Source organism: Sturnira hondurensis, unplaced genomic scaffold (assembly GCF_014824575.4).
Source record: "Sturnira hondurensis isolate 20B ecotype Veracruz unplaced genomic scaffold, ASM1482457v3 Scaffold0022215, whole genome shotgun sequence".
Classification (NCBI taxonomy): Eukaryota; Metazoa; Chordata; class Mammalia; order Chiroptera; family Phyllostomidae; genus Sturnira; species Sturnira hondurensis.
In genome coordinates, this window is record NW_028094846.1 from 863836 (window position 1) to 1003358 (window position 139523).

The 139523-nt window shown below is 59.5% G+C and overlaps 2 protein-coding genes across 3 annotated transcripts; one reads left to right on the forward strand and one right to left on the reverse strand.

Annotated features, from left to right (window-relative positions):
• Positions 1-725: 725 nt before the first annotated feature.
• RGS5 (regulator of G protein signaling 5) lies at positions 726-27343 on the reverse strand. The gene is made up of 5 exons (XM_037035060.1): positions 27214-27343; positions 14253-14372; positions 9325-9386; positions 5252-5418; positions 726-3177 (listed from the first exon to the last, which is right to left on the reverse strand). Exons 1-5 carry the CDS (start codon positions 27255-27257, stop codon positions 3016-3018), a joined length of 555 nt encoding a protein of 184 aa, XP_036890955.1. The 5' UTR covers positions 27258-27343; the 3' UTR covers positions 726-3015.
• A 23527-nt stretch (positions 27344-50870) lies between these two features.
• Positions 50871-64276, forward strand: NUF2 (NUF2 component of NDC80 kinetochore complex). Of its 2 annotated transcripts, none has more exons than XM_037035165.1 (14): positions 50871-50889; positions 52644-52786; positions 54020-54094; positions 54756-54832; positions 55266-55327; positions 55769-55866; positions 56944-57017; positions 57244-57340; positions 58069-58131; positions 58662-58799; positions 59605-59745; positions 60455-60630; positions 61401-61536; positions 63949-64276. In XM_037035165.1, the coding sequence occupies exons 2-14, from the start codon at positions 52664-52666 to the stop codon at positions 64081-64083; spliced, it is 1395 nt and encodes a 464-aa protein (XP_036891060.1). In that variant the 5' UTR covers positions 50871-50889; positions 52644-52663; the 3' UTR covers positions 64084-64276. The 2 variants fall into 2 exon arrangements, with proteins under 2 accessions (XP_036891060.1, XP_036891059.1); XM_037035164.1 differs by lacking the exon at positions 50871-50889 and adding an exon at positions 50896-50955.
• The last annotated feature ends 75247 nt before the right edge of the window (positions 64277-139523 follow it).

Genomic DNA, 139523 nt, shown 5'->3' on the forward strand with positions numbered 1-139523 from the left:
TTCTCTAAGCACCAAAGCCTGAAACCTACTTAAAGCGTAACTGCCGCCGCTGAGCACTGGGTGCGTGGGGGGTGCGGGGCGCCGGTGGGGCACAGGGTGCCTCCCGATGCTCGCTCCCATTGGTCCGGACGCAAAGTTTGCGAAATGCCTCCGTGAGCTCCAGATGTCAGGGGTGTCTGTCTGGGGGAAAGCACGCGTGTGTGGGCATGGGAGGGCACGTGGGTGGGGTGTTCACACGGATGAGCACAGCTTTAGTGGACAAACCTGGAACGTAGGGTCCCACTTCCCTCTGGAGCCCACAGTCTGCCTCGTCCTTGGGGTCCAAGTTAGTCCTGACCTGCCCCCACCCCCAACTGCCTCAACCGGGGGAGAAAGACTCAGTCACAGGCCACCCCAGGCCTAACCCCGGGCTCCCCCCAAGAAGGAGGGGCAGATACGCATTTCCACGGCCCGCCTGTCACATCCCAGGTGCACTTACAGCCGTGGCTGGCCGGTCCCTGGGAGGCACGTGCTCACGCCAGGCGCCTGCGCCATCTACTTTCCCAGGCAACGTACTGGGGGGAGGGGCAGGGGAGGAGGAGGGGGAGGGGCAGGGGCGGGAGCCATAAACAGCTGTTACACAGTTTCCCTCCCCGAGAGACCATCCCAGACCATCTTTCCCAGAGTTAAAAAAATATATGGTCTTTGCGTTACCATGGAGACTTTAGTAACACAGTGGTTTTTTCCTTTTCCTTCCCCCCACCGCCCGGCTAAGTTTAAAAACATCTCCAAAAGAGTTCAGAGAACTTTTCTAGGGCAATTTTGATGCGTTTGGCTTTTCTGCAGGGTGAGTTCGATTTCATTGTGTTCACAGGTTCGAAGAGGTTGGTGTGTGTCCACGGGTTCAAATTCAAGCTCATGTCTAGGAGTCTGCACCCCACATCACTGTCACCCTTCGCCTGGAGGGTGCCCTGCTTTCCGCCCCCTCACAGCTGCCCTCGGGGGTCTCCTGCCTCCGCCTCCTGGGTCCTGCTTATGAAAAGTGACCCCACAAGCCCTCCCACCGCCGGTGAACCCAGTCGGCCCCTCCGGGTGAGCTCTGTGATGTCCAGTTAATTCTCTGGGCATTTTCAAATATGTAGCCCTTCCCAACAGTGTGAATAAAGCATTCCCATTTTTAATTAAGTTAACCATTTTCTCGAAAAATTTTGGCATCCAGGGAAAAATAAGGGACCTGGGTTCTTGGTTCCTAGCACTGCCAGCAGCGTTGGCTGCTGGGGCCGTGGGGCTGGGGGCCGGGAGGGGATCCCCCCGCTGCCGGTCAGCTGCGTGGGTGCTTGAGGTGAGGGCGGCCGCTTCGTGTTGGGGCGGGACCGGGCCTGGCTGCCCACGGCACGGAGACAGGGCCTCCTCGGAGCCGGCTGCAGCGAGGGACGGGAACGGACTGACCCCCCAGTCCCGTCCCCGTGCAGAATGCGAAGTGGACGCCCAGGCTGGGGACGGCCGATGAGCCTCTGAAGTAACTAAAATTGGAGACACCCAGCAACCCCCCTGCGTGTCCGCCGGACGGACACTGGAAGGGAACGGCTCCCTTCTCCTTCTTCCTCGAAAACAACTGGGGAAATGGGCTGCAGCCTCGGGAAACCCGGAGCAGGGGAAGGGAACAAAGACCCAGGAAACGGAGACTGGGCAACGCGACCTCCCACCAAAACAGTTCAGGGCTTTATTCATCCCCAGGAACACTCGCTTTTTAATGTGCTCAGCGGCCTCGTCTTCGTCACCCTCGTCCACGGTTCGCTGTGATTCTCCTATTACTAAACCAGGCAAACAACGACTTCACCTGACCACATCGACTCACGCTACGAAGATATCCTAGCAACGCTTACAATAGTGAGATACAGAGTTAAAGCTGGGAACTGCTAACAGCGCGTGGCGAGCGATGAGCCGTGCGAGGCGGGTGGGGGTGAGCGTGCCCGGGGGTGACAGTGTACCCACACAGGGAGGGGAGCGGGGAGGGGTCGGGGGTTGCGGGACGGTCACGTTCCTCTGGGACACACGGGGACCTTTAACGCTGCCCCTCGCTTAGAAAGCCCAGTGGGCCAGCAGGTCACATTTCCCCGGAGATGACTCCCTGTCTCTCAGACGATCGTCACTTACTGAACACGCAGCGTCACGGGGCCGTTCACCCGGTCAGCCCCCACCCTCTAGACTGTGAGGTGAGAAACGGCAGCCGTTTTGTTTTTACACTCTGGAGTTAAAAGTGTCCGAATGTTACCCTTACACGGATTTAAAATAGTGGGACGGTTGAATCTTTGGGCCCACACACTGGAGGCTTAGGTACGTTTATAAGAGAGCCCATTGTCCATCTCAGGTCATTGGCTTAATGCAGGATTTGGTGACTTTGTGGGGTGTCTGGGGGGACAAAGGAAGAGTCGAGGTCAGTTGTGTTCAGATGGATTAACAACACGTTCATGGAGCTATGCCTGGCTTCTAACCTCCACCTCCATGAAGATTCTCTAAGGGGTAGAACAACATTGTAAATGATTTGCTTAGGAAATCGGGGGGCGGCGCCTCGTGCAATGTTCACCACCGTCTACCGACCAAGGTCAGAAATAATCAGGCCAATGACACCCCCGTCCACGACAAATCAGGCCAACTCATCTCACTGGCCGTCGGCCCCCCACACTCCCGGCCTGTCCGACCAACATCGGGTGACCTGTCACCTAAACCGAAGGCCCACGGTCGAGGGGCCTCACACACACCTGTTTCCTTGCCTGGGGCAGAGCTTCGCCGGGATTCTGAGCGGGGTTTGACCACAAGGTACTGAGTGGAGCTTAATCATGAGTCGGGGCCGGAAGAAGAAGCCGGGAGAGGAAATCTTTCAGACTATAACCGCCCAAAAGCACGCAGGCCTCACGCGGAAGCAACCGCCGGGGTCCCCCGCGTGGGTGTCTGGGAGCAAAGCCAGGAAGGGAGGGGAGGGCATCTGCTGGGAAGGCCGGGCGGCCGTGGGGGAGGCACTCGCGGTCCCCGCGGCTACTTGACGAGCTCCTGGAAGAGCTCGGAGCGCAGGAAGCGGGGCAGCGAGTCCTTCTCCATCAGGGCGTGGACTCTCCTCTGCGCCACGTCGAAGCTGCTCAGGGAGGGCTCCACCAGGTTCTTCACCGTGAGGTCCTTCGTGACGTGGTCAATGTTCACCTGCGGGCGGGGCAAGGGGCCACGATGAGGGGGGGTGGGAGGTGAAACTTCTCAGCAAAGCACACGACAAAGCACACGACCCCGGGGCGGGGGGCAGTGACAGAGGGAGGGCTATCGCCCAGGCCGGGCGGCTTGGCAGGTGGGAGTGTGGTCCCGGACACCTTAAGGTTGGGGGTTCGATCCTCAGTTGGGGCACGGACGGGAGGCAGACGATTAATGCTGCTCTCTCGCGTCGATGTTTCTCCCTCTCTTTCTTTCTCTAAAATCCACAAACATATCCTTGGGTGACAATTAAAAGCAACAGTGAGAGCTAACATTGCTACTTTCCAGGCCCGGGGTGGCCACTGTTGACTCTGGTTAAGTGTGTGACTCGGGTTAAGACGCAGCCAGTGTAAGGCGGGCACTCGGTGCCAGAGTCCCCGTGGCTGCAGACGCATGTGAGCCTTACTGACCCCTCTGGACCCCGAGACTCAGCCTTCCCTTCTAACAGGGAAGGGAAAACATAGACACACGTGTATCAAGGTGACGTGGCTTCCTCAAGGTCACAGAGCCAACGGGCGTGTTGAGACCAGAGCCCCAGACTTTGAATCCAGCAGCGAGTTCATCTCGAAGCTCAGAAGACGCAGGCCAGGCCGTACGTGAGCGCCCACTGGCCCCTCGAAAGGGGACCACCGTTTGCTGGGGCTGGAAACTCAGCCAGGATTTTGTCTGCTTTGCAACGCCATATTCAGTGTCTCCTTGTTTGGTGACAACTCCAGTGTCTGAGTAAGGAGCCCCAAGGACAGCGTTTTCCTGGGGTGCAGACCAACGAGCCCCTCACCGACAGGTGGCGGCCACGCCCAGAGATTGCAACGAACCCCAGAGTTCCGCGAAGGGGACCGGGTGTGACAGAAAATAATCCCTCTACAATTCTCATTATTTCCTTGCTAACATCATAAACAGAGACTCGTGGTGGCAGAGAAAGGGCTGCCCAGCACCATGGCCTCAGGAATGGGGGAAGCTGAGGGCAGAGGAGGAGGCGGGAGAGGGTCCCAGCTCAGTCTCCTGCACAGCAAGGCTGTGCCCACGTCTCTGGGGGGCCCTCACCTTCTCCATGTCGCCCTCCAGCTCCCACCACCAGCTCCGTGTTGGGGAGCGCGCCCCCTGGTGGCAGACAGGTGTATAGTTCGTCTGTACTAATTCGGAACCAGAGCCTGGAGAGCCCAGGAGGGAATAGGCACACTGTGGGGGTGGGGGTGGGGGTCCCTCTCACACCACGACCGAGGTCAGCTGCCACCCACGGGGCTTGCTTGGACCACTCCTGGGCTGACCCCACATCTCGTGAAACACTCAATGCCCAGAGGGGATTATGGGGCACCCTTCGGCACCAGGGCGATGTGACCGAAACCTCATGAACGGTCGGTTTCTGCGGTGGCCGTCCGGAGGCCCCCAGAAGGCTTTCCGACTCCTCTTTCATAAATAGCAGAGGGCGGATAGACTGCCCCAAGGCTTCTTTGAGATCAACATCCATCTTGTCTTTAGCCACCAGTGGGATCCCATCTTCCAGTGGCCAAGCGGATTTCCGTGAGCAGGGGGCCTGCTGTCCTACCCAGACAGTCAACAGCAGAGGCCCGGGGAGGGACTAAGGGTGGGGAGGGGTGTTGAGGGGTAGAAGATACTCCACAGAAAGGAAAGGGCAGGAGAGGGGAAGAGAAACAGTGAGGGGTGGGAACGCTCGTTAGCACTAATTAGTTCAGACACGGACGCACGCACCGTGTAAGTCCACCCCCTCAGTCTGCAGAGCCGTCTTCCTGATCCCCATTTTCACCAAGGAAGTCACGGGGGGCAGAGAGACTCACACATCCAGCCAAGACGACACGGCCTGTGATTCCTACCTGCTGCCCCGTGCGGGGCCACGCTGCGGGACCAGGCTGCGGGCCCAGGGCGGGGGCAGGGTTCAAGTTCGCACCCACTCGGCCACGCTGCCCTGCTTCTGCACCCGGCAGGTGTCCCAAACCGCGGGACAGGGACACGGTGGCTGCTGCCCCCTGCATCCTTCAGGGCCACGCCCTCCCACCGGCCCCTCGGGACCAACCTCCTTAGGGGCCTCGGCCCGGATGAATTCTTCATAAATCTTCTTCGCCTTCTCCGCTATCTTGTCCGGGGACCTGGTCTTCTTGAAGTCCTCGCAGGCCATCCAGAACTCCAGGTTCTCCTCACTGAACTCCGACTTCAGGAAACTTTGGAAGCTGGCCAGTCCGTCTAGCGAGGAGAACGAGGCGAAGGAATGAGATAAAACAGATGCACCTGTCTGTCTACGTATCTCTCTGTCCGCCTGCCCACCGATCACTGCCGCCTCTGTGCGGCCTGGGCTGGCTCCTTACACACTGAGGTCCTGTCACCGCTCCAAGAACCTCATCGAGCCCCCTCCTTTACTTCCCCTTACAAACCGAAGAGGCGGGTGTGACTAATGCCCGACTTTACAGGCGAGGGCAGGGAGGTCTCGTGACCTGCCCTTCCCTCCTGGGCGGGTGGGAGGCGGAGCTGGGTCCAAACCCGAAGTCCATCTGTCGGCTGGTGAGGGCGGTTCACCTGCAGACAGCCTCAGGTCGAGCTGTGACCAAGAGTGGGTACTTGCTAATTTTGGATTTTAAGTAGGAAAAAAATACATTTCAGACTTGGCTTTGGCATATAAGCAATAGGAGCTTGGATTATTGTGTGTAAGCGACTTACAATTCTTTTGTTTCTTTCTGCGGATGACTTCTGAGCAAATCAGGCCCTGTAATGGGTCATAAGTAAGTGACATACTCAAGGTCCTGCCTGATGGAGCGACAGAGTGTGGGGGGAGCAGAAGGAAAATGACCGCATGAAACACATGTGCACAACAAAGGAACTCACGCGAGAAAAACAGTGACGGGGTTAGACAGAGAGAAAGATGGAAAGAAAGGCCCCCGCCTGCCTCCGGGAGGAAGTGACCTTGGATTTCAGCCCTGAAGGATGCGTGGGAGGGGCCTGAGGCCGAGAGCACACCAGGGGAGAGGCTGTGCCCACCAGTTACACATCGGTTTTAAAACAGACTGAATTCACCTCGGCTGGTGTGGCTCAGTGGATTGAGCACCAGCCTGTCAGCCAAAGGGTCACCTGTTCGATTCCCAGTCAGGACACATGCCTGGGTTGAGGGCCAGGTCCCCAGCAGGGGGCGTGTGAGAGACAACCAGACGTTGCTATTTCTCTCCCTCTCTTTCTCCGTCCCTTCCCCTCTGTCTAAAAATAAATAAATAAAACCTTTAAACAAAATAAAACGGAGTAAATTCAACCCGATTGTAGCTACTCTGACCCCGTGTTCAGTTAGCTCTGCGGCTGGAAGCCCCAACTGCTAGGTGAGGAGTCCCTGGCTGAGGGCACAGAGAGGCGCTGGAGAGAATGCAGGGAAACCCCTCTACCTGCTCACTGTTTCCTCCCTTTTCAGAGTCGACTACATCTCTCTCTCTGCACAAACATGTCTTTAACATGGAAATTCTAATAAATCAGTTTATATATAGAGAGAGAGCCCACTTCCATGTCTTCTCTAAGGATGGAGGGAGGTTTCCAGAGGCAGGAGAGAGAAGGGACAGGCCTGCTTCCGCCTGCGGGCCTGAGTCTCATCATTTCTGAGTCAAAGGCCCTGGGCACCTTCTCGATGCCTCCCACTCGTCTCGCTCAGCCCAGTGAGAGCTTCTGTCCCCTCGAAGCCCCAGACCGATGCACACAGGGTCCTGAGCATCGTTGTGGCTGAAATGGACTGTGTGTGGGGACATAATTATATATCCTTCTCCTTAACGGCTTGAAGGCCTGGAACCAGTCCTGCTAATTCTCAGGTTTCTCAACGACAGCGATTAACACCCGGCCCAGGGCTCTCAGTGTTCACCGCATGTCAGCGTCACCTGCCAGGTGGCTGGGGGCCCCTCACCGTCTCTGTACGACCATGAATAAGTCACCTGACAACCATTGTCCTCTGAGTTAATGGGATTTGGGGCTCAATAAGCAAAGTGAGTTCGTTTGTCATCCATCGAGTCAGTAAACATTTCTCGGACAATTTATAGGTGCCAGGGCAGGGTCTCTGTGTAGCACAAAAAAACCCAAAGAGGATAAAAAATGGGTAAGATTGAGAAAGTTCCAAAAACGGAGGTGTCAGTGTTCTGCCTCCGAATGTCAGATACTCAACATCCCGCGGGAGGCAGGCGCTGACCCAGCAAAACAACGAAAAACTGTTCGTACGATTTGAACACACGTTGCTTGTTATCTACTCTGGGCTGACTGGGCTGAAAGATCCTGTGAGAAACGGCTTTTAAATCCTCGTTCTTGCAAAGCACCTAACAAAATTCCACACTCCATTTTGGGATGACGATGGTGAAATACGGGGTGGATGTCTTCAGCAAAGTCATTTTTTTAGAGTGGACTCTTCAACAAATATTTATTTTCCCCAAACTGTTCACTTCCTGTTGCAAAATTTTCTGGATCAAAAAGACCAAATCCCAGCTGCCAACGAGTCTGTAAGGCGCAGCTGGAGGAAATTGATGTATACAGAGAATACAAAGTAGCAAACACTGAGCACAAAGTTGCAAGTATCAAGCAGCATGATCGATGTGCAGACAAATGTCTCCGGAAGCTCAGGGGGAGGAAGAAAGACCAGACACTTAGTATTTAGATCAGCTTTGACAGGACGGGGAGACTCTCAACAGAAAAGACACGGAGTCAGAGCACATACGAGAACCACTCGATGAATGCGTAAGTGAGTAGGATGACAGACCAACATTTCTCTGTCTAAAATCAATCAACCCGTGAAGCAAACAAACCAAGCATCCAGGCAGAGGGTGGGAGGGCAGTTCGGTGCGGCCGCTGACCAGCCCCGTCGGTACTCTGGAGAGTCTTGGGTACTGGGGGCTGGCGCGTGACACAGGCGGCCCTGGAAACGCCAAGGGTCATAGGTCAGGGGAGAGGTGGGTTCAGGTGTCTTGGCATCGGCCTGGAAGGGCATCGCACTGGCAGTTCTGTCCGGTCTGGCAGGAAGCCACGACCCGTGTGCTGCCAGAAGAGGGACCTCGCGACCCTGGCCGGGTCACGGAAGCGGTGAGGCCACGGTCAGGGTGAGCACGCCCTCCGCCCGGGGTACCACGGCATCTCCGCCCGCACTGACCCGTCCCGAGCGAGGCCCAGCCCGAAGGGGCAGGGTCGCTGTTCTGCATGGAGATATTAGCCTGCGGAGGTCGCGGCTGATCTGAGAGATACAGACACACTCTTTTCTTAAATATTGTTACATGCATCGGGCACACAGGTTCAGGGGCGTGGCTGGCTGAGCGTTCGGCCATGACGTGGCAGCCGTCAGCTTGCTCACCACACGCCTTATGTGTGTGATTTTCTACAGCGAATGTGTGTGATTTTCTACACACAAATGCTACCTGGGAGACACCACGAACCTTGAAGTCCGTGTTGCTCTGGTGCTTTTTCCATGAACTTCAAAGTCAGTGTTGTGGGTTTTTTTCTCCTTTACTGTTGAAAATGGCTGGAAAAATATATCAATTTGATAATGCAAGAAATGCTGAGGAAATCCAGCGTGTGCTACTTGAGTCTCTTATCAAAACAGCTTTGCAAGTGTCGTGAGTATTCACACCATGAGTGCAGCTGCCTTGTCTGCGGAGCCGATACAAATGTTTGCAAAGCCAGTTACTGAAGATTCTGATTAATTAACATTGAAGACCTTTTTCGGTTGTATTTTTCCGCAATCGTGACATTTCCATTATGTGAAAAGGAAAAGAAATATTCTTTATGTTTTTACATTTGTTTGTTGAATAACTTCTAGACTGTAACTGAAAATAGATGGAAACTGTGTATTTTATTACATAAATATAATAAATGCAAATGTGCCGTGTTTTAGGTTTTTTTTTCTCGTATTTCAGCACCTACTAGTAAGGAATGTATCTCTCAGATACACGCGCCCGATGCAGTAATTTTGGTGGGGGCACGTGGGTCAGGACACAGGTGCCCCTGTGGACGGGCGTGGGCGTGGCCTATAAACTCGAGTCCTCTCTGTCCTGGTCTCCAGCACGCCCGCCCCCTCTCAGCTTCCCTGGTGGAGGTCACTTTGGAACATTGGGAAATGCTGGCGTCATAAAGACAGGTCAGACTCACAGTTGTTCTGCAGCAGCTTGTCCAGGGAGTCACGCCATTGGAGAGCTTCCCCTGGGGGGGGCCTGCGACAGGTGGAGACAGAACAACCATGGTGTTAGAGGCAGCTGGATGCGGACCACCAGAACCACAAGCACGAGGGTGATTGACAGCTGGGACGGAGGGGCTGGGTCTGCTCTCAGATGGCTGCTTTGTACGTTTTCACCTCTCTCTGGAAAACCTGGTTTGGTGGGGCCCCTTTCGGAAGTGGGGTCTGTTTGTCGCGAAGCTGCGTGTGACATTCTGGTAGACACCGTGCCGGTGGCTCCCGTTGTGAGTTTTTCCCCCCTAAATGGGACTGAATGAAGTAAGGGCCCACCTGGGGGTGGGGCCCACATTCTGGGACTCGCTGCCCACCCCCGGGTGAGTCAGCACAGGGCTCAGACGTCATGCCCACGCCCACCACCCCTCCAGCGAGGCCGCTGGAAGCTGGAATGTGTGTCGGGGGCGAGTCTTCATTCTTAAAAGGCTGACTGCATTTTTCCCGCCCAGGTAGCACAGGCTGTCGATTTCTCACCGATCCTCCGCTTCCTAAGAAGCAAGGCGGTTCTCCGTGGAGAACAGGGAAGTTGTACGCCAAGGGTCCAGGCCCCACTCCAAGGGGAGGGTGGGGGCCCCCCAGCCAAGGCCCCTGCATGCCCTGTGGCCACCCCAGTTACTGCCAATTCCTCCCTCCACCCCCCCTGAGGGCAGGGCAAGTCGGGCAGGGCTGTTGGGGAGCTCGGCTCGCGGTGCTGTCAGGGCTGACCTGCTCACACGGGGACGTGACTTCCTCATCGTCACGTCAACGCGGACTAACGAGACCTCCATCGGAGCTGACAAAGATGTTTCTCCTAATAGGACTTTTCTGTAGCTCCCATTTACTCACCGTTCAGACAGAACAGGAAAAACCCTGCTTCTGGGTTTTTGAAAAAACAACATCTTAGGGCTCTAATTAGACAGATGAGAAGCAGGGCCTGCTGAGGCTCCAGGCTCCGACCCCGCCTGTGTGGACGTAGGCGGTGGGGGGCCCTGGCGTTCTGGGCGAAAGTCCCGTGAGTGACTGGTGCCTGCCTCTGCCTCGAGGCGGGACACACACAGACCTGGAGACCCAGTCCCATGACTAACATTTCACGTAGCGTCAGGTTTACTGTGTGCAGGTCACACACGCCAGAGACGAGAGTGACGATCGAGGTGAAATGCCTCGAGGACTCTCTTCTCGTCTCCTGGCGAGGAGCTCAGGCGTCCCAGGGCAAAACCACAGCTCTGGTCCTTGGGAACTTAATTCCACTAATGAACTGCCTTCCCCGCCTGTCTTCCCCGCCCAGCGCAAGCAGCGCAGGAAGGAGAAAGGACGTGCAAAGGGCTTATAAGTGTGTCCCTTCATTTTCTGCCTCACTTTATCGTTGCCCAGAGAAGGACGGATTCCCTGGGGTCCCACACTTGTCCTGGCTCCTCTGTGTTGCCTCCCCCGAGAACTCGTCCTGGTCCTTGCTCCTTCCCGCCTACGTTTCTGGCGCTGGCCTCGCACACCTGCATGTCCTCAGGGCCATGGCTCAGTCTTTGGCGTGTGACAGACGCCACCACGTCCCTGTTAATCACGGGCAGATACTGCAGGACATGAAATCTCTACATGAAAGAAGGCTTGCGTCCTGTCCTGAATCTCTGATTTTATAAGAGTTCTTGTGAAATCACCTTCCCCGTCCTTCTCCCTGGTGGCCCCAGTCGGGCATAGGCACAAGAAATGCCACTGATGGGTGCACCTGGCTCAAACTTGTTCCCGGGTCCAATCTGTCCCTGCGTGTCTGGGAGAACCGGACTAATGCTCACTGTTTGCGGCACATCACAGCCGAGATTCGACTCTTGGAGAGGACGCGTGCATGGCCCGTTCGGGGACCAATTAGTCCAAACTGAGCCGAGGACACGGTTGAGCAAGACGCGGCTGGTGGCGGCAGGAGGTGGGGTGTCTGAGGGGCAGCCTGCCCTGCCCCCAAGTCCGCCGGCCCTCACCAAGCCTGACGTGTTCCAGGGCCTGGGTGCCGACAGCCGCGAGGAGCCCCCAACTTAGGTGTGAACACGCTCAGCCCCGGAGCTGTCCCTGCTCTGACACTGAGTGGCTGTGACCGTGGGAACCTGCGCCGGCCTCTCCGAGCACCGGGGTCTCTGTCCTCCGTGAACAGCTGCACTGTCCCGCGTCTACCTGTCACTTCCAGTGCGGTCCCCACGCGCCCTTGCTCACGGCCCGGGAAATGAAATGCCAGCCCCTCGCTGGCACTTGGTGTCTGATCGGCCCTCACGTCCTCCCTGCCCCCGCAGAGCAAGGGGGTCTCAGGTCCAGGGGCACAGAGCCCCTACCCTGTGACCAACAGGGACCGGGCACCGGGGAGGGACGCAGACGCGAACACCTGCCACGGCGAACACCTGCCACTTTCTGAGGCCCAGACAGCCCGGCCTGACGCCTCTCCCCTCACTGCGCTGCTGGCTGTGCGGCCGACGGGCACAGGGCTGCGGAGACGCTCCCGAACGCCCCGGCCCGGGACTGGCCGTGCGTGGGGCCACGTGTGTGCAGCTGCTGGGAGGTAGAGTGAGGACACACAGCGGAGCCGCAGTAGGCGGCGTGGTGAGGAGACAGCAGAATAGGATGCACCGGGAGAATGTCTCTGCCGGCTCCCCGGCAGGTCACCATGGGGGTGGTAGGCCACGGAAACAGTGCCTGCGAACCGGGTCCACGTGGCTCACTAATCTGTGTGCTGTTTGCCACGAGGACCGGTGGCCAGGTCCACGGGCCATTCCCAGGAGACCCGGGACAGCCGGCGAGGAAGACAGGCTGAGCTGGCCGGCAGAGGCTGGGGACCAGCTGAGGGTGAGACCCGCGTGTGGGCTGCAGTCTCGGCACCGGGGCTGGGGAAGCCGTTTAAGGAGACGCTGGAGCAGGGCCCTCCGCGCACAGAGCCCTCCAGCAGGAGGGAGCAGGGACAGGCGCGGAGGGGCCGAGGGCCTGGGACAGTGTGCATGTGCGCACTGGTCTGTTCCCGTGGGCGGGCAACACAGGGGCCACCGCCCCCGGCCGCTCCGACCCAGGTAGAGAGGCTGGCTTGGGTGGTAGGGACGAACGCCACACTTTCCTACTTTTTCCATGGTTCTACTTTTTTTCCCTAATGAGAAAAATAAAAATATATTCAAAAAACTAGAAAACGCTTTAAAAAAAAGAATTGCCTTTTTTTTTTTTTTTTAGATAAAAGGGGTTAAAAATACCTCCTGGCTGCGAGGGTTTATTCTGTCCTCTGAGGCTTATTTTCATGAATAAGAAACAACACAGAGAAATTTTGAAGTGGGGAGGAGGGAGGTCGTCGAGCTGGCCTGGACCGTAGTCCCAGCCCGTCAGCCCGATAGGCTGGGAAACCTGCCCAGCAGCAGGCGGTGGGCGGCCGTGGGGGCTGGGGATGCGTGGGAAAGCACCGTGAATGCAGTCCCCAGGGGCATGATGAGTTTCCCAAAAACAATTCCAACCTCTGCAAGAAGGAGGGCTGGAAGGCAAGAAAATGATCCCATAATAGCCCCAGGTTTCCTTCCCAAACTGCTTCTCCTGAGCCCCAGTGGCCCCCAAGAGTCCGTGTGGCCCCGGCGGGCCCTCCGAGCAGAGAGGCCGCACCGGGAATGCGCTCCCGGATTCACTGGTGAAGGGAACCGCAGCAGACCGGCCAGCACCACACTGCCGACTCCAAACAGACTCTCTGACCTGTTAAAACGGGGTCTCCTCCTCCTGGTGCCGGCACCCCACCAGGATTAGCGTCCCCTTTCTGAGGGCAGAGAACTCAATTATGCCTCCCTTCTGGTCGGGGGTGGCTTGGAAGTAATGAAAACGGGAGAGTGGAAATATCCACTTTGGCGAACGGAAAAAGGATGAGCAAAGGGCGACCCATCTGTCTCCCAACCAGGCTACTCTATGAAGTCCAATGTCGTCTGTACAGAAACAAAACGGGCCAATTTATACACATTGTTAAATCTACAAAGAAATGGAGGTTAAATGGGGTTCCCCTATTTTTACCACACTCCTGGGGGCACCTCGAAGCTTCTGGGTAAGGGAGGCAGACTTTGAATACGTGCGGCTTCTCTCCTTCCCCCTTCCCCCCGGGGTCTCCAAGGGAAGACTGAGTGTCACTGTCCCAGCAGGGACGGAGGCCAGTGGTGTGGATGCTGGGAGTCCTGTCATTAAGTCGGGTGGGGCCAGGGCTGACGGTGGGCCAAGCTCCCGGCCGCCCAGCTCAGTGTTTAGAACCTCGGTTCCCCCTAAATGGACGGGGGTGCGTGCGGGGAGCTGGGGGTGAGACACAGCCGCAGAAGCCCTGTTGTCAGGGATTCTGACTTACGGGTTGGGGGGAAACTGCTGGACGCGCATTGACCTGAAATAGCAGGTCCAGGGCTCATGCCTTTGGCCGGGAACGGTCCTCTGTCCCGCTGTGGGACTGGGCGATGCCACAACTTGGGGGAGAAACCGAGGGGTTAAATGGCCTGCCCCGACCTGGGCATCTTCCTCCTCAAGGGGGTTCGCCCTGGTGTGTCTCTGCTTGGGTGGGGGAGGCTTGGAGACCTCTGGTAGGTGCGCAAGGGCGGTCTCCTTTAACTGGGTCACAGCTGGGGTCACCCGACCCCAGAGCAGCAAGCGACCAGGGCACAAGGTGGCTGGCACCCCCTTTTAAGGTTTGGTCTGTCTCGCCAACAAGGTCCCGAGGGGGCCTCCCCTTTACTTTTGAGTATCCTGCCTCCAGACACAGAGTAGAGAGATGCTTAGGTAGCAGCAGTTTGGGGGGGCCTGAGCTCAGTGGGCACCCCTCAGGGGCTGGGGGCTGAGCACCGAGCACCCCTGACCCTATTCTAGGGACCCAGGGGGATGACCCACACCCATGACTCACTTCTGGGCCTTGGCTGGCTTGGCTGGCTTCTCCGGCTTCTCGTTGTACGGAATGACGAGGTCGACAGCCGAGTCTGGCTTCTGCAGCAGCGTCCCCAACTTGATCTTAATCTCCTTGGCCCTGGAAGAAGAGACAGAGTGGACAAGGGCGCCCGAGAGGACCCGGATCTGAGACAGACACTCCCTCCCGTGCAGGACACAAAAGTTGCAGGCCCCACGCGACTGCCAGAGCAGCCAGGACGCCTTGCAGGAAACAGGGCACTCGGGTTCCAAGAGCCAGCGTCCTGGAGGCGGTGCAGTGTCGCTGGTTAACACGCATGGCCACACCCTCACCTTAGTTCATACGTGTTACTTTGCTTCGCACACGGCAGAGGTGGCGGTGCTGTTCCCTTCTCACAGGCGAAGACACAAACGGTGGAGAGTTGAAGTCTCTCATGGACAAGGACCCGGCCCATGAGGGATGAGGTCCCACTCGGGGGTCCATAGATGGCCCCCCGGCCCCACTGCCTGCTGGGCTTCTGCGGGCTCTGGGCTCTGCAAGATGCCCAATATGCGAACAAATAATCTGCTTCGATTTCCTGGACGATTTCCCGTCCATGAAACGGCGGCACAGATGTGTCCCCCCGGCCACATCCCGCCGTGGACTCAGCCTCTCCTGCCTGACGACCGTCTTGTCTGGGACATGCTGCCCGTGCACTGTGCTTGACTTTTCCCAGCCCCTCACCCCTCGTTGTTCCAGAATGGCCGCTGCAGCGTCTTCCAGGCCGTGAGCCCTCCACGGGCCAGCCTCCGCGCGTCACGCTCCTTCCCACCCTCCGCGCATCAGAGGGTCCGTGTGGTTGGCGCGCTGAGCCCGGCACCATCACGGGATGCAATTTCACAACTAACCTGCTAAGTTGTCTGTTATCTTGCCACGTGTCTGAATTAAAGAGGAAACCCACCAATCTTTTTTTTTAAAGATTTTATTTATTTATTCTCAGAGGGGAAGGGAGAGAGAGAGAGAGGGAGAGAAACATCAATCTGTGGTTGCCTCTTGCATGCCCCCTGCTGGAGGCCTGGCCCACAACCCAGGATATGCCCTGAGTGGGAATTGAACTGGCAACACTTTGGTTCACAGGCTGGGCTCAACCCACTGAGCCACACCAGCCAGGGCGAAACCCAACAAATCTTAAACATGAACCCACAAGACAAGCTGTCGTAGATGGGCAGAGCCAAAAAGCCGCCTGCTCCCATCCCCTCGACACTTCACACAGGCCTTTAACGTGGAGTCGGTCACAGGGCGTGATGGTTACCCATGTGTGTGTCCATTTTCCAGGCTGCGGCGAGAACAGCCCGAAGAGGGAAACTGAGTCTTAAATGCCTTCTGACCCCTGCGTGCGGTCCGGCGCTTAGCAACACAGTCAACACACAAAAATATTTGCCACAGAGAACTAAAAATATCTCGGTTTTGCTGCTCACAAATCCCCTCACATTTGTCTCCCAGGCAAGGCGGATTGCAAAGTAAAGCCTCAGAGGGCCTCGGGGTGGGGCGGGGGGGACGCACACACTGTGGCCAGAGCGGCCTCGCTGCTGTGAACACCCAGCGGAGGGACGGCCACGGTAAGGAAGGCGCGTGAGAGCAGCTGTGGTGGGTGTGAGGGGGACGAAGGTGAGAAAAGCCGGCATGTAATTCACAAAAAGCCGTGACCTTCACTCTGAGGCACCGAGACAAGTGCCGGAGAAAAATGCACCAAATGGAAGGTGAAACCAACCAGAGCTCGAAACTGCCACTTGGTTCTCCCCTTTGACACAAACAGGAACGCATCGGACAGTGACTGCACGTTCAGACAATGCCATCCGAGGAGAGTACTTCCCCCGTGCTTATGATGTAGCTCAGCCCCGGCGGCCCTGACTCACGCAGGCGTTTCTCCCGGCCGCGCTGCGGGAACGCTCGTGAGCAAGTGGCACTTTCCGCCTCCTCTCATGTGACCCTCTTCCCACCTTCTGGGTGAAATTTTAAGTAAAATTCAGAGGAAGCTAATGCTTTCTCTTGATGACTCACATTAGTGATTTCAGTCGGCAGGGGGTTTGAGTCATTTCAGGACTGTGCAGTTTGTAATCTGTGTCTGGGACACAGGCTGGGACACGTGACCTTGGAAGGTCCTGGGCCGCCTGGCCCCCTGCTGCCTGTGGGCGCACTGAGAGTGGATGCTACCACCTTGCCGTACACCGAGCGGAGGAAGTCCAGGTGCGTGAAGACAGAGACCGTGCTGACTCTTTCAAGACACAACGACATTCGAGCCAAACTGTCCCACAGCCACTGAGTTACGAAGTCCTGCGCTGGGCGTCTCAAGGGTTGTGGAGCTGGCCCTCGCCTTGGACACGCATGGGACAGCTGCCCGTGGGGCCCACACGTGTAAATCACATGCTAGGCATTCCCTGGTCATCCATAGAAGTGGGCGGGAGACACTGATGGTGAGGAACACAGGCCACGGCCTCGGGGAGCTGAACCGCACACTCATGTGGCAGCAGGAAGACTGTGCGGTGGGGAGCCCCGGGCTTCCTCCCCACCCCGACATCCCCCGCCGTCACACCCCCCGTCGTCACATTACCGGAGCGATGTCGGTCTCTCCCACCAGAATGTCTGGTCCCCAAGCACATACAGGCAGCACCTACTTCGTTCACAGCTCCCGTCTCAACCCAGGGCCTGGCATTGGCCGGAACACGGCAGGTAAAACATGGTAGCCATCATCTCCACCACCATCCCACCACCATCCCAGCACTATCACCGTCACCTCTAATTTAACTCTCAGTTTGTACCACGCGTTGGAGTTTGTAGTCGTCTCCCCTGACTTGGGGAACGTTAATAATTCACTGCGTCCTGGTTGGACGGATGAACTCCACGCCTCTGGCTCTTGCGGATCAGCTCAGCGATCTTGGTGAGTTTCTTCCATTCTAAGCTGCCATTTTTCTACTCGAAATGGCGATGGTACAGTGTCTCCCTCACATCTGTGTGCGTGTGTGTGTATATATATGTATATATACACACATACATATATATACACTGTGAACAGTCTGAGTTCCTCCTCTATTCCCCTCCAGGCGTGTTTGTTCTCCTCCCCGCGGACAGCGTCTCGCACGGGCATGTTGGCTAAGGAACATTTCTTGAAAGGATAAACACATAGACCAGACCAGACCAGAGTAGACCGAGCTCAACCCTCGTGGACCCTCTAGAGTTACCGACCCTAATCCTGGCAGAGTGGCGGGGACGCACAGCCCAGACACGCAGGGCACAGAGCACCACGCCGAGACCTGGCTGTGGCCCGGCGAAGCCCGGCATCCCACTGGCATGTCACCTGCCCCGAACTGTGATTTAAAAATAAAACGGCCCTGGCTGGTGTGGCTCAGTGGACTGAGCGCCAGCCTGTGAAGCAAAGGGTTGCTGGTTCGATTCCCAGTCAGGGCACATGCCTGGGTTGAGGGCCAGGTCCCCAGCGGGGAGGCGTGCAAGAGGCAGTCACACATTGATGTTTCTCTCTCTCTCTCTTTCTCCCACCCTTCCCCCTGTCTAAAAATAAATAAATAAAATGTTTGAGAAACAAAAATAAAATAAAATAACAGAGACAAGGAGAGTGTTGTTTTCTCTGAGCATGGCCACGCCCTAGGCAGGGATTCCTGTGGAAAGAAAGCGATTTCCCATGGTTTGGTGGCCTGTCCCTGACCCACTCATCAATCAGAAAAGGCTACCAGGGGCGATGAAGGAGCGAGTAGGGGGTCAGGGCACGACAGGACACAGGCATTTGGCCCCTCGGACCTTCCGCCCCGTCTTATTCCGCATCGTTGGCAGCCCTGCTGGGTTTGGGTAGCTCCCCTGGGAAGCCAGATAATGACCCGTCTTGGAAAACGGCCCTGCAGCTAACGAAGACAGAAGTTTATGGTTTATTTTGAGTTCCGGAGGCGGACGGGTCAGCAGGCGTCCCCGGGGGAGCTTCACAGGGCCCTGGCGGGACTGGCCGCTACGCGGGCCCATGTCACTTAGCTTTCGGTCCCAAGGAGGGACTTGAGACTCGGTTCGCCCTTGCACTTGGCCGCACCTCAGTAACTTGCTTTCTGTGACACGGAGGAAGGAAGGAGAAGTGGGGATAAAGGAAGGAAGGAGAAGCTGGAGAAGGGGGAGGGGAGGAGAATGCAATTCACTGAGCCGTTCCTTCACGTCCACACGGACAGCATCCCTCCATCAGTGAGTCCCACCGCGTAGCGTGTCCTCTCCCATGAACTTGGCTGAAGGAGGTGCAGACCCATGGCCTCAGCGCATCGGAGCGCTGGGTCAACAAGTGCCTTTGCCGAATTTGTAGGAGGGTTTGACCCAGCAGGACTTTCTTGTCTGAAGGGCAGATATGATTTCAGACCACCCCTCCGTTCCCAGCCCAGCGTCTTGTACCAGCATCTCCTTAGTCCCAAGATCCCTGTTTTCAAGGTTACTTATTGATTCACGCACTGGTCTCTCCATTCGTCGTCTGAGATGTCAATAACGCCACCGCTGTGCGTTGGGCACTGTAGGGAGGGGGGCGTGTTTCCCAAGGTCAAGGAGACCTTGCTCCTGACCTCACGTGGCTTCCGCCTTGTAGAGAAGACAGGTGCTCCTTGTTCAGGGCTGCGGCTCGGAGGTGAGGGCAGAGGCCCTGCACTGGAAGGTAGCACGTCAGGTCACCGGTCACCACTCCAGCCCCTGGCTTTGGTTCTCAGGCCTGGTGAACCGTCAGACACGCTTGACATGGTCGGACCGTCTTCTCGGGTTCACGCCACCTTCCCCACGTCTATTCACTGGTCCCCGGGATCCTTCGGCCTCGGCTGACCGGGCTGGGCCCTCTGTGCCCTCTGACCTCGCCGCCAGACCCCTCTCCCAGCCCCCAATCCCATGAGCACTCTCGGAGCCTCGAACCCACAGGGCCCTTCCTGCGGCTTCGTTTTTCTCCACACGCAGGTGGGACCCGCGTGGGCGGCTTCCCGTTCGCGGCAGATGCCGGGGGGCGAGCGACTCCCTGGGGCGGTGCCCACAGCAGACGTTCCACTCAAACCGAATTAGACAGCGCTGTCCCGAAAGTCGGGGCGAGGGGTTCTGACTTGGCCTCACCCGAGGATCCGGCAAGAGGAGGCCGGCGTTCGCAGGAATAAACCCGGGTCCTTCCCCGAGAGAACTTCCCCTCCGGGCCGCCCCACGCCGCTGGCAGTCCTGCCGCCCCAGGGTCCCTGGGTGCCCCCGGGGAAGGGCTGTGTTTGAGACCCTTCCCACCCTCCCCTTCGCTCTGCAGGGAGCGGGGGTCCCACCTGCCGGCCCCCCACTTCAGCACCGTGACAACTGTCAGGCCCCGCCCACTCCAGGAGGGGCACACGCTGTGCTCTGGGGACGGTGGGGCATTAGAGGACAATTGAAAAGAATTTAGAGCCTTTTCCATCCCCCGCAGATGGGAGCGCTGAGGCAATCCCTGCTCACGGGGCGTGGAAGCCGGTTCCCGCTCAGGACCCTGGGCCCCACCCAGCACGCTGCGCCCCCACCTCGGGTGCACAGAGCCTGTCCCACTGGCATCTGAGAAGCCCACTCGGCAGACGTGTGCCAAGAGGAAGAAGCGACCGAGAGAAAGCCTATCGATGGGGGTGGGGATTTAAGAGACTCTCACCCACCTCAGTGGGAGCCCCGGGGGGGGGGCGGGGCCACCCTTTCAGCCTGGGGGAGGGGTGACTGTGTGAAAGCCCCTTGGGGCAGGGGCTGGGTCCCCCCCCCAGAGGAAGGCAGAGGCGCAGCTTAGCACTAAGAGATGAGAGGCTCTGTGAAGTCTGTAAGAGGATGGGAAGGGTGGGCGACAGGTCCCCGGTCACGCTCTTGGTGACAGTGGATGCTCCCACACCCGCTCCACCAAACACTCCAAACCTGGGGGGTCAGTGTCCCCAGGGAAGTCACCAGCCCTGGCCTCTCTGTCCCCGGGGCCTGACTGTGTGTGGGACTGTGAGTTACGTAACCACGAACCCTCGGCCACAGCGAGTGCTTATCCACCTGATAACCATGAAGTTGAATCCCAGAGGAAAACGCTCAGGACCCCGTTAGGCTCCGGATTCAAACGCTCCAGTTGCCAAGACAGTGCGAGGGGGTCCAGAGCCCGCGTCACAGTTTCTGACATGAAGGAATCGTTTGTTTTTGAGTACGAGCATGGTTTTTCACGCCTGTGTTTTATGAAGAGTTGGCGTGGTTTTTAAAAAGGGGAACCTGCTGAAAGAGTTATGGGTGAAACAGTAAAAATACTGTGCCATCTCACAAATTCATTGTCATAGTCCTAGTCCTTAGTCCTCGCCCGAGGACAGGTTTTTCCAGATTTCAGAGAGGGAGGGAGGGAGGGAGGGCGGAACCTCAACCTGCTGCCTTCTGGGCCCGCCTGGACTGGGATCGAACCCGCATGCTGGTTTTTTTGGTCTGTGGGCTGATTCTCCAACCAACTGAGCCACCCAGCCAGGGCTCCTCTGTAGTATTTATGAAAGACGCGGTTATGATGAGCAAGTGCAGAGAGAAACTGGTGTGACCATCCTTTCATTGATTTCTAGAGACTGTCTGTCAGGGAAATCGACACCCTCGTTCACAGGTAACGCCCAGAGAGGGCCAGAGACCTTCCCAAGCACACACAGCGAGGAAGGACTGGGGCAGGGGTCCGCCCCCTCCCCCAGGTCCTTCTCCCCCACCTCACTGCCGTTCCCGGGGCCAGGCAAAGGCAGAGGGTGGGCTGAACCTGTGTCCCTCCTTGCTCTGGGTGTCTTCAATGTTCCTAAAAGGTGTTGGTTTAGGAGTCGCCGTCTAAGGAGGCCAGAACACCATCCGTCCACCAGGCTTCCGTGCTCTTCACCTGCCGGGGGCTCTGCCTTTACAACGCCGCGCAGACCCCTGCTGCCCGAGAGCTGACTGGGACTTCGGAGGAGAAAGATGGAGACCCGGTACCTCGGGCCTCTAGCCACGTGCTTTTACGAGAGACCCTGACCCGACAAATGCAGGTCCATCCGGCCAGCAGGATGGACGCTGGCCCCCCAAACCCAAACTGTCCCCAGATACCACCTCTCCCGTGACAGGGTGCAGGCCCGGCTGACAAGGGAAAACAGATGAGGCCACCCGTCCAGGGCCCTTCCAGACGCAAGGCTCTGGCCCCCAGCTGCTGTCTGCACTGGGCCCTGGCAACCCGGCCCGGCCCAGACCCGGGAAGGAGGGAGGGGAGGCGGTGACAGGTCAGAACCCAGAGCCTGCGGGAGAAACGGCAGCTCGGCGTGGTGACCCCCACCGGTGGCCAAATGCTTCCCATCCTCGTTGACCATTAAGGGCCCTCTGAGTGCCAAGGACAGGCTGTCTTGTCGGTAATTTAATTTTTAGGCCGGGGAGATGAAAATCTTTCTCCTGCACAAATCTCTTGAATCATGGGAGCAGGGAGTAGGGGCCACTGGAGGGTCTTCTGGGGCGGGGGGCCCTGGGGCGGGAAATTCAGCACCCCCCCCAGACTGGCCTGAAGAGAAGGTGGGTGCCACGTCCAGCTCCGCCAACCGTGCTGTCGGACAAAGTCCGAGCACGGAGAGGACGACTTCAAAGAAGCGTGTTCTGGCCTGGCGGACGTGGCATGAATGGATATATGGTGTTGATCTTAGTCTTGCTGTCTCTTGTTGTTCTAACCTTTACTTTTCTGATAATTTGGAATCTCCTAGAAATGCTGACCATTCTCAGAGCTGAACAACAGCTAAGTCAGGCTGAGAACAATATCACCCTAGCCTTTCCCCAAAATAACACCTCCTTCCCTGACCTGATTAAGCAATTGTAGGATAAAATAATATTAGCTGGTAGGGGGCCTGGAATATCCGAAGCAGCCCCCTTAAGTAAGTCCGGAGGCAAATCCCCTCTAATGAAATAGCCCCTGAATGTCTGGAGTTGTTAGAATAACAGCCCCTCCTTTACCTTGAATAGGGATATATATCTATTATAATTAGACAGGCCAAAAAAAATAGAGAAACTAGTTAGCTATTAAGCATGTAAAAAATAATTACTAAGAATATAGAGTTCTTAGTACACAGAGAGATATTTTAGACAGAAAGATAGATAGCTAAATTAGACATCACAAAGACTTATAATGAGTTCCTAACCTCTGCTCGGTCTAGCGTATCGTTTTGCCCCATAACTAACTCTAAGAACTTTGATAAATAATAGGACATTTGAACTTTGTACATAGAGCTATTTTAAGTTGTCTGATTAATGGTTCTCCTGGTCAAAACAATTTTGTTCAACATAATTTAAAATTATGGGAACTTTTGTACTTTTCCTTATTACCTTTGTATTGATTTTTTCTGCTTAACTGATCATGCTATGCACCTGTAAATGTTAATCACTATCAAAAATGAAAATATAAATACCACACCCTGGCTGGCATAGCTCAGTGGATTGAGCGTGGGCCTGCAAACCACACGATCACGGTTCAATTCCCAGTCAGGGCACATGCCTGGGTTGCAGGCCAGTTCCCAGCAGGGGACTCATGAGAGGCAACCATACATTGATATTTCTCTCCTTCTCTCCTTCCCCTCCCCTCTAAAGATAAATAAATAACATCTTTAAAAAATAATAAATTATTAAAAAAATAAAAAATAAAAACCTGCTTGTACTTGCAATAAATGGAACAGTGCTTCACCTGCCTTTGAGCTGTGTAGTTGCCTGTTACCCAGTGCCGATGCCTATCCTCACCTCGAGGGACTCCTGGACCCTGCTGCGGCTGGACCGCGGCAGTTGGGGATGGTACAAAGATGCTGGAGCAGGGCCCGTGCATGAGGTGGTGGCCTGGACCCTCGCCCCTCCTTCTGCCTGGACCTGGTCCACTACTGGCTTCTCAGGAGCTGTCCTGAGCCCCATGTGACTGTCAGGCAGAGTTTTCCCTGAACCACAAGCTCCTGAGCCCCCAGGACCCCACCCCACCTGCTCTTGCTTGCCTAGGACTCGGTGCCTTTTTCTTCCTCACCAGGGGTCCCAGCACCCAGGGCCTTTCTCGTTTCTCCCCAATGGGGCCAAATTTCCCAGCAAGTTCTCTGCCCACCTACCTAAGGAGGCGTGCAGTTCTGAGCGGCCCCCGGAGAAACAGTCCACACTATTTCACCAGTAAGGATGGAAAGGGGGGCTTTCCTGGCGCCTGCCCCCCCTTTATTAAACGGCCCATTCGCAGTCTCAACAACACAGAGCGTCACGGAACCCTCTGCAGCCAGATTTATCCCGAGGCTCCCGTTCCACCACCGCAAGCTCCTGGTTCACGCCTGTTCCCCGGAGGTATGTCCCGACACTCAGCAGGAGCTCTGCCGGCTCCTCTGAGAGTCTAGGGTCCGTCCTCACTGAGTTGGTTTGAGTTAACCGCCACAGTCTCCAGTTCACTCTGTGATCATCTTTTCTATCCGTGGACCCAAGGGCTTGGGAGGAAGCAGGCTCGGTCGACTCCTGCAGACCCTGGAGCCCGGGCCCCTCCGTGGCTGAACACCACCGCCCCAGGAAGAGTCCTTAACTAGAGGTCCTGCTTTGAGGCGCTGTCCCACCCCAAACCGCCCACGTGAGACCCACCTAAAACAGAGATGAAGGGGGAGGGGGTGGGGAGAGAATGGAACATTCAGTAAAATACAGAACCAGAGCGTCGACTTCCCCATACACTGTGTACAGCTCCTGAACACCCCAGCGTGCCCCACCTGAGAAGGCTGAGCCCCTGTGACTGTGGGTCACACCCACCGTGCCCCTAGCAACAGCTGTGTGACCTCAGCAGGAAGCAGACCCACTGGGCGCAGGTGAGGGGTTCGTGGCACCCGTGCCCTGCCCTGGGGCGAACTCTATCCCCAGCTCTGCCTTCACCGTCCCTCCCTGCCCGAGTCAGCTGAGCCGGAGGTCTTGGCATTAGGACGTCAACAGCGGTGGACGAACAGTCGTCACCATGCTGGCTGCTTGCTATTAGGGTGGCATTTGGGGAACCCTAATAATAACACTTTATATGTCAGAATACTCTGCTCATTTCCCAAAGAGCGCTGTTCACTTAAAAAAATAATCTCCTTCGGAGAAGTTCAAGAGGCCCTGGAAATAAAGTGAATTTTCAGAAGAAGGCTAAAATCGCTGGTTGATTAATCACTGGTGGAAGATAAGCCCTTCAGCTGACTCAGCTCCCTTCCCAAAAGGCCTGATCCGCCCCCACGCACACTCCGACAGACCCCGGGGCCGGAGCCGGGGGGTGGGGGGGTGGGCCTGGCGGCTCAGACTCCACAGAGATTACTGTTCTCTTTAAATATATACAAATATGCGAGGTCAACTTCGAGTTTTCATCAGCAATCGTCTCAAAGATCTAAATATATAAAGAAAGAATAGCTCCTATAAATACATCAAAGCGGACTCTGGTTAATGCCTCTTTGAACGTGGAGACAGAAATATTTCCTGAGATTAAAGCGCTCTGTGGATGAGGCAGAATTTGCATCCCTGTAAATTGCCCACAGCTGTGCCCTCGGCGCCCGGCTGGGCTCCTTCTGGGCGACCTGTCAATCACGGGCTCTTTGCTGCTCCCGAATTTTAGGGAGACGTGAACCCGGAGAAGGTCCCCCTCAGCGCGTCTCTTGTTCAGCGCTGGCACCAGCTCAGTCTCACTGTACGTAAACGAGGTGAGACTCCAGAGGGCCGTCGGGGAGCAGACCCCCAGAAAGAGAGCTCGGCCGTTCGTGGGTGCAGATCGGACCTCGACCAGACCGAGCCTGCTCCCACCAGCGCTCTTGCCGCCGCGACGGCGAGCTTGCCCTAAAACACACACAGCTCTGCAATGCGTGTGTGTGTGTGTGGGGGGGGTCCTAAATTATTTTACACGGGTGTTAAATACCTTGACCTAAGCCTGGAGGCTGAGTGACCTCAGCTCCCTCAGTGGCCTGGGAGGAAGATGGGAAAGGGGGGGTGTGGGGAGGAGAGGGAGCGAGCAGAGCCAGGACGGGAGGTTTGGGACTGGGGACGGGGGGGGGGGGGGGGGTTTGGGATCGTCCCCAGCACCNGGGGGGGGGGGGGGGGGGGGGGGGGGGGTTTGGGACCGTCACCAGCACCAGCTGCCAGCTCCGCCTCTCCCTGCCGCCCTGTCCCCACAGCTCCCAGGAGGCAGGACTGTGATTGAGAAGGTGACTCTATTTACGACGGTCATGGGTGATGAGGGATACACACGATAACGGTGGGCTCTGCCACGTGCCAGGAAATCGAGAGGTGCAGGGGCCCAATGCAGGAACAGCCTCTCCTCGGCCAGAGCATGACACTCCCCGTGATCTGCAGCTACGCCCAGCAGCGTAAGAATTGGCCGCATCAGAAGACATAAATGGGGACCATCAGTGGTGACAGTGTCCCAGCTACAAAACGCTAGGCGGAAGCAGGGACAGGTGTGTCCCTGCTGTGTGTCTCGGGACCCATGGTGCATGGCCACAGGACAGCGACAGGAACACAAAGGCAACGTCAGTGGTGACGCTGAGCTTTCGACAAGCGCCCAGCGATCGTTCCCCAGTTCCCCGGACGCCAGGCTGATGTCACCCCCACTGCCGTCGCCTGCTCCCCAGATAACCAGGCGGCTCTAGTCACCACAGGCAAGGACGGGACAGTTTCAGGTGACAAGCAGGCGAAAGGCACCCGTTCAGGTTGGGTGGAGGGAGTTGCGATTCTCAGGGCTGCACACCTGGGAGGGAACACAGTCGGGCACCCCCTCACGACCGGGGCCTCTGGGCGCCGCTCGCCTGCCCGGTTCTCCCGCCCTCCGGCTTTCTAGAGAGCGAGGGACAGGCTGAGAGCCACCAACAGGGACGCCTGCCCTCCCAGGTCGGTCTGATGGCCAGTGTCGACTCCTTGGTTACATTCTAATCACTACGGCTTAATGAGCTACTGTTTTTGTATCTTTTAAAAGTAACCTTCTCTTTTGACACCAGGGAGTAAGGGCGGGCTTTGTGTTCAGTCTCAGCATCTTGGACACAGATCCCTTTGCTATGAGGCTGTCTCTTCAAACATCCTCTGGGGGCTATTTCTAGGGTAAAAGCGCCAAAAAGAGGACGGGAACTGGGGTCATGAGGAGTCGTGGCTGCCCACCGACCGCACAGCCTTCGTGGGGAGACACGCCAGGGCCTCTCGGACCGAGTGGGGGTGCGCAGGCCCGCCTCCAGTGACCAAGTCACCGAGGCTCAGCCCCCGCCCAACCAAACCCATTTCTCAGAAACCCGAGGGAGGCCCCTCCTCCCGTGCCTCAGCGGGGATCGCTGGGGCGAACTTCCTGACCGGCTGGACACGGGTCCTGATGGCTTAGCCCACCTAGGACCCCCCCCCCCAGAACAGCCACTGGTTCCAGGGGAGCCAGGGGCCTCTGGGGTGTGTCCGTGCCCAAGAGGAACTGTGGCGGATAAACCACCTCCTGTCCCAGGGCCTTGCTCTGCCCGGCATTCTGGCTGCTTCCTCCCAGCGGGGTCAGGGTCGAGAGGCACAGAGAGGCAAGAAGCCTCTCCCACAAGGTCCCGCAGGACCCGCAGGACCCCCAGGCGCCAGACAGGTCCTGTTCCCTGTGCAGTCAGCGGCTCTCCCGCTCAGCCTGCAGCCGACGTGCTGGGCTCCATTTTACAGACCGAAAACCAAGGTGCCACGCAACCTGAAGGTGCTCACACACGGGAACAGGGTGCAGATCGGCCTGGCAGTGTGAGGTGGCGTCCGGGACTCTGATATCTCGGCCACAGAGCAGGTGTCTGCGCTGCGGCAGGTGCCTGGTGTGCCACATCGTGCGTGGGCGCCCCGCCACGTCCCCCTCCTGGCCCGGCTCTGCAAACCCTCCGTGGGGCACGCAGGGGACCCGACTCCCCCACTGCAACCCAGCCCCAGCCTCCCCTGCTTCCCCAGCTGGCAGGGCCCTCCGCCGCCTCCGGGTGCCCTCCCCTGCAGCCAGACGGGTCCTCACCTCTCCAGGCAGGAGTGGGGCAAGGCTGCAAGGCCTTTGCACATGTTGGTGGCTGACTCTTCCGCTGGGAGCACAGAGTCTGAGCAGAGCGCGTCTTCTTGGAGAACTGAACTGGGCACTGGACCTGGGCCGCCCCGCTGCGGACTATAAGCAGGCCCTGCCCCGCCACTGTGGGGGGGGGGGGGCGGCGGTGTGTGGCTGGCGGCCAATCCAGAGCCTGGGGAGCCGCGGGGGTGGGGGGGGGGGAGCCTGCACTGGGAGGAGGCTGCATTCCTCCCAGGCCCTGGGGCGCCTCAGGCTCTGCTGGCTCCACCAGGTCGGCAGCTGCTAATCCCAGGGCAGGGCCTGCCGGTCCCCTGGGGATGGGAGAACCACCTGGGACCCTGGGACCCCGGCTTTGCCAGGAAGCTGCTGAGATGTGTCCAGTGGGGGCTTCTAGGGTCTCCAGGAGATGAATTACAATGTATTGAGACTAATGTATCAACACTTGGAAACTGTTTTATAATTTTCGTGGCATGATCCTTCCAACCCAGGATTGTTCAGAAATGCGTGTGGGGGTGGGGGAGGGTTGTTACCGCACTTTACTTTCAAAAAGTGTAAGTTTTAAAGTAAGACCTTTTTCACTGTGGACCTGTCATTGAATGAGGTCTGGAAACTTTACATTCTGTTGAAACTTGCCGTCTATGTTTTCTGGTAAATATTCCTTACGTGCTTGGAAGAACGTACATTTTCTCTTTGGTAGAGACAGGCAAGGTTCCCCATGTTGGGGGCCGTTCCGATTCTTCATTGTATTCTCTCCTTTTTCTAAACACCCAGTTTATTTATTCCTTTCCATGAGCCTGGACGCATTCGGCAGTTACACATTCCATTATTTTAACAGCTACCCAGAGATTTTTTTACTATGCATGTTCAATTAAAGTCTAGGCATCACTTAAACCACTCTCTCCTCTCCTCAATCAACAGCCCGCACTCCCACGCACACCTTCTCCCACGTTATTCTCGTCCGCTGAAGAGACACACTCCCCAGAGCGGTAGGTTACTGTTTCTTTTCCAGTTACTCACAGTTGCCGGGCAGCTTCTCCTCGTCACCCTGATGTTTCCGCCCGCGGTTACTTTGTGTCTCCTGCTTTGCTTTCTCCATTTTCCTTCTTGGTTTAGTGTTTCTGTGAGCGAGGATCTGTGGGTGTGGACGTTCTAAATCCTTGTATTTCTAAAAAAAAAGGTAGGCTGGCTTTGGAGTCTTAATTGTGGAATTCTTTTTCCACCGAGCATTTTGAGGGTGTAATGTTGACGCTTCTGACATCTGTTAATGACGTTGCTACCTGGCCAGGCGGCCTGTCAGCCTGGCTGCGGGCCTGTGAGGTCCGCCCGGGGGGCCTGAGGGGATCCCTCCGTGTCCAGCAGAAAGGCCTGGTGGTGCCTGGCACTAAGCCCGGCCCGCGTGGGGGTCCCAGTCCATCTGGGGTGCGAGACCTCGCCGGGTGTCGGCTGTCTGGGCGGCCAGCTTCTTTCCGGTGGGCGCGGTCCAGTGTCACCCTCCTTCCCCCTCGTGATATTTCCGTCCGCTCAATTTGTCCGGGAGGACTGTCTGAATGCTTTTCTGCCAGTCCACAGACTCTGAATTCAGCTACCGTGGCGGTTCTACCGTGTCCACTTAACACGAAGTGTTTCCTTTCTCAAAATTTTAAGAGCTCTACATTTAATTTCTAAGATTTCTACTGGACCCATCGGGGTAACTATCCTTGTTTTGGCTGTATGAATAGAATGCGCTGCTTCGTTGCCATCACATTTTTTAACTTTTGATACTTTTTTTTTCATTTACAGTTGACAGGTGTCCAGCCAGGAATCAGCCACTCACCTGGCAGAGTGGTCTCTCTGGTATTTCCAGTACTCACCCGGCACCGAAGAACGTCCTCTGTACAATATTACTGTGTTTCCCGGGCTGCACTTTACGACCCAAACTACCATCCGCTCTTCTCAGTCCCTCCGCCTTTTCCACGCAGCCCCCAACCCCTTCCTCCCCTCTGAGGTCTGTCAGTCTGTTCTCCGAGTTTACGAGTCCATTTCTCTTTTGTGGGTCCACTTGCTTGCCCCTTCGACCCCACAGACACGGGAGACCACACGGTACTCGCCCTCCTCTGTCTGACGGATTCACCGAGCACGACACCGTCTAGGAACATCCGTGCTGTCGAGGACGGTCAGAGTTCATTCTGCTCACGGCCGAGGGTCGCTCCCTGTGACCACGCACCCCGTCCTTACCCGCTCGCCCACTGGGGGCCCCGGGGAGGCTTCCACAGCTTGGTTGTCGCTCCTCCCACTGCAGGGGACACGGGGTGCCTCCATCCGGATTAGTGTTTTCAGTGTCTTTGGATAAAGACACCCAGAGCAGGACCGCTGCGCCTTCACGCTTTTAAAGGCACGTACCCGTCCCCTACCGGCGGTCCCTGCCCCTCCCGAGGGCGGTGTGACCCCGTGGTTTCAGCGCAGACTGGAGGCAGCTCCGCCGCTGCCTGCGACACTGAGCGAATCCCGGGCGTCACGGCAGCTCGTGTTGCGCACGAGGAGGAACTCGAAGGAGGCGAGGGCCGCTCTGTGTTTGCACCCGTGTGCGCCAGAATTGCTGACGGTCACTGTCAGAACAGCCTCGTTGGCTTTTCTCATGTGTGTTCCACGGCACCGAGCCTGCTCCTGGTCTTTGGCCCCTGCCTGGGAGTCTGTGTTTTGCTTGGTGGTCTCCGGAGCCTGTCCTGGGGTCTGTTTGATTCCCAGGAGCCACCGAAAGAGTGACCTGGGGATGACACCGAACTCCAAAGGTGAGGAACTCGCTAGTGAACGGGGGTGGGGGGAGGTACGGCAATGAATAGACGGTTCTTTCTGGAAGGTTGGGGTGATTGGGAGAGAGGCATCGTGGGATGGAAGGCTGGGGCTCGGTGAGGGGGGAGGCAGTCCCGCCTGAGACCAAGTGGAAGGTCAAAGGCAGGTGACAATTCGAGGGGACTGCACGGGGATGGGGACAGAGGACAGGACATAGTGGTGGCTTCCTTCAGTTGTCCCTGCATGGGAGAGGAAGGCACAGAAGCCTTGGAAAAACGCCCAGTCGCTCTTCCCACTTGGTTCCAGAAGGACTGGGACCAGGGCCTCCACACTTTGTTCAGTCAGTAAATGTGTCTTTCTCGGGGACGGCCCCTCTGTCTCAACACCTGACGATGCCCGTGGACATTCCCAGAGCCCCTGAGCGGCGTGTGCAAGATCAGATGTCGGGCGGAATCAGGTCCACACTCCGAGCTGTTGGCCTCAGGAAGATGCTGAAAATGAGGAGCCCCCTCCCGTCCCTGAAGGGAATGGACAGTGAGCACAGCTCGGTGACAGCTGCCTTTGCAGTGTAATTACCCTCATGCGGTGTTTGTCCCCGAGGTCAGCGGGCTGCTCGGGAGGCGGGCCCTCCCCCGGAGAACAGCGTCCTCCCCAGATAAATAGTCTCTGCTATAAGAACATCCTGTGAGTCCATGTTCCCACCACAAATATCACTCAACCGAGCGCGGGGGGACATTTCAAAAACAAAGCTTGTCTTGACCCTTCGGAGCCAAGTGCCTGGGAGTGGACGCCCTGCCCCGTGGACGGGGCCGGGCCCAGCGCTGCTCAGCCTCCAGCCCCCGCAGGTGTGGCTCCCCCGTCCGGTGACGGCTGGGTGGACAGCAGCCCATCCTTGCCGCGTCTAACGCGCTGGCTCTGGTTCCTGGCCCTCGCAGCGCCTTGCTGTGACTTAACCCGTGGTATGGTTTCTGCATCTTGAGGTCACCCAGGGAACACGGTTTGTCTTGGGGGCCCCACAGCCCGTGGGGTGCTCTCTGCTTCTGACCACAGAGGTGAGGGCGACTCATCCAAATTCTGCAGCTTCGCCCCGGGGTGCCACCGTCCAGAGAACTAGATGGGAGGAACAGTGACCTGCTTGACTATGGAGCCCCAGCCGAGCATCACCCACCCCCTTCTCAGTCACGGGCTCCCGTGCGGAGCACAACCTCCCGCGAGACATAACGATCGGGCCCCGTGGCCCCCGCCAGGTCTGCACGTGACCCAGCTGTCCTGGGAACCACGGTGCCACTGACCTGAGCAACTAGACCAGGCCACACACACAAATACACACCCTCCCCTGAGGTCACTGACCGCCTGACCCTCCCCCACGTCTCTGGCCCCCCCATCTTTGCAAACCAGCTCCTTTCCCTTATTTTCGGCCTCTTCCCTTATCATCCCCGTCGGTCCCCTGACTTCCCAGAAATGGAACTGCCCCTTAGATTAGGGGCCTTTTTCCTATTTTCGTTTGTTTGCTCACAGCCCTCGGCTTTCGGGTCAGGAGGTGCTTTGGTTCCCTCCCTTGTACCGTCGTGTGGAGAATTAGGGGTGTCTCTGCTCCCCCGAGCACACTCTCCCTCTGAGCCCTGCGTCCCCTGGTAGGACTCGGGGCCAGGCTGCCAGCTGCCCGAACGCTGTCCACCCTCTCGCGCCCCCACAGGGACAGAAAGCTGATGTTGAACGGAACGCCCGCAGTGCCTNCCACACAGTAAAGATGGGGAGAGGAGCCCATGTGAACATGGAGGGTGTCTGTCTGCACAGACCCCCTGTGATGTGGGGGGAGGGTCCTCTCGGGCTTGGTGGCCTTGGCCACTCTGGTCTCTGCTCCTGGTTACCCTCAGACTGTGCCCGGGTGGACTGGTCCCCCATCACGCACTGTCCCTTCATTCTGTCAGGCACTGGGATGATGGTACCGGGTGGGGGCTGGTCGGCGTGCACCCCGAAAGACCTTTCCAGCTTGCTTCTGAGCCGTTCCCTCTCACCCCCCAAGGACTCACTCATAATGTGCCGAAACCAGAAACGGCCCCCCCTTCAGGTCCTCAGACCTGCACCCTCCCTTCTTCGGCACCTGACCCCTGTCCCTTGAGAGCCATTGGTCAAGCAGCCCTGTGAAGACGATGGTGGGACCTCGTGACACCACCGCCGGGAAGCCCTCCCTGAGTGGCCTCCCAGGCGAGGCCTGGGAAGGTGCCCACTCGTCCACTCTCTCTCACCCTCACCGCCCAACCTTGACCTTTCCGATGCCTCAGTGTCCTGCTGTTTTAAATGTCCTGGCGGTGACGCGGAGGCTGGGTCCCATTATTCTGCATCCCAGATACGTTTCTGTCTGCTCCCAGGAAAACCGCTGTGAGATGCCCCCATTGCCACCCTTCCTTCCTGTGTAAACACAGCTTTTCTGGGGATAACACTTCACTGTGTGTGCGTGTGTGTGTGTGTGTGTGTGTGTGCGCGCGCCTGCGTCTCTCTCCGAAAACAGCACGAATCTAGTCGTGCCCATTCTAAACCATGTGTACAGCCGGACAACCCTGTCTGAGGTCTCTCCACGTTCGTCCCCGTTCGTCTGGGTCCTTCTTTGGAAAGTCTGCACGTCATCACCCGTGACACAGACCGAAGCCGTCTGTTCCAAGGGGTGCGGCGTGGGGGGGGAGGGACGGCCCCGGGGCTCGGCTGCTGGCTCCAGTCCACGCACGTCACTCGCTGGCTACGGGGCCTCGGGTGAGGTACTTAGTCTCTCTGACCTCAGTCCCTTTATCTACAGAATGCAGTCGGTCAACGGGCCGGAGCGTCCGGATTCAGCGGGTGTTAAACGCACTCACCTGTGTGAGTGAAGCCCCTTCCCCGCCCGTCGTAAGCACGAGGTGCGAGGGGGTTGTGGGAAAACAGGTGGCAGGTGCAAACCGGGGCATGTGGGGCAGGGCATGTCGTTTCTCTGTGTGAAACGACATCTGTCGCCTGGGCCCAGCCTGTCACACACATGCGGGGCCATGGCTCTGCCCCGCGTGTGGGGCCCAGGGTCCCGTCCCGGGAAATCACGTGGCCTGGAGAGTGTCACAGTTGGAAGCAAATGGATCCTTGTCACCGAGGCTCTATTTTTAGCCCGTGGCAGCCGGGCAGTCGGTCTGCAGGAACGTGTCGCAGGGCTGACCGAGCCGAGCCGAGCAGATTCAGTGCTGGCTCTTCACCGGCGCTCCCCTGAGCCTGGAGGCCCCGGGGCCAGGCTCATGGCCCGTGAGGACCTGCCATCGCGCCCTGGGAAGAGACAGTCGGGGAAACCCAACGAGACTAGCGGGCGGGGTGGGGGGCGGTGCGGGGGCTCTCTCCTCCGTAGGGCTGACGTTGGAGCTCGGCGCCCCGGAGAGTATCGGGGTTCTCGTTTTGTCATCACTGTGTGCAGAAGGAGACCCTGGCGCCCTTGCTTCCGTGGCTGTGACCGGACAGATGGACTCTTCACATCCGAGGGTGAAATTAGGTTGAAACCCCGAGGAAGTTCTGGGGCCTGGTTCCTGGGCCAGTCTTCCCGCCACGGCCGTATGAGGCCTCTGTTTTATTGTTCTGTTTAGTTGTGTTTTCATGCGGAAGGCGGTTTGGGGGGGACAATGAGTTAGCGGGTCCCTTGGTTTGGTTCCAGACGACCATGGTCACTCTTGGACAGACTGTTTTGGAGACAAGGTACAGGATGGGGACTGGCCCGCCGGCCTAACTGGGAAAGAGGGAGCAGCGGCTCTGAGCTGAGGGGCACGGAGGGCGTCCCTGCCCTCTCTCCCTGTAACGGCAGGTAGACCTTCCACCCTGCCCCTTGTCCCCGACTCCGAATCACCCAGGTGGTTGGGGACAGGGGGTGGAGAGAGATCTCTGGAGAAACAACACCGGGGTCCCACCGAAGAATCCACCGCACCGAATCGACTCCCCCAGAACAGCAACTGCTGCAGACGCTTCTCCCCGAAAACCCGGCCGACACCAGAGGTTCCGCAGCTTTGAAGCCTGTCCAGCGATTTTCCTGGGAATTCACCTGCGGTCTCTCCCCATGGCCCCCCGGAAAGCCTTGTCCTTTCTGACCGCCCCTTGCGCACGGGGACCCCGCTGACCCAGCCACCCGCAGACACCCCAGCTCACCGGACAGACTGGCCTGTATTCCCTCCGCCCGTGACAACTTGGAGAAATCGTCCCCCCGCACCGTTTCACCAAACCTCCTTAAAGAGCCTTTCCAGCCGCCTCTCTCGTCCGACTCTCCTCTAAGACTTTGCTTCTGACGCAGGGACGCTCTTGCAAACCCCGGGTCCCAGGCACCGTCAGGTCCTGGAGGTGAGGGGCCCTCACGTCAACACGGGCGCGTCTCCCGGAAGGGCTGGCCCTCTGCTGCCTGCGTCGTGGCGGGGGGTGCCAGCTGCCCGCGTGGGTGCAGGCCCCTCACCGTCCCCCCTCTCGGAGCTCTGATTCCTCCCCCTGTAGACGTGAGAACACCACCATTTCCAAGGGCAGCTGCAGCAAAGCACGGAGGACGCCCTGTTTTTGTTACAAACTCTTTCATGACAAGGCCATAAGTGTGTCATTCGGTAACGAAGCCATATCACAGTCCAGGGCACCACAGGACATTTTAGGTGAAGTGTTCGAATTAAAACCGTAAGTTATCGCACCCGTGGTGTGGTCCGACCGACCACACTCCAGCGGGGGTCCCTCTGCAGGGCCCTGTCCGGAAGGCACCCGACCCTGTAAACGGCAGCTTGATCAGCTTCTGTGTTCTGCACGGTCACGCCGTGACAATCACCTTTTGCAGGGAGCTGGCCGAGGTCAAGGCCTCCACGTGGGCAGCAGTTCACAATGGAAGAGCCATTTGCGACAAAGAACATATGCAGGCCCCTCCTGACACCCCAACCCACGGAAGGCCAGCTCTCTGAGGTGCCTTGGGGTGACCCGGCCCACAAAGAGTCTGGGGTTCCCCGCTGATGCCTAAGAATTTGCCGCGGTGATAAGCTTCCCGCAATTTGGGGCAACTCTCAGATGCCTGGGTGGTTTAAGGGGGCACCTGTGTGATGGGAGGGGGGGAGTCCCCAGTGGTCGGGTGAGCTGGCCGGCCTGCCGGGGCCTGTGGGGCGGCAGCGGTCTGGGGCCACTGTCCCCGACCCCATCGTCCGGCACCCGGAGAGCCCCGGTTCCAGACCAATTCAGCACACAGTCAGCCACCCTTCAGATCGGCCACCTGGCCCACGAACCCAGTGACGGCACTTCAAACCATCTTCAGATCGCCCACGTGCTGCTTCAGTTACAGAAATCACAGAGCAGTTGGGGGAAAGTGGATTCTTCCACGGCTACAAAATTGCACACATCCTGTCCTGGAAAAATGCTACTCCCCCGAGGGACCCCCTGGCCTGTCACAGCCCTACAGGCTGCGTGGTGCGCCCAGGGGCACCGAGACCACCATTCATTCGCCTTTTAACCCTGTTCTCTCTGCCCAGGCCCCGCCGACAATCGGCCACGGTGGCTCCCTCCATCAGCCGACCCGGGTCCCCCTGCCCTGTCTCTCCCGTGGGCTGTGACACAGGGCAAGTCTCCCCATCTCTGGGCCCCACCCCGTCTCCTCCATCGGGGGAGAAAGGGCCTGCGCCTCCGAAAGGCCACAATTGTACAGAAACAAAGGCTCGGAAAGAAAAGAGACGTGCGATGTGGTGCGTTTGTGCCGAGGGGCCCAGCTGTACGGCGCACACTGTGGGCGTTGCAGCCAGGAGAGAGAGATAAGACCTTGCTCTTTATTAGATCTGGGCGAGGCCAGCAGCCCCCCGCAGGCGCGGAGCCCGCTGCACCCTGCCTGTAATGAGGTTAGAGAGCGTCCCTGCGTCGTGTCCCTGCACAGCGTCCTGGGGCCTGAGGCGGACGACAGCCAGGCCCTCGGATCAAAGACTCCTGCAGTTTGTTTCCCCCGTTCCCAGTAATGACGCCTGACACCCCTCAGGTGGCCTGGAGCCCAGGCGGAGCTCGGCAGCCGTGAGTGCTGTGTGTCCTGCTCCATCTGCTTGGGACACACCCCCCGGTCGCAGGCACAGCCCCCAGAGGAGCCAGTGGGTCTCGGCTGCCCCGTGTGCCAAGTCCCAGGGTGCCCGCTGGGTTTCCCCTCGAGGCCCAAGTCACCCGCAAACGTGGCTCAGGCTGAGGGTACGGGGACAGCTGCTGGCCGGTGAAACTGATGCTGTGCACAGAGAGAGCGACTGTGGAATGACACCAGTGGGCGTGCGAAGGAGCAAGTGACAAGTCTGTCAGGGACATCTGTACTCAGGGCTGTGGGTGGCCTGTGAGGGCTCGTGTGTCTCCGGAGTTTTGTCTCGGGTGCCCCACCCGCCCAGCAGACCTCAGAGGTGGTGGACGGCATTACAGCCTCGACGAGGACCCAGCGCCTTGTCTGTGCGGGTCACCTAGCCCAGGGCCACCTCTGCTCAGGGCCACCGGCTGAGGGCTGCTGCGGCAGGACTGCGGACCCTCGCAGTGGCCGGCGTGGGGTGGACCCCCACGATCTGGTCCGTGGACAGGAGAGGCCTTTCCCCGCGCACCTCGCCGTGCCGATGCTCTCGGCCACGAGACCTTGGAAAAACGGGGACTGTTGTAAGTGTTAGAAAAGTGCCGACTCCAGCGAGGCCGGTGGGGCCAGGAATTCGTCACCAGGCGGTCGGCAGAGAGCAGAAGAATGAACGGCTCCTGAGGTTCCCAGGGCCTTTGAATTTACGATCCGCACAAGTCCGTCCATAAAAGGGAAAAAATCCAGGCATGAACGTTGCAGACGGTTTCTGCCCAGGGCTGGGTCACGAGCGAGGGGCTTCCAGGAGGGCGAGGTTTGGGGTGTTTCTGGGAGTTGAGCCAGCCCACCGTTCTCTTCTGGGAGGGGAGCTGAGTAAGACGGAGAAGCAGGCCCGTCCCTCCCTCGCCTTTGGACGCTGGGCATCTCCGGGAGGGAGAGTCCAATCTTGCACGCCGTCTAGTGACAGAGTTTGGATATTTCCCCCCTCAAGTTACATTTCTGTCAGCCGCCGCATTCTGTGAATTAACGGGCTCTCCCTCTGGGAAGGGGGCCTCCCCGGTGGAGTTGGGGTTTGTGAAAAGGACCCCAGACCAAGCAAGAGAGAATGTGCCCTGTCTCCAAGGCGTTCACACACACATCCAAACTTTCCTTGGAACACTTTTCACGTTCAAAGCAATAAAACTGCCCGGGCTGGTGTGGCTCAGTGGACTGAGTACTGGCCTGCAAACCAAAGGGTGGCAGGTTCGATTCCCAGTCAGGGCACATGCCTGGGTTGGAGGCCAGGTCCCCAGTAGGGGGCGTGCGAGACGCAACCACACATGGATGTTTCCCTCTCTTTCTCACTCCTTTCTCCTCTCTCTAAAAATAAATAAATAAAAATCTTTTAAAAAATAAAGTAATAAAACTACAACGAAGAAGGGAAAATCTCCCCACCCCCTGGCTCTAACTCCCCACGGCCACACCCTAGTTTCTCCCCCTGCGCCCTCTTCCTTTTCTCACGGATTCCTAAACGTGCGCGGGCCCAGGGCTTGTCCTCGGCCGCTTCACCTTCTCTGCGTCCACTCTCTCCGGAGCGGAGTCCTCACGTGTCCTGGCTTTGAGTGCCACCCTTGGGTTGGCGATTTCAGGTCCCGGCTGCCCTGAGACGGCTTCTCCCCCGTGTAGCCTCCAGCAACCACGAATGCGTCCTCCAGTCCATAATTGGTCGTTTTGAGAATTTTACACGATTGGAATCGCACGGTGTGTAGCCTTTTGAGATCGGCCTTCCCCCACTCCCGAGACGCATCCGAGCCGCCGTGTGTACGAAGTCTCCCCTCTCCATCGATGTCGAGGCCCATCTGTCTGAACGGCACCTGCAGAGGGGCATGCAGACAGTCGTCCACGTGTGGTGCGTGCAGAGAAAGCTGCCGTGAACACCCACACACGTGTTTCCTGTGGGCCGTCATTGCTTTGGGGTAAATGCCTGTAAGTGTGACGGTGGGTGGTACGTGGTGCGTGTTGGGTTTTCAAAGAGACCACCGTGGTGCCCGCCCAGAGCGGCTCTCCCATCTCACATCCCATGGACACTTAGGGGACAGCTGGTTTCTCCGCGTCCTCGCCGCCACTCAGTGCCACCTGTCCCCTCAGTCCAGGCTATGGGGTCTCTGCTCTGCAGACCGTCGTCCTGGATTGGCCACTCGTGGTCTGTGTGACAGCGCATCAGCCGGTCTGTCCCAGACCCCAGTTCCGCTCGGGGAGGGGCAAAGGGGCTGGAGCCGACTGACGGGCAGGGAACCGCAGCAGCCCCCACCCCGAGGGAAACGCGGGTCTTGTGTGCGGGGCACTGTCCGGGCTCTGCCGGGGCTCACTCAGCACGGGCTGCGTTCCCGTGACCCTCAGAGCTCCCAAGGGGGGCGACCGCGTTGCTAACGCAGACACGAGGGACTGCCCTCTGTGTCTCCTCGGAGCCTTGAAAGAAAACCTCCCGCTTCACCAGGCTCCCCCGGGCCAGGACGCCCTGAAACCTGCGTGCCGGCTCCGTTTGACTTCTCATCTGAATCGACACTGGGAGTCAGTGGTCAGGGATAGGTGAGGAGGAATGCGCCCACCTTTCCACCCTTCCTAACCTTACCTGGATCTGGGGGAGGTCAGAGAGGGGGGAGGGGAGAAGGACGAGGCCCACCCCTGCTTGTCCAGAGACTGCCACCCACTGGCAGCGGCAGCACCCCTGCCTCAAACCACAGGCACACATGGAGGTCCCGCCCCCAGGCAGCCGGAAAGTTGGTTTCAAAGGGGGCTTTTCTAGAAGCCTGGCTTCTGGAGCTGAGCGGGGAGCAAAGGGAGGGATCAGACGCCTGAGAAAACGCAGGAGGGTTGGTGGGAAGAGCATCCCCCCACCGGGACCGCGATTGAATGTAGGGACCACTGGCCCTCGCACCAGAGTCGACAGACTTGGGTTGGGGGAGCAGAGAGCTGACTCAGCCGTGGGGGCCCTGGGTCTGGGCCCAGCGATTCCCCAGCAGCGCCGTCCACGGGAGGAGCCGCCGTCCTCCTCCGGCCTCATCCAGGCTGGACAACCAAAGAATAGTTTTAAAATACTGCGGTTTGGGTTTTTTTTTTTTTTTGGAGATGCACCAAGGGAAAAGGGAAGAGGCTTCCTTCCGCCTGGGTGAGGGGGAGACCCACGGGGCAGGGGCGGGGGTGGTGGCTGGCGTGGGGGTGGGGCGGGGCCCTTAGACCACCTGCTGTCACCGGACACCACGGTGTCCCCACTTTCTGTGTCCGAGCGGTTACCTTCCCCACAGTCCACATTAACCTTCTGGTACGTTCTCTCTGGGCTCTGTTCTGCTTCTTGGACAAGGCCACACTTGGAAACAGCACCGCAGAACCTCAGCTCGAGCGAGGATCTCACAGCATGTCACGGGAAGTGGGGACACTGAGCCCCAGCGTGAAGGCGCCGCCCAGCCCGGCTTTCTTCCCACTACCCCCTCTTGCTTTCTCCCCACTGACGGTCTCCCTGGGGGGCTAGAGAGCACAGGCCCAGTCTGGCTATTTTCATTTTCGACTAATGTTCCCATGAAGATGATGTTCCTTCTCAGGCGTGACCTGTGACCTGAGGGCCGCAGGCGGGCCCGGGGAACCGATCCCCCCACCAAGGACATGTCGGCGCTGTGCCCACACGGCCCCTCCTGAGCAGTACACTTCAATCTCTCCCTGGCCGAACCTGACCTTGGCTGCGAGTGGTATTAGAGGGGAAAGCCGACTGGTGTCTCAGGGCCCCCCACCCCGGGGTGTTTTCGGCTGCAGGAAGATCGCTTTTCAGCAGCTTGCCCTTCGCGGGGTTTCCCGTGGGTGGGAGATGGACATCGGTCTGAAAGGAAGGAGACGGCTGAGCAGCCGCAAAGCCCTCCCCCGCATCTGACCTTCTCCGGTGACTCACTCAGAATCCTGCAGCCAAGGCCAGGGTCACACTGAGGCAGGAAAATGGGGCCGCATTTACATATAATTTGGGAAAACGAAAACCCTCACCCACCAAGCATCTCTCTCTCCATGGACCCCCCTGCAGTTGGGTCTGGTGAGTCTCTCTCGGAGAGGCCCCTGCCCGGGGTTCCCCACTGCCACACACCCCGGCGCCCAGTTCACTTCCAGCTCTGAGTTAATGGAAACTTAGGTCTCAGCTCTCAAAGGGCCCCCAGCCCCTGCGGAGAGACGGGCAGAGAACACGGGCCACCATGCAGTGCGGGGGCCAGGTGGATGGTGCGGGTCGTGGGGACGGCTGTGCACGGGGACAGGCAGGGGACCTCTGGCTCCTCCAGGCCGGTAGGGGTCGTTGGCATGTGATTCCTGGGAGCCGCACACTCCTGTCGTTCATGGGCTGTGTAATGTCCGAGCATCCATGGAGACGCCGCTCGTACCTGATTAGAAAGAGGGACAATTGGACTGAAGGGTCCCGGGGCTGGGAGCGGGAAGAGGACACGCTGTCCGCAAACCCAGAGTGGCCAGGAGGGGAGGGCAGCTGGCGTGGGGGGCGTGCAGGTGGGGCCAGGGTGGTGAGCACCGGGCTCTCAGTTACCAGACCAACCACACCTTCCTCCTGGACAGCGAGAGAGGTGGGAGGGGAGCTCGCGTTTGCCTCCATCGTTGGGGGGAGGGGGGTGACATGATAAATGATCCCAACGCTTTACAATTACGACCGAGTGACTACATCTTCTGACAAGGGCCCAGTGAGAGGTACGGCTGACCTGCCTTCCCGCACGAAGGAAGGTGACCAGCGCGGTTTCTGTCCCTGTAACTTGGCTTTTTCTGACCTTTCTGCAGAACTGGCACCAGGGGCCACGCGGTACGTGGCTCCCATCACACGTATGTCAGTTAACCCACGGCGCCCTGTGCACACAGACATTCCTCCCTTTACCGCGGGGGGGGTGTCCTATTGGGGGGGGCGTACCCACCCGCAGTCCCGTCCGATCCAGTTGGTGGACAGTTGGATTGCTTCCAGACAGAAAATTAATGGGAAAATAACAGCTTTTAAAATGTTGTAGCAGATTTGATCAGCTTTAATAGACGTTTCGTGCAAAAACGGCAGCGTGCACTCTGGGGCAGATCGCCTTTCGGGGCATCGAACAGCCTCCAGGGACTCGGGGACACGGCAGTCACATTCAGCCCCTCGTCCGACCTCAATGGCCTGGAAGCAGACGCCAGCTTTAGGACGAGAGCTGGAGAAAAGGCAAACCCACAGAGACTCAGCAACACGCTGCTCAACAACCCAGAATGGAAAAGGAAGGCAGACAGGCGGTCAGAAGCTGCCCCCAGACCACGTGCGAAGGACGGCTCGGCTTCCCAGAGCTGGCGGGGCGCAGCCCAGGCTGCTGGGAGGGAAGGGCCTGTCTGCACAGGCCCACGTCCAAGAAAGGCAGAGTCTGCAATGGACGGCACACCCCTCCAGGTGCCTGGGAGGGAAGAGCGAACCCAACACAGAGTAAACGGAAGGAAGGAAATCGTTATGGTCAGAGCAGAAATAAAATAGAAATAGGAATAGAATAAACACAAGACGGAATGTGAGCTGATTCTTTGAAGAATAAATAGACAAAGCTTTTGTCAACCTCATCAATAAAAAGAGAAAACCCAAATAAAGTCACAGACAAAACAAGTTACGACGGACACCGAGAAATGCCAAGTCTTCTGAAGAATACGACAATTAATTATATGCCAGCAAACTTGACAATTGAAAAGACATGGATAGATTTTCAGAAGTTTATCACTTTCTGACTGAACCAGGAAGAAATACGAAACCTCAACAGCTCAATTCCAGCAACGAACTTGAAGCAGCGGTCGGGAAGCACCGGACAAGTTCGCACCCAGGCCCTTTGCTAATCGGCCATGAACCTGCTGAGCGGGAGGGAGGCTCTTCCTTGTAGCCCTGCTTCTGCGTTTATGTTCACTCTGGGTAATTTCCCTCTCGGTCCAGGGACCTTTCGGAGGCAGCACAAACGGTCAGACCGTCGGACTGTGATTCAACTTCTTGTCTCAGTAATCGAGGCAACGGATGCCGGGAAACTCGCAGGCTGCCCAGAATCTCCCCTCTGATGTCACCGTCGGGTTCGCCAGGGCAGACAGTGCCACGCCCTGCCTTTCAAAGCGCTCCATAGCACGTCAGGAGTGTGTGCCCTCTGGCACTCTGAGTGTGGAAAACAGCAGATCTTAGGTTAAAAAATACGACTGAAAACCAAAAACCAAATGGATGGATTATGTCCATTCATTTTCCCCTTTTCAGGGAAAATGGGGCTTGAGCTGCGATTTCTGGGGAAGAGGCGTGAGACAGCACAGACAGGGACGGTCCCCCGTTCATGACCATCAGAGGCACTGCAGGNCTCCGATGTCACCGTCGGGTTCGCCAGGGCAGACAGTGCCGCGCCCTGCCTTTCAAAGCGCTCCATAGCACGTCAGGAGCGTGTGCCCTCTGGCACTCTGAGTGTGGAAAACAGCAGATCTTAGGTTAAAAAATACGACTGAAAACCAAAAACCAAATGGATGGATTATGTCCATTCATTTTCCCCTTTTCAGGGAAAATGGGGCTTGAGCTGCGATTTCTGGGGAAGAGGCGTGAGACAGCACAGACAGGGACGGTCCCCCGTTCATGACCATCAGAGGCACTGCAGGGCCATGCTGGTGACCCGGTGACCGCCGGGAAGCAGCCCCTCAGCCGACCCACCATCAGGGGAGCTAGAGGCTGGCTCGGCAACGCGTGGGCCACGTTTGCAGAGTGATCACGGCTCGTCAGGCGGCCCTGCTGACCCATTTACGTGAACGCGTGAGCTGAGTCCTTAAATCAGCACTGTGATGGCAGAGCCGGTGTCCTCCCTGTGTGACCAGGTGACAGGTCAGGCCTCCGCCCTCTGGTCCTGGACAATTGGCTGTTCAACGCTGCCTGGCTGCTCCCCTAGGGGGGGGATCGGGACATAGGCAAGCTGCCCTCTCTCCCTCTCCTTCCTGCCCTCCTCCGGGCTCTTCTATCCTGATTCTGGCCCCCGCCCCCGCCCCGGTTCTCAAATCCGTGCGGTGGGGGGACCTTCAGGACATCAGGACTTTAAGCAGACGTCTTGGCTCCAGCCTTGACGGGCGGCATCAGCTCGATGCTGTAAACCGTTCAGAAAGGTGGATGTTTCGGGTCCTTAAATTCTTCAGAGTGTGGCATCGATAAACCAAAATAAAAAAGTCTTTGATAATGTTATGCTTGGCCAGTTTCTTCCTTAAATAAAAAAAAAAAAATCAGATCTCCCTTTTCACAGGAGCGGGCCAAGCGGAGAAAAGGAACTGGGACCAAGGGCTCGCTCCTGCACCAGAGCTGTCGAGAGCAGGGAGCGGATGAGAAAGGAGCCCAGCGGGTTCCTAAGAACGGGAGTCAGTCCTACCTGGACTGGTGAGGAGCAAAGTATCCTAACAGACAATGTAACAACTTGATTCAGTCCTAACGGATCTGGACTGGTGATGAGCAAAGTATCCTAACAGACAATGTAACAACTTGATTCAGTCCTAACGGATCTCGGTGATGAGCAAAGTATCCTAACAGACAATGTAACAGCCGAGGTCATGCTCTGTCTCCTCTCGCCTTGTTTTCCGAGCCAGGAGCTGCTGACGGCCCAGCGAGCAGGGAACGCGCCCCGAGGTGGGCTCTGCTTGGGGACGGGGGATCTGTTTTTCCGGAGGGGGAAGGCAGCCACCGCTGTGCGTGCCTGACACAGCTGCACACCAGCCCTTTTCTCTCTTCTCATTTCTGACTTCACAAACATTTACTCAGCACTAACGATACACCAGGCCCAGTGCAAGGGGTGAGGGGAGAGAAGACGGAAATGTCAAGTGCGTGCTCCGTGTGGCCCGTCCCTGGGAGGGGTAGAATGCTTGCATGCATATACACATACACAAATCCATCACTCTAGGACTTGTTTGGGTTAAAAAGATAGTCACCTTATCTACTAGGGGCTGTGGGTAGAAAAACAAATCCGGACTTCCCTTTAAAAGGACACTCGGATTTCTGTGACAGAGGTGGCCAGCCGAGGGTGGCCACTCGTTGGAAGCTGAGACTCGGTGTTCACAGAGTGACCAAGCCCCCAGGTGTTCTCTGTTTTCTGGGGGCACCAGGCAGGGGGTGATCAAAGGAGCCTCACCATGCGACTCTCAACACCAGAGGCACTCGGGGGACAGTGGGGAAGAACAAACGTCCCCTCCAGGAGAGAGTGTGCACCCTGAGTTTCGAACTCCAGTCTTTACCCCGCAGACAAGAAACACCTGCAGGGCAGGTGCTGAGGAAGCCACGTGTGGGCGAGTGGGCAACCCTGTGTCCCCCAACCTCACCTTAACGCAGTGACCCTGAGCAGAGATGCCTGCCTGCCCTCAAGCACCTCCCCCCAGGACGCCCCCTCTTGGCACCTGGCTGTTGAGGGAGTCGACCGAGAGCAAATACTTGGCCCCAATATTTCAGCCATGGGCTTCCCGGTGCGTCCTGTCTCGGTTCAGATTTCTGTTCCTCATTTTGAAAGGCGATTTCTGCACAGCGAGACGATGAGGATGTTGGAAGAAAGTTTTTTCTCTGCTGAGAGCATCTTCACCTGTCGCAATGAACTAAGACACGGCAGGCCAGAGGGGAGCCTCCGGAAGCAAGGTGACACTTCTCCCAGCACTGACATGAGGTGGGGGCCGGTGGCGTGGCATCCAGGTGCGGCTGACGCTGACTCAGCCTCCCGGCAGGACGAAAGCATCACTGGTTCCTCGGTTGATCCCTCGGAGCCGGGGGACACCTCCAGACCACATGGCGGGGGGCGGGGTGCGACGTGAACTCGGAATGTTTTTATGATATTCCCTCATTAGCACCTTCCCACACAGTTCCTGCAGGTGTTCAAGTCCCGTGTTTTCCTGTGTGAACAAACCATTCCTTGGAAGTCCGGGTCTGTCTGGGGGGACCCTTGCACCCCTCCTGGTCTCTCAGGTGTCCCCGGCACCGAAACCCCACAAACAGCAAGTCAAGCAGTGCAGGCTGGTCAGCCTTCCCACCTCCCCCCACCCCTCCAGCCGGCGCCTGTGCCTGGGGACCCCACCTGTCTGATTCCCTCGGCCACTATTTCCTGTCACCCGCCTGGGGTGCGGCAGAAGTGGGCGACCAGCCTGGTCCTCGTGCCCTGCTGTCTGCCCTGCCCCCCCCACCCCGCCCCGGTCCGGCCAGATGAGGCCCCTGCTCCTGGGGCTGGAAGGACCCTCTTCCCCTTGGGCACTTTCACAGTGTTCTTGCTGCCCATTTCTCGTAAACCTCGCTTTTTACTCTGCAATACGGTTATTTATACGTGCGTCCCATCTGACTCCGGGGACTCTACGCCTGGTTCCTGCTTTACCTTCTGCAGAGCCCAGCTTTTAATAAGGGGGCAGATTTAAAAACAATAAAATGCAGTTACACGTGGATTTCAAAGAGAATTACTTTAAGTGTAATCTTTGAATATGCAGAATATTCAAACGCGATAAACACGCTTGTATTCCAGAAGTCCTTGTCCCTTCTCTGAAGTTCAGATTTAACGAGGCTGCCACACAGGGTGGAAAGGAAGGAACTTCCGCCACATTCTCCAAATCCGAAGGGGGGTAATTGCAGCACGGAGCTAGCTTCAGACAGAGCTGTGCTCTCCGAGATAACGAGGTAACGGAGATAAATGAGCCCGGCCTGCCCTCTGGAGGGGTCTCCCTACCGACCGGATTCCTTGGATCCTGGCCCCAGCGCACTCCTCTGGGCTCGCCAATCCTTTCCAGGCTGCTCCCCCCTGTCCCACTGCTCTGGGCCTCTGTCCGCACGTGTGGCCTGGTCCCACACTGTGAAGTCCTGAGGCCCAGCGACGGTCCTGTAGGCTCCGTGAAGTGTTGTTCCGAGAACACCTCCGAGACCGACCTGGACCAACCTGTGTTACCACCACCTGGCCCCCCCTCTGCTGCGGAAGTCTCCGGAGCCCTGCCCGCCTCCCGCGCCCTGCAGGGCCTCCCCCCTCTGCCTGTCTTCCTCCCACTGAGGCTCCCCGCCCTGCTCCCGCCCGACTGCGGGGGTGGGGGGGACCCCTGTTTAGCCGACCTGAGCAAGGTGCTGTGGGCTGACGTGGCTTTGACAGGCTTAACCTGCACCTCCAAGAGCGGGCTCAGAGGGCACCCTGCAGGAATACGACACCCACTTCCCGGTGGGGCCAGTGCTTCCCCCCAGAGCCCCCACCTCACCTCGGCCCTCCGGGACGGGCTTCTCTGGTTGAGGTGTAGCCAGCTGTGCATGCTCACACGTGTTCACACGTGTTCACACATGTTCACACGCGTTCACACATGTTCACACGCGCACACCCTTCAAGGATGGGGCAACACCTCCTCCACACTGAAGCCGCCGGCGTGGAACAGTCTCTACGTCACAACAGGCCACATCTGCGAGTGTGTCACACCGAGTCCTGGGTCATCTGTGTGAACACAGTCCCTGACTGCCCACCGGCGACACCGAGATCACCGGCTGGGAAGCCGAGCAACGAGAGGAGCCGACGCGGGGTCAGCCCGAGGGTCCCTGCATTGAGAGGGTCCGCCCGGCACCGGCTCGCCCGCGTTCTCGAGGAGAGCACCCGGACCCCGAGGGGCGCTGTCCCCCCGACTTTCCTTGGGCTGTGCTCGCTCTTCTTCGTTTCTTCGGCGCGTCGGTTGCAGACCCCGCACCGCCCGGTCACTTCCGGCTCTCACAGCCCAGGCTGGTCTGCGTAACCAGGAGGGTGGAGCGTGGAGCCGTCTCCCACTGCGGCTGCCCCCCACCCCGGTCTGTCGCTTTGAAGTTGGGGGCAGGGAGGTCAGAGGTCATCTTACAGAGGCACCCCCCCCTCCCCTTGTCCCAGCAAAAGGCATTCTGGACACTCCCTGTTGTGGGCGGCTCTGTCCTTTGGGAGGGCCGTCCAGGTCACGCGGCGACCCCCATGCCTCCCGAGGGTCTCCCCACATCTGCCCACCCCGCGTTCCACTGGCAGTGCGCACTCGGCCCGTCGGTTCCACATATAGGCAGGGACGCCAATGGCATCCCTCTCTCTCTCTGTCCCCATACTTGGTGGTCCCCTTACTTGGCCCATGCTTTTCTCAGGCAGGTCAGAGCCGGATGGCTCTGAAAGAAGCTGTAGCACCGAGGCGCCACCCCCCGACCTGTACCACCCCTGTGCCTGCGGACAAACCCCATCAGGGTGTATGCAGACTCAGTAATGTGGACCCAGGATCACTGAACAGCACAACAGAGCTCTCCACCCTGGGCAAGCCACTGCCTCACCTGCAGCTTGGGGCTCGGGCGTGTTTTGAACGTGGTGTCTAAGCTGATTCTGTGGCCGTCCTTTCCACTGTATCTTGGTGGGTTCACTCAGTGCACAGTGGGAGAACGTGTCGGCCAGGCCCAGTGAATTAGTCACTCTCTGTGCTCTGGTGAATGTAACCTCACTTTTACCCGTGACTGAGACCCAGAGTCACTGGTTTGTTTATTCCCCTTGAAGCTCTCCAGGCATGCCTTTTAAGGGTTCTAAGAAAAATGAAATGGAATGAATCACACGGGCTGAGCATGTGCCCCTCAAAGGACATCCGTAATAGAGAAATAATGAGGGATTAGGACTCAATTTAAACCTGGGCTGGACTCTGTGCTGCAGGGAGCTGGCACACGTGCCCGGCCAGGGCCCGCTGGCTGTTTATAGACCCCGCTCAGGAGGGCTTCTGGGCCGCCCTGTGGCGAGCGGCGTGCCATGGGCCGAACTGTGTCCTCCAAATACATGGGGGGTCCTCACCCCAACACATCAAGATGGGGCCTCGTGTGCAAACAGGGTCTTTTATGAAGGTGATCAGGTCAAGGTGAGGTCGTTGGGGTGGCCCTGATCCACTGTCACTGGTGTCCTGGTGAGAAAGGGGACCCGTGAACAGACACATGCAAAGGTGGAGCAGAGACCAGGGTGACGCTTCTGTGAGCCAAGGACCCACAGGTCACCAGTGCACCCCCAGAAGCTGGGACCAGGTGCCTCACAGCCTCAGAAGGAACTGGGCCTACCGGCGCCTACTTCCTGTGTCTAAGCCCAACACGAAATGGTGGCTAGCAGGCACGGAATGAAACGTTCCCGCCACCCCACTCTACCAAGCCCTTGCTGTGTTTAAGGGGCTATAAAGAGATTTTGAGGTGCACATTTGTCGTCACGCAGGGCGGGAATGATCGCTCAGCACGACAGAGTCTGGTCTGTCCCTGAGAAGTAAGGTCGACGTAACATGAACACAGCGCGAATTCCGTGTGGGGAGCAGCACACAGGGGCCCCTCAGGAAGTGGGTGCTCAGGGCGAAGGAAGCGCACCAGGTGGAAGACAGCTGCAGAGAGGCCGCGCGGAAGCGCAGACCAGGGGCCGCCGACAATCTGTGAACAGCAAAGCCGCCAAGCCCCCGTCGAGATAACAGGAAACCGAGGGCCCAGGAATCCCTTTCTCCTCGCAGCCGTCCGGGGTCCCAGGGTCCAGGGGAAACTCCGGACGCTTCCACTTTGTGGGAGAGAGTAGTGGATGAGAATGACAGGCTGCCCGCCCACTGACACCGGGGGACACCAGGGACACCAGGGGGCAGTGCAGCACTTAGAATCAGACAGCGAGCCAACTCCTTCCCAGGAGAACCTCTAGTCCTGCAGGGTGTCTGTTCACCGGGTGTGTGTGCGGTGGGAGGTGCACTTTGGGGTACAATCCCTGCAGGTGACACACGTGCACACTGGCCTGAGCCCCGTGCTGGGGGGCGGGGGTTCCAGAGATGGCAGTGCAGTAGGGGCCAAGGCCAGAGCTGCCGCCATGCCTTTGCCTGGGTTCGGGTTTCGGCCGTTGGCTCCCTGGGTCTGTGACTGTGAGCACACTGAGTTTTCTCAAGAAGTTGGTTCTCAGTTCCTCATCTGAAAAATGGAAATAAGAACTTCTTCCTGCCATTGCGGTGGGAATTAGTAACCCACGGAGAACCTAGGACAGCTCCCAGGAATGGGTGCTTGTCAGCGTTATTAAACACCACGTGCAAACTGTAAATAAAACTCATCTTAATGGGCGATCCCAGGGACACCATTCAGGTACCAATTTTGAATTTATATGGTCCACCTGTTTACCAGGTTGAGCCTGCTTAAAAAATGGGGGGGGGGGGAGGGGAAAACTTGACTTTTTTTGTCCCGGTACTAAGGAGGAAATTAGATGTTACTTGGTTTACGTGTTATTTACACAGAAATGTTTTGAGAAAACTAGTCCTTTTTTTTGAGAGAGAGAGAAAACAGGATTCAGAGCTGTGAAAAGTGGATGAGAGGTTAGAAGCAATTCCCCCCCAGGGCTCCTCCTGGATTGACTGTTGGTGACAGAAACCGGGGCATAAGGGGACTCCACAGGACAGGAAGCCAGCTATTCCCCGAGGCTTCTGATTGGTGACACTGTCATCCTTGGTTTCATTTTTTAAAAAATGTTATTTATTTATCTTTAGAGGGGAAGGAGAGAGGGAGAGAGACATCAATGTATGGTTGCCTTTCGTGTGTCCCCTGCTGGGAGTTGGCCTGCAGGGAACTGGCCTGCAACCCAGGCATGTGCCCTGACTGGGAATTGAACCGCGATCCTCTGGTTTGCAGGCCTGTGCTCAATCCACTGAATTACGCCAGCCAGGGCTCTTGGTTTCATTTTTTAAAACTGCCCCCTTTTCAAAATTTGTGTGATAAATGATGAATCCTAACATTAAATGCACTAACATTAATGTTTTCCCCCCGAGAACCTCAGTAGCCCCCTGGAGTAACTGGACACACCACAGGGCAGGGTAAAACTGCTATTAAAACAACCAGAGCATAAAAATTATATTAAAAAAGTCACGTTGGACAAATATTTTCATCAACTCCTAAGGGCCATTAACTCCCAAGGTTCTTTCTACTGCTTATGATAAAATCATGTAACTCGGGGTGAAAGTTGAGCAAGAAGACGTCAGTGGGGTTAGTCAACCGCACCCCATTTTGGCTTCCCTGGACCTGGTCTCCAGCTTATCCCAAATGAGCTTAGCCAACGACATGCATTTTAACATTTCTAACTAAAAACTCCGTCTGAGTCCTTCAAACGCTGTTTGACTCAGTTCTGAAATCCACGAGTGAAAATGAACACGCGGCGGGATGGAGCAGGTGGACAGGTCTTAACAGGTGTCCCGAATCCAATGCCGTCTCCCGTCCTGAGCCCAAGAGCTGGCCAGGCGTTTTAAAGCCACTTCATTTAGACCAATTGTCCCACCCGGAACACTGTGTTCGATACTGTTTACGCGCCAAGGAAATGAAAACTGCCAGGTGTCGGGTTCACGTTGGTGCAACAGCGCCACCCAGTGGCTGCGCAGCGCATGCGCCACGTTCCCGAGATTTGCTTTTTTAAGTCCTGGTGCGTCTATGGCTTAGCTGCAGCCCCACCTTATACACAAAACAGGAAATACCCGTGCACCTACTAAGTGCAACGCTAAGTATTCGAAAGCCTTAAGCCTGCTTAGCTGTCCACTCGCAATTAACTGCAGGTACGCTGTGCGAAGCCCAGTCCGATCCCGGACCGCGGATGGTTTTTACACCCACGAACCCATCAGCGAGGTCGCAGCATCCCCCGCCCCCGGGCCTGGCCCGCCGCGCCCCACTTCCTGCGGAGCCCGGTTGCAACAAACGCCGACAAAGCAAACATCTGCCCAGAGCCTGAGCCGCCAGCGCAGCTGAAGTCTTTTGAGCCCCACCGGCCTCCGCCGCGACCGTTACCGGAAGTGGGCGGAAGGGGCGGGGCCCCAGGGGCCGGCGGCGCTTTCAAAACAGGACAACGGTGCGGGGCTTGGCGGGTAGTTTCTTTGCAGACTTGGCGTCTCCCGGGGCGGAGGCGGCGCAGGCGGTGAGCGCGGCGGGGGTCCGCCGGGGGCATCCTCGGGGGCGGGGCGGGTGACTCTGCCGAGTCACGGTCCTCGGTGGGGGCGCTTCCGGAAGGCAACCGGTCAGGTCCGGGCGCCGACGTCGCCTTAGGACCGCGGCCTCAGCCGAACCTCGGGAGGGAAAGCCCCGCTCTGGCGGGAGGTGCGGCTGCGCCTTGTCCCGAAGCGTTTTTGCCGGCTCCTTCGCTGCGTGCAGGGGTTGCGGCCACGGGAGGACCCGGAGTGATCGGGGCGGGCCCAGCCGTCCAGGGGAGGGACTGCTGCCGTGGAGCCCTCGCCTTCCTGCCGCCTGCGGTTTGGGGGAGAAACCCGATCCCTGCGAAGCGCAACGAGGCGCCGCGCGATAAAGCGAGGCCCGTCGGTACTTGCCCCCCGCCCCCCACGAGCCGGTCGGAACCGAGCTCTGTCAAAGGCGGAAACTGGGTGCGGGAGGCGCGTCCAGGCCTCGGATCCCCAGGGAACCGGACGTGGGGTGGTCCGAGGCGGGGGGTGTGGGAACGCGGGGAAAGCTCGGAATCGGCGTGGTGGGCGGGGCGGCGCCGGGGACGGGGTCACACCTGCGGGCGGTCGGGCCGTCCGGTCCCGCCCCGCAGCCCCGCGGGGCTCCTTTCATAGGAGCGAGCGGCGTTCCTGCCGATTCTCCCAGGGCGGGTCTCTTCTCTGCGGCTGGTCCGCCGCAACGACGGGGGAAAGGAACGCGCGCTTACGCAGCAGACGCCCCCTAGCGGACGGGCCTGTCGGCTGCGGAGGGAAAGCGGGTTGGCGCCGCCCGCTCAGGCAACGACCCCGCGCGCAAGGCCCCGCAGTCCCGAGGCCGCGCCGACCCAGCTGTGCCCGTGTGTCTGTCTGGTCCCCCGTGGGGTGAGCAGGGTCCGAGCGGCCTCCCGCCTTGCACTGTCGTGCTCGGTGTCAGCGTCACATTTCAAGGAGACATTGACGAGTTTGTCTCACATGGAAGCGAGCGGAGTGGTGACGTTCACCGTGGCCGAGCTGAGACCAGGCAGCTGAGCAGAGGCGGGACCGCTCTCTTCGGTGGCCTCGTGTGGACAGGGCCAGGGTGTCCTGTGCGCCTGTGCCTAGAAACAGAGCCGGGGGCAGAAGTCGCAGTGACGGGTGGCCACGCAGCCGGAGGACGACGTCCCTAAGGAGCAGACCACCGGGTGGGGAGTCGTGAATGACTACGGAGGAGTCCGCCTCGGTGTTGGGGCGGAGCCGGGGAGTCACCTCCCGCCGGGCAGGCCAGCTCCCCACGCTCACCCGAGGGGTTTCTCCACCCAGCTTCTCCGAGGCACACCAGGGGCCGAAAGCAACCAGTTCCAGAACCGGGGTCGGTCGTGTCGCTTGCATCACTGAGCATGCGCACAGCGGAGCTCTGGGGCCGTGCTGTCCTAGGGAGCGGGGTCCTTAGGGACCCTGACAGGTGCTGCCCTCTGGGTGGTGGCGGCGGCTGCTGCCAAGAAGGGGGCCTCGAAGGGCAGTCTAGTGTTCCGTGACGTCACAATGCCACAAACAGCAACCAGCGTTGTGACGTCACGCAGGGCTCCAGGCCGGGTTTCTGGCCCCAGCGACACTGCAGTTTTGACGACTGGTTTTGACTGCGGGGCATCTCGCTGCCGTGTTCTCCGCCTCTGACCTGCTCTTCTCTCTCTAGGCCCGTGGGAGACTCCCGGGATGGAGACCTTGTCTTTCCCCAGATACAATGTGGCTGAGATAGTGACCCACGTTCGCAACAAAATCTTAACGGGGGCCGACGGCAAAAACCTCTCCAAGAGTGACCTTTACCCTAACCCGAAGGTGAGAGGGGCGAGCCTGGCGCCCCAGACACACGCTCTGGCCCAGGCCAGTGGTTTCAATGCACAGCGCCCCCCCCCCCCCCCCCCTCGATGTNGCGCCCCCCCCCCCCCACCTCTGAGTGAGGGAGTCCGCTCAGGGTGACTGCTGTATTCCACTGGGAATTCCGTTCTCTGACCTGGTCATTGTCTTCAGGAAGAAAAGGCCGTGGAACCACAGACACACCTGCCTGCATCAGATTTCCCGTTGTCTTGAGGGTGCTCTGGGGGGTTGCTGGTGGGGTCTGCAGGGAACTCCTTCAGGGGGACCGAAGCACAAACAGTGGGAGAAACAACCCTCCTCGGAGGCTCAGGGTTAATGATCCTCCCATGCTCCGCCCCTGGGGGGGGCGACTGGCTCTGATAGATGCTCTTCTTGCCTGGGGGGGTGGCACGCGGAGACGAACTGCTCTCCTGCCACCGAAAGCCCCAAAGTTGTGGGGGCTTCCCTCGCTGGTCTTGAAGCGATGACGCAGGCTGACCTGGTTTCATGACCTTCTGATCTCGGGGTTTCTTTAACTCTGTAACGTGAAAGGGCGGCTCTCACGGTAAACGAGCCCACGGACTGTGCGGGTCCCGCAGGCAGCGCTGGGGAGCAGCTGATGCCCCTGCCCGTGGGCTCGCCCGGGCTCGCCCCTCGGACCAGGAGGTCGCCAGCTCGCTTCCCCCCTGGGGCGCGTGCGGAGGCAGCCCAGCCGTGTCTCTCGCACATCCATGCTTCTCTCCCTCTCCCCCCTTTCCCGCTGTAAAAGGGATCAACCGGAACGGCAGAGGACGAGACCCCCAGAAGTCCTGTCCTGCCCTCTGACCTTTACATCCCCCTCACCGGGCTCACCTGAGGACACCGCACTGCCTGGGGTCTGCATGGCGGGCGGCCTTTCCCTTTTCTAAGGACAGAACGCCCCGGGGTCCCCCGGTCACCACAGGCTGGACCCCCCTGTGGAAGACTGACCCTCCCCCATCCTGGTGGGGGTGTTGCTGCATTCAGGCAGGCTCACTCTTACCTGTGAGCTTGAGCAGCCCACCTTGCCGACCCCTTGCTGCTTCTGAGTGAACCGGCGAGCACACGGGCTCCAGAATGTGCAGCGATGGAGGGCAGTGTTACCGGGGCCATTGCAAGGCGTCGGTCTGGCCCTCTGCTGCGAGGGCCCTGCCGTGGGGGCGTGTCCGAGTCACTAAGGGAAGCTTGTCCCCGCAGCCCGAGGTCCTGCACATGATCTACCTGCGCGCCCTGCAGATGGTGTACGGCACGCGCCTGGAGCACTTCTACATGGTGGGTGCTCGTTCGGGGGTGGGGGTGGCTGGGACAGGGGAGGCTTCTGTGACATGTCACCTTGACACGCGTCTCAGGCACAGCGGGGTCTCATACTGACGGCTTCAGGCAGACGAGAAACAGAGGACTCACGTCACCAAAGCGGTGCGGGTGTCCCCACCTGCGGGCTGGAGGCCAGTCCACAGGGACTGGTTTGGGTTGGGCCCCAGGCCGGGTGGGTGGTGGCGCCGGGGCTGAACGCTCGGCAGCGGAGCCCTCACAGGGCAGGGGGTTCTGGCAGGAAGGCCCCGATTCTCATTGGTGCATCTTTGGAAGATGCACTGAGACAGAGTGTCAGTCGGTGTCCCTGGTGTCACTCGGGAGCCCTGGCTGAGGCTCCATCTGTGCCTGGATGGGCAGGCGGCACCGTGCCCAGGGAGCAGGTGGCGGAACCAGCCCCTGCCCTGTCTCCTGCAGGGACCCTCGTGAGCACCCCAGTGACCCTAGAGTCACCGACACTGATGGCGGCGCTGGTCTCGGCGCATCTGGCTTTGGGGGGCACTTACCCTTCCCCAGGAAGTCAGCACGACTCCCTCTTGCTCTGAGACCGAGGGTTCTCCAGGTAGGAGATTTCCCCACTTTGTGGGGTCGGTGTGGCCCAGAGTCCCTGTTTCTCCTGTAGATGCCGGTGAACTCGGACGTCATGTACCCACATCTGATGGAAGGCTTCCTGCCCGTCAGCAACCTGTTCATCTACCTGTGAGTGGGGCGGCCCGTCTGCCTGGTGCTGCTCTGTCCTCAGGTCGCGGTCTCTGTGGGGAGGAGCTCCCGCCGTCTCCCACCCCGCCCCGAGTGTGGTCAGGGCAGCACCCACCTAGCACTCACAGGTCCCGGCCCACCTGAGGCAGCGTCCACCCACGGTGTGGCCGGGCAGCTGTGGGAGGCCTCTGCGCTCTTCCACAGCCCCCGAGCCACCTGAGTACCACGCGTTGTCTCTGGTCTGTCACCACAGCTAGGTGTGCACACGGGTCGGGCAGGAGGGGACCTTCAGTGCTGCTTGGTGGACGTTGGGCGTGGTCCTCTGTGTGCAGGACGCGTCCAGGGGTCTTGCACATGCAGAGCTGTTTCTCGCCTTGGTGGCATGTGTGGCGTGCAGTGCGCCTCTGAGCATGGTCTCCCCTGCGCCCTCCAGGAACTCGTTCCTGCCCATCTGCCGCGTGAACGACTTCGAGACGGCAGACATCCTGTACCCAAGTGAGTGCGGAGCCGCACGCGTCCCCTCTGTGGAGACCCCAGGGGGAAAGGGTGCCGCTACTGCAGGGTGGGCTGCCTCGCACCTGGTGCTGGGGTGTCGTCCAGCAGAGGCTGTTCAGTCTGCGGGCCGCTCACCTCCAGGGCTCCCCTGGGGGCCGCTGTCCTCGGTCGCCTGCTCACAGTCCGGGGGCCTGGCGTTCTGGCTGCTGGAGAAACGAGGGGAAGTTGGCTCCTGTCATGCTCTCCTGGGCGGAAGTGGCTCCCCTCTTCTTGGGTCCCAGGCACGAAGAGAATCCTGGTCTCTGAGTCGAGCGAACTTTGGGCCCTCGGAGGGCGGCACCTCGCACCCAGCTTGGTTCTGTCCCTGTGGGGAGAGTGCACGGGGGGCCCGGAGGGTCCCGGTTCCGGGGAGTCCCACGGGGGCCTCGCTCTGTGTTCCAGAAGCCAAGCGGACCTGCCGGTTCCTGAGCGGCATCATCAACTTCATCCACTTCCGGGAGGCGTGCCGGGAGACGTACATGGAGTTCCTCTGGCAATACGTAGGTTGGGGGTGTTTGGGGGTCGCACAGCGGATGAGCAGCGTCGTGTGTGGACTGTGACCTGTTTTGCAATGGTTCAAGCTCATCCAGGTGGAACCCAGTCTGTTCTCACCGGCGTCAAACTCACGTTCACCGGGGGCCTCACCAGTCTCACGGGTGCTTCAAAGGGCCGGAGTAACTTCAGGACGGGAAAGATGCAACTGCTCCTTAGCCGTTAAGGAGTTGACACTACATCCGGCCCTTTGAAGGCAACTGCGAGGTTGATGTGACCCCGGTGAAGACGAGTCTGACACCTCGACTTAGAGGAGGACGCAGGTTTCTGTTCCCCGAGTGCGACTCCGAGTGAGGTTTCCTCTGGGACTCAGCAGCGTCGGGCAGAGGCCGCGTCTCCTGTTCCAGTCTGTGCTGAGGAGTCTGTCCCCGCACCAGGAAGTGTAGGGAAGGGAACAGTGGGGACCCCTCTCTCCCCGACGCTCTGGAGGTCCTCGGGGCTCGAGGCCTGTGCTTCCCGATGGCCCTATGAGGGGATTTGCTGTTTGTCGTGCTGGACGTTTGTCCAGCCGCAGGGCTCTGTCCAGGGGGATCACAGAGAAACTCTCTCCATCACAGTCAGGTGCTCGGGGAGGTGCAGACCTTCTGTCCTCAGGGCGGGCTGTGCCCTCAGAGAAGCCTGGGGGGCCCGATGGTCAGAATGTGCGCCCCAGCCACACTGGGCCTGGGGTCAGTGGACGTGCCCTCGCAGGGGTCATGCTGAGCCTGCACCTCCTGGCGCCGCGTGCGCTCCAAGCCCACACGTGTGCACACGTGACCTGGCTGGTTTCCTCTTGTTTGTGAGACGCAGCCCTGACGCCCGCTGCGACGCTCCCCCAGCTGTCACCTGGGCTGAGGGAGATGCCGCTGTACTCGGCACTGGGACCGCCGTGTTGTGATTTAGCTTCCCAAGGCTTCGGGGAAGAGCTCTGGTTCAGCCTGTGTGTGCGGCCCCTGGTGAGGGAGCTGCAGGCTGGACTGGCGGTTTTTAAACGCGTCCTGACTGTTGAGAAGTGTTCACGTGAAGTCACGGGAATCGCTTTGCAGAAATCCTCGGTGGACAGAATGCAGCAGCTGAACGCGGCGCACCAGGAGGCGCTGATGAAGCTGGAGAAACTCGAGTAAGTGGGGAAGGAACAGGTGAAGTCGAAGCGACGTTCGGAGACCAGTTGGGACCCTCCTGTGGGAGAGGCAGGGGCAGGCGGGTCCTCTGTGGGCTGGGCTGAGGAGGGTGGGGGCGGCAGTGGGGAGACAGTCCCCATGCGGGCGGGGAGCCCGGGGAGTGCGTCCGAGGGCCCTGCAGGGTGGAGCCTCTGGCGCGTGGTGGCCGACGCCATGTGTGGTCAGTTCCGTTCCAGCCGAAGAGCAGGCGGAGTTCCAGCAGCTGTCGGATGAGATCCAGGAGCTGCAGCAGCTGCTGAACCAGGACTTCCGGCAGAAGACGGTACCTGTTGCTGGAGACCTTGACTTGCCCAGGGCGTTATGGGGGGCAGGGCAGGGCTTGCACCCTGAGAGGGAACACTGTCTGCCAAGGGACATGCAACTCCGTCAGCCCTGTCTGACCACCTTGTCGCTGGTGGTGCCAAAGTCACACACTGTCTGTAGACTGGGACTTTGGAGGGCTGTGCTCGGTCCAGCCTTGCTGTCCCTAACTGCGCTGGCACTCTGGACACTGCAGCCAACCCCACAGGCTCTGGACACTTGAACGTTTCCCGAGAGCTGGAAGTGCAGCGTCTGCCTGTCACTCACCTCACGGGAGCTCGGGAGCTCGGGTCCAGTGTGAGCCCTGCTCCCTGCCTTCGGCACTCGCTGTGACGAACGGTGGGCACTGTGCCCAAGTCCTCCTGGGACAGCACCCCAGGCTGCCCGCGGGCCTTGTCCGAGGTGTGCGTCTCTGGGGCCCAGTGGGCAAGTGCTCACATGGCTGTCCTGTGTTTAGCAGGAAGTCTGCACTTGCTTTCAGCCGGGGCTCCTGAGGCGTCAGTGCATAAAGGCTTGTGCTCTTCTGTGGACTCGGCCGGGAACTGCAGGTCCCAGCGGCCAGGGCCTTGCTCACACGCACACGCAGAGTCTGACCCTTTACTCGCGTCTCTGCTCCACGAGGAGTTGAGCAGGCAGCGCTGGCCTCTGGCTCCGGGTCACTGGAAAACGGTTGTTCGCTCTCTTCCTTAGACGCTGCTGCAGGAGCGCAACGCCCAGAAGAAGGCCGACCTGTCGGAGAGAACCAGGCACTTGGTAAAAGCGCCCTCCGTGTGGGCGGCGTTGAGGGCAGACAGTGAGGGCGGAACGTGGAGCCAGGGGCGTCGCGGTCGGGCGTTTCCCGTGTCCTTCCTCAGAGTGAGACCCAGCCTCTCCCAGCGCCTGCTCCGTGCGGTCGCTCTGCCAGGGCCCGGGAGAGGAAGGCGACCGGTCACACCCCCACGTGGCTCGGCCCTCGCCCCGCTGACTGGGGGCTGGAGTGGTCGGGCAGGTCACAGGGTCTCAGTTGGGCAGTGCAGAGGGACACGCTGACCCCGCCCCCACCAGTGTGGCCAGTACGCGGGACGGGACGGGAGGGATGGCCCCGTGTGTGGGACTGGGGAGCTTGGCTTGAGGCCTGGATCCGAGTGGGAGCTTTAGACAGAAAGCAGGGGCGCCTCTTAACCTCACCCCACGCGTGGCGTGGGGCCCAGCCTGGTCGGTCCAGGCCCCTTGCCCGAATGGGGGAAGGGGGAAGTCGCCGAGTTTGTTGCTGCAGCCGACACTGAGAGGCGTTTCCTCCCCAGAATGAACTGAGATTGTCAGTGGTGTCTTTGAAAGAAGTACAGGAGACTCTGAAAACCAAAATTGTGGATTCTCCAGAGAAGTTAAAGAATTATAAAGAAAAAATGAAAGACACAGTCCAGAAGCTTAAAAATTCTAGGGTGAGTTTCCTTTTTACCGTGATGAGTTTCTAGTTCAACCTGTGCTGCTTTCCGGGGGCCCAGATCATGGGCACGCCCGTCCGTGTGCTCACTCTGTCCACGGTTGCTGCCGGCGTGGACGTGGTGTTTTGGGGCCTTTCATGCGTGCACGCTTCCGGGCTCCCCTGGGTGCGCTCTGAGATGTGGGTGCTTCCAAAGGAGCGAGGGTCAGCATTTGCTGTTACGCTGATGTGTTGCCATGACACGTTGTTGTTGTGTTACACTGTGTGACACGCCAGTGTGGCAGCAAATGCTAGTGTGCAGTGAAGCTGCGTGGGCTCTGCGTGGGGCCAGACGCAGGTGGGCGGTCGCTCTGTCTGTTCTGCTCGGTTCCACGGGGAATGTAAAACCGCTCCAGAGAACATCTGTTAAAGCACCACGGACAGAAGTGCCCAGGAGACGGCAGAGGGTGCTTCCCGGTCGGTGAGGAGGGGTGTGGGGGGCACCCCTGGAGTCTGCACGCAGAGGAGTGCCGGGCCGAGGGTGCAGGATGTGGGTGTGAAAATAAACAATAACTCGGTTAAACATTAAAAAAACACTTAGCAATTTTAGGAGAGCGTTTGTGTGATCTTGATCTGGGCTGGATTTTTACATTAAGCTCGCAGACCCAGAAGCTGCAGAGAGCAGTGCGGGTCAGCGGGAGGTCATGCTGGTGTGGCGCTCCTGACCCGGCCTCGGGTGGCCCCACGTGCCCTCAGAGCTGACGCCAGCCCTGGCAGCCCCCCGGGTGAGGCCACCACACCGGGCTCTGTGTTCTCCTTTGAAGCAAGAGGTGATGGAGAAGTACGAGCTCTACCGGGACTCGGTGGACGGCCTGCCTTCCTGCCAGCTGGAGGTGCAGCTGTATCAGAAGAAAATACAGGACCTGGCCGAGGACCGGGACAGGCTGGCCGGCGTCCTGAAGGAGGTGCGCTCCGCCCCGCTGTGGAGTCCCGTGTGTCCGTTCCCGGGATGAGCTGTAGTCTCCCGTGCCGCCCCCTGTGTGTGGGGAAGAAGAGGCCCCCGCCCACTCGGCGCGGCCTGCCTCACCCCGGGTTTCAGGGAAAGGACGGGTTTCCACTCAAACAGCAGAACGATCCTCCGAGCAGCAGGGGCCCACGAGACACCTGGTGCGGCTGGGAGCCAGGGCCATGTGCGCTCACTTTCTCAGCTGTGAACATGAAAATCCTCTCCCTTTACATCCTCACCCACCTGTCCCCAGGGTTGGTCACCGTGCAGGACAAGGTTTCCTGTGTGAGGGACCGGGAGGGCTGGAGAGGCGATGCCCGAGGTATCTGTCCCCACTGCATGGCCTGTGGGACAGCGTGGAGGTTCCCACTTCTGACCACTGTGGGCCCCTCCTCCCCGCACCCCCCTCCCCTCCGCTCAGCCCCCACTCCTGCCTCAGGTGGGTCTCGTACGCACCCTGCCCCTGTCCTTGCTCGTGGAGCGACCCAAGATGCCCGTGCCTCCGTGTCCCCGCCATGCAGTCTGCCTGCCCCGTGGGTGCCGGGCACAAACCACTGCATCTCCTGTCAGGACAGCAGTTTTTGCCTGTAGCTTCTACACGTGTGTCGTCCGTGCTGTTTGAGCACCCCCTGCTGGCCGTGTGACTGAGTCCCTCTCCTGGCACGCAGAACCTGAACTTGGAGGACCAGATTGAGAGCGGCGAGTCGGATCTGAAGAAGCTGAAGGCCGAGGAGAATGCCCTGCGAAGACTGGTGAATGCGAAGAAGGAGAAGCTCGCCACGATGCAGTTCAGGATCAACAAGAAGCACGAGGACGTGAAGCAGTACAAGCGCGCGGTGATCGAGTACGGCCCTCTCTCCGCCTCCCCGCTCGGCGCTGGGGGGCCCACGGGTCCGCCTTGGGCCGGGGCCTGCCTGGGGCTGTTCGTGTCCCCACTGGGTGGCAGCTGCAGCTGAGTCAGTGGTGCTCCCAGGGTGCACATCTAGGCTCAGAGGTTTCGGGAGCTGGGTATTTCTTCCGGTGGTCACGGTTCCGGAGTCTGCGTGATTCCCTGGAGGGCCGGGGGTCCGCCACGCCGCCCGGCCCGTCCGCCTCCCAGTCGCGCCGGCCGTGGCCTCCCCTGGAGCCTGTGGCCTGAGAAAAGGTCTTGTCTCGGTGTCCAGATCAGAACTGCGATGACATCTGTCATCACTGGGCAGTTTTCTGGGGTTTCCTGGGTGGGGGCTCCCCCCTGTGGTCTCAGTGAGTGTTCAGAACAGCCGAGGCCCTGGGCCATCCGAGATGCCCCCGTGAGCCTCTCAAAGGAGCGCTGGGCGTCGTGGGCTCGTGCCCTTTGTTCTTCCTCCTGCCACCAGGCAAAGGGCTGAGCCTGGGGACTCAGATTCTCGGCCAAGCTGCTGGGCGGGTGCACGTTGGGCAGAGGCCGTGGCTGTGGAGCCCATGTGGCCGGCGGCCCCGACAGCACGTTGCGCCGCTCTGGGGTCTCTGCTCGCTGTTGCCCAGAGAAGAGGCCGTGGGTGCCAGACGCAGGCCAGCCCCGGGGTGGAAGTCAGAGCGAGGCGTTGCCTTCGTAGATGCCGTAGGGGTCACAGCTTGGGGGTCTCTCCTCTTTAGAGACTGCAACAGAGTGCAGGAGAAAAGAGGGGCCGTCCACGAGCGGATAGCCACGACCAGTCAGGAGACCCAGAAGATCAGAGCTGCCATCCAGCAGCTGAGAGAGACGACTGACAGGGAGAAGCTGAGGTCCCAGGTGAGTGTTGACGAGGAGCTGACCCCAGGTTGCCTCTCGCGTTCACAGGGTCACTGGGCCAGGCCCTGCAGTCAGCGCCTTCTGGGTGTGGACTGGCCCCTCAGAGTCCGTGGCAGTTCTGCATTTTTTGATAAATGAACTTAGATCATGACTTCAAGTGATGTCCTCTAAAAAAGTCTGCTTCCTCAGAAGCACGTCTTATCCTCAGTGCTGAGTACACCTGAGATGCTGCCTGGGACACTGGGGGGTCACCACCGCCTGTGGGGCCTTGTGCCGGAGGGCAGGCCTCGGGGGAGCGCTGGTTCGGACGGGCACCAGCTGCCCCTTTATCTGGCCAGGCGGGATCTCTCACCACCAGAGTGTGTCAGCCGCTCGTTTAGTGTGCACACACACACACACATGCATACACATACACACACGTGTACATACATATACACATGTGTGTACACACACACACACACCCTACAGAAGTTAAATCGATAGAATCGATAGTAGGTGCTGGATGTGCTAATTTTTTAAAGGGTATTTACACACAGTAGTAACTAATCCACCTTATTTTCCTGCAAGATTTAAGAAACGAGGCTTTACGGTTTTTCTGGTGTATTTTCCCTATGGTTCACACCCCCGCCCCCCCCGCCCCCCCGGCCGGCCCAGCTGTAGAGCCTTGAAGCGCTCGCACAGGCGGCTGCTCCTGCACCGTCCGACCCTGAGGGTGCGTTCGGCCCCTGCTCGCCTCCTGCACCAGGTCTGCGGCGCCTCCTGCTGGTCCCAGCCTCGCCTGCAGCACCCCCAGGAGCAGCGTGCGGGTTTCAGAACGGCCGGACGGGCTTGGCCCTTAGAGTTGAGGACAGCAGACCCGCCTGCTACCCTCTCCTCCCGCTGGAAAAGGGGCGCTCTGTCATTTCAGGGGTGAAACACCCCTGTTACCAGGTCCCACTTGTTCTCGCAGCGACATCTGAGCATTCTGTGTAAGAAAAGGGCACAACCAAATATCAGAGGTGGCCCTGGCCGGGTGGCTCAGTTGGTGGGAGCGTCNCATGCATACACATACACACACGTGTACATACATATACACGTGTGTACACACACACACCCTACAGAAGTTAAATCGATAGAATTGATAGTAGGTGCTGGATGTGCTAATTTTTTAAAGGGTATTTACACACAGTAGTAACTAATCCACCTTATTTTCCTGCAAGATTTAAGAAATGAGGCTTTACGGTTTTTCTGGTGTATTTTCCCGATGGTTCACACCCCCGCCCCCCCCGCCCCCCCCGCCGGCCCNCCCCCCCCCCCCCCCCGCCGGCCCAGCTGTAGAGCCTTGAAGCGCTCGCACAGGCGGCTGCTCCTGCACCGTCCGACCCCGAGGGTGCGTTCGGCCCCTGCTCGCCTCCTGCACCAGGTCTGCGGCGCCTCCTGCTGGTCCCAGCCTCGCCTGCAGCACCCCCAGGAGCAGCGTGCAGGTTTCAGGACGGGCTTGGCCCTTAGAGTTGAGGACAGCAGACCCGCCTGCTACCCTCTCCTCCCGCTGGAAAAGGGGCGCTCTGTCATTTCAGGGGTGAAACACCCCTGTTACCAGGTCCCACTTGTTCTCGCAGCGACATCTGAGCATTCTGTGTAAGAAAAGGGCACAACCAAATATCAGAGGTGGCCCTGGCCGGGTGGCTCAGTTGGTGGGAGCGTCGTCCCCGTCACCGAGGTTGTGGGGTCAGGGCAGCACAAGAATCAGCCACTGGTGTGTCAGTGAGCGGAAACACAAACCGATGCTCCTCTCTCTCTAAATCCACAGTAACAATAATGATAAACCCATTTGATGTGTTTTCCTTTAAAAAAGTGGAAAATGCATCAGTAAGTATGAGAGAAGTTATATTCAGCCTAAAAGCTGCTGTGCTTTCGTTTTCTCGTGACTCTCCACGCATCCACGAGGGTCTGTGTGCCCACGTGCTGTTGCCCGTACAGCCGCCTGGCCCGCCGGCTCGGACCGCGCTACACGGCAGCGGCGCAGCCCTCGGGTCCCTCGATTTCTTGGGAAATCTGTCCCCACGTCTCTGCAATGATGACCGGGTCACGAGTAGAGCGTCTAGCAGCTCCCAGTCACCGGGGTGCACGTCCGCCCAGTAAATGGGGGGCGCCGACGCGGAGGTGTTTTCTTACTGTCCTGGAACCCATGCCGACGTTCATGCCCCGCTTTGAACGGCGTGGGTTCCAGGACAGTAAGAGCTCCCAACTCTTAGGGGCGGCTTTGCCCACGTGCCGTCCTGCCCGCAGGGTGGAGTGTTAGTGGGAGTGGACACGTGTGCACACACAGAGGACATCAGGCCTCAGAATAGTAACTGCACCACACTGGGGACTCTGGTAGCCTGTGTTTCGTTGAGGCTGCCGCGTGGACCAACTGCCTCTCGTTTCCCTCAGGAAATACTTCTGGCCTTGAAAGGGGCTCTGGAGAAGTACCACGAGGGCGTCGAGAAGGCGGCGCAGGAAGGCTGCGCCGAGCTGGAGGAGAAGACGGCTGAGCTGAGGAGGAGGATGGCCAGGCTGCCCACCTGACCGACGCGGGGGCTGTGTCCGTGCACGCAGCTGGTGCTGCCGTGGGCCGTTCTGGGGGGACGGAGGCTGCAGTGAGTGGGAGGAGCCAACAGAGCCGAGGGGGCTGTTTCTCGGGGGCTCCCGGAGGTGGTCTGGAGGGCGGTGCGTTGGTGTGGACCCTGCTGACCCCACAATAAAGCCCTGCATCCGTTCGGCCTCGGCCGCCCGTGTCGGTTCCCGTTCCCAGCGGTGGGTCAGAGGGAAGCGAGGCGAGTGGCCCCACTTACAGTTGCCTCAAAAAGTGTGGAATACCTGGGAATAAAGTGAGCCGGGGAGGCAAAGGACTTGCCCTCTGCCACGGATGCCAGCCTCGCTCTCCCCGGGGCCACAGCCGCCTCCCGGTCGCCTGCTTAACAGTTAAGGAGCAGTCCCATTTACACAGTGCTGAAACTGTTTCGGGCCTTTGAAGGCAACCTCGAGGCTGACGGGGCCCCGGGAAAAACGTGTGACAGTCCCGCTCTAAGAGGTATGAGACGCCAAAGGAAAACTGAACGAGATGCAAATAGATGGAAGGCGGTGCCTTGCTCGTGGGTTGGAAAGCACTACTGTTAAAATGTCCTTACGCCCAGGGCAACTCCGTGAGCGCACCCCCAAATCAGATGGCACCACAGACGACCCCAGAGAGCCAAGGCAGCTCCAAGGACAAAGTGCAGGTAGCCTGCGGTCAAACCGCATTATAAAGCAACAGTGATCCAAACTGTGGCAGTGGCCTGGAGGGCCCAGGACTCGGCTCTGCGGTCAGTCCCCTGCTGGGGTGGGGATGCCCGGCACCGCGGAGACGGCCTCTGCAGTGTCCTTGCACCACACACAACCCGGCTCCACGTGGGGCAGAGGCGTATGCGTAGGACCCGAGACCACAGACGTGGGAGAGAACAGGCAGGGAGCCCCTGGACAGGACTCGTCTCTCCAGGCACAACTCCCCGGCAGGGGAGGGGAGACAAACCACGGAGCGACACGAAACAAGTCTCTGCCGCACACCTTCAAAAGGAGAAGACAACCCACCCTCTGGGAGAACCGTTTGCCAGTGATGCGTCTGAGGAGCTAACTTCCTCAGGTGAAATGTGGAAAGAACTCGGGCAACTCAATACCCCTCCCCCCACTGCCAAGGGAAATCCGGTTAGAGAAAGGGCAGAGGACGTGAGTAGACACGTCTCCAAAGAGATGGGTGGAGAGCCCGATGACCAATGGACATGAGAAGGTGCTCAGTGTCCCTAATCGTCAGAGATGCAAATTGACACCACGATGAGACACCGAGTCCCACCCGTCGGAACGGTCATCAGTAGGTCCACACACAAGTGCTGGCGAAGCGTGGCTCTTGAAAATGATGCCCATCGGGCAGTGTAAACACGCAGGCTGACTGCCGCAGTGAACGCGGAGCCCACGCCCCAGCCCATGGGCCAGGCCGAGCCTGACCTTAAAGGACACCCCCTGCAGGGCGGACCCTGGTCACCTGGCGAGTTCAGCTCCTTCGCTGCCAACATGCAGGTGCAAGTTCAGCGGACATGTTTCAGGGAGTCGGTCCAGTTCAGGACAGAGCCTGGGAGGCTGAAATGGGCACTTTGCGGGCGGAAGTTAATGCATCTTCTAGCTGAATGGAGTGTTTCCCGGCTCTAGAGCGACCAGAACAGTTTCATGCGAACTAACGTTTCAAATTCGGGTCCTGCTGTCTATTTCAGTTGAGCTGCCCCTTCGACGGAGGGAGGCCGCTGTCTCCCAGTCCTCACGGCCCCGGGACGCGGCTTGGAAACGTCCCCACTGCAGGCCATGAGGCGGTCAGAGCAGAGCAGAGTTTGGGGGAGAAGGGAGGGGCCCTCTGTCTGTGTTGAAACGGGCTCTGAGCAGCATCTTGGAATTTCTTTAAGTTCACTGAAGGGACGCCTGTCTGCCAAAGCTGCACGCCTGACTCTTATCTTTTTTAGGATATTCTATCTAGATTAACCCCCGGGCAGGCACTGGTTCCACCCAACTCTTAACACAGGTGGGCCGACTGGCCCTGGGACCCGCACCCCACGGTGAGCAGCTCACGTAGAAACTGAACCCAGGCCTGGCCTGGCCTGCGCTCTCGGCGAGGCTCCCTTTCCTTCTGATGAGATGATAAAGTCACCCCCGTCCTCGGACCCAGGCGCACGGCTCCACGGCCACTTCCCCGCCGCCGCTGCGCAAATGTCAGGGCTCACCCATCACAGGGCGGCAACGCTCAACAACCGGAACCTCGACCTGACGATCGAACGCAAAGGCGCTCGACTTCCTTTCGGGGAGACGTTCTGTTTCAGGACTAGACGACCCCCCACGTGCCGCCGCCTAATTTATAATCGAAGGGCTTCACAATCCGACCGCTGTCTTCACCATTGCCCCCATGATTGGCAGCGCCCCGCTGCTCTTCGGGGCCCAACTCAAATGGGGTGGATTGTTTCACCGTGTCCAGCCGCTTCTTCACACACTGGCTGCCTGTGAGACGCGTCTCTAACGGCACAGGCACAGGGTGGGGCGCACACCTGCCGTCTGTCCCATTTAATGGGAACAGCTCCAGGGGACAGAGAGGACCTTGGACAGGTGGGGGAGGCCGAGGGACAAGGGGGGTCATGAGGAAGGATGGCCCCAGGGGGGTTTGCTCACTGGCACCTTCCGGGGCCCCCGGACCCGAGCCTGACAGTGTGGTTCTGACACGTTCGCCGTTTTCTGTGATTTGCTGGTTTTCCGGGGCTGCAGATAAGACCGGGCTCTCGCTCTGCTCTGGGATAATGAGGCTGGGAAGAAAAGATCTTTTTTTATCTTTTTAACATTAAAAGAAAAAAAAGTAGTCAGAGCCGAGCAGTTCAACAAATATTATTCATGTCGTTGGCAAGAAGAAAAGGAACTTCTGAATAAAACACGGGGCAGGCGAACACAGGCATTGTTTGCGTATCAGAAAAATTAATCTGCTCACGAGAGTGGGAGAGCCTGCAATTCACAGAGCAAAGAACCAGGACAGCCCAGCTGAGGATAATTTTCTAGCCAGTTAATTTAATTGCATAAATCATTCCTTTGTTAGCAATAAAGAGATATAATTAAAACGAGATTGCCTCTCGTTTCTATTCTCTGGAAACCAAAGGAATTGATTTGGGGCAAAGCATTGTTACAAATGCCAAATCGGCGAGTCGCATTTACCTTTTTAGTAGAGTGGGATTATTTTGCCGTGATATCAAGGTGGGTTTAATTAACTATAGATCTGCCATATGATCTTAAGGAAATTATTTAATGTCCTTAGAACAGAAGTTTTCTGTCCCGAGGGTGCCCCTTTGGAAGACGGTGTACAGGTTTTTGCACACGGGTCAGAGGCCGAGCTGTTGGCTGGGGTGGGGGGGGGGGCGGAGGGCGTGGAGCCGAGTGGGTTTGGGTTTGCTGTTGGAGCTGCAAGTAAAGCCACCACGCTCGGGTGGGCACACTCCCACTGAGCTCGTTCAGGAGGCCTTATCCTAAAATTGCTGCTGGTAATTATTTGCTGACCCTGAAGCTCTGTGATTCAAAGAGCCAGGGACCGTCTATTAAATGGTCCGATGGGAGACGGACCCCGGGCACCAGCCACTTGCCGCCAGCTGGACGCCAGGGCACTGCTGTCTGGGACGGGGCACAGGCTCGTGTTGATGGGGGTGAACTTAAATTTTTAAAAGCCACTAAACTGCCCGCAGTTGCTCCAGATTTTTTAAGGTGGGGCATCGCCCAGTCACGGGTTTGTAGTGCCGGTGGGGGGGGGCACATCTCATGGGCCTGCTAAGGGTGGCCCGGCACCTGGGACCTCTCCCAGCGAAGCTTCAGTTTGGGACAAGGAGAGCAGGGAGGCGCTGGTCCCCTCCCGGGGCCACAGCGAGGGCTTCCAGCGATCACCGGGGTCTCCTGTTCCCTGTCAGGAGACGGCACGCGGATGTCCCTCCACGTGGTGGCTCCAGAGGAGCAGCTGTGTGACTGTGACCCCTTCTGAAAGGCACAGACCCCCAGGGGCCTCCAACCTTGTGGCGTCTCTGGGCCGCACGTTAAATATACTGCGACACGTAATCACACAAAAATCTCACAGCATTTGGAGTAAGTTTACGATTCTGTGCTGGGCTGCAGTCCCAGCCATCCTGGGCCCCATGCGGTCCATGGGCTGTAGGTGGACACCCCGGACACTCAGACCCCTCTCGGCATGGGATTCGATGCTTGATTTCGTGGTGGGAGGTCTGTGTCACTGATCTGTTAGGATGGGACAGGCTGCACCAGTGGGGAAACTCGGCCCAGGACGCAGGGGAAGTGACCTTCCCATGTGGCTTCCACCGCCTGGCGAAGCCCCACCAAGAAGCTAGCCGGTGTGGAAGAGCATTCAGACACTGTCACATCTGCCCACAGGACAGAGCAGCACATGGCTCTGAGCGCCAGGGTGCCCATGGCTGGTGAGTCCTGTCTCTGTGGGGACAGCTGCTCAGGGCAGGCAGTGTGTCCCCTGGGGCCCAGCTCCATCCTGCCCCCCCAAAAGCCCGGTGGCCAGGCCCTCGGCAACCCTCACCTGCACGCAGAGCTGGCGACCCCGTCCTTTCAATGACCACAGCCTCGAGCAGACCACTCATGCAACAGAAGTAGCTAATGCACTAATGCAGACCCTGAGGCCAATCAGCAAACGTCCCTGTGGGGCTTCCGTTCTGGGTGGGAAACCAGTGGGGAGGGCTTGCCCAGGCGGAGCTGGTCAGGCCCCTCGGTAACAACGCGGTGCTGGGGTAGAGCAGCTCCTTGCCACTGTTCACGACCTCGGCTGATGATGGACCCCCACTGCGGGCAGCTGGCGTCCCGCCCCTGTGCACAGTTTCTGTCACTCTTTCTATTCACCGGCTTCACTCGGGGAGGGTGCTGGGGACGTTGCTATTAACGGGGTGGACAGGGGGACAGTGCTGCCTGGCCCCCGGTGCCTCCCATGTCACGCCTGTCCAGAAGGTGCCGGGTCTCGGACGTCCTGGGCCGTCTCCCGAGTGCGTGGTCTGCTTCCAGGACGTCCTCACACTCATCATGCACCCAACACTCGGAGTGTCTGACGCCACCCCTCTCGATGACAGATGAGGGTCAGAGAGCCTCTGAGGGGCCCACGCCCGCTCCGCACCCTGCGTTGGTCTAGAGAAGGGCCTCTGGCACCCAAGCCAAGGCAGTTGGTAAAATACTGAGACAGCCGGTTACGCTGAAATTCCAGATGAACGACGAGAGATTTCTTGGTGATGTGCGCCCGTGTTTGTATTTGTCTTCTGTCTGGGGTTCAACCGCAGCGGAACACCCTGCACTGTCCATTTGTCATGACGAGCGATCCCAGTGAAAGTCCCTGTATCAGAGGAAGAAACGCTTCCCGGTGCTCCCCACCCACGGGGTGCTCCCCACCCACGCCCACGGGAGTTAGAGGCAGCAGCCAACGCACGCCCTCGGCCGACAGCCGCCACACGCCGCGGAGACGTGACCCCCTCGCCAGAAAGGCGCAGAAACGTCTAATCACCGAGTCAGGCGCCGACACTAGTGTCGGGTTTGCTCTGTGTCCATGCCCACCGACGGGCCAAACCACTCTAAAGAAATAAAACAAGAGGATCGAGGGAGGAAAGGACATGGCACCACTCGGCCTTCGTACAGGGGGACAAATCAGGACCCTGGGGACAGCGGTGGTGTTGGTCCCGGCGCCCTCTGGCGGTCAGGGCTCGGTAACCACAGCCCCTGCACGCCTGTCACTGCGTTTATCTCCGTGATGAAGCCATGAGCCCCGCTTTCAGGGTCAAGCGAACTGGCCAAGTCCCGCGCCACAGTGGGTCTTATCAGACCCCTGATAAGTCACAGACCAGCGAGCTGATTGGCTCCAGAATTCAAATATCCAGGCGTTCATTTCAATGAAGCACCTGTCGCTGGAACACGGTAACGCCGGCTACTGTCACTGCCACTATGTTGCAGTTTTACATCCCAGATGTTGCAGATTCCGTCAGCGGGCGCCGCTCACTGCTGCTCACTCCTCCCCGAAGACCTTCCATCGCCGGGCGGCCACCCAGACTCTGCCCCCTGGGGGTGGGGTGGGGGTGGCTGGCACAGGGGACACCACTGTCAGCCTCCCACTGCACCCCCGTGTCTCGGGGAGCTCTGACCGCTGGAGAAAGCCCCCCTTGGCACTGGCACCCACAGACCGAATTCAGTCCCTTTGGAGCCTTGAGGGAGAACCCTTTCAAACCTCGCAGCTGTGCGTTTGGAAGGCCTGGGGCGACATTCGTGGCCCCGTTAGCTCAGCGGGATCGGAGCCCCTCCGGGCCTCACCCTCCTGCCGGGGGCCCTCCTCACTTTGGTGTGTCTCCTCCAAACTGCACAGGGGCCCCTCCTGACCGTCCTCCTGCCTGGGAGGCCCCGATCAGCCAGACCCTTTCGACCCTTCCGGCCACCAGCCCCATAGCTCCTGTTCCAGAAGCCACCGTGTCCTCTGCCCAGATGGGGTCCCATTCTGGCCGTGCGGACCCCAGCCGCCACTGCAGCCGCACCACCGGGCAGAGACAGACACTGCAGGCTCACGCTCACTAATTCCTTCTGCTGCTAGAAGGGAAGTCGGCTGGGAGAGAGCAATGGAAAAGCACAGAACACTGACAGTCGCCAGTAACTCTGCTGCCCAGAGACCCAGCGTCCCTATTTTGGGGTGCTGCCTTTTAAAATGTGCATTGCAATGATCACAAACTTTCCCCTGGTTCCCCACCCTGTGTGTGCTCCTGTCATTTGTGACGTGACTCTGAGGATCCTCCTGCCTCCCTGCTGTCTGGGTGGCCTCAGATGTTCCCTGAGGAAGCGGTGACGTATTAGCTGTGTGTGCAAGGGACTGGGCTGTCACGGCACCACACTCACTGCACGGGGCTGCTGGTCCTTCCCACCGGTCCTTCCCACCGACCGACCGCAGCCTTGCCATGACTGGAATCTCACCCTCACGCTCCTGCCCCTCACAGCGTCCCCAGACACCACTCACCGTCCAGAGGCCGCGCTTCCTGTGCTCACAGCCCTGCGACGTCCGCCTGGTACGTAAGTGAGGGCTCGCCCCGGCCCCCGCAACCAGCTAGGACGGTGAGCGGCTGGTACAGGGGTCACTTTACTGTGTCCACTCATTCTTCCCAGTGCCAGCTGGTGGTGGGCACCGGGTCTCTGGTCCACTGCGACTGGAAACCAGTGTCTCTGGGTCCCCATCCCCCCAGCACCACGGGCCTGAGCCACCTCAGGCCGTCAGTGGTCCCTTCCTCTCCCTCAAAAACCCGAGCCGTCCCTTCGACTCTTCCTTGAAATGCCGTCTGGAAAAGTCTCCACACGGCCGCTGCAGACAGGACGTGGGTGCAAGTGAACAGCCACCCCCTTGGACAGCGCATCGGCCGCCACGAAGGAGCCATCGGCTCACAGGACGAGACCCTTGGGGGTGGCTCATTTCAGCAGCCTCAGAGCTGGGCGATTCCCTGCTTTGAAACTCATCCCGACTGGGCCCACTTTCCAACTCTGTGACCTTCCTGAATGTGGCTCACGCCTGCTTTTCCCTTGGACGGCTTTCAAAGGCCTTGGTCAGAGCAGGAGACGCCCTGGCCAGAGTCATTGGGACACCGCCTCTGCCGTCCCGTGTGCCCTGCCGGCGGCTCCTGAACTCCCTGGGATGAAGGGGGCGGTGCTCACACGCGTGCACACGGGGAAGAGCTGCTGGGCCGACGGGAGAGGCCTCGCAGGCACTTGGGCACCCCTGTGCACTTTCTAGAGCAAATCCAAACGAGACGCCCAGGGCTCTTCTCTCCTGGCGGGACCACCGCCACGCCGGGACAGGCCTGCAAACTGCTGGCTTCAGCCCCAGACCGAGGGGCGGGCCCTGGACACGCTGAGCCGGCCTGGCCCTCCCGTGCGAGGCGCCTGGTGCAGCGCGTTAAAGCCCCGGAGAGTCGCTGGCTCCTGAAAAGCTGAGCAGCCGCTGGCTGGGCTCCTTAAACCAGGTCAGCGAATGTGGACGGGGGACCCAGCGGTGAGGATCCCTTCCCACTCCCCTTACTGACGGTTCCGAAAACTCTGCGGTGGGGGAGGGTGTGGCCTGGNCTTCTGTCTGGGGTTCAACCGCAGCGGAACACCCTGCACTGTCCATTTGTCGTGACGAGCGATCCCAGTGAAAGTCCCTGTATCAGAGGAAGAAACGCTTCCCGGTGCTCCCCACCCACGCCCACGGGAGTTAGAGGCAGCAGCCAACGCACGCCCTCGGCCGACAGCCGCCACACGCCGCGGAGACGTGACTCCCTCTCCAGAAAGGCGCAGAAACGTCTAATCACCGAGTCAGGCGCCGACACTAGTGTCGGGTTTGCTCTGTGTCCATGCCCACCGACGGGCCAAACCACTCTAAAGAGATAAAACAAGAGGATCGAGGGGGGCAAGGACATGGCACCACTCGGCCTTCGTACAGGGGGACAAATCAGGACCCTGGGGACAGCGGTGGTGTTGTTCCGGGCGCCCTCTGGCGGTCAGGGCTCGGTAACCACAGCCCCTGCGTGCCTGTTGCTGCGTTTATCTCCGTGATGAAGCCATGAGCCCCGCTTTCAGGGTCCAGCGAACTGGCCGAGTCCCGCGCCACAGTGGGGACCAGAGACCCCTGATAAGTCGCAAACAACCAGCGAGCTGATTGGCTCCAGAATTCAAATATCCAGGCGTTCATTTCAATGAAGCACCTGTCGCTGGAACACGGTAACGCCGGCTACTGTCACTGCCACTATGTTGCAGTTTTACATCCCAGATGTTGCAGATTCCGTCAGCGGGCGCCGCTCACTGCTGCTCACTCCTCCCCGAAGACCTTCCATCGCCGGGCGGCCACCCAGACTCTGCCCCCTGGGGGTGGGGTGGGGGTGGCTGGCACAGGGGACACCACTGTCAGCCTCCCACTGCACCCCCATGTCTCGGGGAGCTCTGACCGCTGGAGCAAAGCCCCCCTTAGCACTGGCACCCACAGACCGAATTCAGTCCTTTTGGAGCCTTGAGGGAGAACCCTTTCAAACCTCGCAGCTGTGCGTTTGGAAGGCCTGGGGCGGCTTTCGTGGCCCCGTTTGCTCAGCGGGATCAGAGCCCCTCCGGGCCTCACCCTCCTGCCGGGGGCCCTCCTCACTTTGGTGTGTCTCCTCCAAACTGCACAGGGGCCCCTCCTGACTGTCCTCCTGCCTGGGAGGCCCTGATCAGCCAGACCCTTTCCACCCTGCCGGCGGCTCCTGAACTCCCTGGGATGAAGGGGGCGGTGCTCACACGCGTGCACACGGGGAAGAGCTGCCCGGCCGACGGGAGAGGCCTCGCAGGCACTTGAGCACCCCTGTGCACTTTCTAGAGCAAATCCAGACGAGACGCCCAGGGCTCTTCTCTCCTGGCGGGACCACCGCCACGCCGGGACAGGCCTGCAAACTGCTGGCTTCAGCCCCAGACCGAGGGGCGGGCCCTGGACACGCTGAGCCGGCCTGGCCCTCCGTGCGAGGCGCCTGGTGCAGCGTGTTAAAGCCCCGGAGAGTCGCTGGCTCCTGAAAAGCTGAGCAGCCGCTGGCTGGGCTCCTTAAACCAGGTCAGCGAATGTGGACGGGGGACCCAGCGGTGAGGATCCCTTCCCACTCCCCTTACTGACGGTTCCGAAAACTCTGCGGTGGGGGAGGGTGTGGCCTGGGGGCCGACAGGAAGGAGCCCACTTCCTAAGACGCAGGATCTCCGCCTGGCTCCCAGGTCCCTGGCCTCTCCCGTGGGTCGGGGTCCCCCAGCAAATACTGTCTCTCTCAACAATGAATGCAGCGGCGGCCCTGGGGCGACAGGCCCCCCAGCCCTCCCCTCACCTGCACCGATTGCCTTCAGTGACACCCAGAGGGAGCCCCGAAGGGCACCGAGGTTGCTGAAGTTTTGGTCCCTGTTGTCCCCTTGGGGGCCTGCACATGAGGACACACCCTGCAAACGTGTCCCTGAGGGCGGGCGCGAGGACAGCGGGGAGGCCGACGGTGCCCAGAGGGCAGTGCGGTCCCACAGTTCATTCTGACTCGGTAAGGAGAGCGCCCCCTGCTGCCGCCCTGTGATCACGCACCTCTGGGCAGCCAGCGACACCCGGAGCCCTGGGTGTCACTGGAATCGTCTGGTGTGATGGGAAAGCCCCCGGATGGCATTAAATTCTGTCCCACACGCCAGTGTCAGGCTCTGACTAACAGTCTGCACCAGGAACTTCCTGGGAGGTGACGCCCGCCAGCCTCGCCGACCCCACACTGAGATCCCACTGCCGGTGGGGGACCACCGTGGTGGGCCGTCAGGGAACAGCAGCCCACAGTGACGTCCAGGCGAGTGACCTGCCCTTCCTCGTTTCTGTTTCGGAAGCACTGGCTCGTGGCAGGTAACTGTTTCTCTTTCCCCCAGCAGCAGGCAGGTCCGGCTGGCCACCCGGCTGAGGGCGGGGGTGGTGGTTAAAATGGTTTGAAACTGGCCTGATGGCCCGGGTCGCTGATGAGTCGATTCTGACGTCAGTGGTGTGGCGCCCGTCAAGTCCCCACGGGGGTCGGCCACGGTGGCAGCAGCCTGGGGGCACGTTCAGGTCCACCCCCAGCATCCAGTGCCTTCGTGGGCGCAGTTAGGGCTGCTGCTGTAATTTCGGCTCTTGCCTCTCAGACGTCACAACTCTCCGATGATGTCCCTCTTCGAGTTCTCGGGCTCCAGCGAGTGACGGGTCTTCTCCGAGTCCCGACGGTCACTCACATTTGCTTGTCCCCAGCACAGATGGGTGGCCAGCCACCGATTTATGGTGACCGATAAAGGTTGTGAACAAAGTACAGTTTCTTTTTTTCCTGGGTGCTAATTTCTAATAACTCTCGTGCATGAGACCAATTACTGACAAAAGTCAGCCTCGGTTAATAGAGTTTATCACACTTCATCATAAATCCTTTGTCGCCGGCAGCATTTTGACAAGCCCGGGGTTAATTAAAACCAAGACGACAATAAAATACACCTAATCAAACATTACAGGTACAGAAATCAATTAGCAGATTTATCGCCCTGCGGAGGTTTCCGGAATGGATGAAATTCAAAGAAACTGTCCTTTTCACTTCCCCCAGACGGTGTAATTAAATTTCTAATTGGAACGGTATTATCAGCAGATAATGCACAAGTTTGATTGGAGTTTTAGGGGGTCCACAGAGGCCTCGAGAGCTGAGGGTGTACGAGGATCAGGGTGAAGGAGGAGGAGGGCGGTGCTGTCCCCCGGGGGAGAGGGCAGGTGACGGCGTCTCTGGGCCGAGGGGGTCGCCCTGCGCAGGGCACCGGCATCCGCACAGGGGAGCCCGCGTCTCGGGCAGCTCCCGTCCCCATCAGCTGACTCGTCTTCTTGACCTGCAGGGATTCTGTGACCGAAGCCGGCAGCCACGTGTGGCCTTGGTGACGTGCAGGTGTGGCCTGAAGTAACACCCAGCGGACTGTTTCAGGCCCCACCCAGCTGGGTGAACCGAGGTGCTGACCGCCGCATCCAGGACACGCTGTCGTCACAGGGACTGGGCCAGCGGCCAGGGGGCTGTGGCCACACCCCTGGTGGGCCGGCGGGCACGCTGTCCCTCTCTGCGGGGGGGTGTCTCCTTGAGCTGCCGTGGAACTAGGAACAGAACACCCACCGCCGGCTAAACAGGGAGGCTCATGTCTTCACCCTCCACCCCGAGTATCATTTTAAAATGTCGAGCCATTGACCTTTAATTTAAAGGTAGTTTTACTGCTCTGGGCTGCCTCTTCTTTACATGAGGACTGTCCCCACATGTCATTACTGTCGTCGTTGACGCTAGGACCAGTCTGCATTCCCCGAAGCCGACCTGGCTGGGCCGCGGTGAGCGCACCGGCACTTGTGTCCCTGCGTGGACCCTGGGTGTGGCTGTGGCTCTCGGGCCTTTCCTGTGGTCTGTGGGGCTGTCTCCGAGGCACTCCCGCTGAGGGCAATGACAGGGAGGAATTGGGACCTTTCCGAGGGGACAGAACCGGCTGGAATGCGGAGCACAGAGAGACAGAAGCTCGTTGGTCACAGTTTCCCGTGAAAAGCCACGTTCCTCCTCTGACACAGTGGGGCAAATGGGTGTCCAGACAGGACACGCCGACCTTCGGACAGGCCTGCGTGGGCCGGGGGCTCCCTCCTCTGCCTCGGGGCTCCACACCCCACGGTTCACGGGCGTCTGCAGCTGCCTCCAAGGGCCGCGATGCTCTGTGGATGTGACTGAGTCACCAGGGGCCATGTCCCAGGGTTAGGACATGCCATTCCCGGCTTGCTGGGCTGCTGGTCGGTGGAGACGCCTCGGGAACAAGCTAAGGCAGAAGCCAGGCTTCCAAGGAGCTGCCTCAGCCCGTCCCTGGGCCGCCTCCCTGCCCGCTGCCCATGTGGGGACGTCTGTTCCACACTCCGCCGTCCACTCTGCTCTTCTTCCTCAGGTCGGCCACCGCCTTCCTGTCCCCTGTGTGTCGACAGACTTTCCTCTGCAAACAAGGGTCTGTGTCCCGCTGGGACTGCTCTCGGGCGCCGATCCCCTGGTGCTGCCGCTGATTTGGAACACGCTTTGGCCTTTTCTGACCCCAAGGAGCAGCCCCTCCCAAGTCACCACCTCCTTGGGGGCATCACCCCTCCTAAGACAACGCTTAGAGTCTGATTTCTAAAATAGACAAAAATGGACAATGTCTCGAACTCGGTGGAAGTTTTCCATTACCTGACAGCATGGGGGGGGGGCGGGGCGGGGCGGACAGGCCGCAGGGCCCCTTCTCCGGAGGCCGCGTGGGGCCTGCTGTTGTTCCCAGCCCAGCCCAGCGGAGGGAAAGGGGGAGCGCACTGCCCGTGGGGCTCAGAGGGGGCGGGCCTTTAAGTGCCAGGGAGCCTCCGCCCTTTCAGCGGCTGGGCTCAGGGTGGCGTCCTCACGCGACGGCCAGGGCGGCTGGGAGATGTCGCCTGGCGACGTGCCCAGGACAGGGACTTCGGTGGGCAGCCACCTGGCTCTGCCACAGACACCTAGACCCACACCCAACAGGCAGTTCACCGACGGCAGAGGAGGCCAGGGCGCACAGCGGGCACAGAGGCTCTTCCATAAGCGTTGCCGGGAAACCGGGGCCGACGCAGGGAAGAAGGAGACCAGACCGCCTCCTCACCCCACACGCAAGAGCACACGTGACAGTTTTCCAGGACTGACACACAAGACCTGAAACACAGACTCCGAGGAGGAAACATAAGTAGAAAACCCTTTGTCATGGCTCCTGGCAATTTTTTGGGGGGGTGCTTATGTCTTCTTGGGCAAGAGAAATAAAACAATACATAAACAAACCATACATAAATCAAATTAACTTCTGCAGAGCTAAGGGCACCATCGACAAAATGCAAAGACAGCCCACTGATTGGGAGAAATATTTGCAAATGATACATCTGATAAGGGGTTAACACTAAAAACAGATAAGGAACTCATGCAATCTACCACCCAAAAATAAAAGGAGCCCAATAAAAATATGAGCAGATGACCTGAACGGACACTTCTCCAAAGAGGACACACGGATGGCACATAGATGTGTGAAAAGATGCTCGATGTCACTAATCACGAGGGAGATGCAGAGTAAACCCACAGTGAACCAGCACCTCCCACCCGCCAGGATGGCCGTCATCGACAGAGCCACACCCACCGAGGACTCGGCGAAAGGGGACCCCAGGGCACTGTAGGGGGGATGCAGCCCGGGGCACCCCCTGTGGACAGCGGTGTGGAGCTACCTCAACAAACCTAACGTGACACTGCCTCGTGACCCCGCGGTTCCACGGCAGGGACACGTCCTCAGAAACCCACTCACTCACTGACAGGTGCACCCCCGTGCTCCCCCCAGTGATCGTGTTACAGGTGGGGCCCCACCCCCACCCCAGTTCTTGTCTCACTGGCAAGAGGGTGATTCAAGCGAGCAACCAACACATGGAGTCACATGGAGTGGAAACGAGAGAGCGAGTTTATGTACAAAACACTGCAGGCGCCGGTAGAGTTGTTACTTTGTTAATAAGTTTGTGAGTTTATGTAGGAAACACACAGCCTGTGTCCCCTGAGTTGTTACTTTGTTAATGTCTGTTCCCTACACTTGAGCCTGCCCTGCAAGTGGGCCCTCGGGGAACGGGACCCCGGGGTGGGGGCTCAGGGTTCCACACCTGAGCTGGCTGCCAGGTATAAGCCCTCCTTCTCCCTCTTCTGAACCTTGGGAACCATGTGCAGCTACAAAGGTTTTCTTTCTCCGTCAGTAAAGGCTCTTTGTTCTCATTCGTGAGATGGTTACAGAGACCCCTTTCCCAGCACAGAATGGGGGACTGACCCCCCATTTCCTGTACGGTTCCTGCTTTGACATTCAGAACATGGCGGTCTTAGCAACATTGTTACAGAATCGGCTGGAGGACCGGCCCTGCCTCCCGCACTGCTCTGCTTGCGATGCTCCCAGCAATCCTATTGAAACCGCACTCAGGACGGCTGAGTGCACGGGTGAGACAGGTCTCCCTTTTGCTTCGAGCCTTCTGTGTTACGTTCTTGGTTAGGTTGTAATGGCCAGGGCCCTGCCTGTATTCCCCTCCGGCTGCTCCTTCCTAGCTGCTACCTAATACTTATAAATGCCAGGATTAGGAAGCAGCCCCAGTGCCCCTCAGTAGGCGAGTGGATAATAAAGCTGTGGCACGTCCACACAGTGGAATACTACTTGGCTGTGAAAAAGAAGGAACTCTTACCTTTTATGACAGCATGGGTGGACCTGGAGAGCATTATGCTAAGTGGAATAAGTCAGACAAAGACAAATACCGTCTGCTTTCACTCATACAGGGAATCTCAAGAACAAAATAAGAGAACAAACAGAACAGAAAGACTCACTGATACAGAGAATGAACCGACGGTGTCCAGATGGGAGTGGTGTCGGGGGCTGGGTGAAGAGGTAAAGGGATTAAGAAGCACAGATGAGCAGTTACAGAGTAGTCGGAGGGGTGGAAAGTCAGCACAGGGAACACAGTCAGCAATGTTGTAACAATTATATACAGTGTTGGACGGGCACCAGACTCAGCAGAGTGACCGCTTCGGAAGTTATACCAATGTCTAATCGCCCGAAACTAAGGTAGTGCTGCACGTAACATGCGTGTGGTGCGTGGTAGTTTGTTACACAGCAACCGAAAATTAATACATGTATTCCCCAATGTGCTATTCAACTGCCATAAAATACAGGTTTATATAAGTTTAATCATTGTGAGAATATTTAAATGTGTATTTTAAGGCCTGGGTTAATTACAATACAAAACCTCACATCAAACAAGAGTGTTTTTGACTTGAAAATATCGATGGCGTCCGTGGCCATCTTCCTGACCTGGAGTCAGGCCACGGCCGGCGCGCCTCCAGCCTGGGCAGGCTGACGTCTGTGAGGCTGCTCTGTGAGAGAGGAGATGTCCCACCCAGCTCTGTGTTTTCTGGGAGGGCCACCGCGTCCCTCTCCCTGTGCCAGCACCCACCCCGTGCTGGCCCGAAGTCTCCTTCCGGGGTGCCCCCCGGGGTCAGCGTCCCCAGAGCTTTGGAGGAGGACTGGGGCTCTTTCTGCTCATTAGGAGGAAGGGGTTCCGGGGAGCCCCTCGTAGCAGAACCATCTCTGCCCAGCAGGCGCGCTGCCACGCCCACAGGCATCTCAAAGGAGAAAGGCAGCCCAGGGCGAAAGGGAGAAGATGAGGAAGACTTGCCGGCCCAGGAAGCAGCCTCGGGATGGAAGAGGCTTGGGTGTCCCCTCCTGGCTGGGTGGCCTGACAAAGCTCTGGCCACCTGAGTGCCCCCGGAACGCGACGATGACGCGGAGACGGGTGAGAGAGACGTCCCTGCTGGACGGCAGCGAGTGAGTTCTTGTTCTGAGCACCCGCCCCTGGCGGGGTTGGGGGGCCCTCCAGCTTCCAGCTGCTGGACGCCTTCCCCAGAACACAGCTTCCGCCCGCCGCTCCTCAGCCACCCCACCTTCCTTCTTCAATTCCTTGAAGAGTTTCTGCTCCCTCCAAGCTGAACTGTCCACTCTTGGAAACACGATTGTTCTTGCCCACCAGCCTGTGGACTTTTGTGCCCCTCCCACCTGCATGGCTTTGCCTCCCGTCTCCCCACACATCTGGGTCCTCCGTGGGGGTCCGCCTCAAAACCGACCCACCCTCACTCGGGTCCCCTGCTGGTCCCTCCCGTGGAGGCCGGGGACTGGGGAGGCCTCGAGGACGCCGCCCTCGCCCCCAGCCCCCAGAGCAAACCCGAGTGCACAGCCCCCACCGCCAGCCAAGAGCAGTTACCCCACAAGCCCACCGAGCACTGGATTCTGGCAACAAGCCAACCAAGAGACCAAGCAGAGAGGCTGGGGAGCCGGGACTGACCAGAGCTGCTGAATGCTCTGGTCTGGGCTGCAGGTCTCCACCTCCGCCCCCTCCGCAGGGGTGGGCGGGGCTCCACCCAGGTGCTCCACCTACCTGCCAGGTTTTCTCAGTGAGTTTCTGGAGCCCGGCGCATGCAGCCCGGCCACAGGGAGCAGGCAGGGCCGAGGGCATTACTACACGCCCCTGGCCTCTCCGCCTGGAGCCTGTCCTGCTCCGAGGGCCAGTGCCCGCCGGCCTTAGGCACCTGCTCCCCGCTGCCTGTGTGCCCAAAACCCCCAGCACACAGTTGAGACAGAGCCGGCCTCCCTGTCAGGCTCCTTTCCCGAAACGACTTTGTCTCATTCACATGAAAAAAACAGAGAGTTGAAGTGAACGGTAACAAGAAAGTTGTTGGAAACCCCCCGAAGGAAACAGGTAATTTCTGTTCAAAGAAACTGACCCAAGGATGCCCAGCAAACCCGAGTGGAGCAGGAGCGCCCCCACCAGGAGTCCGGGGGTGACGCAGAGCCAGCGGCTGCAGGGGCCGCCCTCCGCGGCCCTTCCTTCGAGTGCAAACCTCCACGGTCCAGGTCACCGGACTGAGTGCTGCGGAATGCAGGGCGCCCCCAGGGCTGGGTGGCCACTGGCTCGTCCGCCTGGCATCACCTGTCGCCCGAGTTGTCCCCTTCTCTGGGGCGCGCAGCAGGAGGAGGCAGGCCGCCCCAGGGGGCACATGGGGCTCTCAGGGCCTCCCGAGGTGCGTCCCCAGGTGGGGGATTCCAGAGGGCCCGTGCGATGGCGGGAGCCTGATGTCGGTTAAGGTGACGACAGAGGGGACAGGCAAAGGGACCTGGTGAGAGCCACACGCTCGGCCTGGACTCGGCGCCTGCAGTTTCCCACCGTCAACACTCCACAGGCCACGGGCCTCCGCGAACCCCCGGGCGGGACTGAGCCAAGGGGACACAGTGCCTCCCGGGTTTCCCGCCCACGTGGCGCCTCCAGACTCGGGTCCCCCTGCAGCTGGGTCCCCTCCCGCTCCTTTCCTTCCAAATGGAGGGCGGCCGGGACGTTTCCTCGTCGCTCCTTCTGCGACGTGGAGCTGGAATGCAGGACACCCAGGGGAAGAGAGATGGTCAGCTGTTTGGGGGGGGAGGCGCACCCAAGGAGGCCCGACCCGGGGGAGGGGAAACGGAAACACCCCAGGAGCGAGGGCCCTGGGGGTCCCATCTGAGTCCTACCGCCTGTGGCCCCGCTGCGTTGTCACGACAACCCAGGGACGCACTCTGACCCCTCCTTGCGGATCAGGGACGGGAGCCCAGGCACCACACTTGGCACAGCGCGAAGAAAGGCCACTCGGGGGGTGAGCCGGTGCTGCCTGGGGGACAAGGGCAGGGACGGTGGCCCTTCAGGGTCGTGAGGTGGCACCGGGACGCTGGAGCTGAAACGCTGAGGAAGCCTCTGTGGGTGTCCAGCCACCACACCCGACGCCGGGGGACAGGTGGCCCGTGGGGCCCTCACAACCTAATTCGGGACGATGCGTTTCTGTTTTCCTGGCTTTCGGGGCTCGTGAGCATCTCAGTAGGTGTCTTGATCCCGGAGTGTCATTTCAGGTGCCCTCCTCCCCGCCCAGTGTCATGGGTCCCTTCTGAACACACGGGCAGCTCACCCACCCTTCCTGGGCCCAGACTGAGAGGGGTCGCGCTCCGTGGAGCTCAAGGCGCTCCCTTGGCCTGGGGCCGAGAGGACCTGGGTGAGGACCGAAGGCTTCTGATGTTCTCCGAATGCGCACGTCACCATGCACGTCACCACCCACCCGGCCTTTCTTGGCCACCAAAGGTTAACTTGCAACCTCTGGCTTCCTGAGGCTTTGGTCTGCATGCACAGTCCCCGTACTGCAGGGGGGACCAGGGTCTGCCTGCCTCTGCGCCTGGGCTCCCTGGGGACTCCCACCCGAGACTGGAGAACGAGCTTCGACGCAGTGACGTGCTTCGCCCAGAGTCTCAACACAGCGAAGGGGATGAGAGGCAGCGTGGGGAGGGGTGGTGGCTGTGCCTGGGCTCTCCAGGGGGTCGGCCTGGGGAAAGGCGCAGAAGCACGAAGCAGCCTCGGGTGGTAATGGGGCGGGGGGGCAGTTCAGAGACCAGCTGGAAGCCAGGAGGAGGCAGGCAGTCTGCAGGACTGCAAGGACCCGCACGGTGGGGGAGGGGGCACCCTGGTGACGCCCGGGTCATTGGGTCCTCAGAGGCCCCCAGGCAGACTCTGGAGCCAGACTGCAGGCGTTGAAACCTGGCCGCCTGGCTCATCTCTGAATGACCTTGGCCAGGCGCTGGAGCCTCCTGGGTTACAAACTCCTCCTGTAATAATAGGCTGGTGACGACGGTGGCACCCGACTGAGGGGCGGTCCCCTGACGGGCGCTGTGTTATTTGAAAAATGTGGGTTTTTTTAAATAGGAAATTGGACATGTGCTCGGCGGAAAAGTCAAACACGGTGCAGAATGAGAGGGGACGGGTCCTGTCTCTCCCGTGCGTGCTCGGGCGCACTGCACGCCCCCCACTCATTTCGTTGTTTGTAACTGGACTGGCTCAGGAGATGCGGTTTCCGCACCTTCAGCGCGTCAGAGACGGCCTCTCATGTCCACCCCCGCAGAGCTGTGACCCTGCACGGGGCCTGCTCCCCTTGGGTACTGCGATGGGACGCGGGGGTCCAAGGGCCCGCAGGTCACTGCACGCCGGGAGCAGCTGAGAGGACTGGGAGGAGGAGCGGGTGGCGGCGCGGGAGAGTGGAGGGGAGGGGGCGTGGGTGGGACAGGCAGACGGGAACTCTGCAGCCAAGGAGAGGTGGGCGCCTACGGGGTCTCAGCTGCGCCACCGAGCAGGGCTGGGACAGGGGTGGCACGTGAGCAGACCTCTGGGCTGTGGACGGGGGACACTGAGCACCTGAGAGCCTGGATTGGTGCCTAGGGGACGCAGGTGGAGTGCGGGGTGGCGGGGGATGTCGTGATTCGGGAAGCTGTCCAGCGGCCCCTGGTGCATGTCCTGGACCCTTGGGGATGGGACGGGGAAAGGGATGGCGTCCTTGTCCCCACACTGTGTGAGACACTGCGCCCTCGCTGTCACCCCCTCCTCCCCCACCAGCCGAGTGTTAGGGCGATGAGTGGGGGACCCAGCTCAACGGAGGGACAGCCAGGGCCTGGGGTTTCAGCCCTGAATCCCTGACTGGGTCAGTATGGAGGTGCATGGCCACCCTGCTGCACTGGTGGCCACTCTGCTGGGCCTGCTCCCAGGCCTGGTGAGGGGACTTTGGGGGTGATGGGAGGGGAGAAGCTGGGAAGGAGGAATCTGGGGTGCGGGGGACTGTGGGTGGGACTCCTGAGAAGTTAGAGGGTCCACAGGGGCTCCTCAGTGTTTGAAGGCGATGACCCCCGTAAGGAGCCTTCCTGAGGGAGGGAAGAGCTCATTCCCAAGATCTGGGCCCAGAACACATGTTCTGCCCCTGGGTGGGCCCCTCCCCCCTGCCCCCCCCGCCCCCTCCCGCCAAACTGAGCTCCTTCTCTGTGACCTTCTCCATCGCAGTCCCCGTTTCCGGGGCTGCAGACTGAAACCCGGGTGCTGGGCAGTGATGGCCGGGCTCTCCCACCTCGGGCACCTGGAGGGGCCTGCATCCCACCCAGCAGAGGGCGGGTCCCCAGCCCTGGGGCCCAGCCCCCTTCTTTTGTCCTGTTGCCAGCTCCGGCAGCCGCCTGCAGAGGGCGCCACTCACCCAGAGATGACGCCCTCCCAGCCTGTCCTGGTCCAGGAGGCTGTGGTTTGCTTCCTCCTGTGCCAGTGACACCCGTGTGTGCCCGGCCAGTGATCCCTCTGTTCCCTCCTGTAACTGCCTGGGGTCCGCGCAGCCCCACCCCCCTGTATTCCTCCAGTGTGTCCTCAGGGTGCCCCCACTCCCATCATCCCGGGCCGCCGGCCACCGCCCCAACCCTGTGCCTGGCAGTGGAACCCGGGTTTACGACGTCCCTCGGCCCTGCCCGGTCTCTTGGCCGACACTGGGGGCCAAATCGCCACCTCCCCTGAGGCAGCGCAGGGAGCGAGCGGCACAGCAGGGGCCCAGCCAGGTTCTGACATCACACTTGGCCTGGTGTTCGGACGCGTGTTACGTGTCGACTGCGGACTGTGTCCCAGGCACCTCACCCGTGTGGCCGGAACCCTGGCAGTAACTGTGCCAGTGGTATGATGTCCTCGCTACACAGAGAAGGACTTCAGCTCCCAGGACCAGGGTGTGACTGGCCCCCAGCCCACCGAGCCCACGCAGCCCCATCACCCCAGCTCTGCAGCTGGTGCCCTTGAGTCACCTTCCCTGGGGGTGTCTGCGTCTCCAAAGCAAACCAGGAGGGAAAACCACGTAGGCAAGAACCGTGTCTGGGCGGGCAGAGGGGCAGAGAAAGGCGAGGGTTTACAGCTGTTTGTGAAACGTGCAAACCTCTCCTGGGACGAGGGTCGGCTCAGCCCCGCTTCCTGGAAGCAGTGGGGGGCGGGGGTGGGGAGAGCCCTGGGCGCAGAAGAGAGGAACTGGGTCCTCGGGACAGGGCTCTGTCACCCGCTGCTCTGTGGGTCACTTTCCCGTGGTGGCCTCACTTCCTCAGCAGTGAGACCGGAATGGTGGCTGCGCCCGCCTCACAGGGACGCTGTGGGTGAAAAGGCCACGCACGCTGCTCAGTGCTGGGGGTGGGGGCCCACATCCCGTGAGAGGAGAGCAGCGTCCAGGGCGGGGCGTGGACAGTCACCAGACTCGGTCTTTGCAAGTGGGCCACCCAGGAATGTGAGCAGCCCCTGCGTCACCGTGTCACCGCATTCTGCAAGAACAAGACGGGGATCCCCGGGGTGACCCGTGAGCTGTCTCCGGACTGGAGGGACGAGGAGAGGACGGCCCACAGGGCGGGGAAGGGAGAGGAAGTCCCGCCCCTCCACATTTGAGGAAGAACACAGAGACCTCTGAGTTCGTGGGACCCTGCGCGCGTGGGTCCTGACGCGTAAGTGTGCGCATCCATCTGCCGTTCAGCCACCTGAGAAGCCCGTTTTAAACCTGGGTCAGAAGCAAAGCCCACAGTCCAGGACCTCACTGCTGCAGGGCAGCTGCTGGGCACAGGAGTGCCAGCTGCCACTGAGGCCTCTCCGAGAGAGCAGCCCCCTTAGAAAGGTCACCCGAAACGTCTCGGAAAGCTCCTTGCTGGAGGTGGGGGGCCTCCCTAACATGGCCTGAGGCGGTGGCCCCGACAATCGGGTACAGTGCAGCTGGGCAGAGTGGGCAGGTTGCGAGGCCACAGCCAGACTGAGTGCGTGGTGTGCCCGGGGACACTCACGGAATCGTGGGTCCCTGACGGTGTCATTGGAGAGGCCGTTTCCTTTGGGGGGGCTGGACACCCCCCCGCCCACTCTGCTTCGGTCCTGACGGTGGAGGAGGGCTAGTGCCCCGTGTCGGGTCCAGGCCCGTGGCTGTGTCCCCCTCACGGGGCTGCCCGTGTGCTGTCCAGGTTCACAGCATGTGGGCCCTGCGTCTCCTCACTGACTGTCATTTTCTCTGGGGCGAGAGATGTATTTCCCCAAACGGAAAACACTCTGTGGAGGCTCACACCCTTAGTTTTGTTCTTCTCACACAGCTCTGGCTCCACAGACCCCCGAGGGATGAACCTGTGAGGGTGCGGCAGGGGCGTGGGGTGAGGCAGGGGCGCAGGGAACAGTGGGGACACAGGGCGCGGGGGGGGTGGGGGAGCACGCGCACATTGTGGGCGACGCCAGCCGTCCTCTCCGAGAGCTGACCAGTGAGTGGGCTGGAGCGCCTTCATCCCCCACCTCCGGGGTCAGGTGGCCACCTGCCCGGTCTCCCCATTCTCACCCCTGCACCCTCTTCTCAAACCAGCTGCCAGGAGAGTCCTTCCAAAAGCCCAATCGCACCAACGTCTCCTCTGCCCGTGGCTTTCTGCCTTCGGCTAAGAGCTGGAGTTCTCGCAACAGCTACCAGACGGCCAGCCGCCCGCCTGGCTCCGAGTGCGGGCTGCTCCCTGGGCCTGGGGGTGCATCTTCCCCCGGTTTCCACGCGGCTCACGCTCTCTTCCTGCCCAGTCCCTTTCCAAATGGCACCTCATGAAGGACACTATTCCCGACGAGCCTATCGAAAAGCATTCCCCACCCTTTCCCCCTTTTCCTCTTTCCCACCGACCTGCACCCCCATCCGACATATTGTGAATTTTACACGTGCGCCGTCCGCCCATTGCTGGGGCCTAAGTCTCACTAGGAGTGATGCTGTCGTCTGCTTTGTGTCTCCTTGGAGCCCCTGGGGCCTAGATGCGGTGTCTGCCCCAGAGACCCGCTCAGTGAAGAGAGTGACGAGGTCCCCCACGGGCTGTGATTTCGACAACACCCACCCTTCTCCTCAGGGCTGTGGGCAGAGAGGACGTTCTGGGAAGCTCTGGCTCTGGCGGACGGGTGATGGCAGGCGGCAGTGTTTCCACAGTGGCCACAGCTCAGTGACACAGGACGTGTGTGTCTGCCGAGCACAGGAGAGATGCAGTTTCTTCTCAACAGCTGCGGCTGCCCTTGCCTCCAGCACGAACCCACACATGAGCACACACACAAAACACGGGCACACATGGATACAAAACCACAGGCACACATGAGAAAATGCAAACACACAGCACACACGAGAACACATAAAGTGCATGTGAGCACACAGGAGAACACACGGGCACATACAGCACATGCACACACAAACACGTGAGCACATGTGCACACACAGGGCCCCCCCAGTCCATCACGTGGGTGCACACATTCCAGCAGCCTCTCTTCCGAGGACTGAGTACGTGGTGGGCACAGGGGGCACAGAGCGCAGTGCCCCACGGACCAGAGCCGTCTTTCCCTGCGGCCTGGGAGCGTTCAGGGCGGGACCCTGGGAGAGGTGAGGCGGCCAAGGCTCCGCTCACCACTCCGAACCGTTGTGGCTGTGCCAACTTCGCACACGTCTGTGACACGTGTCCTGACCTCCCTTACGGTGCCAGTGTGAACACGAAAGATGGGCGGGGAGACCTGCTGTGGGCCTCCAACACCCAGAGGGAGTCGCAGCTTGGCTGGGCTGTGAGCACCGGGCACAGCCCGTGGGTCTCCAGTGCAGGGCGGGAAGGTGGGAACCGGGGATCGTGAGCCCAAGGTCAGTGAGGAGGCCCAGGGTCCACAGGGCGGGGCCGTGGGGCAGGCGGAACGTTGTCCCCCCGCCCGGGTGCCACGTGCTCCAGCCGGTGGCGGCGGCTGTGACCGACCAGACATCCCGGGAAGGAGGAGGGTGTCGGCGGAGGGACCGGGCCCTGACTTTGCACGGCCCCGTCTGTGCGGCTGCCGTCTGGCTGCGTATTTACCCTTCTCGGTCGCACAGTCTGACTCCGGGAACAAAGGACGGGCGGGCTGCTCTCTGGCGCTCAGTGATCCGCAGGAATTTACATTCCAGCGCGGCCCCCGCCGGCCTCCCCACCCCGGCCCCTCTGACGGAGGGGAGGGACCGCCCCCGACAGGGGGAAAGCGAGGAGGAGGGGACCCTGCAGACGTCGGAGGGGAGATTTACCGGCAGTCCAGTCAGAATTTATTCCCCCGGAACCCTATTTATTTTATTTATGTTTGTAAATCATACATTACCAAGTACAATGAAATCTCCCAAGAACCCGGAAGGGAACTTGCTGTTCTCTGGGACGTGACAGAAGGGGGTGGTGGGGCCTGAGCGAGCAGCGAGGCTCCCACGGCGGGGGGGCGGGCGGCACAGGACCTGCCGAGGCCCGAGGGTCTGCTGGCCTCCCCACTCGTGGGACGGGAACAGGTGCCTGTCCCTCGCTCTCTCTCCGCGGCAGGCCATCAACCGTTGGCATCACGGAAAGGACCCCGCTGCATGCAAGTGTGAAAGCCACCCTCCTGTGAATGGGCAGGAGGCTGGAGTGTGTGGCACCGAGGAGCCCCAGTGACAAAGATGGAGTCACCCCTGGCTAGGATGCCAAGGTCCCGGAGCTTCCCGCTCTGCTCCCAGAACGGGCCACCCTGTCCCTCCCAGAGTCGCTGCGGAGGGTGTGGTGACCTGCGGACCAAGAGCCCGAGGTCCAGCTGCAGGGAAGCGCGGCCCCGCTGGGGCCCTGCCGAGGGCTGGGCTTTGTTCTGCTGCCGCTCCTGCCTTTACTCCACAAGCCCGCACCCTCGGCCGCCCCCCAGGCGTGTTCCCGCCCTCAGGATGCTGACAGACCAGCACATGGTCTGGTGCAGGGAGACTGAAGGCACAGAGGAGGCAGCTGGGCAGCTGCATGGAGGAGGTGACAGGTGACAAGCTCTGGAGAGGCGAGAGAGGCTGACAGGTGAGTGGGAGGGGAAGTGCGGCTGGCGCACAGGGTGCGGAGGGCGGCCGTGGGCAGTGGGCACCGGCGTGGTGGGCGGCGGAGACGGTCCACGTGCGACTTCGTTCGGCAGCGCAGGCTGTGCGTGCGCCACGCAGGTCACTGCGTCGTTTGGTGAAAACGAGGCGCTCTCACAGCAGGAAAGGAGGCGGTGTCTGCGGACAGGGGGGTGGGAAGAAGGCGGGAGAGGAGAAGAGCGAGGCCGAGGACACCTGGGCAGGCCCCTCCTCCCCAGGCAGGGGTGAGGGCGAGGGCTTCTCAGTGGAAGCAGAGGGCAGACCAGGGGCCACGCCTGTCACCGCTGCCTGTCCGGTCGACTGCAGCCGGCCCTTCCCATCACAGGGACTGGGCACCCGTGGACGGAGAGGCACTGGGCACTCCATGGCACTGCTTTCGGAAAAGCAGGCTGGTGCATCCAGCCCCTGCCCCCTCCAGGCTCCAGGTCGAAATCCTCCCACTGGACAGACCCGTCTGTCCTCCTGGGAGCGGCAGCTCTGATTCCCAGGAGCCTGACTGGGGGCCGGCCGAGACGAGGTCCTCAGGGCAGAGGGCAGGCCCGGGGCCCGGGGCCCGGGGCCGGTGAGGTGGGGCCTCTGCTAACATTCTGTGACGTCACAGGACTCGGACTTTAGCCACGGAGCCGTGGTCACAGTGGAGCGGGGGTGGAGCGTCCTGGGGCCGTGGTGGACGGGAGGGCTCCCTCTCCTCTGAGCCCTTTCGGTTTTGCTAGGGAGGCAGCACGAGCTCCTGCACTTGACCTTGGGGGGGGGGATGTGGGTGGGGTGGGGGAGACCTGGGTCGGCCAAGGCTTCCTCTGCCTTCATCCTTATTTCAGACTCGGGAAAGCGCTTCAGTTCAGAGGGTGCCCACCCCAAGTCTCGATCCCCACGGCCGAGGAAAGGGGTCGAGCTCCTCCCGCTCCCCAAACACACCTCCAGCCACAGCAAAATGCAGAGTGGGTGGCGGCCATGAGGTCTGCCGTCTCAGATGGGCGTCAAAGCCAACTGGGGTCCCCGGCACTTCGCAGGCCCGCGTGCCTTCCTTCACGCACACAGACATTGCCTGGGCTCCTGCTCTGTGTCCCTGCCCCTTGTCCGCGGGTCCACGGTCCCAGGAGGCTGGTCCCTGGGCCGGAAGCATGGGCGTCGCCTGGTGGTTCATCAAAATGGAAACTCTCGGGCCTCACATGGACCCGCCGCATCAGAAGCTGTGGGTGGGGCTGGTGGCCTGTGCTCCAGCTGGACCCCCATGGGCCGCCCGCTCAGGTTTGAGCGGTTACTCGGTTCCTCAGGTTACTCGGGCTGAGCCGGGTAATGGCAGCGATGGAAAGACCATCTCCATCCTCGTGTCCAAGGAGCTCAGAATTCAACACGGGACATCTGGCTCTCAGGTTCCTGAGGATTACATGTCCTACCTGCCAAGACAGCCTCTGAAGGCCCCCTCCAGGGGTTTTCCTGTGACCCCCATCCATTGGCCATGTCTTGTCCCTCCTTCCACCCCAGCTCCGAGGTCACAGACGGTTTGCATGTGCGTCCACGCAGAATTGGCTTCACAGCGCTAACTCTGAACAAGGCGCTGCATGGTGGCCGGGGCGTAGGAGGTGACCTTCCCGTCTCCAGCAAGGTTCTGCAGCAGACTGAGAGAAGGCCAGTGAGGTGGTCACCACTGTGTCCAGGGCAGCCTTTGGGTGACCTAGGACTGGGCCCCGAGGAAAGGAGGGAGCACTGCTTGCTCCTGGAAAACACACACACGCGCGTCTTGAGACCTGAGAGGACTGGGTCAGGCACAGGACATGGGTGAGCACAGGGTGACTCGTGTGGAGAAACGGGCCTCGTGGGGGTGCCACGCGTGGCTGTGCCCAGGGCCTTGCGGGGTGCCGTCACCCCACCTACTCAATGGGCAGTTGCCGCCTCCTGTCGTTGGATGGGGGGCTGTTGCCAGGGAGGGGGGGGAGGCCATCTGGGAGCGCGCTTGCAGACAGATGGCCGCCATCGCGGGTCCTGCCTACTTTCTGGGGTCACATGGCCCACAAGTGGCTGTGGAAGTGGGATGTGACGGGGCATTTTTCTTTCTCTTATTCTCTTCTGGAAAAGAGCAGCAACGGTGACACTGTGACAATCTCCCCGAGTTCACGTGTTGCAGTGAGCCTGTAGCCAGCCAAGTCAGGGGTGGCTGGGCCCCCCTGGCCAGGAGACCACCTGGCAGAGAGCTGGGCTCACCTGGGGCGCCACGGAGCCCTCTGCGGGTGAGCGTGTGCGTGTGGTCAGCCCCAAGGGGGCAGGCGCGGTGATGCGTGTGGGAAGCACACAGTAGTCCAGCCACCTCCCTACCTGCACCCGCGCTGTGCCTCTTCGCCAGACGGGGACAGACGCAGCTCTNTACTCAATGGGCAGTTGCCGCCTCCTGTCGTTGGATGGGGGGCTGTTGCCAGGGAGCGGGGGGAGGCCATCTGGGAGCGCGCTTGCAGACAGATGGCCGCCACCGTGGGTCCTGCCTGCTTTCTGGGGTCACATGGCCCACAAGTGGCTGTGGAAGTGGGATGTGACGGGGCATTTTTCTTTCTCTTGTTCTCTTCTGGAAAAGAGCAGCAACGGTGACACTGTGACAATCTCCCCGAGTTCACATTGTTGCAGTGAGCCTGTAGCCAGCCAAGTCAGGGGTGGCTGGGCCCCCCTGGCCAGGAGACCACCTGGCAGAGAGCTGGGCTCACCTGGGGTGCCACGGAGCCCTCTGCGGGTGAGCGTGTGCGTGTGGTCAGCCCCAAGGGGGCAGGCGCGGTGATGCGTGTGGGAAGCACACAGTAGTCCAGCCACCTCCCTACCTGCACCGCCGCTGTGCCTCTTCGCCAGACGGGGACAGACGCAGCTCTCGGCGCAGTGGTCACAGCCCGTCTGCGGGGGCTACTCAAGGCCAAAGGCCCTGCATTTGGGGGCGTGGGGTGTCGGCCGGGTGGCCCCAGAGAGGAGGGGTCCCCACCACCGAGACCTGAGTGTTGAAGCCCCCGCTCCACCTCGTCCCACAGAGCGAGGCACACGGCCGATGCACACGGACACAGTCCCGCAGGGCAGGGACTCGGAGAAGGGCAGGGACTCGGAGAAGGGCAGGGACTCGGAGAAGGGCAGGGGAGCCCCTGAAGCCGCGGGTGTTTCGGGAAGAGACTTGACACCCACTTCTGACTGTTGGGCTTTTCGACTCGGGACAAGAGACTAGACTGGCCTGCTCCTCGGGTCCTCACTAGCCAAGGGTTCAGGGTCATGACCCCCCTCCCCTCCCCATTCTCAGGCCTGGCCTTCGACTGTGGCCCTTGGTGACTCTTGGACTTGCAGGTGCTGCGTCCACACGCATGTCCCCGGCCCAGGAACGCGCTGCAGGGTGTCTGGGAAGGGCCGGGCACAGTGTTTCCCCGCGTCCCGGTGATGCGACTGTGAGACAGCCGACCTTCGGCCGGCTCTGCCCCCGCACCGTTCCAGAATTCGGTGCCCAGGCCTGCCTGGTGCTTTTGTGTCTTTCTCTAAACAGTGCTCACGACAGACCAGCCGGCATCACGGCCGAGACGGGGACCGGAGCCTGCAGAGGCACCCATTCTCCTCCCTCTTCTCTCCCCCCTCCTCCCCCTCCCCCTTCTCTCCCTCCTCCCCCTCCCCCTGGCCACCGCTGTCCCCAACCTTCTTTGTGGGAGGAGGACCGGAGATCCCTTCTCAAAGAGAAGGGGACAAGAGATGCACAAGGGGCTGGCCAGTGTCAAATGTCTGAGCAGCCACCACAGTGACAATGGGGACACCATGCGGCTCTGTTCCAGGAGCTTTTCATGGACAATACTGCCATCCTGGGGGGGGGGGGGCAGCGGCACTGATGGGGAAACTGAGGCACAGAAAGGCCCAGTACCTTATGTAAGCACGACCAAGAAGAGAGCTGGGACGCTGGACCCATCTGACTCCAAAGCCCAGGGCTCACCCACTAAGCCAGGCTGCGCCTCTGTCTAAAGGGCAGTCTGGGCGGAGTTTGGGGGACAGGCTGGCACAGGGTGGGTGGGGTTCCCAGCAGAGCCCGGGCAGAGTCACCCGGGGGTGTTGGTACACCTGAGAAGGCAGGTGGCATCGCAGGGTGCCCTCGTGCAAGATTGCTGAGCTGGCACTGCTCCCCAGCTGCTGACCTTGAAACGTGGTCAGTGGCCCTAATGGCCAAGCCGGGCCTGGCACCATGGACCCTGTGACTTCTGTGTCCCTTGATGGAGGTACACCCGCTGACGAGCTGAGCTGCAGGGAGCCAGGAAACGCAGTTAGGCCAAGGTCAAGGCCGGTGCTGGGGAAGGAAGACCGTCAGTCCCTCCGACGGTGGGGAGCTCGGTGCCTCGCTCTGTCTCAGGAGCCACGCACACACTCAGAGCCACCGAGTTTTGGAGTGGCCTTCGCTGCCCGGCGCTCGCTTGTGGGGACAGAGATCTGAAGCCTGTCGTGGTGGCAGGGCCAGCGCCACCCACCCAGGGCCCAGGCGGCAGCCCTGCCCCAGCTCCCCCCGCCCCCAGCCTGGCTGCCTCTGGCAGGTGAGCCGAGGGCTCCGAGGGCGTGCCTGCGTGCACGTTGAAGCCCGAATTTGAGAGGAGAGGAAAGGGGAAAGCAGCCAGGGCTGGGGACGGGAGCAGCCACCGTCGGTCACGCACCGAGAGTTGCCAGGGAAGAGCGGGGCCCGCGAGGAAAACACGCGTCCCTGTGGAGGGCACGGGCGGCTCGGAGGGCGGCAGCTTGAAAGCCTTTCACTTCAGAGCCCGCGAGAGCGGGCGGGGTTAGAGGTCCGGCGGGGGCTCTTCTCCCCCCTCCCCCTCCCCTCCCTCCTCTTCCCACCCCGTCTGGGCTGAGCCGCGGCCGAGCTAAATTAGAAAAACCTGCGGAGCCCTGCGCGTCTGGACGCAGCACACGGCCGATCCATCACCGCAGGGCCGGGCAGCTAATGGGCCCCGTATGTGATGGGTGCACTGAGCGCCCACCTCAAACTGGAACACGCTCCGCTGAGGCCGGTGGCGGCAGAGCCCCTGACAAGGGGATGACGTCACACTCAGCTGGAGCCCCAGCATCTGGCCCACATCCTGCCCTGTGGGGTCCGAGCCAAGGCGGGCAGTGGGGGGGCCCCCGGCGGGTGGGGGAGCCATCTGAACATGCGGACGGGGGGGGGCGTGGCGCTGACACAGAGTGTGTGGGCTGAGCGGTCAGCACGGACGCGGACTTGGGGTGAGAGCAGATCTCTGCCCAGCCTTTCCGTTTGCACAGCGGGTGATTACTGGCACACGGTGTTTCCTAGTTGGGGGGGGGGGGCAGAACACAGAGACTGATTTTGTGCCTGGCCAGTGAGAGAAGGGAATAAGGGAAAAGCTGGCTTCTGACGGCGCCCAGGACGGGGGCAGGTAGGACCTGGGGGTCCTGGCTTACCGCTGGTAACCCTGGGACCACGCAGTCGCAGACTGGAAACGGCAAAGACAGGAGTCCAGGCAGGGGAGTGAGGTTGTGGGCCAGTCCCCTGGTCTCCAGGGTCCTCTCGGTCCCGGGGGTCCCGGAGGGGCCGGTGGGACCTCGTCTGAGACCTGCAGGTGGAAGTGGGTTTGCAGCAGGGGTGGTCGTCCCCAGAGAACAGCGGGTCTCAGCGCCACCGCTGAGCAGAGCCACAGGGCGGCTGGAACAGGGGTAACGCCTGTGTCCAATCCCGAGAGACACAAATTTTTTAAGAAGATGTGGGTGGGACGGGCCAGGACACAGAAGAGCTCCGGAGAGGGGTCCACCCTGCGTCTGAGCGGGATGCCCACGGTAGCCAGAGCCCACGAGACCAGGGAGCGGCCAGGCACCCCAAAGGTTTGGAAGTTCACCCCAGAAGCAGGAATGAGCCTAATGAACATGGCTGTTTTCTGGAGGTCGAAGGTGCCAGGGACCCAAAGAGTCTGGGGCTGAAATAGGTCAGACGGAGAAAGGCAGGCACTGTACGACCTCGCTGATGTGTGGAGTCTAACAAAGGAGACAAGACAAGACAGGCTCCTAGAAGCAGAACAGACCAGTGGTGGCCGGGGAGGGGGCGGTGGGGGACGGGCGGAGAGGTGAAGGGATTACCATCGTTATCCGAGTGTGCGCGGCCACAGGTGAGCGCTGGAGCCAGTGGGGTGAGCACAACGTGAGGTACAGAAATGTCGAGTCCCTGCGCTGTGCACCCCAAACTCACACAACTAACGTAACCTGGTGTGCCAGCTCTGCTGGAAAGGAAGACGACGTTAAATCCGGAGTCACGTGTGTGCGCACGCACCGAGGGACAGAACGTGGGCCACCTCACGCACGGGGTTCAAGCAGCAGGCCAGGCTGCGGGCCTGCGGGGTCCCTGGGGGTCCCCTGAGCCCCTGCCCCCGATTACGCTCCTCTGTTTCAGTCTGATTGTGACTTACACTCTGCCGTCCCCACCGTAGCGCACACACATGTTAACACACACGCGTTCACACACGTGCCTACACAGTAGGAAGAGTGCGCGTTAGAAAACAGAAAGACGTGAAAAAAGGTCATTATGGAAATCGGTGGCTGGGGATGACACACAGGTGTAAACACACATCGGCACCGTTTGAGCTCCTGGAAACGCAAGACACACTTGAGGAAAACGGGTGTTTGTTTCGGGGGCGCAGCACCCACACTGGCGGGGACTCGAGTCACAGGAGCGTTGGGTGCAAAGTGGACAAATGCTCCGTCTGCTGGGGGCGGGCGTCACGGCTCAGTCGGGTGATTCAGGGCCGCGTTGCCTCCTGGAACCAAGCCGTGGCCGGCCCGCCCGGGGCGCACCCGCACTGCCCAGCCCCAGCCCTCGGCCTCCTTCCCGCGAGGGAGACCGAATGGCTGCCGACGCGTTGCTCAGTTCTCCCCAGTCTTTTTGGCAGGGGAGACGGGACTCACACTCATTTCTTTTGTGACCAACTGTGAGCTTGGGGAACTGGCTGGTGGGGTCTGGGTGCAGCGTGGGTCACAGGCAACCTTCCCTCAGTGTGCTCAGAATCACTTGAAGGCCATTTCTCCACTCGCCAGCCTCTTCAAGGGCGGCTGATACGCCTGCCACTGTGCCCGTCCCTGGCATCTCGGTACTTGCCAGCAGGGGACTCGGCAGATGCAGGAGAACACCCAGCACTTGGTGCCAGCACCCTGGGCTGTGAGCCACAGGGCGTGGGGAGACGGGGCCAGGCAGCGAGAGGGGAGCAAAGCCCCCCCCCCCCAGCCTGGACTTGACGGTGCCGGGACCGCTGTGCAGAGCAAGGGAGGAGGAAGGTGAAGGGCAACCGGGGCCGCGACGTCGTTCTCAGCATCTACAGGCACCGCCCGGTCCCTCCCCCACCCCACCCCCACCCCCTCTCCTTCTCCAGGCCTTTCAGGAGCGACTGACCTCCCAGAAGGGGAGGCCCACGTTCTCCATTTTGGGCCCTCTCTAAGGCAGCCCTCGCCGCCACGGCCGTTTCCTTAGGTCTCGTCCCGAGTCACTTCCCCGGGCGGATCCTCCATGAAGCTGCGCAGACCACCTGGTGTCGTCCCCTCTAGGGCAGAGAGGGCGCCTGCGAGGACTCGGGGAGCACCGGAACACGCACACGCAGGTGGGGGCGGGGCCATGCCGGTGAGCGTGGGGGCACCCGTGTCTGTGGGAGGCCGTGACCCTGGGGTGCTGAGGGCCCTGTGGCTCCTGGACCCGCCAGGACCCCGCCTGCAGGGTCAGGTGGGGGCGGGGTTAGGAATCTGTTGATCACTTCCAGGCAAATTCTTTCAGGGTAAAAAAAGAAAAGGAAAACACTTGGTGACCCCACCTGGTTGGTTTAAGAGAAGAATTTCCCTCCTGCAAACCCGATACCCGGACCCGGGCGGAAGGCGGCATCGGGCGCTTACCCACGGCAAGGCCGCGGGCGTCCGGCCTGCAGGGGCGGGAATCGGTTGAACGGCCGAGTCGGGGCCGGCCGAGAGCGAGAGGCTCGGACACTGTCTGAAACATTTGTTCAACTCCGCGTTGTCCTTGTGCCCTGAATTCACCCTTATTAGTCACTGAGGTATTTCACATAAAATAATCAGCACCTCAGGCTGAACCCAAAATGGCCCGGGCTCTAATGAGGGCCTCGGGCTGCAGGCGGTCAGGGCGCAACGCCGAGGCTGGGGCCCCGCAGGTCGTCCCAGTCAGCAGCTCCAGGGGCCTGACTGGTAGAAAGAGATGGTCCCCCCTTTTATTTAGCTTAATGAAACTCCTTTGCGTTCTCTAAAAGAAATCTTATGTAGAATATACAGAATCCTAACAGAAAAGAAGGTAGAACCAGTTCCCCCAACCATCAGCCAAGCCCCACTGGGCCCACCCTCCCGCTGACCCCATGGGAGCCTGGGTGTCAGGAATGAAGACGCCACGGGACACGCTGCGAAAACCTGCCCAGGGGACCTTGCTGTGTCCTTCCAGCTGTGACCTTCTCTGATGCCAGGGTCTGTAACTACCCCCAAACCTGGGGCCCCCTGTGTATTTTGCTCCAGGCCATGTTTTAGACGGCCCCTACAGGGTGGGCTGGGTAATCGAGGGACCAGGGGACGAGGACAGGTGTCCTTTCGGCATTGTCACAGGCCCTGTCCCTCCACTCCTCTCACTGGCAGCCACATGCCCAGAGCCCAGACGTCCCCAGTCACTGTGCACTGCGATGCCTCTGCTGGAGGAAACCATCACCGTCACCATCCGGTGCCTTTTCTGCTTCCAACCCGGAGTCTGGGCCACAGTGAACAGGGTGATGTGTGGTCACCTCCCCCTGTGTCCTTGGGTGCTGGGCCCGGCCCGGACGTACCGGTGGCCTCCACGCTGGAGAATGAACAGCGATCCGCCCGTGTTACGGGAAAAGATGTTTCCTGCCGCTCCGCCTCCAACACTCGGTCACGGTCCTCCCTCCGTGGCCACCGTCTCTTTGTTTTCGTCTAAGCGTCTGTCCTCGTTGCCGGCACGTTCGTCTGCTACTTCAGATTCGTGGTGGTGTTCCCTCACGTACTGAGGTAAACCCACGGCGGCGAGGCCTGAGCACGGAGTGTGTCACCCGGCACCAAGCCCCGTGAGAGGCAGCTCGGGGGACAGGCAGCTCGGGGGACAGCTGTCCCTGCTGCGAGGGGCCGGGAGCTGGGTGGCTGTTCACTGCTCTCCCTCATGGTTCCAACTCGTTCGCTTCAAAGTGGGAATGGAAATGCGTTTGCTTTTTCTTGGCAGAAACAGGCTTTACTTAGAGCTAAGTGGGTATCATTTCTCGTGATTATAGAAAAATGTGCCGTAACTTTTGATGGCACCACTATTAAGGACGCACGGGAGCGATCGCCCGCGCTGGGGAGGTAGTGAAACTGTGGAGAGGAGGAGAAACGGCGGGTCACTCAGGGCTGGATGTGCATCTGGGACTCAGCCACCGTGGGACAGGACGGGCCTGGAGCCTGGGGGGCACCAGGCTAATGGGTGTCCTCTCCACGCCGACCCCAGTTCCCAACAAGTCAAAACCTGGCACAGAAAACAAGCCAGCCCGGCACCACCCCTGCCCTTGTTCGTTTCTTTTTATTTCAAATCTTCACCTGAGGATGTGTTTACTGATTTTTAGAGGGAGGGGAAGAGGGAGGGTGGGGGATGGGGAAAGAGAGAGAAAGGGAGGGAGAGAGAGATTGTAACCCAGGCCTGAGTCCCGACCGGGGATCAAATCCCAAAGCTTTGGTGCACAGGACGATGCTCCAGCCACTGGGCCGCCCGGCCAGGGCTACTCTGGTTCCTTTCTGCAATAAATGTGCCCAGAGGCCTGCGGTGGGGGAGACGCTGGCCAGACGCGGTGGAGCCGACACGACGGAGAACCGGAGCCAGTTTCTGAGGCGGGATGAAAGACGGCTGCGTGATGGCTTACACACGACAGTTAGACAAACAGTAATGAACGCGGCGTACACCAGACATGAATCGGATTGGGGTGCAGAGGACGGCAGGAGCCCGCGAGCTGGGAGAGCTGGAGTGCGGCCGCAGACGTCACGAGAGTGGGGCCCCGTGGGCACACGACCCGCGGAACCCGGGCCACACGACCGGGAACACAGGGCGCACTCGGCCGGCGGGCAGTATGGGGCTGGCGCCGGCCGGGACCAGCCTGTGAGAACCGGCTGTGGCTGCCCCAGCCCCTCAGGGTCCGTGCAGACACGGGACGCAGGGCGGCTTCCCCGTCCTCCTCTGGCTCCTCAGGCCTCCGACATCTTCATGCCCTAGCCTGCCCTGGCCACCATGGCCCTTTCGCGTGTCCTGGGGCATCGTGCAGAGGTGTTGGTTGAGCACCTACTGTGTGCTCATATCTTGTTTGATCTTACACAGGAGGCGCAGAAAGGCAGTGAGAACAGACATGCACCACACATGTTCTCCGGCTTCACCAGCGCCGGCTCCGCACACAGTGCCCCCCGGTCGGACTGGCCGACGCACGCTTGAGACCGGGCACTCCTTCGCCGCACTCGAGTTTTACTTCCCGGGGTCAGTGGCTATGAACAAGCGCTGAAGCCTGTTTAGGACCACACCGGCGGCACCCAAAACATTTGGGGTGATGGTGCAGGCATCCGCTGTGCCCTTAGAAATACCTCAGAACTGAGACGGACGGACGGATGGATGGAGGGACGGACAGACAGGAATGAACACAGGGTAGGCAAATGTTCACGTCTAGGGGCTGGTACGCAGGTGTCAAGTGTAAAACTTATGCTGGGTTTGCAACACAGGCATTTCACCAGCAGCGAGCGGCTGCTGACACTCATTTCAGGAGTTGAGACCGTGGTGGGGATGGGGTGGTGGTGGTGGTGAGGAGCAGGGGACGTGGTCCCTTATTGCTGCATCAGTGGCTTTAAAACTCACTGCTTTGGAAGATCCCGTCCCCACCGCTTCCCTGTCCCCACCACCACCGATCTGTTCCCCTGCCAATCGGCGCGGGTTTGTGACGCCCATGGTTCTGAGTCACAGGTTAAAGCAACCGGGGCCACCCCACCTGCGCGGTGTGTGACATGTGTGGAAGAGGGGGCGGGAACCGCCAAGTCCGACCGAGAGGGCCGGGGCGGGAGACGACGGAATCCACACGGGAGTGTGTGTCACGGGAGCAGCGTGGGGCCATCTGCGCACCGGGCACAGGGAGTCTGAGTGCCCGCCACCCACCGTGTGGGTGGAATTGGACACGGAGGGCAACTCTGGACCGGATATCACGATTTAAAAGGACACACATGTGCTTCCCTCGTCACGTGAGGACGGGGCTCTGCGCCCCGAACCAGCAGCGCCACCCGATTCCTGGAGAAACACAGGGAGGGGCTGATGACCAGCCTGAGGGGGGCTGTCTGGGGTGACTCCGGGGACGGTCTGGGCAGTCAGTGCAGTGGCGGGAGCAGTCTGTCTGGAAGTCTGGACGTCCCAGCTCTGAAGGGCAGCCCTGTGACCTTGGGCACGTGACTCAGCCTCTCTGCCTGCACCACCCCTTCTGTGACCCCGGAAGCGAAGTGAGAGGGAAAGCACTGTCCCTGCTGCCTTTCAGGGACGTCAGTGGGCCAGTGAGTCCACCCAGCAAAGACCCTCAGGTCGTGCCGGGCCACCGTGGGGTGGGCCCACCCCACCCTTCGACAGTGCAACCCTCCCCGCTTCACCCGCGCTCCCTGGGCAGATGGCGTTTGACTGTTCCCGGTGTCGGGCAGTGTGAGTGGCGCCCCTCCACTGCGGCCGCTGCGCCGGGCCGATGACACTGTTGGGACCCACAGGCTCCTCCAACGCTCCGAGGCTGAGGAAGAACGCCTCCGAGAGACCCGTGGCCCGGAGACTGAGTCTGCCCCTGGAGTCTTCTGTTGGGGACACCTGCGTCACCAGCTCTTGGCAGAACGAGACAGTCACCGTGGAGAAAACACCACCGTACCGGCCAGAGAGCTCTGGTGCTGGGAAAAGGGAGCCAGGGAGGCAACTGGAGAGAGCCGCGGCAACGGTGGGCCCTGTGGCTGCAGACACACACCAGCCGTGGGGGGACGTTGCGGGTGAGTGTGTCGAGAAGCCCGTGGCCGTCCTTTCCGCATCTCCGCTGTGAGTGTGGAAGACGTTCAAAGACACAAAGCCCCATGGAGACGCCGAGCCCCGCCCCCTGGTNTTGACTGTTCCCGGTGTCGGGCAGTGTGAGTGGCGCCCCTCCACTGCGGCCGCTGCGCCGGGCCGATGACACTGTTGGGACCCACAGGCTCCTCCAACGCTCCGAGGCTGAGGAAGAACGCCTCCGAGAGACCCGTGGCCCGGAGACTGAGTCTGCCCCTGGAGTCTTCTGTTGGGGACACCTGCGTCACCAGCTCTTGGCAGAACGAGACAGTCACCATGGAGAAAACACCACCATACCGGCCAGAGAGCTCTGGTGCTGGGAAAAGGGAGCCAGGGAGGCAACTGGAGAGAGCCGTGGCAACGGTGGGCCCTGTGGCTGCAGACACACACCAGCCGTCGGGGGACGTTGCGGGTGAGTGTGTCGAGAAGCCCGTGGCCGTCCTTTCCGCATCTCCGCTGTGAGTGTGGAAGACGTTCGAAGACACAAAGCCCCATGGAGACGCCGAGCCCCGACCCCTGGTGTTCCCCACCTGATCCTACGAAGCCGCTCGCGTCCCCCGCTCCCGGGGCGCAGACCCACGCCCACCGTGGGGGTCCGCCCTGCGAGAGGTTTCGGAGTGAAATCTTCCTCCTAAAGGAGGCGCTCCCCAAGCGGAGGACGGGCTGTGGGCGGAGAGCTGCAGAGAAACCCGGGAGCCCGGACCCTGCAGGGAGACCGGCTCTTCTCGGAGACTGTTTTCTATGGGTCCAGTTGAAATGCATTTCCCACGGGGAAGTCAGCCTCTGGACCCACAGGCGGCGAGTGCCACGGTGGTGGACGGGAGACGGGCTGTGACCGCTTCTCGCTGGGTCGTCCCAGGAGACCGGGCGTCTTCTGGCCCCTCCTTCCAGTGCGAAGGAGATGACAGACACCCTCCAGGGTGCCCCACGCGGGTGGCCCTCCGCTCCCGTCCTTCCCTGCTGTCTGCGCAAACGCGAGATCACTGCCGTCCCCCCTCCACCGGCACACGGAACAGCGGCACCTCGCCACGGGGGGACACGGAGAGTGGCAGAGGCGCCAGGCCTGGCCCCCGGAGGAGCCCTGCTGGCCGGAGGGTGACGGAGCAACAGGGTCCCCAGGTCTTCGGACCCCACAGTTAGGGAAGAAACACCGGCCGGGAGATAAAAGGATATAATGGAAATGTAAACGAAAAAGTTTCTCGCAGGCCGGGCCTGACAGGGGAAGATTGATCCCCGCGACGCTCTGTCCTGATGAGACAATGAAAAATCGCCGCGCGGCAGCTGTGTCAATATCAGACTTGGAAATGCTCGGCTGGCGCGAGGCTTTATTTAATCCGCTTTGCTCCGAGATGATAGCGGTTGTTACTTTTCAGGGGCCTGTCTGTCAGCGCCCGGCCCCGCAATATCCCTGCGCGGCGCGGCGGCCCCTTCCATTTATTTTAAAATACCATTTCACACACTGCTGACTTTTAACAGTGTTCCGTGTGAGTTTGTGAGATTGAATAGTGACAGAAACAACACTTTTTATGAGAACACAGAATATTAAGAACGGGGCCTGGCACACAGATGGCGGTTCTCGCGGCAGCTGGTCTCGGCCCCCCTCGCGTGGGCGCCGGGCTCCCGCCGCATGCATTTGTAGGGACACCATAAATGTCACTTTCGCTGACTGCCTCCTGGCGTTTTATTCAGATGGAACGCGACTCCGGGCGGGCACTGCTGGCGTGATGGCGGCTGAGCCACTGTTCCGGCCTGGCGTCTGGGCGCCTCCCGCAGAGGGTGTCGCCCGCTGGCTGCACTGGGAGGTCCAGGAAGAGCCGCTGGGACCCGGAGGGAAGGCCAAGGGGCCCGGGAGGTGTCACGGGGACGGAGGCCACGAGTCTGACCGCCGCAGCCACAACCTTGAGGAATTGGCTCTGGGGGGACTGAGATTTCCCAACTGGAAATCCTGGGGCCGGGCGGTCCCCTTGGACCTGGCTCCCCCCACCCTGCCATTTCTGGCTCGGCAGGCGTGTGCTTTGCTGCTGGGCCCATTGGCAGGCAGGCGCGGGGGTCGGCAGCTGGCAGGATGCTGACGGCAGCCAGCTCTCTCCTGGTCCTCAGGCAGGGACGCATGTTGCTCTATGGAGGCCGGGGACAAAGCAGAACAGAGTGAGTGGCGAGTTCTGTCCCCAGGAGAACCAGCCATGTGGGGTTGAGAGGTTCTGGTCTGAGCCAGACGAGGCCAGAAATGGTTTGCGGGGTCCAGCCCCACTCTTGTGCCCACAGCTGTGGCCTGAGTCACAGAGCCCGAGAGACTCCCGTCTGAGAGCTCGAATCCTCAGAAGACCAGGCACCGTCCTAGAGGAGAATCAAACAGACTGTGACTCAAAGCCTCAGTCCCGGCCTCCAGACGGTGGTGTCCTGGCCCCCTGGGCATGACATCCCCAGAAACAAGAATATCGGGGACACTGGGTTGGCCCAAAACCACTCTCAGAACCCGGGCCCGTTTGAAGACATTTGAAAGTCCGTCTCAGTGTCCGCGTACGTTGTGAATTAGACAACTTGCAGGAGGCGAGGGGCCCTCGTTCCCTGTCGCAGCTGCCGTGCCGACAGACGGGCGTGTTCAGCCGCGCCCTGGGCATCTACGGGTCATGGACTGGGTGCGGCCTTGCAGCCAGTGGCCAGTTGGCGGACCAGAGGGCGGCGGCCACGGGGAGTTCGGGAGCCCTCGCTTTGGACTGTCCCTACACACTGCCGAGGCACCGTCCACGGGCCCTTCAAACGCGCTGCAGCCGAGGCCACCCCCCAGTGACCCAGGCCCCGCGAGCCTGCAAACTCTCGTGCAGAGTGAAGTTCTTCCGGCCCCATCTGCGAAGCTGGCTGGGCTCTCCCCTGAGGGCGGGCGCCGGCCCGCTCTGTCCCCCTCTCCCGCCTGCCAGGGCCTCTCGAGGGACGCGGCCTGGGCTTTGTCCTCTGATCTCCTCACGTGCCGACGTCACTCTCCTCTCTGAGAAAGGAAAGGGTCTCCGTTGTGGGTCTGGCACCTCCGCCAACTGGCCACTGGCTGCAAGGCCGCACCCAGCCCGTGACCTGTAGATGCCCAGGGGGCGGCCGAACACGCCCGTCTGTCGGCACAGCAGCTGCAACAGAGCGTCCCGGAACGAGGGCTCCATGCCGTGTGACCAACACGTAACCCAGGCCACAGGTCCCCAGAAGGACGCAGAGGAAAGCCCCTCCCCCCGTGTGAGGGTCACCGCCGTGTCTCCCACCACACTGAGGGGGGGCACCCCGGGTGAGGTCAGAGGCCTCGGGTTTGTCCAGAAAACCTTGGGGTGGAGTCAGCACTCTGCTTCCCGGTCCTGCTGGCCCGCCCTGTTCAGTTTGTAAGGCCAGGACTGAGGGCAGTGACCGGGCCTGGGGTGCGGAGATGAGCCGGCCGCCTGGCTGTCCCACCTGGACCAGTGAGGGGGACATGGCTCCGCCCACAGCTGCGTAGGCGTGTCCGCAGGGCCGAGGGGCGTGGGAAAGCCAGCAGGTCAGGTCTCTACGCGTCGGCCTCTCGGTCTGCCTCCCTATGGCTTAGGACTTGTCACCGAAAGTTTTGAGTCATTGGACTCATGATTTTTTTTTTGGTGGAAGTATCTGTTATCTTAAACATCTCTGTAATTACTAACACGACATTTTGGCTTTCGTGATTTCTAAATGCCCTTTTCTGCAGCCCCACCCCCTGGCCCTTTGCTTTTCTCTGCATTTTCCAGCCTCTCCTGACCTCAGGGCCTCACCTGTCGGTTTTCAATCTCTAAGGCGCTGGTGCTCACGGCACCGGCTCTTTCTGAGACCCCACGGTCGGAAGGGAAACACTGGCATGAGGAAAAACCAGCCACACAGGTTTTCTCCAAACACAGGTGCCGCCCAACCCCCTTTGCTCGGGATAACACGAGTTTTGTCTCACCGTCGGGTCATTTTGAGTCAGAGGAGAGAACAGGCGGATGATTTGAACGCTGGTGAGGAACAGAGTCAATACCTAGGGCTCGGTGGCCGCTGGACGTGCAGGGAGGTGGGAGGCGACAGCCATCTCCAAGTCAGCCCGAGTCACATCATTTACAGCGCTCCCTGAGAGCGGAGGGGACACAGCGGAGGGGACACAGCAGAGGGGACACAGCAGAGGGGACATAGCAGACGGAGCAATGGAAAGAAAATGAGGCCACTCTGGGGCATATGATGTTCCGAATGCAGGAGGGTCAATGCGGGAGGCAAAGGAGCGAAGGCAAAGGAGCGAAGGCAATAGGCGTTTGGCAGTTGTCAGCTTGGGGGCCGCAGGCCTGTGGGGCTGGAAGACCGTGCCCTGGAAGTTGAGTTGCGGAGCAGAGGTCAGGAGCCTGGGGACAGGACATTGGAAGATGTGACACACATGGGTGAGCCAGGAAGGTGGTTTGTGGAGAAAGAGACCCTCGAAGGAGCCAGGGACCAAAAGGGGCCGACCGAACCAAGCACCAGCCAATGGCGACGGGACTTGGCCATCAGTGGGTGATTCCTGATTCAGCAAGAGCCACTTCCCCAAGAGGTCAGTCGGGAGGCGGCTCGATGGGGTAGGAGGAACGAGAGTTCACGGGGAGAGACGCCCACGCCGTCACGGGCCTAAAACACGGAGACAGTTCAGGCGACCCAGCCCACCCACCCTCTAAAGTCAGACAGAGCGTTTTTCCAAGTGGCTTCAGGAAACAGGGTTGGAGGTTGAACAAAACACGGGAGGCAGCTTCCACGAGGGACGTCCTCGCCACTGGTTTTCTAAGCCAGCGGGGGCAGCCCTGTCCCCGTCTGACACCAGCAAGGTCACGGGGACTCGGTCCCAGAACCACAAGGAATCTACTTCTCCCAAGACTGAGAAGGTTCTCAACCTTACAGAGAACCCAGCTCGCTCCGCCCAACTCCTGTGCGGGTCGGGGAGAGCCAGGCACCCTGGGTGTGCCGCGGGTGTGTGCGGGCAGTGCACGGTGGAGGCGTCCTCAGTCATTTTCACAGCGGTCCTGGTGGGCGCTGAAGGAGGTCGTGACCCGGGGGGGATAGAGCGCGTGTCACCTGGCCCAGGACACTGCTCGGAGCTGCTGCTGGGGGTGGTGACGGAGTTGAGAAGGGCGAGCGAGATGGATCCCGCCCTGGGCAGCCCGTGTGCTCACTGGGCACTTCCTGTAAGTTGCCCAGACCGATAAACACTCTTCCCAGGCAGAGACCGGACCCGAAGCCCGAGGGGATCTTCTGTGATGCGAGACACAGGGAAGGCAGAATGTGGGGACGCTCCCACTTTGGGTAACTGCTCCGGAGCTTGCACCCCAGGCTCCAACAGGGGGACCCGGGAGCACGCAGCTCCTGTTGGAAGTCCGGGGAAGTGCCAGAGTAAAGGCTCTTGTCTTTGAACTTGAGTGACCTTAAAGGCAGAAGGGAGGGGCACCTGGAAGCAGGTGAAGGCCGAAACTGACTGGCACACGAGGGCCACAACCACGCCCCAGCTACGCTTCAGGACAGACACAGCCCGAGGAGACCCTGCTCCTTCCCTTTCCTTCCATCGTCCCCCTTGGGGTCTTCTCACCTTGCAATTGAGCAATCTGCACTCAGACACTGCAGGGGGGGCCCCAGACAGCCAGCCCCAAAGAGGGGCTCACGCATGGGTGCACTTTCCCAGAAGTGGGTGCCTCCTGGGTGGGACAGGAAGACTTGAGTGTTTGACCCTGGGAGTGGTGTGAGCACAGGGCTGGCCCCGCCACCTCTGTAGGCCCTCCTAGGCCTGGGGTGGGTCCCCGTACCCTTCGCACCCCATCCAGGTGTACGCCCTCACCTGTCTGCTGCCACGGAGGAGAGGTGGTGGGGGGACCCTCATGCACACAGCCCGTCTCTGCAGTGCGCAGAGTGGCTGGGCTCTCCTTCGTGACCGCCTCTCGTTTAGTTTTGCTCTGCAAACCACGGGGCTGGGAGGGACGTGTGATGGCGGCAATAAGGCACCTTCCCCTCACGGGTGTCACAGGGCTCGCGTGCTGCTCGGGCGCACCTGGTGGTCGGGTTGTGATCGCCCCAATCACCCCCCCCACCGGTCACCTCCACACTCTCATTACGGCTGCAGGTACAGCCGAGCTCCTCTGCCGCCCACCGCCCTCGTAAAACCCACTGCCACTCTGTGCCGTGGCCACGGCAGCCCAGCCTGGAGACCAGAAACAATATGAAAGCTCGGCGGCCAAGGGTGTTCCCTTTGTCTGGCTTGGAAGGGATGGCGGCCACGCCACACACCTGCACACCCAAGTCCCTCATCCCTGCTCGTCAGGTGGACTTGGGTTTGGGGATGATCTGACCTATGAGGCAATGATGCCATGGCCCACGCCCCAAGTCAGGAGGTGCCACAGACGCAAGGCAGGACATCTCGCGGCAGGAGGTTAACCTGGTTGCCACTGCTTATCGGGGGCCTGTGTGCTGCTCACCAGCCTTTGTGTGGGCCCCGGGCTGACCCCGTGACTCTGCCTGCTGCCGACAGCCGGCCGCCCCTGGCCCAGGACTCGCTTCTAGGGACAGCCACCGGCCACCCAGCAGTAACAAAGCCCCCTGTCACCAGCACCTGGAAGAGCCTGTCTGTCCCTCCCCCCAGGAGGATGCGCTGTGTGCACATCCCGGGGACGCCGACGTTGCTCACCGGCAAACTGATGCCTGCCTATCAGCTCTGTTTACTCCCGTGAAGGTTCATTCTTGGGTCTGTGATTCCCGCTCACTGACTTGACATGAAACCCGAGCGAAGGCGGGGATGCGGCAGTAGCGTTCGGTGGCGTGCTCGGCGGCTCCGCAAACATCGCGGTTGTTACTTTATGTTAGTTTTCATGATAAGTCTACCCAGTTGCCCACAAAATGTCTCCAGGCAAGGCGTTACCACGGGGGCTGGGCATCCCTCTCCTGCCGTTACTCCCATCGCCCCAGCCAGGAATTCTGCCCTGGACGCCCAGGCCTCACTCTGCCTTTCTCCGTCCCGTGCTCGTGAAAGAGGCTCTGGAGCCCTGGCTGGGGGGCTCAGCGGGTTGGGCGTCGTTCTGTGCACCAAAGGTTTGGGGTTCGATTCTCGGGCAGGGCACACGCCTCATCGTGGGCTCGATCCTGGTCGGCTGCATCAGGGAGGCAGCTGCTCCACGTTTCTCTCTCCTCCTCCCTCTAAAACCAATCACCACGTGCTCAGGTGAGAATTAGTAAAACACCCACTAAAAGGAGGTGTCGGGTCAGCGACTGGCCGTGTAGTTTGCTCTAGATTCTGTTCCTGTGTCAGCTCAGCCTGGGCTCCGGCCATCCAGGCTGCGGCGTGCTGAAGGAACTCCGAGTCACCGGGCACTGGGCGGCAGGACTATCCCCACGGACGGAGCCACCAACCATCGCTGTTTGGACTTACAAAATTTTGTCTTGTCTGTGTGATGGGTCTGCCTCTCGCACACTCAGGATTCACTCCTGCCCCTGTGTGTGTTCAGCCACCTTTAGACTGGAAGCGTGCGAGGGTTTTGGTGGCCGGAGGCGGTGCCTGCTGACGCGGGAGAGGAGACGTGCTATTATTTGCCACGGTCCCAGCGCCGGGGCAGGACGACCCTCCCCACAGTGGTATTTCCAGGCGGACTTGCTCACTCCATGCAGCGGAGAGATGGGAATGAGAAGTGGTCGAGAGATCTTCCCCAAACGACAGTGAGGGGCAGGGGGTGCCCCCCTCCCCAGCTTTCCCCCGCACTGCTGCTATCCAGCCTGGCCAGCCCTGTCGTCTCCCTGGCTCTGAAGCTCTGTGAGCTCTGACCTGGGGGATCCTCACAGCGCCGCCCTGCTGGCCGGGGACAGCAGTATCACTGCGATGCTGTCACGGCTGGTTTTTGACCTAGAAACACACCTTTTGCTTGTTTTTAGGAACCAAACCACCACGAAAGCTGGGTGTTCGCTGCAGTGATGTCACTCAGCGTCTGAACGCACAAAATCCATGACTTAGGCCTCCAAAGGAGGGGGCGTCTGTGGCTCCGCCACCCTGCTCACCATGGGGCTGGGTGGGGCCCTCACATCTGGCCTTGCTCTTACCGGTGGTCATCGTTCCACCCCTCCTCACCTCGTCCCCACCTCCTTGTTCAGAGGGACGGCTCTGCTTAGGACGAGAACCACGGGGGGGCGGGACTCGGAGGGGCTGTGGGGAGTCTAGAACCACCGCTGACGTCTCCAAGCCCGGTTGAGGAGGTACAATGAGCACAGGGTTGCATTGCCTTCTCTCCTCGCGCTCCGCTGCCCCGTCGGGTTGCAGAGAGGCAGGGTGGGCCGGCCTCTCTGTGCTGAGTCACCTCTGAGCTCAGTGGTGTATCTGTCACCGCCCAGGGTCAGCATTGGGGCTCAGTGCTGGTCTGGAGAAGCCTGTAAGAAAGCTCAGCAAAGCTGGGTGACAAGGGGTGACAAGTGACTAAGGGTTGATGCAAATGGAGCTCGGTTTCGAGGTGAGGAGGGAAGGAAGCCGTCCTTGGACACACACACTCAGTGTCAAGTTCAGTGACAAGGGAGCTCGGTGCCAGCTCTGCAGTGGGACCTGGCCTGGAGAATAGCCACTCCCTGTGGGCTGAGCGGAGAAGCTCAGAGAATCCCCTCAGTGGCCACGTGGAGGGAAGGGTGGCAGGGCTGTGCATGGACATGACTGGGGGCACCTGGCAGAGAAGGTGGGAGAAGGGGCGGCCGAGAGGGGAGGGGGGCAGGTCTCTGCTGGGGCAGCCATGCCAGTGTGTGAGGCCGGAAGCCAATCAGTTGCTGTTTCTGCGACTCCAAAAACACAGAAGAAAAACTCCCCAGGGACTGACAAATGGCCGTAGGCTGCCCGGTGTTCCTGGGGACGAGGGGACAGCCCTGGGCCACTCCTGTTCTCAGGATGCCACTGAATGCAGACAGGGAACCCCGGGGAATGGCAAAGCTCCCCAAAGGCAGGAGTGGGCGCCATGGCTTGCCTGCACCGTCAGCAGGATGGGCTGGGGACGGGGGCAGGTGAGCCCGCCACTGGGGGTGCCCGGCTCGGCTCTGCTCTCTGCCGCCGCCGTGGTGGTTACGAAGGGAGGACGAGTCCCTCAGTCCCCGCGAGCAGTCTTTCGCGGGGAGAGGTCTTCCCGGGCTCAGGGCGGCCGTTGACCTTGTGGCGGCTCGAGCTCCAGGCAGGAGCCGGCCCCTCCGGCCCCCGACTGCGCCCTGGGCCTCCCCTCCGCCTGCTCTCATGGCTCAGCAGACGTGGACGCAGAGCTGGGTTGGCGTGGTGTTTCTGGTAAAAGACGAACACCCAAGGGCAGAGAGAAGGAAGAGGACCCTCTCCTTCCGCGTCACTGGCTTTCAGGAGAACAGTTCGTTCCGGGAAGCGGAGGGGAGAGAACTGGGCCTGTGGCGGGGACCGCAGGCCAGCGGCCACGCTGGTGGTGGCACAGCCTCCAGGGTCACCCAGGCGGCCGAGCCTCCTCGTGCACCTGTGACGGTTCCTGCCCACCCACCAGGACCTCCGACCGGGACATCCTGCTGAGTGGAAGGCCTTCCCTCTGTGCCCTCTCTCCGGATAGAAGCTTGACGTGGGGCACCAGCACCCACACCCCGCTCAGGGAGCCACCCCACTGCTCTGCAGGAGGGAGAGGGGCCTCGCTGAGCGGGCGTCTCCTCAGGAGCATGCGCGTCAGCGTGTTCGGAAGGCGAATGTGTCTCGAGTTAGTTTTTTATCAGAAGGCCCCTGATCTGGGCCACCCAGCTCCAAGTCCTGGAAGACACTGTCAGATGCAATAATAACACCATTTTTAAATTTCGTGAAATTTACCGAGGCTCACAAACCATCTTCTGGCCCCGGGCCAGCCTCCAAAGACTCCAGCCTAACGCATCGTGAGGCTGTTTATTACTTGGGGATGGGAGAGAGGAAGGAAATAATTCTTCTGTACCAGGAATGCCTCCAAACCCCTTGGAGGACCTTGGTCTTTACTCTAACACACTCTTTTCGAAGGTCTGGGCACCGGGCTTTGTTCGGAGGGACCGGAAGCTCACTCCCGACAGTGCTGTCGGCCGGGATCGCTTCTGTCTGAGCGTCTCAGAGTCGGACTGGAGAGGAGACCCGGCCGGTCTGCGGTGGGGGGCCTGCCTGGACGCCTGCGTTCCCACGGGCCGCCGCGGTCCAGCAATGCCGCTTCTAGGACAACTCGTGAGAACCCCAGCCGGGCAGGTGCACACGCCCGCGTGGCCCCTCCCGTCCCCACTGTGCTCCCCGGTGCTGAGGCACCCGAGGTCTGTGCAGCCCACACGCGTGTGCGTGCGTGTCCGGGAGGGCGGGCCGTGCGCGGGTCCTCAGAGCAGTGAGTGGACACAGGGGCGGAGACTCGCCCAAGCTTCTCCCAGTGACGAGCCATCTCCCCGTCTTCCGAGCAGCAGGAAAGCCAGGGGAGGAGACGCATTTTCCCATGAAGTTAAATCCGGCAGAAACTCTCTGAAGCTCCCGATCAGTTTACAAAACAGACTTCGGCTTCTTCACAAGACGGAGAGTTTCCGCCCTGGATGCCCGGCGCCAACGCGAGGCCGTTCCGTCCGCCTCGGGGGAGACGGGGCCGCTCTGCGCCATCCCGGGCGCGCTGCGCTTTGTTCTCGCTGCGCGCTTCTCGTGTCTTTACTGACTTTACTGAGACGTCGTTGCGTGTCATACACTTCTGCGTTTAAGGCGGCCTTTCTTAGGTTCACAGAGGGGTGCAGCGGTCGTCACAGCCCGCGTCAGAGCACGTGCCCCCCAAAAGGAGCCCCACCCCCTCAGCCGTGAAGCCCCGCCCCACAGCCCCTGATTTGCGGACTCTGGGTGCTTCGCGTGAATGAAATCGCAGGGTATGGGGCCTGCCCAACCTGGGCGACGTCGCCGGTGTCCCGCCCTGTGGCTGACTCTCTCCTTCTCGGCTGGACCGCGTTCCTTCGTGGGGCCACTGTCCGGGCTGGCGGCATCCGGGGTGGTTTCCGTGTCTCGGCCGTTGTGAGCGCTGCTCGTGTGAACGTCCGTGTAAAGCTGCTGTGTGGACGTGCGCTCCCGGCTCTCAGGCACCCGCCTGGGACTGGGATTGCTGGGATCATGTGATAACCCCACCCAGGCTTCACCTATTTTTAAAAAAAAATCCTCACCCGAGAATATGTTTATTGATTTGAGAGAGAGAGAAAGAGAGAATCGCTGATGGGAGGGAGAAACATCCACCAGTGCCCCCGACTGGGCACGGAACCTGTAACCTTGGGGCGTATGGATGAAACTCTGACCAGCGGAGTCGGCAGGCCGGGCTCCGGGTTCCACCTCCTGGCAGAACCCCAGGCCGTTTCCCACGGCAGCGGCGCCGTGCGAGGTTCCTGGGACAGAGCCTGGACCCCCCTCCCCACACCCTCACCAGCGCTGTGAGTCACCCGTGGTCTCTGGTCGCCGCCGTCCTCAGCTGCATAGCCTGAGCCTCTGATTTCGATCCGCGTTCCCCAAATAGGCTAATGCTGAGCATTTTGGTCTTTCCTATATTTTCTTTAGAGAAATACCGACTCCATCCGTTTGCCGGGGTTTGAATGATATTGCTTGTCTGTCTACTGTTGGGTCACAGGAGTCCTTTCTGTGGTCCAGGCACAAACCCCGTACCAGGTCCTTGTTTCCACAAGTTGTTCCCATCTCCCCCCTTCCTACAGAGTGCCCCTCGAAGCCCAGGGTTGATAAGTTCGACAATGTCCACTTTAGCTGTTAGTTTTCTTTCTTCGGCTGAGCTTTTGGTCACTTGGTTCACTGTCACATGACTCTGCAAAGCCACTCCCAAGCTTTGGGACTCAGGCTGCTGAGGGCATTCAATTCGGGCGCCGGCATAGGGGCAAAATCCAGTTGGCGGCTTCTGGCACCTTTACTGCACCAACAGGGCGCCACCTGTTGGTCAGAAAAATGTGTTGTACAAAAATATTGTTGAAACCCTTCCAAGTGCGTGTGATGCCCGAGAGCCTAAGGAACGCGCACGGTTTCACACTCAGCCCAGAAACACTGTGCAGCACGCCGCCAGCAGGTGGCGGCAGCAGCAGCCTTGCATGAAGAGGGGTCTCATTGTGTGAACCTCAGGAGACGTGGTTCACCTGAGACCCGGGTTTCATAGCCCAGCCAACCGTTGGCGTAACTTCTCAAGTCTTTGTTGAAAGAAGTTGAGCTTTCCAATAAAGGCAAGTGCTGGATGTTAAGAGCATGCACTTGATAGGAAGATGGAGAGGCGGAGAGAAAACAGACCTTTGCTGAGCGCTCACTGTACGGCTCTATGTACAGCGCTCTAGGGAACCCTCGCAGCGCCGTCCGCGCCTCCGGTGTCCTCGTGCAGGGACGGTGGCCGTCTAGGGCCACACAGCGGTGGCAGACCAGGGTCGGGCTGCCTGGCTGTGAAGCCTGGACGTCTGCTAATGCACCTGTCCTTTGTGGCTGCCCATAAATAGAACAGAAATTCGTGCTCTGCTAACATTTAATAAGCCTCCACTTTGCCGGGCACCGTGCTGGGTAAATATCATAAATGTGGGTACAATTTGGACTCTTCCCATTAACCTTGATTATCACCCAAGATCTTTTAACAGGAGGCTGAATTCCCCAGACTTCAGAAAGGCCCTCCTCTCTCTCCCACCCCTTTAGGCTCAAAACCCTTCTCAGGCTGGTCTGGGGCTGGGGGGGTCTCAGGCCAGGACTTGGTCTCAAAGAAACGTCCTCAGAAACGAGCCCGCAGCTTTCTGGTGGTCTGCAGATTTCCCTTTCCGGCCTCGGGAATTCTGATTCTGGTGCGTGTCATCAGCAATGACTGGCTGGCAGCTTTGCCCGCAGACCCCTGAGGGTCCTGGGGCAGAAATTCCCTGCTGCTGCTTCCTCTTTGACCCCTTGAAACACTCCCGATGTGGAGCAAGGGTGTGCAACGCACCCATGTGCTTCCTGACTCATCCTGCCGCCCCCATCTGCCCCCCACCACCTCAGCGACAGCCGTGCGTCCCCACGGTCTCACACCTGACCAAGCTGGCCTGTCGGACGTCTCCCGTGATTCTGGGGCTTGGACAAAAACCCCAGGGCTGAGAAGTGAGGGGCCCTCGCTGGGGCTCCCATGGAGCAGGGCCGGTGTTCCCCGGGCGGCCCCTCGAGTTCTGACTGCTTCCAGTACAGCTCCTCTGGGTGGGGCCTGTAACCACGAGTTTCAGCTGCCAGACTCAGTGCCTCCCTCCCTCCCTCCCTTCCTCCCTCCCTCCCTCTTTTTCCCTCCTCCCTTTGTTCCTCTGTGATTCCTCCCTTCCATCCACCCTCCCCCGGCCATCGTTTGTGCTCCTCCCAGGTGTCCTGGAGGGCAAAGGGACTCATGGAGCGCCCCCCCTCCCCAGGGTGCACAGCCTCAGGGGGCAGGCACATGGCAAGCAGGTGACAGGGGCAAGGTGACCGGTGTCAGTGGACAAGGAGCCGGGCAGGGAGGGGGACCTGAGGACACGAGTGAAGCTGCCACAAGGCGTCAGGCATATTACTAAGTGAACTCTGAACACGTGAGTAAAACTCACGTGTGTGGGCATGTGAGCTGAGCGTGCACACATGTGCCAGGGAGACTTCTGCCCCTCCTTGCCTGGGGGTGCCAGGAAGTGGGGGGGACCAGGCTCTGAGGAAGATGAGGTCACATCACAAGCTCCTAATAGACTCTGCTCAGGGGACAGGATGGCTAACTTGGGGAGCACTGGGTAGGACGGCCTCTCGAGGTTCTGGGCTGATGGGAAGAGTGTCGGGAGGGAGGGGGAGCCCTGAGGGGTATTTCAAGGGTTTGCTGCCCCGGGTTTATCTGAAAGCCACTCCAGGGGTTCACTGAGGGGGCTGGGTCTCCCGGGTCCTTCATCCTCGGACCTGCCCCCCCTGCGTGGTGCTCCCCCAGCAAATAAGCGAACCGCGCTGTGCCCTTGAGGGAGACAGCGCGCCCCCTTGGTCCTCTTTGGGAGTGGGTTTGGGTGGAGAAGCAAGGAAGAGAAAGGCAGGGGGTGGATAAATACACGTTAATTTGTGGCCATAGGGAGAGGGACAGGAGAGGCCCCTGAGTGGCCATGCCACCACCTCGCCCACACGCACCTTCTCTGTAGCCCCGCAGGCCACAGGGCGAGCGCAGCCTCGGGGACGTGGGACCCTCTGTCTCCGCCTCTCCTCTGCTCCACATCCTCAGAAACTGGCCACTGGGCCCCCTTCTTAATGCGGTGCTTTGGAGCTAAATGCTTTCCATGAGGTCACAGAAAGTGCTCCGTACACGTCAGTCAGCCTTCCTTTCCGCGTGAGCAAACCCCTTCGCCTAAGAACCTCCAAGTCCGCACTCTCCACGGAAAAAACACACCCTTCCCGAGTCCGCCTCTGTCCTTCAGAGGGTCTTCCTGGAAACGTGGTGTCTTCACAGAGCAGGGGTCTGCACAATGGGACTTCGCCACCGGGGGAAGGGGAAGGGGAGGGCCTTCAGAGACAGGGCACATGGGAGTCTTTTGTGCCGAGGCCCCAGCGAGGGTCCCCACCAACGCCGAGGCCCCACCCTGGAGATCAGATCTGTCTGTGCCACCGCGGGTGGCTCCAATGTGCTCTCCATGTGTGGGAGCGGGGGAACCTTCAAAGATGTCTTGGTGGGGGATGGGCCGGGGAGGCCTGAGGGATGAGGAAACGGCCACAGAGGAGCTCAGCCCAGGACACGGCGGAGAGGAGGGACGCAGAGGCCGCCACTGCTGCCCCCCGCTCCCCCCACGCTGTCCCCTGGGGCTCCGCTCAGGCTGACCGCAGCCCTCAGGCCGTCCGGGTGCCTCCCAGACACTGCTCTTTCCTGACGGGCACCTCTCCCGGGTGGGAAGAGAGACAAGGAAACAGGCAGTAACAGCAACCACTGTCCTGAACACTTAGTTCCCCTTCTGTGTCCAGTTCCAGGCAGTTCAGACTTATTCAGGCAGTCAGTACTCACGACACTAGTTTATTTTCAAAGTGGGGGACTACGGTACTCAGAAGCGTGCTCATGGCCACACGTCTAGGGAGTGGAAGGGCCAGGTGGGACCCAGCCCGGGCCGCCCAGCGGGGCCACGCAGCCCTCCCTCCTCCTCGAAGCTGCGGTTTTAAGGGAGAGCGTCTCAGCCCAGCTGCCCTCAGGGAGGTTTCCTGGAGGGGACACCTGAAGTGAATGGCAGGGTCACAGGCCGGGGAGGGGCTGGGGAGTGACGGGTGCTCAGGTGAGAGGTGATGTCAGAGCCTGGGGACGCGGAAATGCAGGCGCCCCAGGTCCTGGAGTACAGGGCGCAGCTGTGTGAGCCAAAGGCTGGAGAGGCAGGCAAGGCCCCGAGGCTCTCTCCCCAGCGGGGAGGTGCTGACTCAGAGCTGAAAGCGGCAGGGAAGACACACTGCCCCACTTACGTGCCACACTTCAGTTCGGACGGTTCCTGAGGGAGCAGCCAAGCCTCCCCCTCCCCTCCCCCCTGCATCCGCAACCACACCCGCCGAGACAGTCTCTTCCTCCTTCATTCCACGTGCAGCAAATACTTATGAAGCTGCTGTGATGTGTCAGGAAAGGTGCTGGGTACAGTGTGACCAGCACGAATGAGGCACAGCTCCGCCCCTGGAAGGACAGAGTTTACGGAAAACGACATATCACACACAGGCTCAGAGCCTGTGCAACACACAAGGTCAGATCCTGGAAAACTGACATGTAACACACAAGGTCAGAGGCAGGCAGAGTGCTGGGCAACAACGTGTTCAAAGATACGTTCTCGCAGAGGAGGCAGCAAGTCAAAGGGGGAGAACACAGACCCTGCAGTCCTGGGGCTCTGGGTTCAAATCCCAGCTCTGCCACACAGGAGCTGGGATATCTGTGCAGTTACTTCATCTCCCTGTGTCTCGGTTTCCTCATCAGACAAATGCAGGTCACACCGGGAACGACCTCACAGAGCTGTCCCAAAGATGAAACGCATTAACGTTTCAAAGTGAGTACAGAAGCAGACACCCTGAACTGACACTGTTCCCCAGCAGATGTCACTGCTGCATAGAGAGTTAGTGACATAATCTCTGAGTTCAAGTCCACGGCTCACAGGCCTTCCAGAAAACCGGTCTGTGAATGGCTTTCTTCTAAAACACAAAACACAGCAGAGAAGGGGAGGCTGGGAAGTGCCCGTGGGTGAGCAGTGACAGCCACCTTCTGTAAGAAGTCCTAAGTTGTCAGGTGCTCGTGGGTGTTGTAAGCTTCTCCACACTGGCTCCTGGCAGACAAAGAGGGTTCTCCCGGCTCCTGGAAGCACTGGACTGGACCCCTCTGGCTGTCTGCCAGGGAGCATCCCTCGTTTCTGAGTTTTTCAAGCCATTTCTCAGGAGCCCGTGGACAAGGACTGTCGGAGCCAACGGGGCCCAACTTAGAAAGAAATTCAAGACGGGAATCAGGACACGGCAGCAGGAAGAACCTTTGTGGCGTAGCAAGAGGCCCCTGCCTTCCTGGGGGCTGGCTGTGTGGCCATTGGGTTGGAGCCTGTAGATCTCTGTTCTATGGGCCAGGAAAGGTCAAAGTTCAGTGATTCGGGCTTTGCCCCATGACCCCAGGACCTCTAGAGATGTCGGCTGGGGCGGAGCATCGGGAGAAAGATGTCTGTCTGGGCCTTCCTCTGACACGACCAGCCGCTGTGGTCCAGGGGGAGGCGGACATCATGGGGGCCAACACGGGCTGGCTCCTCGTCGGACTTGCATGAAAAATCCCCTCAGGGCGGGGCTGTGTGTCACGTGAAAGGTGCAGGTGTGAAGGACACGTGGCCCGTTTCCTCAGTCTGCTCAGAGTCCGGCGTGAGTGGAAGAGGCAGACAGGCAAGTGTAACTCAGCCGTCTGCGCGTCATTTCAGGGGTGTCAGCGACGTCTGTGAAGAAGGGGAAACTGGACCTTTGCATCGAAGGGTGAGGAGGGGCGTGTCGTTGGAGAGGAGGAGAGATCCCAGAGAGAACCACCATGAGTGTACGAGTTTGAAACCGGAAGGCAACACCCACAGCAACGGCCGTGAGCTGAGGGTCTGGGCACTCGGGTGGGAAGGAAATGCCCTCTGACGCAAGGGGTCGGTGCAGAACGGCCTGAAGACCCTGCGGAGCCGCCTCGTGTCGGGCAGAGCTGGACCCACCCGTCCTTCCTAGCTGGTTGGTTCTGGAACTTCTGTTTCCGTCTAGGCCACCTGCTCGCTCCATTTCCCCAGGCGCTCGCTGGGCTGCAGGGCCGTTCGGGGTGCACCGCGCCCTTCCCCAGCCCCGGAGAGAGCGGTCAGCTGTCACAGGCCCGGGGTACTAAGGATGCTGGTGTTAATCATTGCTAATCTGCTGGTGCCATCTGTCACTCGCTGTACTAAACGCTTTATGTGGATTATCTCATGTAATCCCCGAGATAATCCCACCGGGGAGGCAGCACAGCGTCAGGACTCGCGGGGCCCAGCCTGGGCCCACCTGCTGGCTCATTCCTTACAGCCCGGGTAACCTTGCGCGATGCCCACGCCCCATCCCTGGTCTCTACAGTAACACGGGGATGACGACCTTTTGTGTCTGCGCTCCCGTTAGCAGAGGGCGTCTTTGCGGTCGAAGCTGGGCTGTGTGCCGGCGGCCCCGGGCGAGCGGAACCCAGAGCATTCAAACCCCTGCTTCGTAGCCGGCGGGCAGCGCCCTTTCGTCACCGACTGTGAGTGAATCCGAGACACGCAACAGGTGCCGGCAATCACTGGGAAGCTCTTTGTTGTGACTGGAAAACACTCAGGGAAATGAGTGCTTCATAGATGATTTAGTATTTCAGGGGCGGCACGTGCGGGCAAGCGGGGGATACGCGTGAGTTCACACTCCACATTGAGGTTTTTACTTAAAGTTCGCATTTTGCTTAAACGAGAAGTAAGATCAGTGTAACATGGCTTCAACCTTCCTCAGAAATTTACGGCTTCTTTTAATAAACATCATAAAAGACACTTTTAAGCATATGCAGCGTTCCTAATGGAACGGCTCCGTCGCTGAAATACGCAGTTTCGGTTGCAGCTAAAACGCTACACCAGAATCACAGAGGCTGTAAAAATACTGTTAACGGGAAGAAACCTTTCAGAGGGAGAAGCGTTTTCTTGGAAAAGGGGAAGGCTGTGAACCTTTTAGGCGGGGGAATGGCCTGGTCTTGAAAACTAACAATTTGCCTTTTTAAGGTCCTTTCTGCGGTGCAGCTCCGGCCAGTTATTAGATTGAAGCAAGCTGTCGCTGCGTGCCCCAGACGCCCAGACGGAGCTGACGCTGCCCCCGGAGTCTGTGGGGACAAGTTCGACGGGAAGCTTTAACGAGGCCCAGGGAACAAAGGAGGCTGGCCGAGGCCTCTGCATGACTGCAGGACTGCGTCTCAGAATGACAGTCTGGGACAGTTTCTGCGACCTTGGCATTCCCACTTAAACACTCCGGGGCTCTGATTCCTGGTCCAGAAAGCAGGGTAGGGAATACCTGCTCTAGCCGCTTGGCAAGGACCCTAGGGGTGGGGGGAGCGAGCCCAGGGAACAGGAGGAGCTCGGGGAGCTCCACAAACATTTGTTGAGCACGTCCGGTGAGCAGGCATGGTGCACAGCCACCCCCCGCCCCACCAGAGATGAGGCCCTTTCATTAGTAAAGAGAAGCAGTCACTTGCTTCCCTCTCTTGAGACTGCCCCCTCCAGAAAACTCCCTGTGGAGTGTAACTTCAGGCACTTGGCGTCGTGAATACCGAGCAGAGCAGTGGGCCGAGAGGTAGCTGAAGAACCCTGAGCCCACCCTCTTCACGGTGCGGATGGAGGGACAGAGGTCCGGAGAGCAGAGGGTGCACCCTGCCAACTCAATTTCTCTCTTTTTTAATCCTCACCTGAGGACATTGCTTCATTGCTTTGAGAGAGAGAGAGAAAGGCAGAGCGAGAAGCACTGGTTGCCTTCTGGATACCCTCAGACCGGGGACTGAACCCGCAACATTCTGACTACGGGACGATGCTGCAACCGACTCAGAGGCACACCGGCCAGGGCTGCCGGTCCAGCTTCATCCAGCACAGCCACGGGCCTATCTGCAAACACCACAAAACGAGAAAAACTAGGCTCCTCCCAGTGCACAGGTGGGTGCTGAGGGGAGAGCAGCGGAGGCCATTCAAGGGGACCTGGGGTCCCCTGTAAGGAATTTCAACAGCATCCTGAGAGCGAGGGCTCCCGCACAGATTTTGTGAGAACTGCAGAAGCAGCCCCCTGCGGTGGGAAGGAGAGCAGGGGGCAGGACACGATGTACTCCGGGTGGAGACCCGGCAGGAGGCACGTGAAAGGCTGGCGCAGAGCCTGGGGGACAGCGCTGGTCCGCAGGGAGGCGTGCTGCTGGGGCGGGAAGAAGCGAACTCCCTGAACTCCACTGGGACGGGGACAGGCCTCCGGCTCTGTGGCTTGGGACACAGTGCTCACTGTCGCAGCGAGAAGGAGGAGGACAGGTTTATTTGGGAAAGACCGAGTTCGGGCTGGGGTGGAGGGGCCGGTGAAAAGGTATGTCGGGGAATCTGAGCCCAGAGCTTCAGAGAAAGCTTCGCGCTGAAGGCTTCGTGCTATTTCCACTTCCCCTATGGACACAGTCTAGACTCCAAGTGGGCTGTTCTCCCTCTGTGTCTGTCCCTCAACCTGTGGGTGTCAGCATTCATTTAAAAACATTTACGGAGATCTGCCCACGGTGCTGTCCTGTTCCCCAACTAGCGATGTCAGAGCAGAACACAGTGTTCGCAAGTCAGTTGTCATCCAGTAAAAGCTGGGCAAGGTCGCCAAGGAGACCTCATTCCAAAGAAAATCAGCACGGGCTTGGCCTGGGGCGCCCAGGACCTTGGCAGTGGGAGCTGGGCCTCCAGTGGTCAGGGGCCAAGATCTGGTCAACTGGGGTCAGGGAGCTGAGGCCAGACTCGTACAGTAGCACTAAAATGAGCTGAGACGTGAGTGGCAACGAGATGTGTGAGCTCTGGGGGGGCTGCCTCGTCCTCCCGGCTCTGCCCCGACCTCCTCGTGTACAGAGAAGAAGATGGTCCCTGGAGCAGCTTCCCCACGGCAGGCCTCCAGGCCCCTCACGAATCACCCCACAGACAAGGAGGCAAGCTCCTAGGAGGGGCAATGGAGAGAACTGAGTTAGGTCAGCTGGGACGGAAGATGCTGAGCTCACACGGAGAATGGAAGAATGTTCTGTGAGCTTCAAACAAGAAACCATCAGAAATTTAAAGAGATCTGAAAAAGGAAGCGGATGGAACGTATGAATATTTAAAGAAAAATAATAACGAACATAAAAAGAAGCCCTTCCTGGATTGGACAGCTTTCAATCAACAGCAAGTCAGACGAAGCTGAAGGGTGAAGTATTAAAATAACAGATGTGTGTGTATATGAGAAAAATAAAACGAGAACTTCTAACACACACCTGGCTGGAGTCTCAGAAGACAAGGGATAATGCTGCTTTTCATGTACAAAGTCCCCCTGCTGGCCACAGTCTCTCTTGTTTGAGAGAAGTCGGTTTTTGTTCCATGAATGCCTTCAACTGATTGGGCCAGGCCCACCCGCATGTGCAGGGCAATCTGCTTTACTCAAAGTTCAGCAATTAAAACGTTAATCTCGTCCAAACCCCCCCACAGAACGTGTCCAGAGTAATGTCTGCCACGTGTCCGGCAAACGTAAGCCGTGCAGCTCTGGGTTACTGCAGAACCACAGCAGCAGACAAGGCGGGCGGGCCAGGGCACTCGAAGGAAGAGTGTGTCGCCACAGCCCAGCAGGCAGAGACAATCTAACTCCGGGCCCCGAACCCCACAAGCTGGGTGACCATCGCATGCAGAACCACATTCCTGTTCCATTCTGAGGGCGAGAGCCCAAACTCAAGGTAAGGAAGGCGAAACTCACAGCCTCGGTGTCTCTCGGGAAGAGGCCCTCTTCCCAATTATACCTCCACTGGCTCCCGACACCCCCCGCTGTGGCGGCGGGACCCCAGCCTCTGCCGCCACACGGCCTCTGCCCCGCGAGCCGACTCTTCACGCACATTCTGAAGGCTTCATGTTGCTCCCCACACCTTTCCCAGCCCNAGACAAGGCGGGCGGGCCAGGGCACTCGAAGGAAGAGTGTGTCGCCACAGCCCAGCAGGCAGAGACAATCTAACTCCGGGCCCCGAACCCCACAAGCTGGGTGACCATCGCATGCAGAACCACATTCCTGTTCCATTCTGAGGGCGAGAGCCCAAAATCAAGGTAAGGAAGGCGAAACTCACAGCCTCTGTGTCTCTCGGGAAGAGGCCCTCTTCCCAATTATACCTCCACTGGCTCCCGACACCCCCCGCTGTGGCGGCGGGACCCCAGCCTCTGCCACCACACGGCCTCTGCCCCGCGAGCCGACTCTTCACGCACATTCTGAAGGCTTCATGTTGCTCCCCACACCTTGCCCAGCCCCCCCCGCCCCCAGCCTCTTCCCCTGGCCACACTCAAGGAATCTCACGGAGTTTTTTAGGGTAGCAGTTACAAGCATCGACTTGGGATCTCACGTCCAGGTTGCACCCCAGCTGCGCCACGGAGAAGTCATGTCACCTTGAGTGACCTTCACGGCATTCCGTCTGGGTTTCCTCTTCTGGACAACAAGGGGGATCACGTTGCGTCCGCCTCGAATGGTTTCCTGAGGGTTCACAGCTAGTGAGAGCCCCACGAATGCTCTCGAAGGGGCTGCTGGGAGCGGACCCTAGGGGTCCTTGTCGGCAGAGCGGGGGGGTGGAGCCACAGGGGCTCGCTCACGTGGTCTTCTTCCTCTGAGGGCCCCCTGTCCTTCGGTGCCTGACATCCGACGTTCTAAAAATGGTTGTTTCATGCATTTTGTGTGGTATTTTAGTTGTTTCAGAGGGAAGGGTGAGGTTAGTCCCTGTAACTTCAAGTTGCCTGAAAGCAGGCGTCCCCCTGGGCCATCCGAACTTGAGTCAGGGGGAAAGTGAGCCGTCGGGAGGGGCAGACGGATGTGACTCGTGGGAGCCGAGGAGGAGAAACCGGACAGGATTCTGACCTGACAAACTTCTCTGTGGACCTGCCCGGACTCTTGTCCAATGTCCCTCCAGCCCCAGCGAGTTCGGGCAGCAGCGTGGCTGTGCATCCGGGGAGCCCGGTGACGGCATCCGCCAGGGGACAGGACGGGAGTCCCCCCAACACCTCTCCTCTGCAGGTGCCGTCAAGTCATTCACTCGTTCGTTTGTTCGTTCACTCATCCGTTCACTCATCCCCGATGGGCCAAGCAGACACAGGCGAGAGGTGCCGAGTGGCTGGGTCCTGGGCGTGCTTTGCAAACAGCTTTGGCGGGACACCCTGAAGGGTTCAGCGTGGGTGTGGGTGGAAGACGAGCGAGGGTAACGTTGGGTCTTGTGCCTGACGAAGTGGGTGGTACTGTCGTCCACGACGAGGGAGACAGGGAGGGGTGGGAGGAGGGGGTCGGAACCGGAGATTGGGGTGTGGCCGGGCCGTGTTGCCTGCTTGCCCGCCGTCCAAGAGGAGACTTAGGTGGGCATTTATACTCACCGTGTGTTCAGAGGGTGGGGGAGGGAGGTCGCCGAGGAGGAAGGGTGGAGGGGCCACGGCCTCCCCTCTCTGTGGGGTCTCCGCCTGCCCCTCCCTCCCTTTTCCTGCCTTTGGGCCAAGAGGTGGCTCTGTGGTGGCCGCTGGCCTCAGGTGCCCCATGCATATTACCTCACGCCACCCCCTGTAAACCCAAGATGGGGGGCCGTATACTGTGTCCTGGAACATTCCCCAGGTCACAGGGTCACTGAGGGGCGGGTCAGGGATGGAGTCCCCTGGCCGTCATTCACTGTCTGACCTGGTGCACACCAGCAGGCCTCTCTAATTTACACGTTTCTCCTGGAAGACGAAGGCATGGCGTCCATGTCACGGGCATCTGTCTGAGATGAAGGAGGGCTCGGAAACCGTGCAGCACAGGAGCCCGCAACCATGTGGCGGCACTGCCTTGGGTCACTCGGGAGCGCCCTGACCTCAGAGCGCCCACGTGGTGTGGTTAAACTTGGAGAAGGTTCCCGCCGCTGCCCGGACCCCCAGGGAGCGCTCTGCGGGGGAAGTTTCGCCATTTACAGTCTCGGATCACTTTCACTTATCATTTGTCACTTGCTCTTCAGGACAAGGAGGTATTATTCTTTCCTCCATTTGGAAAAAGAGATCCATAAAAACAGAAATTGGAGAACTCAACTGCCCTGCCTGCCCTGGGTCAGATTTTATCAGGCCCACTCTGATTTACCCAAGGTTCCAACATCGCAGGGCCACGAACTGTTGTTGTTGTTATATAAAAAATACATGCTGTTATTTATCTTTGTTTAATGCAAGACAACCTCTCCCCTACCTGCTCCTGTGCCCTGTCCCCGCCCCCCCCCCCCCGCTGCCGGCCTCTGGAAAGCACTCAGGAATCCCACTGGGTGCCCCAGGGACGCCCCCTCGGGACCGGTGCTCCATGTGGGACTGTCATTTCACTCTCAGGTCCACCTGCCCCCTCGAGGGTGGCAGGTCCCCGAAGACACGCTGGGTGTTAGAGGGAGAGACGGTGGGGTCGGACGGCTCCAGCCCTCACGGGTGGGAGACACAGCGCCGAGCAGATCCCCCCTCGCCAGCCCGACAGTGGCCTGGGACCATGGGCCCCCTTTCCTTGGGGAAGGCCCTCGGGGGCGGCAGACCTCTCCTGCGTCAGTCCAGGGGGGTTCTCCCTGAATCCCCCCAGTCCGCTCAGAATTTCTCCTGTTTCTCTTTTCCTCGGACGAAGCTCGGGATTTCACATTTCGCCACTTTTCATTAATCTTCCATAAATGTTGATATATTTCTGCTCCACTCCCTCCTAAACTTTATAGATCCTTCAGAAATGTGGCTCACTTGGCTTTTAGTGCCGCGGCGGTAAAACACTCTCTTCAGCCAGTGCACTTGGGTCTGCTGCACTTGACAGTGAGAAACACTCTCGTCATGGCCGGCCCTGAAAGCCAGACCAGTGGGGGTTACACTCCAGCCCGAAAGCCACGAGCCCAGGTCTCTGTTCTTTGGGCCACGGTCTGGGGGGCCTGGACAGACAGGCAGGCCTTTCTCTGAGGTTGGGGGGCTAGGGGAAGGAAGGAAGAGGAGAATGTGGGGGCCCTGTGCGCTCCGTCCAGAGCACGGGAACCTTCTGCCTTCTCAGCTGTGAGAATCTCTGAAACCAGTAAGTCAGCATTAGAACAGCCAGAACCACATTCCTCCGAGGCTTCATGTACAGGAGTGTGGGGTTTAACCCCATCAGCTCCCTCGGCCTCTCAGCCTCTCCCCCTGCGTGGCCTCCTGGCTGTTCTTTGTCTTCTCAGTCTCGGGGTGATTTCCACCAGCTGAGGGCTCCCCCTTCCCCAGGACGTCTTGCTGCCAGCTGTGTCCCGCCCGGCCCCGGCTCCCAAGGTTCTGGTTCTGCCAGTGCCCACGGCGGTCCCCGCAACCGGCCAGACAGACCGGTGACCGCTTCGCTTTGTGGTTCCGTTGCAAAGGGACGCTCACTCTGCTGTGAGCCTGTGTTTCCTCTGTGACACCAGCACCGAGGATGCTCGTTCATCTCCTTTTTCATCGGGAGACGCAGGCTCTGCTGAAATTGCCCCGCTCTGCTGTGCCCGCCGCCCCGTCTGCGGGCTGGGGTTCTTTGTCTGAGTCGTATTTTCTGCGCGCCGCCTCTGAGCTGATTCCCGGCTCTGAATTACTGTGCGCGGGACGCAATCCGCGGAGCTTTTCTTCTGAGACTCCGGAAATATTTTCAACAGGGGATTTCCAGGATATTAAAATTTTTTTATTGTGAAATACATCATCCACAGAGAAGAGTGCATAGAACATATATTTAGAATGTAAAGGAAAATATTGAAATGAACCTGGGCACCCAGCAGCCTGTGCGCATGGTACAGTGACCGACACCAGTGGCTGAGAGCACACTGGTCCGGGCCCGAGCTCGCGCCTGCTGGGGTGCGCCCGGCCTGGTGGGGGTCGGTCCCCCCTGATGACGCGTCCGTGGGTGCCCCCCTGAACAATATGCCGTTTACTTCTTTCTGCTTCTGATTCTCACATAAATGAAGTCGCGCTGCCTATGCTTTGGGATTTTGGTTGTTTTCGCCTGATTCTGTATTTTGACATTGATTTGGACGTTTGCATTTGGCTATATTCACTCAGCTTCTCCAGCACAATTCCTGGGTTTCAGGTGGACACGAGCCCTGCTTTTCTCGACCTTCTCGTGTCGCCTGGACCAGCATCGCTGGGTGGCCGCACCTGCCCCTCTCCCATGCCCCCAGGTGTTCGTCATCGAAGTACTGTCCCGAGCCTCAGCAGTGGTGAGGAGGACACAGGTGGGTGTCGTCCCCGCACGCGAGCACTGGCACACAGTTAACAAATGACGTGTTTTGTTCTTTTGTATTACTGCCTGCTCGTTAACGCATCTCCTACTTTACAACACTTAGCTGGCTTGGTGGAAATCACTACAGTACTGAACAAATTAGAATCTTGTGATTCCTATTATTAGCCATGGAGAGAGCCCTCTCCTCAGCCAACACCAGCGAGTCCTTCCAGCTGCGACGTGAGTGACACTGTCAGCGGTGACGGCACCAGCGACCACATCTGCACCCAAAGAAGGGTCGCGGTCGCCCCCATGCTTTCGGGTGTGAGTCTGTGTGTCTGTGCAGAGTCACGCCCCGGGAACGCAGGTGCAAGAGCGGACCCGGACGTCCCCGCAGCAGAAGCGACTGGCTTTTCCGGTTGTCCAGGCGTGGTGACGCCAGGACGAAGGTCAGCAGGTGTCCAACTCGGGTGGACGCTGCTGAAGGGGCAGGCCTCACCAACAGCTGCTCCGCACCGTCCAAGTGGGTCCGGGGGCTGGCGGAGGGGAGTCCAGTGTCGCTCATCAGCTGCAGGCTGAGAGCTGCTCGGGAACGTGGGTGCCCGGGGTGCTGATGGTGAGGAGACAAGACTTGTCACAGTCAGGGAGGTGTCGGCAGATGGGGCACCACCGCTGCTTAGCGCTTGGCGCTTGGTTGGGAGTACACAGCTTCGTCTCTGGCTCGTGCATGTGTGGCTGGGATTCGATCACACACAGTGGAGTGGCCACAGTGAGACCCCCACTGTCGTGGCCAAGATGGGGAATCGGGAGCAGGACCTTCCTTCCTGGCTCTGTGAGTCCTCGACAGCCATTCCCACACCTGACCTGCCGCCACCTGGGGCCCTTTGTGGCTTTTGCTCCCGAGTGCCACCTCTGAGGAGGCTCCTACCACCCAGAACATTCTCTTCTCTTATCTGGTTGTTGACGTCCAATCTGTTCATCGAAATCTATCTCGAACGACGGCTCATCGCCCGTCTTCTCCTCATGATACACCAGACTAATTTCTCCCGTGTTTTTTTAAAGTATATTTTATTTTTATTTTATTTCTTTATTTTTAGAGAGAGAGGAAGGGAGGGAGAAAGAGAGGGAGAGAAACCTCAATGTGTGGTTGCCTCTCACCTGGCCCCCACTGGGGGATTGGCCTGCAGCCCAGGCACGTGCCCTGACTGGGAATCGAACCGGTGACCCTTTGGTTCGCAGCAGCCTGTGCTCAATCCACTGAGCCACACCAGACTAATTTCTCCCGTGCTCGAGGTGCTCCTGTGTTCACTATCTGGTTGTCAAGTCCCACACCGCAGAGCCTCCCCCACTTGGATGGGAATTCCCATGGAAACTGCCTGCAGACGCCCCCGAGGGAGGCCCTCGCGTCCACGGCCTTGGTTCTTCATCCTGACAGCTGCCCTTGACTTTTGCACGCAGCCCTGTGGCGCCCACTGGCCGGGCCGGGGCCTGGTTCTCCACCCCGAGCTGGGGCATGTGGCTGGCAGTGGCCAGTGGCCTGTTAGCAGATGGGACTGGAGCAGAGACGTGGAAAGGGCAGCTGGGGCCGCCTCCTGCCCTCGCTCTGCCAGCATTCCCGGGAGACGGCCATTCCCAGGGGGAGGATGAGAATGACGCTGAGACATTCGAGCCCCCCTCCCCCGCAGAGGCCGGAGTAAGTGAGTAAGCGCGGCTTGCATCGGCTGCGCTGCAAAGACACACTGTAACAAGTTACTCATTGTTCCAGGCCCTGAGTTTCTGTGGGGACTGGCTGCACGGTAATTTTGTAACAATGGCTGGTGGAAAATAATTTACGGAATGCTTCTGGATGAATTAAGACGGTTTTATAGCGTCTAGAACTAAATATTTCAGGACTAAATGATGAGTGGCTACATGGAATTGTCACGTGAATATTATAATGAGACCAACCACAGGAGCTGAAAGGGTTTTTTGGTTCTGGTTCACGTGGATTCAGAGGACAGCGAGGAGGAACAGGAGGGGGAGGACACCGGCTTACTGGACTTAGAGCTAGTGAGAGGACGTGTCCCAGAGGCCATTCTAGGAGGAGACGGCTGGGTGGAGTGCCCGAATCGACTGTCACCTGATCACGCTCAGCACGAAGCCCAGACGTAACCCTGCAAGAGGAGTCCCCTCCTGATCGGCGTGAGTGCCGGAGAGAGAGACACAGGGTACCAGGGGTGCCTCTGGCCATGTCGATTCTGGACTTCAAAACTCCTCTGGGCCTTTCTATGAGAGCCACGCTGAGGTGGGGATTTCTGACATGGAAACCCCAGGAACAGAATAAAACGACCGTCAGTGTCAGACGCGAGGACAGACGGTCTCCCTTCACTCTGCGGCTGGGGCTCCGGGTCCATCACGCCCCGCCACGGCCTCCTGTTTATGGAGAGTGCGTTCTCCGCCGAGTGCTCGCTCACCCCCAGCCCAGCCTGGCCCAGCAGGTGAGTGCACGTCTCGGCGCCCCCCAACTCTGCAGGTGGCGGCAGCTTTCCCGAGGCGGCACACACCGAGTGGCTGACCGGGGGCGAGAACTCCAGCCGCCATGTGGCAGTGTCCATGACTGGACCACCGCCTACCCCACACACGCGTGTCGGGTGACACAGACTAAGGACCGGGGTCCAGGCCCCACGCCTCCCTCGCCCTGCAGGCCGGCGGGCAGGGGGGGCTGAGCCGCACAGGCCTGGCCACACGCCCTTGGCGTGGCGGGGCTCCGGCCCTGGGTCCAGGTGCGGCTCTGGATGGTGAGGCCGCCTCTCCTGGGCAGGCGTGCAGGCGCCACGGGGTGAGTGTCTGAATTACTGCCACTGGTATTGACTTACAGGCGGCTTCTAACAACGTCGCGTTTGAATCGTCAGTGAATTTGCCGACTGCTGGCACAGGCGATGAAAGCAAGTGTGAACCGTAATTGATTAGGCCTCATTTGCTTATCCATATTATGCTAATTAGATCTGCAATTTTCCCTTTGTCCCGTCACCCAGTGACAGCGTGATCAGGGTGAGTGGGATGCAGGCAGGTTTAGCAGCGAGAGGGTGAGCCGGGCCGAGCCTGTCAGCCCAGAAGCCGCGTGTCTCTTCAACGCCCGTCTCCTTGGAAGTGAAGCCCTCCTCCCACAAGCCCCTTTCCCGGCATCCCCTCTGGGGTTTCAGCTCCCTGCCCCCTTGAATCCATCTCTAAACCCCCTCCTCGGGCTCCTGATGCTGGTCGGGAGCAGGGTCAGAGGGAGGGACCCTGTGATCAAGCCCTGGGGTTTGTAGACGGTGCATCCGAGAAGTGTGGGGGAGGTGACTCGCCTTGGCGGGGACGGGTCAGGACTCGGCCCCGCAAGTGCAGGCACGCAGGAGGCTCTGAGCCACGCCGGGGTCGAAGTCTTCGGGCCAGACGCCGTCTCACTCACCCTCCCGACTCCAAGGCCATGGCCATGCACACGGCCGAGGGACACTGTAAACGGTGGAGCGGGACGGACGACACCACCACAGAGCAACAGCCCGTGCACGTTATGGGCTTGAAGACAGGGCGGAACGGATTCGTGCGTGTTTGCTATGCGCTTGGAGGCCCTCTGTCCACAATCCCTTCCCTTGGGTTAAAGCTGGGACGACAGACTCAGTCCCGTCAACCAGCGACTGTCCACACCCGTCTCGGACTCAGGACACTGTGAGCTCTGAGATTTCGGGGGTCCCTCCACTCCGCCCGCTGGCCGCCTCCGCCCTCGGCCACACGGTCTGCACATCAGTCAGGCCTCATCTCCCACAGCCGTTCCAGACTCCAGACATTATTGAAAACATTTTTTTTTACCACACTACACTGTTTTCATAGAATTACAGTTGCAATATGATAAGATGTGATCGTATACTGTGAATATTTTATAATGCTGCCAATCTTTCTCGCGGCAGGAAGCAAAGTACAGAAGGAGAAGCTGTTCGAAGGAATTCTCAGAACGAGTTACCGGTTCTACTCGGGCCACTGTTTGAAGTCCCTGCCTAGTGTTCGATGACTGGTATTATCACTGACACGCACGGCGACTGCTGGGTGGCCCAGGGGTGGCCCCGTTCAGTCAGCCTGGCCCTGAAAATGCGGGTGCACCGCTTGGCGGGTTCGAGTCCCAGAGCCACAGCCTCCCTGCGTCTGTGTGTGGTGGCTGTGGTGACGGGGCGCCGTCTAGCAGTTAGAACTTTAATAAACACAAGACGACCAGCTGTGGGTCGCCCGGGGGCGCGTTCCGGGACTCCGATCCGCGTGGCGTCTGCACAGGTTCTCCAGCCAGACATCCATATCCACTAACGGGCCACTTCCTGCTCTTAATTAACCTTCCGCGAGTTAATTACCCAAGTCTCAGTTTCCTCATTTGTAAAACAAGGGTAATAATAGGACTTAACCTCACGGTGTTACTGCGAGAATGAAATGAGATCGTAATCTCAGGGCGTTTTGAACGGCACCGGGGGTGTTTGAGTGTGTGACAGACAGCAGCCGGCACTAACAGCTCGCCTTCGATGCCACCCGTCTGAGAGGCTGGTGGCAGGAGCAATAGGACAACCAATGCCACCACCTGTGACACCCCAAGGGCTGGGCGACAAGATACAGCTTCCTAAGTGACAGAAAACGTGCTTGGTAGAGGGGGAGGGACAGGGGAGTGCTGGGGGAGTGTTGGGCGGGTGACTCCTTTCCAGTTCACTCAGCCACTCCTGCAAGACAGTCGCGCCAGGTGGGGTTCGATCTCACCCGCCGGAGCCCCCAGCCTCGGGCAGGGATGGAAGCGGAAGCCCTGACTTTACGGACGTGTGTCCTGCCCGAGGGAGCGGAATCTTGCCGTTTGCTGCCCATGTGTGGGAGGTAAGTGAGGACACCGGGAAGCTCAGAGATGAGTCCGCAGAAAATCCTGTCGGGGGCTCAGTGTGCCCCCTCTGTTCGGATGAGGCTTTTCTGAGCACTGAGGTGTGTGTCTGTCCTCAGGGTAGATGGGGACAATCCCATCATGTTATGGAAAGACCCAGGCACACGGCAAGTACATGGTGTCCCCCCAGTTCCGTCACCCGAAGCACAGTTCACAGTGTTACTTCAGCGCCCCGCTCGCCGAGAGCAGTGGGCTTCACTCAGCCGCCTGCAGGCCCCTGCTGGCCTGGGCCCTGCTGCCCAGGGTGACCGCATCTGTTGTGTGGACGGCCCACAGCCAATTTTACTGAGCCAGGTCCCTCCAAGCCACACAGCTTAAATTCTCATGATGTCACAGACAAGTGGGCAGAGGGGTGATTTTTAAAGACGGTCTGAAAATAAAGCAAAGTAAACTTGACCAGTATTTTCCCACTCTTATCATTTCCTTTGTTATGGAAGGCAGTGGACCACGTGTTCCTGGGTGGGGGGCGGGAGTGGGTCAGCAGAGGAGAAGAGACGTCAGGTCTGAAGTCACGTGGTCCATGCCGACACCAGTCCAGGGCACCAGGTCCCAGTCACCCACGGGCTGGTCCATGGAGCAGAGTTAGCCGGCAGCTGGCACGACCGTTTCTGTGGTGTTTTAGTCGTAGGCCGCTGTTATCCCGGGGAGATCCTACTGTTTCTTGTCTTTTCCAGGATCTTTGCAAATTCTGTTTAGTCAATTAAAAACTTGTATTTCACAGTAACCGAATCCCACTTTCTTTTTTCCCGGGGCCCTGGAAGCCACAGGGTTTGGGCCTTTGGGCCAAAGTGGGAGGGAACGCAGTCTGCAGTTCTCACCTTCTTTCTTGCTCTCGTGTGGGGTCTGGTCTTGGGTACCCTCCCCCTGCCCTGGGATCGCTTACCCTCTTGGGACCTAGAGGAGGAACAGCGTGGAAAGGACAAAGGTATTTCTAACGGAATCTGTCTACTGGGTGTCGTTGACCCTCTGTGGGAATGTACCAGACACAAAGTCCCGTGTTCCGGCCGGCATCCTCACAGCCCCGGTGTGAGATCGACTCTGAGACTGGAGGCTTCGGAAGGTTTGAACCCTTAGAGAATTAAGGCCACGGGTAGCAGGAAGGCCAGCTGTGCACACAGACTGTTACGACTGGTGATGCACTAGTGCATGCAGCCAGTATAATAAACGGTGCATCCTAAGTGAGAGACCCCAGTTGTCTGCTGCCCTGGGGGTCCCCAGGATCTGCACACGCTTCCCCTGGGCTGCCGGCTGCATGGTCTGGCTCAGATTCTGTCCTTGTCTTCATGGGCCAGCAGTGTGTCTTCCATGCTCCAGAGTGGTCCGACGTGGGAGACGCCTTTCAGGAGTGAGGACTCACCACGTGAGGTTCGAAGTGGCGGCAGGAACCAAACTCGGAACCAGACACTGCCCTGGGCACAGGGCTTCCCTCTTCCCTCAGAGCAGGGATGATTTTGTTTTCTGAAGATTATAAAAGTAGCTCATGGCCACTGTGAAAAATATAAAGAAACACGATGAAAAAAACGGTAAAAAGGTGAAAAGTAGTCAACATAACCCTATCACCTGGGTTTTAAAAAATAACTACCACTGCCTGCCTGTAGCCCAGCTGGGTTTGCTGGAACCTGCTTTTTGGTGAGTGTTGGCGCCCCCGGGAGACGGGCGGCTTTGCAGCCCGAGGGCCGGGACCACGGAGCTAACTCTGTGGAGCTGTCGCCCTCCTGGGCCTTGATGCCCGTCTGATTATAGACGAGAAAACGAAAGCTTCAGCAGGTCGTGCGTCTGGCCCTGCACCTCGCGTGGTTGTGCGGCTGAAGGGAGGGGCCTGGCTTCAGAGCCGGGGCCTCATCAGAGCGAGGGCGGCCCGGAACGTCGCTAAGGACGCCGGGTGCTGGAACGTGCGCGGTGAGGCGCCTCCTTTCCCCGGAGGGCAGTGCTGCCCGCTGGCGTCTCGCTTTCCATTCTTTGGTCGCACCCAGGTCCACGCAGACGCCCCGCCCCCGGGGCTGAGCCCGCCGCCTCCCGCGCGGGCGCCACTGAAGCCGTAGGACCCCGGGTCACGCAAAGGACCCCGGATGCGGCTCTGCAACCACCGCGATATCCGTTGCAGCTCCGACAACGGGAACTCCAGCCGTCCACCGAAGTTGCCCTTTCCGCGGGAACGAGGGCCCCGCCCCCTGCAGGCCCAGACGCGCGCAGTCCCCTGGAGAGAGGGGGCGACACGCGCCTCCCAGGGCGCTTGCTTCGTCATTTCCCTTGGATTGCAATTTTACAACTTCAACAACGGAAGATCCATTAGACTTTCCCCCTCAATCAATACACAATATATTAGCAGTCTAGACGGCCCAAAACGACGTGTCTAAAATATCAGTGGGCTGCATTTTCATTATGTAAATGGAACGCTGCCTGAGAGTTAATTGATTATTCAGTTGCTGTGGCTGAGCCTCCGAGGTCTTCCACGCGGGATGAGAAAGAAACTCACAAGCCCCTCTCGTGGCTGTAACTTGAAAAGGAACCAAGTGACAAAGAGAGGGGGGGAGACACAGGGAGCGCATCTCGCTCGTCGGCACCCTGGGCAGATCCTGCGACGCTGAGACAGAGGAGGAGCCCACCGTTGGGTCTGTCAGTGCTGGAGTGTCGGCGGTTTCCAGACTGCTGGCCGTCTGGGGGTCAGTGTTTTAAAAGCCACACAAAGGACCCTGGGCTGGCCAGTGAGAGCCCTCTAGCCAGCCCCCAGCTCTCTGCACCCCAACCCTTCACAGCTCAGGAGCATGTGATTACAGCCGGCGGCTTAGGTGATGCTTAGACCCGCCTCCACCTCCTCACCTGGGTGGGGGCTGGGGGACGAGGGGCGACAGCGTGACAAAGAGATGCAAGTAGGCCAGCGGCCTGGGCTGTCCCCCCAGCCCTGTGAGTTCCACTGAAGGAAAACGAGTGTCTGCATGGTTACCGTGGAGCTGGGCGGGCTTGCTTTTAATGTGATGAGCTCTGGCTTCCTAAAAACACGCCATAGCAGAGTCTGCGTGGAATAGTTTACTTTCATTTACACCAAGTCTTTGAAATCTGTGAGTATTTTAGGGCGACAGGCGTGCTAGTCCCGGTGCTAAGTTCTTACTGGAATATGTGGTTGTGGTTCAGACTCCGGAGAATTTCCAGGTGGAAAAGGAGGTGCACATACCCAAGTTGTTATAAACATTATTGAGTGGCTTCCAGTCCCTGAATCGGTGATCAGCTTTAAAACGTAAACTATTCAGCCCTGGCTGGTGTGGGAACCAAAGGGTCGTCAGTTCGATTCCCAGTCAGGGCGCAGGCCTGGGTTGTGGGCCAGGTATCTCATTGGGAGCACGCGAGAGGCAACCACACATGGATGTTTCTCTCCCTCTCTTTTCTCCTCCCTTCCCTTCCCTCTAAAATAAGTAAATAAATAAGATCTAAAAAAATAAAATAAAATGTACATTAATTGAAATAAAGTGAGGATTCATTTCCTCAGTCCCACCACCCACACGTCCAGGGCTCAGTGGTAACTGGTGGCTGGCAGCCACCATGGACACCATGCACCAGGCTGCCCTCCCTGCCCCACAGATGAAACGCAGGGCTGGACCGTGGTGGCGAGCGCAGATGAAGCCGGCGGTCCAGGCACCGGAGGGAGACTCTCTGTGGAGGCGGAGGGAGGGCTCGACCTAACACGCGACAGCTGGGCTGGCCGAGGCAAGCAGACGGCGCTGTCCCGTCCTCCCTCTGAGAGGCCGGCCGGACAGACAACTGGAAACGAAACATGTCATGCTGTGTGTGGTGTGGAAGGGGGCTCGGACGCCCTCAGCCTGGGGACCCTGCTCCCTGAGCGAGGCAGAGGGGTTCTGCTGCACCTCTGAACGGCCCTGCGTGGGCAGCGGGGCCTCGGCCGCAGCTCTGCCGTCCTTTCCAGTTGCGAACGTGCCCCTGCCGTCTGCCGGTGTGTCTGCGAAGTGTCAGGAGAGGACCCCCGTGATCCTTTTCTGGTCAAAGGGGACCGTGAAGCCTCGGGTTAGGGCACCTGCCGGTGTCGGCCCGGAGCTCTGTGGTCCCACACGGTGGCCCCTGGCGGCTCGCGTAAACTGAGCTTTGATATAAGTCGAAAACACGCCCCGGGTTTGTCAGACTCAGAACAAAAATGTACAAAGCATTACTTTGTTGTGGGTTACAATGCATGCTGGTATTGATGTGTTAAAAGTATTTCCCACATTCAATGGATGAAACCTATTATTAAAGGTCACTTCACTTTTCAGAGGTATTTTACTGTGGTCTCCCAGAAAACTTTCAATTCTACACCGATGCATGGCCCCATCACGTTTTCATTAGCCTGAGCTGACGCAGGAGACGCCACACATTTTAAAAAGTCTGATGTTTTATTTCCAGCCAGCTTCCTGAAGCTCAGATTAAATTCTTTGGCCTTCCTAATGTCTGAGCATGCCTTTACGGAGCCAAAATTCAGATTAATAAATAGCCTATGAAAATTAGCATCCATTCAAAAACCACCAAAGAGAAGAAGCAAACCCTCTCGGTGCGCGGTTCTCTACCCCGTGATCGCCAGGTGTTAAGGAGCCGGCCAGCCCGGCGTGCTCAGTGGACCCAGCCTCTGTCTCGTCCCCACCGCAGCTCCGCGTGCTAACGAAGACCATGAAAAAGCACTTCAGAAAATAGCCTCCCATACAGAGCAGCCATCAATATGCGCGGCGTGCGGTGGAGCCGGGGCTGCGTGGGCCGGGCCGCGCCCGCCTGGCCCGCCGGAACACATGCCGCCTGCCCAACGGCCAACAAATGGCTTCTGTATATTCCACGGGACTAAATTAATACCTACACGAAGACAGTTTATTGCGGATGATGGATCGCGGGCTTGTTCGTGTGTACTGGGAGCAGGGCCCTGGAAATCACATCATCATTGCATTCCCAGGGAAAGAAATGGTTGTCACATCCGGACGTGTTTATCACGCAGAGGGGCTGGTGCGACCGTCCACCGCCTGGAGAGTGCTGCGCCGCTCACAGTGCGGCTGCTCGGAGGGACGGCGGCGGTGTGGGCTGGGAGAGCGGGCTATGCTGTAGGTCCCGGTGACAAGAGGGACTGATCTGGCCACACCCAGAGTCCCAAACTGTGAGGGCTTGGAGAACCAAATACGGCTGTCGTTTAACTTCAACAAAGGCCACCTGAACAGGCCGCCCTGCTCTGAGAGCAGCAATGCCCCCCCCGCCCGACACCCACCGGCGTGGATGATGAAGTACAGACAGAGCCGACCCCAGAGGCGCGGGGGATGAGAGGGGGACAGAGCACGGGGGAGAGATGGGCCTCCGCGGCCGCTTCCTGACAACTGCCTGGCTGCATCAGCAGAAGTCAGGCGCGATCGATGCCTGGGAAGCAGCAGCAGGTCTGACCAGGGCCGCGGCAGAGGGCGATTTCCATAAGTGGCTGCGTCATTGATGGGAGTCTGCGTGTCACTTTGCATATCATTTGCATGTTATTTTGTGCAGCCCTGCCAATAAATAACCGCAGTTTATCAACTTGCACAACCTACCCTGACCCTTGTAAGTACACATGGAAGAAAATAAACTAGCCCCGCGACGAGTTACTATTTGTTTAGCCTAAAAAAAAAAAGAGCAGGATTTTCAAGCTGTCCCCTGGGGAGGGCTGCTTTGGCCTCAGCATCCAAGGTCGGTCCTGCCTACTGGCTCCCCGTGTGGGTGTGTCCTGGGTGTCAGGGCTGCGCGCCTCACGGAGAAAGCGTGTGTGTCTAGTGCACGCAGCCCTCTCTAGTGCACCGCCCCTGGGTGCTCCACCTGCCCGAGCTTTGCTGGGGGTGGGACAAGGCTGCGAGCACGGGGGCGACCTCTCTGGGACACGGAGGTGCAGGCCCTGACTGTGAGGTCAGGTCCACCCGGCATCCGGGCCTGGGCTCTTAGCCGCTCCCCTGCTGTACGAGTCCCAACAACTGGGATGACCTGATGGAAGTCATGGGGGCCTTGAACCAGAAGGCGTTAGTGGCCCCATTCTCCTTCCCCCAGAGGTGGGTACAGGCTCTGTGGGACCCAAGGGGCCTCAAATTTAGGGAACCCTCTTACAATAAAATCATGACTATAATCAAAGGTATAAAAGCAAATATTTATCAAATGCTTTTTCTGCATCTATTGAGATCATACGATTTTAGCCTTGGTAGAAAACCCTAGTCTTCACCAAAAACTACTAGGAACAGTAAACAAAATCAGTGAAGTTGCAGGAAACAAAATCGATGCACAAAACTGAATATTTATTTACCAAGAGGACAAATCCTAACAAATTAAAATACTGCAAACATAACAAATTGCAGAAAAAGAATGTATTTTTATTTATCAACTAACTGAGTTCATCTCTGTGCCATCCTACAACAATTTCGGTTCTAAATGTTTTGGCTACAAACTCTTTGATCATCTGTTCCTAGGAAAGCAGTTTTTGTATTTTCTAACTAAAGGATAACAAGGCAACTCACTATTTCCTTTCATCAATGTGACTGATCAAAATTCGATTTCGGTTATTAGTGATGAAACAGGCGACCTCCCCTGTGGTGAGCACACGAACCCATTTATTTATCTACCTGTCTATCTAACCTGACAGGTGCACTGCCCAGACGCGTGTCCCCAAACGTGAACCCTGCAGTGTCTTACTCGGCACAATCTCTGTGTGAGAACCGAGAACACGCCCGACCCCCGTGGATTTCCACCCTGATCTAGTGTCGATGAGGCCTGAGCCTTCTGTGAACAGTTTCAGACGTCTCGTCGTTGGAGAACATTCACGCCCACTCACTTCTGACCACGCACACTGCTCGCCCGCCCGGCCGCCCTTCCCCCACCCACCTCGCCCGCCTCCCCCTGGGGCCTCCAGCCGGCAGCTTAACTGCACGTGGAAGTGACCGCAAACTACACACGTCCAACTTGGATGAACCCCAGCGACCACAGCCCCTGCCACAAGCCCTGCAGGAAGGGAAGTGTTTCTGACTAGACTTAACGAAAGGGGTAGAAATATTGGACTTTTGCAGATTTTACAAAATCTTACCATCAGGTGAACGCATTCTTGGAGTTCTTCCCAGGGCCTTGGTGCCGGGGGTGGGGGGCGATGCCGGGGGGTCTCAAAGCCTGATTTTCATCCGCTTCTCAGCACACCTGCCTCTGTCCCCACACTTTGCACAGTGCCACCCCTGGCGACGCCCTGCCTGTCACGGAGCCCACCCTGCAATGTCTGTGTCGCTCAGCTCCTGCTAACAGCGCCCGGCCCCTCCAGCCCAGCCCCCACATCAGTGCTTTGGGACTCTCCTCGTGGGTCACCCACCTGCGGCTGGGTCACCCACCTGCGGCTGGCACCCCTCCCTGCGGACGTGTGCCTCTGGGGCTGTGGCTTTGGCAGGCAGGCACCCAAGAGTCACTCTGTTCAGTACCTTATCTTTGTACGTTTATATGTTCATGTAATGTATAGAGTATTCATTTAGTGCATTCATACATCAGCATTTTACTTATTCCACTCTTTATTCTATTACTCTAGTATTAGTTACATTTATCACTACTCACCACTGAACATATTATTTACACATTTACTGGCACACGACATTACCATAGCGTTCGACACGCTGGACACACAGGGATGTGTGTGGGGATGTGCTTCCCACTCACTCTGCAGACAGCTCTCGGGGCTCTCGGGGGTACTTCTGAGCACTGCGAACCCACTTCCCAGATCTCAGAATTCTCCCACTCGCATGTTTGGAAACTACCCGTTTAAGCCTTTTCCCACCTAAAAACTCTGTGGGCTGTGCTTCCCCAAACACCCCCAGTTTTAAGTGCAGCAAAGCCAGTGAATCAGCATAGTGGGTGCCGTGGAAAGGGGCCCCCTCTGGGGGTGGGGTCCCCCGAAACAGAACCCCGTGCTGCAGGAAGAGGCAGACTTCCCTGTGACGCGGGGCGGCTGCCGAGGGGACGGCCCCTACCCACGCGACCTCGAGCGTGTGCCTCGTCTCCGTCCCGTGGGGAGGACACGCGGCCCCCTTTCTCTCCTGGTCTGCGCAGAAAGTCGGCTCCCTTTAAAAAACAGTGCCGGGGAGGGAGGGAAAGCGTAATGTATTCTTAAAATGTTTACGCGTCAGCAAAATCCTGAAAACCGTTCGACAGATTAATCCTCCCGCTGACTTGGAGAGGATGGATTTCCAGCTATAACGGAGATTGGGAAAAATTGATTTCCACGTGCCCGGTGACTGAATGAGATAAAAGCCACCGTCCTGGCCAGCCTGTCCCAGCCGGGAGCCAGACTGCTGCAGGGCCGGC

What these genes read in the sequence shown, in the direction of transcription:
- RGS5 (XM_037035060.1), bottom strand. Translation starts at nt 27,257, where the DNA reads ATGTGCAAAGGCCTTGCAGCCTTGCCCCACTCCTGCCTGGAGAG. An exon ending in CAAGCTGCTGCAGAACAACT is followed by an intron (nt 5,419 to 9,324) that starts GTGAGTCTGACC and finishes TCTCCTCGCTAG; the next exon opens with ACGGACTGGCCAGCTTCCAA. An exon ending in GGGCCGAGGCCCCTAAGGAG is followed by an intron (nt 3,178 to 5,251) that starts GTTGGTCCCGAG and finishes CCCCGCCCGCAG; the next exon opens with GTGAACATTGACCACGTCAC.
- NUF2 (XM_037035165.1), top strand. Translation starts at nt 52,664, where the DNA reads ATGGAGACCTTGTCTTTCCCCAGATACAATGTGGCTGAGATAGTGACC. An exon ending in GCCTGGAGCACTTCTACATG is followed by an intron (nt 54,095 to 54,755) that starts GTGGGTGCTCGT and finishes TTTCTCCTGTAG; the next exon opens with ATGCCGGTGAACTCGGACGT. An exon ending in TACAAGCGCGCGGTGATCGA is followed by an intron (nt 60,631 to 61,400) that starts GTACGGCCCTCT and finishes TCTCCTCTTTAG; the next exon opens with AGACTGCAACAGAGTGCAGG.